General features: G+C 41.9%; 3 protein-coding genes across 5 annotated transcripts; 1 reads left to right on the forward strand and 2 right to left on the reverse strand.

Annotated features, from left to right (window-relative positions):
- Window positions 1-9,838: 9,838 nt before the first annotated feature.
- Window positions 9,839-103,134, reverse strand: PSMD1 (proteasome 26S subunit, non-ATPase 1). Its single transcript, XM_028508645.2, has 25 exons — window positions 102,705-103,134; window positions 98,660-98,703; window positions 98,149-98,222; window positions 97,788-97,957; window positions 92,627-92,832; window positions 91,169-91,312; window positions 88,346-88,572; window positions 84,424-84,484; window positions 83,401-83,529; window positions 79,933-80,021; window positions 79,480-79,558; window positions 78,607-78,780; window positions 76,952-77,063; window positions 76,204-76,400; window positions 75,164-75,259; window positions 74,076-74,140; window positions 39,285-39,399; window positions 36,001-36,117; window positions 29,174-29,276; window positions 23,816-23,985; window positions 22,071-22,163; window positions 18,339-18,425; window positions 17,685-17,831; window positions 12,004-12,159; window positions 9,839-10,065 (listed from the first exon to the last, which is right to left on the reverse strand). Exons 1-24 carry the CDS (start codon window positions 102,718-102,720, stop codon window positions 12,013-12,015), a joined length of 2,862 nt encoding a protein of 953 aa, XP_028364446.1. The 5' UTR covers window positions 102,721-103,134; the 3' UTR covers window positions 9,839-10,065; window positions 12,004-12,012.
- On the forward strand, window positions 52,154-72,352 carry HTR2B (5-hydroxytryptamine receptor 2B). Of its 2 annotated transcripts, XM_028508647.2 has the most exons (4): window positions 52,154-53,832; window positions 54,727-55,333; window positions 64,818-65,018; window positions 68,638-72,352. In XM_028508647.2, the coding sequence occupies exons 2-4, from the start codon at window positions 54,985-54,987 to the stop codon at window positions 69,525-69,527; spliced, it is 1,440 nt and encodes a 479-aa protein (XP_028364448.1). In that variant the 5' UTR covers window positions 52,154-53,832; window positions 54,727-54,984; the 3' UTR covers window positions 69,528-72,352. The 2 variants fall into 2 exon arrangements, with proteins under 2 accessions (XP_028364448.1, XP_035878621.1); XM_036022728.1 differs by lacking the exons at window positions 52,154-53,832; window positions 64,818-65,018 and having other exon boundaries at window positions 53,951-55,333; window positions 68,638-69,852.
- A 3,521-nt stretch (window positions 103,135-106,655) lies between the features above and the next one.
- C4H2orf72 (chromosome 4 C2orf72 homolog) lies at window positions 106,656-118,294 on the reverse strand. Of its 2 annotated transcripts, none has more exons than XM_036022729.1 (3): window positions 117,518-118,294; window positions 114,766-114,876; window positions 106,656-111,225 (listed from the first exon to the last, which is right to left on the reverse strand). In XM_036022729.1, exons 1-3 carry the CDS (start codon window positions 118,122-118,124, stop codon window positions 111,077-111,079), a joined length of 867 nt encoding a protein of 288 aa, XP_035878622.1. In that variant the 5' UTR covers window positions 118,125-118,294; the 3' UTR covers window positions 106,656-111,076. The 2 variants fall into 2 exon arrangements, with proteins under 2 accessions (XP_035878622.1, XP_028364834.1); XM_028509033.2 differs by having other exon boundaries at window positions 114,766-114,879; window positions 117,518-118,290.
- Between the last annotated feature and the right edge of the window lie 2,720 nt (window positions 118,295-121,014).

Below are 121,014 nucleotides of genomic sequence, written 5' to 3' on the forward strand. Positions count from 1 at the left end.
GAACCCTGGCAGGAACCGCGGGAGGGGCCCCCTCCTGGGAGGCTGTGAGAACTGCGGCCGGCGCCAGCTAGGGGAACCCATTCATTTTCTCTGCGGCTCAGCCCTCAGCATGGCCTTATAGGGCAGAGGCGGCCAACGGCCAGGCCAGGGCTGCTGGGACAGCCGGCAAGGAGGCCCCAGAGGGGCTCTCCTTTGAGGGCGCCTGCTACCCTGAGTTCCGAGTCTCCACCTTCCCACACTCCCCCTGTGTTAATAACATGTTTGGTAATATCCTCCTTTCTGTCCTAAAATGAAATCCCCAGATAATATAACTTACTTACACATAATTTTAAAATAGTTTAAAGACTGTATGTATTTATTTTTAGAGAGAGGGGAAGGGTGAGAGAAAGAGAGGAAGAGAAACATCCATGTGTGGTTGCCTCTCACGTGCCCCCTACTGGGGACCTGGCCTGCAACCCAGGCATGCGCCGTGACTGGGAATAGAACCAGCGACCCTTTGCTTCCCAGGTCAGCACTCAATCCACCGAGCCACCAGCCAGGGCTAATTTAAAAATAATTTTAAAAGAATCATTATCATGCCTTAACTATAATAGAAAGAAATGAAAGGAAAGCAGTTTATTACAAAACAATGTAATATACTTCCATATAAGCACTTGGCCGGCTCCCAGAGGACATAAAGAAGTCTGGTGCACTTGGCCTTAGGCAGGGGCTGAGACCCCTGCAAGTGCGCGGCGGGGGGTGCGGGGGGACTGAGTAGTTCAAAGTGATGGACAGCCCTTGGTAAGTTCTGAACTAGGTGGAGCCCAGCCTTACCCCAGCCCCACACCACAGGATGTCCAGGGTGGCGGGCTCCCACCAGGAGTGCCAGTTGGGTTCCCCAATCATTGTGGGAACCCCAAATGCTCCCGGGGTGTGACGTGCGGGAGGGGAACCGCTGCTCCTGGCTGTGGGAGTGGCGGAGACACAACCTGCCTGGACCGAGTGCAGCCCCAGGAGCTAACACGCCGGTGTGGGAAGGGGCCTGGGGCGCAGGAAGGGCGCACAGCCACAGTCCACAATCACCGCTGGGCGCCTCCAGCTTCGCTGCCCCCTGCCCCACCCCCTGCAGTGGACACAGCGCCATCAGCCTCCGGCAAGAAGCCCGACATCCCTCCATTTAGACACCGAATCCGTGTTCTTCTCCTTATTGCTCCCTCCTCCTCCTTAGCTCAAGCCTCACATCTCTGGTGGGTGGCTGCGACGATGTCCCCGCCCCCCCCCAAGTCCCCTCTCTCATGCCGCCCCTTCAGCCGCTTCATCGCTCCCCTGGTGAGCCCCTGTGTGAGTCTGCCAGGGCCACCGCAACAAGAAACGTTGACCTTGTGGCCGTGACAACGGAAATCTACTTTTTCACAGTTCTAGAGGGGTGATAGGGGATTCAAGAGCTGGAAAACTTTAGTTTACGGTAAATAGTTATAGGCCTAGTAGGTCATGCATCTGTTAAAGCTATTGTCTCAGGAACTGCAGAGAGGGCTCTCCAGAGAGACCGCCGACCTCCTGGGCGCTGCTAAAGATGACTGCCTGGGGACCGCCTGGGGACAAGTGGAGGCCCGTGGGCCACTGTGTTCCAGGGAGAGACAGATGACGACCCCCAACCCCCGCCAACAGCTAACAGCCCGAGGTGAGAATGCTGCAGTTTTTAAATCTCATTTTCCCTGATTTTCAAGACTGCACTTTGTATATTCCCTGTTATAAACAGGCTGGCTTGAAAGGGAGTGTAAGACGGCCCATTGGGGTGCGAAGCCCCCGCCGTCCTCTCAGATCGCCGGCCGTCTGAACAAAGCACCCACCAAGATCCAGTCCCCGCCTCTGCTCAGTGGGTTTGGTCGGCGACAGGCAGCATGAGCGCCGGCCTTTCTGGTTTCAGCGGGACATCCGAGATCAAGATGCAGGTGGGGGTGGCTTGGGGACAGCTGCCTTCCCGCTGTGTCCCTCACGTGCGTGTCCCTTGGTTCGTGTGTTGCCTGTGTCCTGATCTCCTCTTCCTGCAAGGACACCAGTTATTTCGGGTTAGCGCCCCCCCCCGCCATGTGACTTCACTGCAACTTCACTGCCTCTTGAAAGGCCCTTCCTGCACGTCAGTCACGTTCCAGGGTACCGGAGGTCAGGGCTTCAATATGGGAATTTTGAGGGGACACAATTCAGCCCATAACACACCCCCGCTCTGTGACCCCCCCTTGCAGCACTCTTCTGGTGCCAAATGCCGCATTCAGTGCCAAGCGGCTTGCGTTTTGCTTAAGCGAAGGAGAGAACTCATTGTTCGTGGAGCTGCACAGTCTGGAGGCGGGGGTGCAGCTGGATTCGGGGCCACACGGTGCTGCTGGGATGGCTCTGCCTCTCAGCCCGGGCCCTTGAGGGTTGGCGCCCCATCCAGGCTTCCCGTGGGAAAAGGCCCAGCTCGAGGCCCCGCCGGAAGTGGAAGAGAGAGGGGTTTCCAGTAGCTAGAGCAGGTGTCCCAGAATGGGGGCGCGCTGGCTCAGATGGCCCCGAGCCGGTCGCGGCGGCCTGTGGGCGGAGTGCGGCAACGCGCATCTGGGCTGAGCTGCAAGGTCCCCGGTCCCCCGGTCCCCCGAGGAGAAGTGAAAGCCCATCAGTTACTGGAAGGAATGCAAACGGTGGCGGGCCGCGAGCGCTACAGAAGGTCTCCGGGGAACGGGCGAATGCACGAACGCAGGAGCTTTTCTTAGATCTTCTCGAGCGCGGCACAGACGTAGGAGCTAAATCTAGCCGTCCGCAGCTCCGATTGCCCAGTTTGGCTCGGGCCGGCTGCCTCTCCCCTCAGAGGCAGTGCCCGCCCGTACTCCTCGTTCGGATCAGCCCCCCGCCCCAGCGCGACTTCCTGTGAGCCCGCGGGCGGGGAGTGCCAGGGGGTGAGCGCAGGCTGAGTGCGCCGGTGCGGGACTCCTTGCCCGCATTAGAAAGGAAGCCATTTCTAAACCGCACACTGCATGTAAGGAAGTCTATTTTCTCCGTAAAGACCATTACACTTACAAATATATGTTGATCAAATTATTTTAAGAAAAATGAAAAATTTTTTTCCTGGGTCTCTGCTACTCTGGCTCCAGCAGGAGCTTTGTCTGCGGATGGGCAACGCGGCCCTGCTGTCCTCGCCTGACCCTGCGGCCCAGTCCTCTCGCCGTCCCCTTGCGGATGGCTGGCGTGTCACTGCTCAGACTGAACACAGTTCCCTGCACGTGCAGAGGCCGAGGCACCCGTGTCCAGGCCCCGATGGGGCCGGCCTCGCTGCGTGGCGTCCACTCGCAGGCATTGTGTGTGTCGGGCAGTGTGATGGTATCGACCACCCCGGGTCAATGCCAGCCAGAGCCGCAGGTCGGGGGCCATGGTAGGGAGGGTACTCCTTGGGGTAGGTAGTGCGTCCTGGCTGCTTCTCCTGGCTCTTCTGGCCTGTCGGTTCCCCAGTAGGACCACCCCAGGGCTCTGGAAAGGAGAGCAAGAAGCACCTCATAACGTGGGCTGCTGCCGGAGTTAGACATGTCCCAAGTCCTTTCGGATGGTGAATTGAATCCCAGTCACCACGGTGAGTGCAGGAGGGCCTGGTGCCATGTAGCACATGCACTGCGGAGGCCTGTCCCCTGGGCCACAGCAGGACAGCAGTCCCACTTCCTGCCATCGATTTCACTGTCTGGGGACCCCAGCTTTGGGAAATCCCTTCTGCCTCCAGGTTTACTCGCATTCTGTTGGAAGTGAGGCATCCTTCTCCTAAGGAGGGCTGTTGCTGACGGCTGTGCTTTGGAGGGTGTCCGGGGTCCTCCCTATCCCCATCTCCACACCCCATCTAAACGGCCAGGGAACTCGGTTTTCAGGAGGCAGCTTTGTGTACACCCGTGTTTCTCAGTGTGAGCTCAGGACCCTCTGTACCACAGTCACCTGAATGCTGGCTGCTCCTTGGACTTCCTTTTTTTTTTTTAATTTTATTTATTTATTTTCGGAGAGGAGAGGAGGAAGAGAGGGAGAGAAACATCCATGTATGAGAGAAACATTAGTCCGTTGCCTCTCTCATGCCCCCGACTGAGGACCTGGCCTGCAGCCCAGGCACGTGCGCTGACAGGGCACTGAACCCCCAGCCTTTCAGTTTGCAGGCTGGCACTCAGTCTGCTGAGCTACACCCGCCGGGGCTTTTTTGGTTGTCTGTTTTAAATATTTTTTTATTTATTGACTTGAGAGAGATGTGTTATTCTACTTATTTATGCATTCATTGGTTGTTTTTTTTTCTATGTGCCCTGACTGGGGATCAAACCTGTAACCCTTGGTGTACTGTGACGATGCTCTAACTGACTGAGCTACCCGGCCAGGGCCTAGATGGCTGGATTTCTGAGATGGACTCCAGATCTGCGCAATCACTGCCATAGCAGCTAAAATAGAAGCAAAAGCAAAACCAAAAAGGAACAGGTTTTTAATTTAATTAATTAATTAATTAATTAATTTATTTTTAGAGAGGGGAGGGAGGGAGATATACATATATAGAGAGAAACATCAATGTGCGGTTGCTGGGGGCCATGGCTTGCAACCCAGGCATGTACCCTGACTGGGAATCGAACCTGTGACACTTTGGTTCGCAGCCCACGCTCAATCCACTGAGCTACGCCAGCCAGGGCAGGAACAGGTTTTGTCGTCAGCATGACCTGGGTTACTATGTTCCCTTATCCTTTCTAAGCCTCGCTTTCTGTAAAATGGGGACAATAATATTTACCTCACAACAGAATTGTGAGGATTTAAGATGGTGATCTGAATAAAGTAGGAAACATAGTGTCTAGCACACGGGAGCTAAATGCATGTTTAGGACTATCATCTGTCTGTCCACCCATCTGTCCACCCTTCCATTCATCCAGTGCTTACTGAATGCGTCCAATGAACCAGGAACTGCCCCAGACGCTAGGAACACAGCGGTCATCAGAAACGAACCCGCTGTCCCCATGGAGGCCACATGCTAACCGGGGCAGACAGACAATAAACAAACATGTAAGTGCCAAGGAGAACAGTAAGTTAGGATCAGGGGCATCACCAGACTCCCCAAATTGAAGCAATGATTTAATCTGAAACCAACAGGCATTATTTACCAAACACTCTGCCAGGGACTTTGGGGCATGCAGTGGGGCTTGCCGTTTAAGGAGCTTGTTTATAGACCGGCTGGAAAACAAAAGTCCTGCACACGCGGGAAACCTTGCGTCGCGTTGCCTCGCCAACCACGTGCCGCACACGCCCGAGAGCTGCTGGGAGGAGACCGATCACTGGAGCTGACACTGAGGTGTAATGAACACCCCCACCTGGCTTCTCACGTGGGAACGAAGGGAGGAACTTGCTCAGAGAGTGGCTGGTCACCCACCCTCATTTTGGAGAGGCTAGTTCACTCCCAGCACCAGCAGGAAGCCTTGGAGGCTTGTAAACCTCTTGAATATATTTTTTAAGATTTTATTTATTTATTTTTTAGAGAGGGAAGGGAGGGAGATAGAGAAACATCAATGTGCGGTTGCTGGGGGCCGTGGCCTGCAACCCAGGCATGTAGCCCTGACTGGGAATCGAACCTGCAACACTTTGGTTCGCAGCCCGAGCTCAATCCACTGAGCTACGCCAGCCAGGGCCTCTTGGATCTTTTGAACATGAAGCGGGGCTTCTGAGAGATCGTGGCCCAAGCAGGGCCTGCTCACACCGGGCCCTGGGACTGCTACTGGACGGGAAACTCTTCGTCCCTGTCCACCTCTGGGCCAAGTCCCAGCTCTGTGCAACGCCCAAGAGCTCTGAAGGTAAATCTCCTGGGTGCAATTTGATGATAAACAACTAACTTTGATCTGGAAAACCCCGAGTGCAGGCAGCAAAGGAGCCGCACAGTCAGCGCACGGAGGGGAAGTGCCCATCGGCAGTGGGCGGTGGTGGGGGCTGTGGGGGTTTGCAAACGCTGCTTCTGGGGACAACCCCTCTCTGCAACGGCATTCTGGCCTCGTACGGAGGAGGCCCCCCAACTTGGAGCAGAACGTGGGTACCAGATAGGGGAAGAAGCAGCTCTTTGCCTTGTCTGTTGCCGGTTTGGATGAAACAAGCCCAGAGACGAGCTTAATGAAAAGGTGGACAGAAAACGCGACTGTGGAAAGGGCTCTTGATGTGGAACAGGTCACTTCCCTCTCGAGTGTCCTCAGGGGCAACTCGAGGGGTTGGGCCATACCATGGTGACTCAGACAAAACTTAGTGGATGCCTACGGACGTGGCAGGGACTGTAACACAGATGATCCCAAGACCACGGCACCCACATCATGGGGTCTTTGTCAGAATACGTAGGTAGACGCATGTGATTCTGAGCAGCGTCCCGCATATAGCAGACACAGAGTATGAGCCATTATCATTGCCTCCCTGCCGTCACTGTGAGGCGGACACCATTTTCTCTGTACCGACGAGGAAACCACTAAGGAACGCGATCAGGATCTGAACCCAAGTCCACTGCCTCCCCCGTATGCAGTTTGGCTTAGAAGGGCCCTTAAGCTTTTTTTTTTTTTTAATATTTTATTTATTTATTTTTAGAGAGGGAAGGGAGGGAGGGAGGGAGGGAGGGAGAGAGAGAGAGTGAGAAACATCAATGTGTGGTTGCTGGGGGGTTATGGCCTGCAACCCAGGCATGTACCCTGGCTGGGAATTGAACCTGGGACACTTTGGTTCCCAGCCCGCGCTCAATCCACTGAGCTATGCCAGCCAGGGCCGGGCCCTTAAGCTTTTCACTGCAAAAAATGAGAGGGTAGCAAAGGACCTGGAGCTCTAGAAACAGTCAAGCTAAGCACCTCCCAAAGGATTTTCTGTAGAGCGTGGAAGTGTGTCTCACTTATGATGAAGACAAGGGTGTCGGGGAGGGTCCGAGGCAGAGTCACAAAACCTTCTTTGCCCAAGCCCGTTCCTTTTCTTCTTGCACCAGATTTCAGAGACGTGACCTTGCCTACACACACACACACACACACACACACAGAAAAGCCAGGCTTCCCAAAGAGTAAAGCCAACTGAGAAACAGCCCTCGGCAGAAGCATTAGGCACTGCAGAGGAGGAATAGGAAGAGACATGCAGATCCCTGGGGAGGGCAGCTCTAATGCAGATGAATTAATCACTAATCATGTGCTTATGGACTGATGGCTCTTCGTGCTCGAGCGTGGTGACAATGTGTGGTGATGGGAACAACAGGGGCCAATACTGGGTGCGGGGAAAGCAGAAAGACCTAGTCCAGTTCTGGTGGGGAAGCGGCGTGGGGGTTGTTTCTTGAAGTCTCTATAAATCAAGACCTAAAGACTTGGAGGGTGGGAGTGGAGACAGGAGGTTCAGAACTTTGGTTCCTGAACTTCATTTGTTCTGGAAGGTTGTTAAAAACAAACAAACCAGATCATGCCTGAGCGACCCGTGACTGATCACACAGGCATCAGCATGAAAGGGCTGTCAGGCTGAGAACTGAATTGCCCGGGATGGGAGGTGTTTGAGAGCCGAGGTTGGACTGGACTTCAGGCAGAGGGAGCGATACACGCAGAGGCTGGCAGGTGACAGGGAGCCGGAATCTTCAGAGGAAGTGGACGTGGTTCTGAGCGGAGGTGGGAGAAGAGTGAAGAGGTGGGAGGCAGGGGAGGGAGCCGCAGCTGAAGTCCTGTAGTAGCTTTGACACACAGTCAAGTACTTGGGCATTATTCAACAGAGAACTGCTGCAAGATTTTTAAGGAGAGTATGTCTTGTATTTTAAAAAGATCGATTTTGGAGAATTAAAGTGGGCCAAGTCTAAAGAGGCAGTGAACAGTGGGGGAGGGCGGGTGAACCAGGTATTTAAGAGGGGTCAAGGGTGAAGCCTGGGTTTCCGGTGTGGACCACCCGTTGGAGGTGCTGTCATTAGCCCCAAGGGGGAGAAACAGGAGGCTGGATGTGTTTTGGATCTACTGTTCTCACTGCCCAGGGGTTGGCTCAGATGAAGGGTGTGGGAGGGATGGGGATTGGGAGTCACCAGCACAAAGGCAGTGAATGGAGGTGTGGGATGGGTGAAATTGCTTGGAGAGCGGGCAGAATGAAAAGACCCAAATTCTGAGAAGGCTAGAGTTGAAAAGCAAGACAGAGGGAGTGGGATCTGCCAAGAATCCCTGCACAAAGAAACGTCCAGTTAAGGATAAACATTTATTCACTCTGTTAAACAAAGGGAAGGTCAGGGACAACAGGAGAAGACTGGCCACGGGCACCGAGGGAGGAGCACTGTTAAAAGGCAGAGCGCCAGCGGTCACCCTTATCTGCACATGGGTGGGGAAAGATGATTCCAGAATTCAGTCCGGTCCGAGAAATCAATTGCTTTCCATCTGAGCATCCCACCAGCCTTCAACTCTGAAAAGTGTGCCACAGTGACATCACTCGGGATTGTGGCCATCCTCATTTCTTCTGTTGAATGTGTCAATTCTAGCTCCAATCCTGTCCTCATACCCGACTTATTTCACCCTGTCCTAGTTCACCTTGCATTTCTTTGCTTCTTGGTTATCTCTCAGTGTTATGTTCTTCCTAGGAAATCCGGGGAGAAAAAAAACCTTCAGCAAGTCTCATCATGATCTGACCCAAGTAGCCATTTTACCTTATAGTGTGTTATTTTTAAAAAACTTGAACCTTGAGATTTAAGACCAAAATATAAATTCTAAATTGCGCTGCGCACCAGGAACTAGTATTGCCTGCTCCCTGAAGTTCCGTCGATTATTCTGGGAGAAAGTTAATAACTCTGGCCTGAAGCCAGGGAACGTACCCCCTCCCCCAGACTACTCAATTTTGGACAGTGACATCATGGAGAGACTTCTGTTTTTTTAAACATTTCATATATTAAAGGAAATGTTAGAGATAACTGTCTGAAATGCAAGCAATGTTAGGAGCTTGAACAGGAAGGACATAGCTAATTAGTGTCTAGGAAATGAGATAATATCTTTTATAGAATCATCTGATATTGAGGAAACGGAATTTACGAAGGAGGGGATATACAATGAAATTAACCGACGAGTGAGCCATCCTCCGGGATCACTAACCTTTAGACCTGGACCTAACGATACAGCTGCAGTAGTTGAATGTATTAGGGCTGATCTACCCAAGAGTTTGTTTCCTCTAGTAATTTTTTTTTCAGACTCAATAGGCTATGTCCTAAATTAAGAAGTGAAAGAATCAAGGCTGGAGTAAAGAACCATTCATATGTAAGTGTTAGAAACGACCTACTTTTATACAACTGAAGACCAGGACACAAAACCCTTGCACCTCCCCGCCCCCGTCTAGCTCTTGTTGCCACAGCCCCGTGAATCAGAGGTGCACTCCATGTGCCAAGAACATGAGAAGGGAGAGTTGTCAGAGCAACGACTGTGCTGCTTATTTCAAAAGCTCAGCATCCAAAAAAGGCCGGGGAATACAGAAATCAAATGCGTACTTGTCAAATCTCACCAAACTGTATACACTTCCAATTTCTGCATCTTATTACATTAGAATTATCTCAATCTAAAAAAAAACAAACAAACATGAAAAAAGGTGGAAAAGGACAAAAAAGATACACCATCAGATCCTGTAGCTAAATGAAGTGAAATAATTTACATCTATTGTCCTTAACAAAGTCAAACCCAGGAAATAAGCAAAGCTTATTCAAAAAGTGTCTGAACCACCTACACAGACTCCATTTCCCTCGGATCATCAAAGGGACTTTGATCAAGGACTCAGCTCTTTGGGTTCAGGCATTTCATGGTGTGTGTGTGGGGAAGGGCATTAGATCCATTTATTTAAAATCCAGGCTGAAGACAAACAAACAAACAAACAAACAAACTCTTGTCCATCTGGAAATTTTAGCATATTTATTTGAAAACCAAGTTCTGTGAAAGAGTACACGAAACAGTCATATATCGTTCTCCTCAGCCGTGGACGTGGAGACAGGTTCTTCAGCCAGCGCGGAGGCAATGGTACATGCAGTGAATAGCAGGTCTCAGCATGAACTTCCTCGAAGGCATTCCCGACGGGAGCCCGGACAACTTTCTTTAGATGAGCAATGAGATCCTGGGGAAGGGGAGAAGGGAAGGGAAGCTAGCGTCATTCTTTCTTTTACAATCATAAAAAAAAAGATTTTATTTATTTATTTTTAGAGAGAGGGGAAGGGAAAGAAAAAGAGAGGGAGAGAAACATCAATGTTTGGTTGCCTCTTGCACACCCCCTACTGGGGATCTGGCCCACAACCCAGGCAAAGTGTCCTGACTGGGAATTGAACCAGTGACCCTTTGGTTCGCGGACCTTGCTCAATCCACTGAGCTACAGCAGCCAGGACTAAAATCATTTTTTTCTTTTAAACTATTAGCTGTTGAAGTCTAAAACTAGGCCCTAACCCTGCCTATCTGGTTCTAATATGCCAGTTTCTGCTAAGATGGACTCCAGTTTCCCAACTTCCATTGTACTGAGTATTTTATCCTTTTGAAAATTAACAAGAATCTAACTTAAACTTCTAAGCCATCTTGTAGTAACTGCCTTGAAAGACTTCACCAGGGGCTGGCTCTCAGTCAGGTGCTGTGACAGGCTGGAGGGGCTGGTGGGAGTCAGTTCCGCGGGGACTGAGGGCTCGAGGTGTCAGTACTGCCATGTGCTGGCTGGGGAAGCTTAGGGAGCCACCAAGGTTTCCCGAAAAGAGAAATTCTCTGAAAGGGAATTTGCAAGAGCAAGTTTAAGAGCAAGGAAGTTCGTATAAATCATCCTCGCTCTAAGGTCCAAACGGTCTCTCAGAGGCTTGTTTCCTACTGTAATGGCAGGGTTTCTGCATATATATATTATATGGCATTCCTATCAAGGCTTTCATTAATTGCTAGTCAGTGTATATCATTTCTTATGGTGCTAGATTTGCAACTGTACATTTAAATATATTTTTCTTTTGTAATAAATACTGTTCTTACTTTCTTCATTTGTCTTACAATGTACTGATACTGGGGTGGGATTAGGGAGCCTTGATTATACATTTTATTTATTTTAAATACTTGAAGAATTTATTTATTTTTTAGAGAGAGGAGAAGGAAGAGAGAAAAGTGTCAGAGGAAGATCGTTCAGCCGCCTCTCACACACCCCCAGCTGGGGACTGGCCTGCAAGCCAGGCATGCGCTCTAACCAGGAACTGAACCAGCATCCGTTCAGTTCCCAGATGGTGCCCAACCCACTGAGCCAAACCAGTCAGGGCTGATTATACATTTTATATGCACCTTCAAATATGTGATGACCATTCAAAAAATGGGGGGAATATGAATGACAATTTTTCAAATTAAATTATTCCATCTGAGGACCATCCCTTTCAACACTGTTACAACCCTGGCATAATAATAATCTTTTTCAACTGGACAAGGCTTTTATAGTCTAATTGACTCCAAAGCATCCATAGGCCCTGTCTCTTATACACATCAGATGTTCCATAGTTTCGCTGAATAAATGAATGTTAAGGCTTTTGGTGCCAAGAGTGCTGCCAAAGGAGAGGGAGAGGAGTCCGCGGGGAGTCCGGGTCTGTGCTAGTCTGCGGACCAGCGCTGGCCCACGAACAGTAACTAATCTACAAGGGGCTTACATCTGAATGTAAAGCAACTCCATCGCTGAGCAAACCTGCAGTTTAGCAGACTTCTTTTGGGGTGGGCAGGAAGCAAGGCCTTTTTCATAAAAGAAGCACTAAGCAGATTTACATTCTGAGGCAAGCTCTCTACCTCTCCACGGACCTATAAAAACAGTCTGCGGACCGGCTACTTTTAACAGCAACGGTAGTTCACTACAGGGTAGAATCAAAATAGAAAGAAAGAGGAATTGGTGGTTACAACTGCAAGAAGAGGTCCAAAAAAGAGGGTGGTTTTAATACTGTTTAGGTAAATAGAGACTAAGCACGAAAGCAAGGGGAAAACTGGGACAATGTCCCTGCATAAAACATTTGTGAAGAACTGACAGAGATTCCCCTTGATGCACAATATTCACACACACCTGTGGTCCTTAATCATCAATATACTCAAACGGTTCTGGGGGTTCAGGCTCTTGCTCCTCCTCTTCGATTTTGGGGCCATGGGCTGCCACAGGTTCCACTAGCTCTTCAATGTCTTCACTGGTGTCCTTCAGAATGATGATGCCTCCGATGGACAGCTGTCAACACAGAGCAGGGGATGAAGAGGCACGAGCTCCACTCACACTCCAGACGGCTGCAGAGTCTAGCGGGCACGTCTGTGAGGCAGCACCGTACAGCTGCCCGCACTGGACCAGGCAAGCCAGGCAACCTGCACAGCTGTGCCTGTGTGATGGCGCACTGCTGACCTAACCGCATGTTCAACTGTGAGAGGAGGCTAACATCTTCCCGACCTAGTGTTTTAGGTGGGTTTGAGGCTTGAATGTCAGTGTACATTACAAAGGACAGAGATAACTGTAATCTACAAGGAGTATTTAACCCAGGGGCTCTAGATGGTAAAGTGGTACTGTTCTATCTGAATAATGTGTCCTAATTTAAGAATAGTATTTCATGACCTGGCTGGTGCGGCTCAGTGGATTCTGTGCCAGCCTGAGAACTAAAAGGTTGCTGGTTTGATTCCCACTCAGAGCACATACCTGGGTTGTGGGCCAGGTCCCCGGTAGGGGGCGTACGGGAGGCAACCACACATTGATGTTTTTCTCCCTCTCTTCCCCTCTAAAAATAAATAAATAAAATCTTTAAAAAATAGTATTTCCCAGGACTAGCCTCAGTCTGACTGCAGGGAGAATGTTTATTGTCCAAATATGGTATTCTAATACCACATCCTAGTACCACACCTTGCTACTCAACCGTGGTCCCGGACCAGCAGCATCTTTATTACTTGGGAGCTTGTTAGAAATGCACAGCCCTGGCTGGTGTGGCTCAGTGGACTGAGTGCTGGCCCATGAACCAAAGGGTTGCCCGCTCTATTCCTGACTGGGGCACATGCCTGGGTTGTGGGCCAGGTCCCCAGTCAGGGGCACTCCAGAGGCACCCACACATTGGTGTTTCCCTCTCTCTCTTTCCCTTCCCCTCTCTAAAAATAAATAAATGGAATCTTTAAAAAAAAAAAGGTGAATAAAACTTGGCCCTATCCTAGATCTATAGAATCCGCATTTTAACAAGATCTCCAGGTGATCTGTATGCACATTAAAGTTTGAGAAGCACACTAGTCTAACAGACACTTTATTATTTATGAGAAAACTATTATTTTGGGCACAAAAGACAATCCACAAATAAAAAGTCAATTTTTCTCCAGCAATTTCCGAATGATAGAGAGAACAACATAAATACAACAGATATCTGAGTGCTTTTCACTGTAATCTACAAAACCTTGTGACGTACAATGAAGAGCTTATCAAGCCTCCTCCCAAACGTATTAGCAGAAGGCAAATCACACAGCGAACTCTGGTGTGCTAATCTCATTCTACTTGCTTGCCTGTGTGAGAGGAAATGGAAAGCTGCTCTCTGTAATTAAATCAGTCAGCAGTGGGAAAGCACATCTGGAAAAACACATTTCTACCAAAGCACATCACTAGGAAGAAGAGGAAACACAAGAACATTAGTTAAATGGTTCACATATGTATAAGCATCTCTGCAGTTCAACCTAATCTGATTTTTAGCTTATCAGAGCTCTCCCCTGCCACGCTATACAACTGGTGTGCCTTCGTGAGCTTCTAAACTGTTTTCCTTTTCTCAACACACACACACACACACACACACACACACACACACATCAGGGCACATTAATCTAGAACTTTTGCCCTTAAAAAGTTTGCCTTTTTTTGAAGAGGAGCCATTTCATGAATGGACCTTACCTTTACTACCAGCAGTCATCCAAGAACAGTCAGGGTACACGGCCACTGTCCTAATACTCCATGGCCTAAAAGTTTACTCAAATCTTCTAAAGGACCAAATGGAAATTAATGTTTTACTAAACAGAAGAAAATCCCCATGCTCACAAAGGATGTCCTACAGTTTAGACACATGGCTCCCAGTTATAACTGTACTATTTCATGCTTAAGTTAAATGAAATAACCCAATTCAAATCCTGCAATATAATCACCACATGAAAAGAACTTTTCATAGCTACATGGTTTAGGCTAGTAACAAATTCTCTTAAATATTCTTTTATCTCTCTCTTTTTGGGAACACATCATCCCATTCTGTGAATGTTCGTATGCCTTACAGTATTCCATAGGTCTGAGGTTCTGTTCAATTTCCTTCACCCTTTTTGGAGGTTGCTCCTTAACTGACCTACCTTCAAGTTTGCTCAACTCTGCTTACAAGTAACTGAACTCCAGTGAATTCCGCTCCCCACCATTCCCCCTGTCCCACCCATCTCCACCTCCCACACTCAATCCTAACCCCCCACTGGCTTTGTCGATGGGTCCTTTATACATGTTCCTTGATGACTCTTTTTCTTTCCCCTGTTACACCAAGAAATTTGAAAACCTGGGTGAAATGGACAAATTTCTAGAAAAATATAATTTCCCAAAACCGAATGAAGAAGCAGCATAAAGCCTGAATAGACCAGTAACTGCTGATGAAATTGAAGCAGTAATAAAAAAAACTCCTGGCACACAAAAGCCCTGGATTGTACGGTTTCATAGAAGAATTTTACAAAACATTTAAGGAAGAGCTAACCGCTATCCCTCTCAGACTAGTCCAAAAAATCCAAGAGGGAAATTCCCAAACTCTTTTTATGAGGCCAGCACCATCCTAGTCCCCAAACAAGATCCCCAAGACACAAGAAAGAAAACTACAGGCCAATATCACTGATGAACATAGATGCTAAAATCCTCAACAAAATATTGGCAAACCACATCTAGCAATACACGTGATATACCAAAAAGATGATACACTAAGATCAAGTGAGATTCATCCCAGGGATGCACGGATGGTACAATATTCACAAATCAATAAATGTAGTACATCATATAAACTAAAGGAAGACAAAATCACATGATCATATCAACAGATGTAGAAAAACATTTAATAAGGTACAGCACCCATTTATGATAAAAACACTCAGCAAAGTGGAAGGAGAGGGAGCATACCTCAACACAATGAAGGCCATATATGAAAGGCCTACAGCTGACATCATACTCAATGGGCAAAACCTAAAAGCTTTCCCACTGAGATGAGGAACAAGACAAGGATGTCTGCCTTCACCACTCCTATTCAACATACTATTGCAAGTCCTAGCCACAGTGATCAGACAAGAAAAAGAAATAAAAGGCATCCAAATTGGAAAGGAGGAAGCAAAACTGTCACTGTTTGCAGATGACATGATAGTGTACATAGAAATCCCTATTGATTCCACCAAATAACGACTCAACCTAATAAGTGAATCTGGCAAAACAGTGGGATACAAAGTCAATATTCAGAAACTGAAGGCGTTTCTGATAACCACAATTTATTGAGACATCATTCTCATACTTTCCTTTGGTTTTATATACATTGTTCCTTTAGTTCTTAAATAGCTGATTTAGTCTGCCTATTAATTCTAGGTTTCCTCAGAGACAGTTTCTATTATTTTCTTCTCTGTGTATGAGGTATATTTTGTTTCTTTGACTCTGTCTTGTAAGTTTTTGATGAAAACAGAACATTTGAATAATGTAACGTGGCAACTCTAGAAATCAGATCCCGCCCTATCTCTAGGGTATGTTGTCTGCTTTGTGACTTTTCTGAACTGCTTCTACAAAGTCTGTATTTTTGTCATATGGGATCACTAAAGTCTCCACTTAGTTGCTCAGTGGTTGCACAGGGATTTTGTTAAACACCTGGAACCAATAAGTCTCCCAGCCTTTGCCGAGGGGATGTATGTGTTGCGGCAAAACTCAACAATCAAGCAGGCGACTGGCAACTCTTCCTTAGCCTTCATTTTTTGCGTGCACAGAGGCAGTCTTTTGACTCACAAATGAACAAGCTACCCGTTCAGTTCCTTGTCCCGTTGCAACTTCCTCTGACTTACTTTGAGCAAAGGCTCAACGATCATTTAATTTCTAACAAAGACATTCTAGTTTCCTCTTATGGCTTCACAACATTAAGTATGTACACTTTGCTGTCTTTTTTTTTTTTTTAAAGATTTTATTTATTTATTTTTAGGGAGAGGGGAAAGGAGGGAGAAAGGGAGAGAACATCATTCAGTTGCCCTTCACATGCCCCCAAACATACCTGGCCTACAACCTAGGCACGTGCCCTGACCGGGAATTGAACTGGAGACACTGAGCCACACTGATCAGGGTTACTTTGCTATCTTTAATTCTTTATAATTATTGAAAACACTGGGTGTTGTATACTACTATATCTGTTCTGGATATATGTATGTATATGTATATGATCTCCCACTTCACTGTCAAGAGCAGTTTCTTGATGCTGTTTTAATACACTCTCTGTAAACATGCCCCTTAGATGAACTGGGCTGCAGATTAGACAGTGACTACATTTAAGATGTCCAATGGAGGTACTATCAATTCATTCATTCAGCACTACAGACCAAGTGGTGTTAGGTGCTAGTAAAGCAGGATTAGTAGGAGGTGAGAGGAGATTTCCAAGCTATTCTCTTCCCCTTGGACTGACTGCCTGCTTCTTAAAGATGTCCTGTGACTTGTCACCACCACCAAGTAATATTTACTGAGGATTGGCTATGTGCCAGACATTGTTTTAGGTGTTTTACCTATAACAATCTATTTAATCTTTACAACATTTGCAGGAGTAGGTAGTATCACCACCCCAGTTTTACAGATGAGGAAAGTGAAACACAAAGAAATTAAACAACTTGTCCTGGGCATATAGTTAAGAAATGGCAGAGCAGAATACAGACTCAGTTCGGCCCAGTTCCAGTTCCTCACCACTAAATACAGCTATTTTCCATCCCTGCCCTTGTCTCTTCCAGTTGGTGGTAGAGTCAGGTAAGAAAGACCCTGGCTCAGAACTCTACATAAGGGTTGCCTTCTACTTACCACCATCAGGGACAACCTTCAAGATGGGTTTACTTTTCTATAAGGAACTAGAAATCTCATCTATGACATTTATGCCCAGGATTTAAATGTATTAAATGTGCCTGCTCATGGCTCTCTAGTTTTCTGGATGTAAGAACCAGGAAAATAAGACGTTATCATGCTGAAATCTCTGATCATTTGTTTCTAACATAAAACATTCTGCCTTAGAATCAATTAAATGGAAGGACAGTCCTTTTATAATTATAAAACTCAATGCTCTAAGTGCTCATGTATTAACTGTATTACCTTTTCCAATCTCTGCCACTTTCCTATGAGTTAGGGATGATAATTTTTACCTTAAAGCAGAGGAAATTGAGGCAGAGGGCTTTAGTATATGACCTAAGGTCACATAGGCTGTAAGTGGTAGAATCAGAATTCAAATTCAGGATGTCTGGCTCTACAGCCTATGCTCCTAATCACTGTCTTGTATTAGGAACTTCCATGGTGTAAGCCTCTGGTAGATGAAGGACATTTACAGGGTCACACAAAGAACTATCTACATGGCACGGAAGGAAATGTTCTCTCTTTCACTAAGAAATTTATTAGGCTAAAGAGCTTTTCCCAATGCTTTAGAGATTTATCCTCTTCTGTCACTATTATATTGTCCTATGGATTAATGTCCCTTGGGTATGTAGCAGCTGAGGGCCATCGGTACTTACTGGTTTGAAAGGCTGGTATCTGCAGGTCTCTGGCATGGTCAGCACCTTCAGCTGGGCAGGCATAACTCGGGCAGGGTTGTCCAATAACTGGAAGTTTGGCTCAGGTTCTTTTTTCTTTTCTTTTTCTTCCTTTTTCTCTGCCTCATCCTAGAAAATATTGAAAAATAGCCCAATACAGGTTCACTTTTGTTCCACATCGCTAAATATTGTTTGACAAATTTACGGAGCAACTTTTAGGTACAAAAGGTAGTTAGGATTAGATATAATAATAGAGGTACAACCAAAGTATATCAGACTTGGGGGAGGGAGAGGGTAACTCTACCTGGGGGTAAGAATGATATTTAACTTGGTTTAAAAGGATGAGAAGGCTTTTATAGGAGCAGAGATCAGCGGAAAAAGGGTCTATTTAATAAATAACATGTTTTAGTTGTCATTTCTTCCAAGAACTCATTCCTGATTTGTACTACGAAATATTCTATTTTCATGAATGGATATAATTTTTAAAGTTTCTTCCAATTAAAATGACATGAGTCTTTATCTTTGAAACAATATAATTATTTAAAGGAAGCCAAGAGTAAGACATAATAATGTTTAAGGAAGAATGTAGACCATACAGAGATAAATCAACTCATATGACCACCAAATTATACCTACCACTTCCATTTTCTCTTCTTCTTTTTTCTCTTTTTCTTTTTCCTTTTTTTTAGCCTTGGCAGTAATAGATAACACCGCTGTGGAAACCTAGAGGAAGTGAAGAGGGTAAATCTTTGTGACCCCTTATCTGCATACAAATGTACAAGTCCAAAAATAACTCAGTCCTACAATACTATCCTTTTCTTGGCAGTAAGTATCACAAAGAACAAAATAATTGAGGAATAAATCATGGCATTTATTCATGTAATTACTACTATGGTCATCAGGAGAAGCTTTACTTCCCAGAGGTTTGTGTCCAACATAATTCTAATTTTTTTGATCTGCAGCTTACCTTGGATGTGGATTTGCTATCATGAATTTCTGGGAGAGATTTGGGTGCTGTACCCTTTATAACTTTACAGGGAAAGCACTGGAAAACATAAATTTCCTTCAGATTTGGCTGTAAAGATACTCTCACTGAAGTAGATACATTGGTAACATATAGTGGGTAAGTGATTAGCCTGGAATTATTCTCTTTGACGGGCCAAACTGAAATCAAAGGTGAAACCAGGGCTGTGAAAGGCTGGGCAGTATTTTTAAACTGACTTTGTTTCGGACCCAAAAGGGAAGGGGCTGAAACATAGCTTATGAAACAAGATGTTGTCATCAAAAGATATTTATCACCCATCACCCTCAAATTAGGTCAATTATATAATTATCCCTATGTACAAAAAAATGTATAGGAAATAATCAACAACTAGCTAATATGGAACATTTTCTTGAGACAAAGAATCATTTTCCTAAACATAAGGTATCATAAGGGGTAATTTTACTGAGAAAACTTCAGGGCAAGTGTGGCTTTCTTTCATTGACAATGTGAGGACACATACCGATGAGTGCCCTCACACACTGTTGGCAGGAGTACACATTGATTATATCCATTTAGGAAGAAGTTCAGTTAATACTTATAAAAAAATAATGTGTATTACTTTTGATCAAGCAATTCCACATCTAAGATCCTAACCTACAGATATACTTGTATAAGTGCACAAATACATGTGTATGAAGACTCCTGTTCCAGTTTCATTTGTAACAGTGATGAATCAGATATAACCTTAAATGCCCACCAGACAGGGAACTGGTACCATAAGTAATGGTGTATACATAAAAATATGGCTTTGCAGTATTGGAAAAAATATGATGTATATATATGAAAGTTTTAAAGAGAAATTGTTTAAGTAAAAACAGTAAGAAGCAAAACAGTAGAAAACAATTCTATTTGTGGTATGAAAAGCATTGATATATACAGAGAAAACATTTGGAAGAAGTCACAAACTGATTCCTGCAACACGGTACTTGAATGACCAGGAAAGAAAAAGCACCTTTCCTTTATCTTCTTGTGCAATGTTAGATTTTACCATAAATATATTACTTTAAAATACAGGAAGAAGTCAGGCGGTTTGGAAGGGTGTGGAGAAGGGGTCTGGTCTGCCACGAGGTCTGGTGTGTAAGGAGGGGCCACGTGGCTGGGAGTGAGAGCATGCTTCGAGGCCTGGTGTAGCAGAGCAGCCTCGCCGGGAAGCCTGCCCGGGGAAGACAGCAGCAGAGCTGAAGGAGCTGTGTGGGGACCTGCCTGGCCACCCAGATCTGCATTTGTGAGAGATGCTTGGAGCAGAGCTGTGAATGGGGATGCTGATCTGTAGACTTCTGCTTTCCTGAAAGATGACTTCCATTAAGATGGTGGCATAGGCAGACATGGTTCGCTTCTTTGCACAATCACAACTAAAATATAGCACCACCATTGCTCAGAATTGCCAGAAATCGAGTTGAATGGGAGTCTCAGAACTACGGAATTAAGGAAACCACATTCATCCAGACTGGTATGACGGGTGCAGATGCAGAACAGGCTGGTCCCACATCCACGTGTGGTAGATAAAAATTCAGGAGGGATGTCTTGGGAGCGAGGAGTCCCAGTCTCACACCAGGTTCTGCAGCCCAGGGTTCCAGTTCCAGGAAGGTTAAGTCCCCACAACTGCTGGCTGCAAAACCCAGCAGGGATTGAGTCCGTGGAAGAATCTGCTCAAGCCCCAAGCAGTTCCTTTTAAAGAACATTCACTTACTCAAGACTCACTCCCTCTGAGCTCTAGCACCAGGGTAGCAGCTTGAAAGGCACCAGTGGTAGACAAGAAGGAACTGAAGTGTCTGGCATCAAGGCGAGCAGAGGCCATTGTCCCTTTTCTGGGCACTCTCCCAACAGAGCACACCCAAGCTGCTTTTCCATATGAATGGCCAGTCTTGGACCATACTTCACAACTTTCTAAATCCTCTCAAACAAGCAGCAGCTGGCTGCAGCCTAGATTCATGGTGAGGCTTTGCCTGGGAATCTCCAAGCCCAGCACAAGTAGCAACCATCTCAGATTGCTTTACAGCTCAGACAGGGTGGCTCCAGGCAGAACACAGGTTGGATCTGACTTTGGCCTGTACCACCTGGGAACCCAAGGCTCAATGCACCCAGTGGACAGATATAGACCATGTCAGAGCACCACCACCCTGCCCCTGCACAGCTGATCCTCCACGGAGGGCAGATGTTAGTGGTAAGTGGTCACAGCCAATCCTGTTGCAGTTTACTAGCTTGGGTAAATCCCTCCATTGACCTGCAGACAGCAACCAAGGTTCAACTATAAGAGGAGGGTGTACGCAGCCCACGTTATGGGCACACCTTGAGCACCAGCTTGGGATATAGGAGAGGCCATGCCACTGGACCCTGCGGGACACCTACTACATTAGGCCACTGTACCAAGACAGGGAGTCATAGCAGCTCTACCTAATACATGGAAACAAACCCAGGGAGGCTGCCAACATGAGGACACAAAGAACATGGCTCAAATGAAAGAACAGATCAAAACTCCAGAAAAAGAGATAAATGAAATGGAGATAAGCAATCTATCAGATGCAGAGTTCAAAACACTAGTTATAAGGATGCTCAAGGAACTTTGTGAGGACCTCAGGAGCATAAAAAAGATCCAGTCAGAAATGAAGGATACATTAATTGAAATAAACAACAATTTACAGAGAAACAACTGTACAGTGGATGAAGATGAGAATCAAATCAATGATATGGAACATAATGAAACACAAAGCAGCCAATCAGAACAAGAAGAAAAAAGAATCCAAAAAAAAATGAGGGTAGTGTAAACAACTTGTGGGACAACTTTAAGCATTCCAACATTCGCTTCACAGGGGTGACAGGAGAAGAGAAAGAGCAAGAAATTGGAAATCTACTTAAAAAAATAATAAAAGAAATGTGCAAGTCTAGGAGGCACAAGAGTCTCAAACAAGATGATGGCAAAGAGGCTCACTCCAAGACATAATATAATTAGAATGCCAAAGGTTAAAGATAAAGAGATGGGAGAGGGTGTGGGGAAATGGGCGAAGAGGTGAGGGGACTAAGAAGTACAAACGGGCAGTTACAGGACAGCCACGGGGATGTAAAGTACAGTGCAGGAAATGGAGTAGCTAAAGAACTTACATGCATGACCCGGGGACATACACAGGGTGTGGGACTGCCTGAGGGAGGAGGGGATACTGGGTGGAGGGGGACAGACAAAGGGGGAAAAATCAGGATGGCTGTAATAGCATAATCAATAACAAATAATTAAAAAAAATAAAAAATATTTAAAAGAAATCCAAGCAAAATACTAAGTAGCCCCTATCTATAAGTACAAATGCTGTTCAAAGGAACAAAGAACCTACCTTTTCCTTTTCTTTTTCTTTTGGTACTTCCAGAGGGGCAGGATATGCAAATGTAGACGGTTTACAGTTTGATTTATACTGAACTTTTGGCATCTGAAGAAATAAAAGAATTTATTTCCTCCATTAAAATAATCAAAATCAAGATTTAAGCATCACAGTCTCTTAACAAGTATACAGATGCAAAGAGCTCCAGGCTGGATGTTCGATTACAGTGCTATTCAATTGTCATCAATTCTCCCCTTAGAGACATGTTTTCTTTCAGGGATTAGTTCTGAGGTGCTTTGCAGAACTCCCTGTAGGTCCCTATACTTTCCTGAAGCTCCGTGCCTTTGAACCGGCATCCCTTTATCTCGTCTTCACTGACCGTGCGCCCTGCTCGGTGGGGTAGGCCCCACTCATGGTGTGTGCATCAGATCAACAATTACTCCTTGTAAAGTGTTATGTGATTATCTAGTCTGCACACCGAACCTCCACATCCCTTCCTTGTACCACCAACAACCTATATTAGTGCATATACAGTTTCCACACCATATGATCACACCTTACAAGAGTCTAACATGAGCCTAATGGAAAAGTCAGCTTCATATCACTTATTTGACCAGGTTTAAAGTTCTCTTGTCTGAATTTTTCTGTTTATCCAGTTTGCACTGATAATGAATGGTCATGAGCATCATACATACCAGGACAAGAAATCTTGTCTTTCCACCCCACTTTCATTGTAAACAATGTAAACACAGGTGATAAAGTTGTGGGCCAGAGGAAAAAGTCCCTAAAGACTCTACTAGATGTTTAACCATATTGTTAAAGGTTAGGGATTGGGAAACCAAAAGATTCTTGTTTTGAGAGTTAAACCGCTCAATATTCATACATGTGAATACTTTAATGCCAAAACACTTAAAGGATAATTTGCTGGACAGTTATACTAGAAAAAAAAATCAATAAAATAATCTTTATCAGCCATTTTTTTTTTGCCTAAAAATTTTCCACTCTGAAAACTTAATAGAACATTTTAACAACAGTGATGACCAGATTTAAGAGTTATTTAAAGGTCAAAAAGGCCTATGAGAGGATGGGAGAGCAAGACGGTGATGGAGGAGCCATAGGACTGAGGAAGACCTAAGTACAGACAAGCCCCATATTAAAAAAAAAAAAAAAAAAAAAGGGATGGCCTTGATTTAAGCCACTAGGTTCCACCAGATTTCCTGGTCCTCACTGTTGGCCTTGCTTTCTGCCACAATCAAAGGGACATCCTCCTATTTTGATTTCCCTTCAGTAATAATCCTTTCCCCCATCAAATACCCTAGCATCAAATATCTCTGAAACATGTCCTTGTTTCAAACCTTCATTCCTTATCTAGTTTTGGTCTCTTTCTTCCTTGCCCAGATTGTTGCAACAGCATTGTAACAGATTTCCACTATACCAAAATGATGTTTCTAGAATGCAAACCCCATCATATTATTTACCTACATGAAATCCTTCGGCAGCTCCCAAAGCCTTTTCATACTTGATATTTTGCCCCTTCTCTTACCATTTCCTCTCAATTGGTTTACTAAGGTTACGAAGTTATTAAGACGACTCAAGTTTTAAAACTTCCACTCACTAAGGTGATAACTCAGTTTGAAGGGGAAATACTTTATTGATGGAATGCTAACTCATTTTTAAAATTTCATGAAAATACTCGAGTGGATGGTGAACGGAATACGGCGAGGAAGATACACTATAAAACAGAGGTCTTAGAAGCATACCTTTAAGTCCTTGTTAAGGCCAATGACGCAGGTGGGGGTATAAGCCAATGACAGGAAGTGTGAAAGAGGAAACCAGAACCAGAACTGGGTAAAGACAAGGACGCCAACCACAGAAGGCATATGGGTGTGCCCGGTTCTGGACTGCAAGGAGATTGTGACATTATGACCACCTGCAGAAAAAGAGAGAAACCATGAACATGAATCCAACAGGGAAATAATAATAAAGATTTTTAAGTACTGCACAAGGGAAGCATATGGTGATTATTTGAAGAGTACAGTTCATAAAATATAATATAGAATTACTGGAATTAGTTAGCCATTGAGCTATTCAGGGTCTCCAAAACTGGAAGTGCTGTATTTTAACTGAACTCAGGGTAAATCTAGATCTTTCTATAGAGGGAGGCATTTTTCAAAAACTAAGCTTGAAGGGTATCAAAACTGCATATGCTAAATTAAGTATTAATTTGTATTATACCTTGGCTATTAATGTACTAATAAAAAGTAGAGACCCTGGCCAAGTAGCTTAGTTGGCTGGAGCATTGTCCTGATGCGCCAAGGCCGTGGATCCAATCCCTGTTGGGGCATGTACAGGAAGCAGCCAATGAATGCATAAATGGGTGGGACAACAAATCAATGTTTCTCTCTCTCTCTAAAACCAGTAACTAAGAGTTTTAAAACAATTTTAAAAAGTAAAATTTTAACACACATCATATTTACAAGCAACAGCAAAGAAGCAAGCAGTAGATACTGTTTGCTTAATTATTACTTTTCCTGCTTTAGTCACATCTAAATGCAGGCAGCTCCAATATTAACTAGCTTTGTGATGCTGGACAAAATCACTTTCCCTATTTTTTTAAATTTGTTGATTTTAGAGAGAGAAAAAGGAAGTGGGGAGGGAAAGCAAGTGGGGGGGGAGGGAAGGAGGGAGAGAGAGAGAGAGAGAGAAACAACGCTGCTTTGTTGTTTCACTTTTTTATGTAGGTATTCATCAGTGGTTTGTTGCATGTGCCCTGACTGAGGATCGAACCTGAAACCTACTCTAACCTGAAACCCACTGAGCTACCTGGCCAGGGCCCATTTTCTCTCTAAAAGTCTTTTTCTCCATTGACAAAATGAGGGTTTGAACTCGAGTACTGGAATTATAGCATTACCAGTAACCAAATAAATTTTAAATTTCTCATTCTCGATTCAATTGAGAAAAAAAAATTTTTTTTAAAGAAAGCAGAATACCTAAAAATTCTAATTCTAGTTAATCAGAAGTTTGGGCTGTAGAGATGGTATGCGGCTTGGAACCTGACCTGTTCAGCTACTCACTGCCGTGTCCTCTAGACCATCCCCTGAAGGAGTCAAAGAAAGTTTGAAAGCTAGTGAACAAGAGCTAAGGTCCAAGCATCAGCTAGATAGCTGGATCCTTATTGCGCTCTGTAACACTGAGATTCTGGGAAGCTATTAGGGGTTGCAAATGGGAACGCCTTTAGGAACCAGTCAGATAAACAAACGACAAAACCTGGGCTGGAAGAAGTTAGGACTGAAGCAAAATGGCAAGTTCAGGTCCTATCTAAAGAGGCCATGTTACTGGGGGTATAAATCTAGGGTCACCAGGTAGTTTTTTCTCTTTTTGAATAAATTTGAACCTGGATTTTTATCCAAAATTTTGCAAACTCTGCCAGGCAGACAAAACAAAATGTGTTTAAGTCAGATTTGGCCCATGGGCTGCTATGTTATAGTTTCTGGTCTTTCTGGTAACATTGTTAATGCTGAATCCCAGAACTCTGAGATACAAACCTTTTAGTTCATATAATATAGCCTATAAAAATGGGACTTGTCACCCTGGCTGGTGTGGCTCATTGCCCGCCTGGGAAACAAAAGGTCACTGGTTCGATTCCCAGTCAGAGTATCTTGTTGGGTTGTGGGATGGGTCCCCAGTCGATGTTTCTCTCCCTGTATTTCTTCCTCCCTTCCCCTCTTTCTAAAAATAAATAAAGACTTTTTTTTAAAGGGACTTGTCTGTGCCTAATCACCATCCTAATTTGAATTCTAACTCTGGATCCTGTGGCCCACATTTTACTTCTCTTAATCTCAGTATCTCACAGGTACCTTCACTGTTTGCTTGGAGTCAGGAAGTGAGTACTAACTTTGCTAAACCAAACAGCATTTAAAGTTTTTATAAGAGTCAGGGTTCTTCTCTACAACCAGATAATCTAGATTTTCTTAATACTCTACCACAGATATTTAAGATTTTATCTGGGAAAAAAATCAGGTATACTTTAATTTTGTTTTCCAACAGGAATGATTTATGTACATTTATTGTTTGCTGTACTCTTCCCTACTCTAACCACCAAATTCACCAAATGCTTACTATAACCTGAGAATTTTGAACAAATTACTGGAAAAAAAACTCCCAAGGAGCCTCCAGTCCAGAGAAAAAGATGGAGCTTGGATAATTAAAACAAGGCATACAAGCACTGTGAAAGAGGTACTAAACCTGCGCGCTACCGGGAACGCAGAGCTGAGCACGGCACCTACTGACGGCGGGGTGAGGACCGGGTGCAAGGAGGGAGGAAAGGCTCTGTAGGGAATGTGATATTTGATCCAACTTTTGAAACTAAATTTCATTTTCTTTGGATTCAGAATCGAAACTAGCTTCTTGTTCTAACATCCTGAGATTTACTATAAAAGGGAAAGTTTATCCTATTAATAGTGTTTACACAGTTCTAGGAACTTCAGTTGTAAACCTTAATTTTGTTTTTCTTCCTGAAGAGACCAAATCAATGAGTGAGTTCTAGTAACTTCACTCATACCTTTGGAGTCGTCCTCCCCAGACCTCCTCTATTACCACTAACTCCCGAGAGACAGACTGCAGAACACAAATTCTTCTAATGCTGCTGCAGCGCAGTTTGGCAACATAGAACAGGGTAGGAACAAAGTAAAAAGGGATAAGAGAATAGTTTTATGCGCATAATAGCAAATGCGACAGTACAGGCTTTCATGTATTAAACACTAAAATACCAAAGGCAAAAACCATCATAAGTACAAAGAGAAATAGAGCAGAAGCATCACACTTGATTTGCTCATGTCAAATCAAACAGACAGAAAAAAGTGGCAGGAGAGGGACTGAAAAGGAGGAGAAAACAGAGAGAACTTCTAGTAAAGACAGCAGAATAAAGCTAATACATAGAATTATCCTCCTCCAACTCCTACAGAACCTAATACAGCAAAAACCTGCAAACACTGTAGTTTACTAAATGAACAAGTATAGAGCTGTAGTCTAAAACCACAAACTTCAAAAAGTGGCAGCTAGGAGAAAAAAAAAAGGTTGTGGAATAGTGAAATGTGACTCCTAAATCTTATTTAAAAACCGATTATCAAAAGTAGCCAATCTGAAAAGGCTATATACTGTATAATTCCAGTTATATAACATTTTGGAAAAGGAGAAACTAAAGCTGTAGAGATAGTAAAAAGATGGCAGTTGCCAGGGGACTGCGGGGAATCGGGGGAAGGGATGAAGAAGTGGAGCACAGAGACTTTTTAGGGCAGTGAAACTATTCTGTACGATGCTGTCATGGTGGATACATGTTGTTATGCATTTGTCAAAACCCACAGAGAGTGAAGGATAAAATTCAGCCAATTAAGTGTGAAGCCTTCGTACAGATACCCAGGAAAAAGCAGCAGCAATTAAAAATCATGGTGAGTACTGAATCCATTTAAATATAAAACTAGGCCTAAACTGTGAGACCTGTATGATTTCACAAGAGAATGTAAATATTACACACCATGTAAACACAATAAAAATATTGGAAGGTGATGAAGAGTGAGGAGGGAGAAGTAATGGCCTGTCAATGTCTGTGTTGTTTTTACATGGGAGACAATTGATACCATCAAAAACTGAAATGGTTACCTCTATCTAAATATCCATGAGATATTATTTTCCTTATTTAAATTCAGCTGCATGAAATTGTCTTTAAATTAAAAAAGAGAAAAACAAATTGTAGTTAACACTAAAATTTAAGCAGAAAACTCTCAACTTCTTGAAAAATTAAAACAAAAAAAAAAAACCTCTCACTAGACATATATTAAAAGAGAATATTTGCCTCAGAAACGTAAAAAGAAAGAAAAAGCAAATAAAAGGTTTAAGCAAAAATAAAGAATTTAGAGAAAAAAGAGTAGCATCAATGTGTAAAAGAAATCTGTAGCAAATCTAGTCAAGAAAAAGATAAATCAGAAAGAGAGTAATTAAAAAAAGAGACTTTTAAGGGAGATTATCAAAATTATAAAACAAGGGCAATGAAAAACTTGATATGGTTAAGAACATACTCAGCAAGTAGAAAACCTGAAAAGATTTAACAAAACAAACAAAAACACCTTAAGAAAAATTTATTTTCCCAATCTCCTTCATTCAAAATTATACACACATATTTGTAGTTGATCAAGAAAGAATGACTGGCATAAATATGGCTAACAGTGTTTTTATGAAAAGAAGTATAGATGGCTAACAAATTTGAGGAAATGTTGATCTGATAACAGAACTACCATGAAAACCCTGAGATACTATTCTTCATTTTTCAATTAGCAAAGATTAATTAAAAATTATATTCTTACAGGTTCGATTCCCAGTCAGGGCACATGCATGGGTTGCAGGCCACGGCCCCCAGCAACCGCACACTGATATTTCTCTCTCTCTCTCCGCCCCCTCCCTTCCCTCTCTAAAAAGACATAAATAAAATCTTAAAAAAAAAAAAAAAAAGGTTCTCTCCTTGGATAGCACACTTTAAAATAAAATTATATTCTACATGGCAAAGATACAATAAGAAATGGAATCACATACTTGTAAAATGAAATAGGTGTGCTCATTCTCTTATGCCCTACTGAGATGCTGCCAACAGTGGCAGTTAAGGAATATGTCAGATGAACCCCAAGCCCATTCTTCAGCAGAGAAATGTGAATTCAGGAGCCTGATGGCACAGCGTGCTATGCATTTATTAGGCAAATATTCCATGCATCTTAAATTTTTCAATGTCAACTTGTTTACTGATATATACTAAGAGAATTAAAAAATAAAATCAGTCCATACTGAGCATTTTGCCAAGTGAAAGACACTGTTCTAACTGCTTTACATGTATGTTTAATTCTCACAACACTACGAGGTAGGCCTGACAAGACAAGACAGCAGACACAGTAAGAGGAATGACTTCTCAAGGTTACACAGCCAGCACTGGAAGGCACTGGGATTTAAACCCTCAGAACGGGCACTCTACTGAATTATTCACATGAACTGTAGGTGCCAATTTTTCTCCAGGAATAATTTATCCCAGACTCCATCTCTACCACATCACACAGTTAACACTTAAAAACATTTACCTGCATCCAGTATTCCCTGGGCCAGAATAGCGCCAAACTTGGCCATGACATCATCATGTTTATCGTTGATGACTTTGGAATACAGTTGTCTGAATTGATTCACCTGAAGGAACAAGAAAAAGAATTACAGACTAACTCTACTCATCTGCCGTGTCATTTTAGAGCAGAGAAAATAAGTTGCTCAACTGGCAATGAAACTTGAGTTCGGAATTTCACTCCATTCAAAGAGAGGGATATGAACCATATATGAAAGCAACACAGTTCCACGGCCGAAATCACGGTGTTATGACTTTTCTGATGTGGGAGCACCAGTCTGATCCTCAGCCCTCATTCCACAGCGGATGACTCAGGCTCAAAGGAATGCTGAATACAATGTCACACGGCATCACTGTCAGTCAGCGGGCTTCAACAGCTCAAGGGAACAGTAAGGCTTTCACTGCACTGTGCATTACAGCTGTTCTGTTTACCATCAACCTTACAGACTTCTTAATAGCATAGTCCTTCAGGTCTACCTTAAAGTAAAACTACCCTTGAGTGAAGCTGTGTGAGGTATATTTTGGATTAAGTGTATCACATATATAGTAAAAATTTATTATGCATACACATTAATTTTTGAGGACATGTCATAATAATTACTGTTAATGAAAAGGAACACTCAAATCAAACATGTGCTGACTCATTTAGGATGGGGTTACTATAATTTTTGTTTGCTTCTTTATTCTTTTCTGCATTTTCTGAAACATATATATTTATATAAGGTCTGCCCAGAAAGTATACAGCCACATATCATGAAAAATAGAGATATTTATTAAAGAAGATGTAAGATACAAGAAACATTGTATAGAGGACAATGATATCTCAGTCCCCTTCAGGGTAGGCACCTTCAGACCTCACACAGTTCTCCGAATCACCATCAGCTGCCCTGTCATATTTTCCTGAATCTCATCAACAGTCTGAAATCTCTTCCCTTTCAAAGGTGATTTCAGTTTTGGGAAAAGCCAGAAGTCACAGGGCACCAAATCTGGGCTGGTGGGGGGGCTGAGTCGCCTGGGTGATTTGATATTTTGCCAAAAAGCTCTGCACAAGAAGTAATACATAAGCAGGCATGTTGTTATGATGAAGCTGCCAGTCACCAGTTGCCTATAGCTGTGGCCTTTGGAATCATCCAATAGTTTCTGAAGAGGAATGTTCAAGCTTAAAAGCAAAACTAGATGCAGATTTGTTGCTCTACTTGTTCAGTCTTTTTTTTTTAAAGATCTGATTTATTTATTTTTAGAGAGAGAGGGAGGGAGAGAGAAAGAGAGAGGGAAACATCAATATGTAGTTGCCTCTCACATGGCCCCCACTGGGGACCTGGCCTGCAACCCAGGCATGTGCCCTGACTGGGAATGGAACTGGCGACCCTTTGGTTCACTGCCCGCACTCAATTCACTGTTGCTCAGCCTTTTTTTTTTTTTAAGATTTTATTTTAGAGAGATGGGAAAGAGAGGGAGAAAGAAAGGGAGTGAAACATCAATGTATGGTTGCCTCTAGCACACTCCATACTGGGGATATGGCCTGCAACCCAGGCATGTGCCCTGACTGGGAATCAAACTGGTGATGCTTTGGTTCACAGGCCTGCGCTCAATCCACTGAGCCACACCAGCCAGGGCCTCAGTCTTTTTTAATGTGATGGCCACACAGTACATATACACATGCTCACTAAACAGCATCGACTGCCCCCACTGACTAGTGTGGTGAAGTCATTGTTCACGCATGCGCATTCCAGTCCACTCTCCTGGGCTGCCAGGTTACACTGATGTCACCACACAAACCACTCTCATTATATTAACAATGGCTGGACTTTTTCTGGACTGACTCTGTGTGTGTGTGTGTGTGTGTGTGTGTGTGAAAAATGTAATGTATAAAAGGCATTTTATAGTTCAATATGCATGGCTATCTTACCATACAGAGGCAGAATCTGCCAGCCCTCCCATTATCTCTGCAACCTAAATGCTGCTACCAAAATTATATTCTTTAAACATGGCTGTAATTTTTATTCACAGGCAGCAACAGAATGTGATGGAAAAACAATGAACTATCTGACACTACCCAGCATCTAAGCATTAGTAAACTACGTACTTCTCCAGGTCTTTTTCTAACTATAAACCCAGCATGATTAGCTCATCACAAAATTCCCTGCTAGTTTTAAAAATCCTAAGTTTTAATGCTTTTATTCTGGTTCAACCAGTCAAATTCCTTTGATTCTGAACTTATTTTAGAACACTTACATTTCCTTATATAGGATGGAAATTTTATGGTGTAAAGGTTTATAAAATATTTCAAGAACTCACAAAAAGGAACACTGGATAAAAACACTGTATGTACAGTATAAGAAGGCTTTAAATATGAAATGCACCCAAAACAATAGGAAAGCATCCAATAAACAGAAAGAGGGATTAAAAAAAACAATGCAAATATATAATGGGCTTATGTAATTAATATTAAGTATACTACTTTAAAAAACTAGTTTTTAATCATTTAAATTTCCTTCACATTTTACTACTTATGTAGCAGTACTTAATTCTCATGAATTTTCATAAAGAATTGTTTTTGTAAGGTACGACTGTATCTTAAATTTGGAAGTCAACTTCGAGATTATCTGGTGCACCTCCTCTATTTTATAAACTTGAAATCTGAAGTAAGATGGGTGAAACGACCGGCTTCCTTGCCATCACAAACAACTCACTGCAATCGTGGCCATGGTCATAATTTTCTGAGTCAATTTCATTGTTATGAACAGTATGCCCCTCACATAAAACAAACCAGAATTTGCAGAAGAAAATCATATTAATTTCCCAATTTATATTATGATAATAATCTCATAGAAGAAACAATTAAATTTTAGGCAACTTTGTGATCCATGCATTCTACTGCATGATTATCTAAAATCCTCCTTCTCCAAATTCATGCATTTTTAAAATTTTATTTATTTATTCTTAATAAGAGAGAGAGAAAGGGAGGGAGAAAGACAGGGAGAGAAACAATGATGGGTGGCTGCTTCCTGGGAGCCCCCAACTGGGGACCTGGCCTGCAACTCAGGTGTGTGCCCTGACTGGGAATCAAACTGGTGACCTTTTGGTTTGCAGACCAGCACACAATCCACTGAGCCATGCCAGCCAGGCTGCACTTACAAAATTTCTTTGTGACTAGTTCCCAAATCTCTTTCTTCAGTCTGAATATTTTGCTATGCTCTTATCTTATGTCCAATGGACTTGTTATCATCTCAAGTTCAACACACCTAAAATGAAAATTCTTTATTCTTCTTTTAAGATATTCCTGTCAATGCTTTCATGGTTTCCCCATTTTCAATGGCCCAGATAATGTTCTTAGATCCCTTCTCAATTAGTGTTACACGTTTGTAGCCCTTCCTTTACATCACCACTGACACTGTTAGAATCCAAGTCCCTCTCTTAAGGCAAGAGTATGGTAATACAGATTACTATTTATAGATGTGGTATGCTATAAAATATCACCGTATGATAGTAAAATTTCACGCTCATAATTTCATCTTATAAAAGCTCACACACTGGTGGCCAAGGCCAAGATGGCAGCAGACTCGCTGCCTTCCTCAGGAACGCCTGGGCCAAGGAGCTGGTGCTGGCTGCGTCCTTCACCACCAGGGGCCTCGCTGCAGCTCTGCCTTCCTCCAGCCTCTACACCGAGTATGCCGCCATGCTCAACCAGGTCACACCCACCACTACCCGGTGCCCGTCTGAGATGATGGGACCATGCCCGGTGTGACCCAGCTACCCCCCAAGGCCCCGGGGTCTAAGCCTGAAGTGGGCTGAAGAAACGGTGAACAGCTCCGTTGACTGGGAGGAGGCCCGCTCCCCTGAGGGCCTCAATAAATATGTGAAAACCGAAAATAAGCTCACACATTCTCTTCAGAAATATTTCTAGGTTACCTTGATAGCTCACAAAAGCCTAATCCACTCACATTGGGATTTATTTTAGAACCTCAAAAAATGTATTAAGCCTGACCAAATAATCCTACTTCAAAAAGGGGTACCTGCTCAGTGGTGGGAGAAGCTTCCCTGTAGCCCACCTTAGGGCAGATGGTAGCAGGCCAGGGGAGCACCAGGTCTATTCTTACAGTGGTATTTCTGTCTGATTCTATAGATGATACGACACACATGTTCAAGTAACTACTAAAGGCAGATTTCACACACAAATAAAAACAAAAGCTAGATCCTTCATAAAGAGTAGAGTAGGGATCTTGAGAGAAAACAGCTCCAAGGACCTATTCTAGTTAATGTCCAGAGGACATTATTTCAGTTAACTGGTTCTCGGCCTGTGGTCCAAAAGCTTTCTAAATTGAGTTTTCAATCACCTAGGGGTGTACATGTTGCTGGGTCTGTGTCTGTGAGAGTGAGCGAGCAAATAAACTGGCAGAGGAAAGGCAAAGACGCTCTGAGAGCCTTAAACCAAGCCCACAACGTGCAGAACTAAGCGTTAAGACAGCACTCTGTGAAAGTACGTGATCTGTGCTGTGATTACATAAAAACATTCCCTTTGGAAATTTCCACTGTACATCTCACAAAATATCTGAGAAATGTCCTGTTTTGATTCTTTTGAGGATGAGGCAATAGTTTTGATGAAATTTACTCTTGGTCTTTGATTTTGAGGTGTTTCCATTTTATTTCATGGACTGGTTTACAACCCCGTAACTAGGACTTTGTAGCCTTTAGAACTTCACTTCAAACTTGCTAACAGCTTTTTCTTTTCAGCAAAATGTTCATACCACCACAGAAGATTGTTAATATTGTCTTATTAGCAATTATAAGATAAAAGGGAGATGACAGAGATTCCAGTCCACAAAACTATCACATGTTTAATAGCAGCAAACAACAGAACTTTAAGAATTCATGAGCTGAGCACAATGTCACTCTAAGGGATAGTGCTTCCTGAAAGAGCACTTGACTTTTATACTGTCGTACAGTTTTGCTTTTGCAGTCTGGGGATACACACTTGACTTTGCCACTGAGTTTACATGAGTGGTAAGGCCTACCAGCTGTAGCTATACCTCAGCATTCTTAATACCCGAGATTCTGATACAGCCTGAAGACGGACGTGTGCCCCATGTATTCACATCAGCTAAGACTCGGTTCAACAATAGTTGATAGAATTATTTAAAAATACTAATTATTTAAACTGCTATATTTATTTTACTTTCTCTAAATATAAGAAAAATTGTTTATTTATTAGACTAAATAGTTGAATTTTTTCTCAAACTACACAGTTTACCCTACCCCATCCCTATTCTAAAGACACCGCCATTGCTGGTACAAAGCTTATGATTGTAAAATCCATGAAGTCCTACAGCAGAGATGGGAAGACGGTAAAACATTATCTTCTTCACAAAACAAATAATGTGAAACTGACAGGTGAGGTCAAAGTGAATAAATATCAATAAATTACCATTAGGGAAGATACATTCCATGGCCTAAACTTCTTTCTTTAATGACACTGCGATTAGAAGAAGATCAAAAGCAGAAATAAACTTTGTGAAAGGTACTTATAATCTGACTACTATATTTAAAACAGAAACCAGGAAAAAAAATGAGGTGTCTGAAAGAGGTTTGTTTCAGAAGACAATAATTAAGACAGGATGAGAAGACTGATTCTATCTTTGCAATAGTATGATTTTTGGAAGTCTTAAATGATATTGACAAAGAGAAAGCAGCACTGAATAAAGGAAACAAAAATGACAGCAACTGCTTAGAGATTGAAATCTATTAAATAATGTTCTAGAAAATGAGAATGAATAATCGATGAGTTCTAGAAATTTTTCTCTTCTACCCACCTCTGCACCAAATCAATGTACTTTGCTGACAAGGAGAATGCTGTAGTTCTGCCTGATGGGGCAGATGACAGAATGCCAATTTTTTCCCCTTGTTGTCAATACAGACTTCATACAAGGCTGTTAATTGCCTTAATTTTAAGTTAAGAATTAAAGGATCTGAGATTACTACACAAGCTATTGCATCTATGTAATATATATATATCAAACAAGGTGATTTTTACTACATGTAAATAAGATGTATGTATCTTCTGTTTCTCAACAAAATGGGCTTCAGAGGGACCACTTGGAGAGCTCAACATGATCAGTGGTCACTGTGAACCGCCAGTAAGAGGCATCTGCTATTGAGTGAGGCGTAAGCAGAGAGAAAAGACGGGTGAAAGGAAGAAGGGTGAGGGGAGGGCTGGCAGAGAGGGAGAGAGGATGAGAGCGACAAGGAGCAGGCTAAGCTGCACTGAGAGCCTATTACACTCCCACCTACAAGAAGGGCAAAATTCGCAGGAGTGTTTCTTTGGACAGGTGTGGGTCAGGAGGAGAAGAAAAATGTCCTGGGGGCCATCGGAGGGCAATGACATTCTAACAGAGAATCGGGATGTGTCATTTGTAAACTGAGACTGAAGGATGGGTCAGAAAAGCCATGGGCCACCCAAGTTTACACTCTGTATCAGAGGAACAAGTTATCTTACCAAATAAATTTTAAAAGGACAGTAGGAGGCAAAAATTATAGTTTTTATGATTTCATCAACTCATGAGTTCTAATTTTTCAAGTATAGTTACTTAGTTGAATCAGCAAAGTGACCAAAAATCTGTAAAAAAATGCATTTAAAGAGTATTATATATTTTAAGTTTTCCTATTCTCCTACTCCTTTAATTCCTATGAGTTCTATGTTCACCATATGTGAGGTAAAATGTCCTCAAAAGAAGGTAAGTCACTAAAGAAAAGCCTGAACCGCCTCTATTCTAGAGATCTGTTTTGTCTGCTCACCTTCGGACAAGTGATTTCAGTCTGCTGGATCATGATGAGAGCTGAAGCTATGAGAGCTCCTTGCCTCACGTAGTTCACAGGGTCATTTGTCATTGGTTCTAGCAAATTAATTGCTTCCTGAAAATATTAAAAAAACAAAACAAAACACAAACCTTTAAATAAAGTTGATATAGCTGGGTTTTCAAATTATTTATTGCCATTCTAAGTCAATACTTTCATCTGACATTGTAATAAAAGTTAATTTAAGACTAACTAGGTGCAATAGTTTAGAACTTAGTATGCTTTAAGTTTCAATATAATTGACGGTGTGAAAAGCTTGTAGAACATGAACAGCCCTGTCTTGAGGTAAAAGAGGTCAAAAAGAAAGAGAAAATGAGATTAGTTTGATAAGCACCTATTATTTTCCAGGCAGAGTGGTATTTTATATATGTTATCCCGTATAATCCTCTTAATCCTAAAAATAAAACATAAAACAACAGCAATATAAAATAATCTTTATGAACAAAGAAACTGAGAGTTAGAAAGGGTAAGTAATTTTCCCAAAGTCACATAAGCAGCAAATTTAGGTCAATTTGACTCCAAAACCTGAATTAAGTATCCAACTTCCTTCAAATACCAGGGTATGGCAATGACCTAAATAATTCTGAAAAATTTTGTATTTTTTATTTTATGTCCTAGATAATTTTATAAAACTAAATTGAAACAAACAAGAACAAAGATAAACTGCGCCCCCCCAAAAGACTGTATTTGTTAGAATAGTAAAATAATTAAATCAAATAGTACTAGAATGGACTTCACAGTCACACTTTAAACGACCACATGTAACGGGATTTCCCCAACTTCACGTCCTTCAGAATGGGATCAGTGCTATGAGAAAAGGATTCCTTGATTAAATAAGTGCGAGTTCCTGCATACTATACATTATCTCCTCTTCTAGATTCAAATATATATAGCATATCAAAGGCTCTAGAATGTACAGAAGCTCAGGAAGCCTCACTAAAGGAATTGCTGGAACTTTAGTTTTTCCTGGCATTTGTCAATGGTATTTGACCAAGAACTCTTTTGCCCCATAACTTACAATGACTCCTTGCAGAACATTAACAATGTGGATTTATAGTCACATGCTGCTTATCACTGGGATACGTTCTGAGAAATGAAGAGTCAGGTGATTTTGTCATTGTGCGAACATCATGGAGTGTATTTACATAAACCTAGGTGGTACACCCTGCTGTTGTAATTGTATGTGTGTACTTTTATATGGCTGGCAGTGCAGTAGGTTTGTTTACACCAGCATCACCACGAACACATGAGTAACGTGGTGGTGCACTAACCAATGTTACCATGGTTATGACATTACTAGGTGATAGGCATTTTCCAGCTCCATTAAAATCTTTAAAAAAAATCTTCACCTAAAGACTTGTTTATTGATTTTAGAGAAAGAGCAGGTATGGGGGGAGAGACAGAGAGAGAGAAACATTGATGTGAAAGACAAGCACTGATCAATTGCCTTCCAAATGTGCCCTGGCAGGGGATCAAACTCGAAATCTAGGTATGTGTCCTGACCGGGAATCCAACCTGTAACCTTTTGGTGTAAGAGACAACACTCTAACCAACTGAGTCACCAGCCAGGGCCATTATAATCTTATGGGACCCAAACATCACTATGGGGTGTGTGAGTGTATTTATCTGTTTTTTAAAAATCAAAGCTATTAACAGATATTACACATATCAGCTAAGTGTTTTCTTTCTCTTTATTAAAAAATGTAATGACATTGTGCAGGGGAGTAAGTTTTTCAAACATTACTCATATAGTCAATATTTCTTATGAAGTATTCATGATAAAAATACAACCAAATTTCCAACTTACAAGTTAAAAGACACAACTGGCCTTTGAGGTATGTGATATGGTAGCAAAGATATATTTTAGAATAAACAGATGATTCAGGTTTTTAAGAAACAAAAATAAAGCATCAAACTTCAGATAGGTAATGATACGAAGATTATACAAACCATCTTAGAAATAAAGCAGACTTGTTTAGTATGAGTAATAAAAATTTTTCATTGAATTAACTTGTCAGATGCTGTGTCTCAAAGAACATTTGCTCCTAGATATTAAGTTTAGAATAATCTGGAGAGGCAAAAAAAATCTAATTTACATATAACTTATGAGGCCTGACATAAATGTCCACTAAAGACCCAAAGGGGGAAACACTTGATAAAACATGCAACTATGTGAAGGCCAATTTCTATAAACTGCATTTTATATACCCAATGACATTTCTAATAAAAGTGAAGAAACATTCTCATGTAAGAACTTCTCACCCAAAAGAAATGAAAACATTAAAAAAATAAAACTCAGTAAGGGCGCATGCCATGTCCAACTTGCTCACCATCAAATCCTTAAATGATAGCCCCTCCGTCAGTCATCTGACAAGTATTTACTGAAAGTCTACTATGTGCCAGGTCTGACTTCAGATTCTAGTGGTGAACACACTGTTCCCAGGGACTTTACATTTCAGTGGAGAGCAGACAGACAGTAAATAAAATAGCTGTAAAAGTATGTCAGGGGGTGGTAAGTACCATGAAGAAAAACAACACAGAGTAAGGAGACAGAATGAGAATATTGGATAAATTTTTACACAATTTCTGCTACATGTAGTAAAAATGCCTATTTTAATTCCTAGCTTCAATTATGTTTTGTGAATCAAAAGTGCTTGTTATTTAAGCAATAGGGCATTTCTTTATGAATCTCATGATGAATTATGTTTTCAAATCATCGACCTGCCTAACCCAATGCTTTGTCACTTTTGAGGGCTTAACAAATATTAGTTACCTATTAAGTTTGTGAGAAGAAAACAGAAAAATAGCAGTTAAAATTATTCGTTTAAAATCAAACCAAAGGAATCAAACTGACTTGATTTTGGTGGCCTCAGATGAGAACCTAATTCTGCAAATTAAACGTGTAAAATAACCACATAAAATGACAAGAAGTAGCCCTTTACAGAAAAATACTTTATCTTCTTTTAAAAAAGAAATCGGTGCTTAAAAAAAAGGCAAAAGCATTTTTTTCATTACAGCCACCCACATAATGTGGTAGTTTGTTTTTCAACGGCTTTGCGCTGTCAGCACAGTAAAGCAAGGAAGTTCTGGGAAGCTCTGCGAGGCAAGCTAAGTCTCAGCGATCACCCCACGCCTGTATTTTCACAGCTGTTACATAAACTTTTCTGTGAAGGAAAACAGTCTGGCGCCAGGAAAGAACTGGTCCCACTGGCACTGGGCTTTACCTTGTTTCCTGTACCAGCACAGCAGATACCCAGGGCCATGGCAGCTCCATAGCGTACGTGCGGATTGTAACTCTCTGACAGTAACGAAACGACGCTGGGGCACTGCTCGGGGGTCCTGGTAAGACACAGAGAAAGTGAAGATAGTGTTATATATAACACATTTTAAGTCAAGATGAGGGAATTTTAACCAATTTTTAAAAATCCTCACCCGAGGATATGTTTATTGATTTTAGAGAGAGGGGGAGGGAGGGAGAAAAGGAGAGAAACACCAATGTGAGAGAAACATTGATTGGTTGCCTCCCTCATGTGCCCTGACCTGGAACAGAACCTGCAACTAGGTATATGTCCTGACTTGGAATCGAACCTGCAACCTTTTGGTTTGGGCACCAGTTTTTTTAAAGTTATGGGAAACAACAGCTATAATTAATAATGAACAGAAATTGCAGAATTAAAAATCTACAGAATTCTAATTACTGACAATAGAAATCTGCCTTCAATATTCAGAGAATAAATGCAAAGAAAGAGGAGTGTGCCAGTGGTTCCTCAGCCACAGTTCCACCTTACAGAATTACGGTCATTCCCTTGCGCCTCCTCCATAGCTGGGAATAACCATGGTGATGAGGGGGTACCCACTGCTCTATATCCATTCTTAGGTTCCCTGCTTACTCTGTGTTTTGTTTCAGGAGACAGAAGTCATTTATAGAGATTCCAGGATGTTTCCAAAGCTGCATGAAAGATTTACATTTCCCTGCATTACTCTGGTTGAATATTATTATTAAACTGATAAAGTAGTTTTGGTAAGCATAAAATTCTCATTTTTTGTCTTTAGCAATAACTTTGGTGTTGATAATAGAGAAATTGTTCTTTTGTCATCCTCTTATGTTTGTGACAAAGTAAAGGGAAAAAACCAACCCTGACTAATGAAGTATCCGACCTCTAAAAGACTCCCTTGTTATAGTGGTTATCCTTGAGAGGCAGCAGGACAGGTGGGGTAGTAACTAGAAAAAAATGTAAGGAGAGTTTATAGGAGGCTGGTAATGATCTTGAACTAGGTTCTAGTTACACAGGTATATTCAGTTGTGAAAATTCAAGTTGTAGGCTAATGATTTTGAGCAAGTTTTCAGATGTATGAGTTGTATATTACACTTCAATAAGATCTGTTTTAAAAAAACTATCCATATATTACATTTCAATACATTTTTAAAAAAATACTATCCCATTGTGAATGAAAGCAGTTATTATCTATAGACCAATTCAAGCCTACAATTCAATGCTGGAATTGTTCTCTAGCTTCAAACTCCGGTGAGTGGTAAATTCAAATTTCAAATGGGGTATAGTCAAGTTTATGAAAACTGTCTATAAAAGTGCGACTTTGCTATGAAGGAAGGTTGGATTATTTTGCGGTAAGGGAAGGATGGACAACAGAGCGCATCACTGCTTAAATGTGTTCTCAGTTTGACAAAGTTTCCTAGTATGAATAATTTGGAAATAATACTAACAGCAACAATATGGAAAAACAGTTTAGGTTGTGAAAAAAAAAAGCAATATATTATCAAGTGGAAGATCTTGGTTCTAGCCTTAGTTTTGCTAATTTCTTAGTATAGGGCACTAGGGAAGTCCCTTACCTTTTCTTTTCTATAATTAGAGAGAATTTTTCTTGATTATTTTGCTGGAATAATATAAAAAACAAATGAGCTAATAACTTATATGCATACTGAAATAAATAATAAGTTATATAAGAGGATGCCATGGAGTAAAAAACCTATGTTCAAGTTCCTGTTTTTGTCTATAAATAGTTGGATAATTTAGAAAAGGATTAATTAACCAAATGCTTTAAGGTTCCTTCATCCCAAAAAAGGAATGGGACTAGAAGTTCCATAAGGTCTGTTCCACTTTACAAAAATTCTATAGCTTCAATGAGAAATATTCCTATGAAATAAAAATGAAATTTAAAGTGATAGTACACCAAAGAGAGTTATTCTGCAACTTCTAGTTGATAGTGCCATCATTTAAATTTTACTTTTCACTCCTGATAGGCTAAGAACTTAAAGCTCTGTTCATAATGTGATACTCAAAATCTCTGACAAACTCAAGCACTAATTCATTACAAATACCATTCAAGATTGTACAAGTCTCAAGGGCCAAGAGCTGAGACTGTCTTATATTTCCACAAATTATTAGCACAGTGCTAGGTACTAAAGATAAAATAATTTTTATTGTATTTTAGTAAAAGACAGAGGGAGACAAACTAAATTTATATTTAGAGACTCTACCAGTTCAAGGCCTAATGGTTAGCCACTGAAAAAAATATCAAGACCTTCATTGTTCCCCTTCCCCCTTAAGTTTATAATTCAGCTAAATAATAAAAAAAAGGTAGAGTTAATAAGTACCTGTGAGTGTTACTTCATAAGGGCTGAGTATCTTTTAATTTTATGTGCTTTGAAGTTCCCAGTAGGGAGACCACGTATAGGTCTAGGGAAGGCCTGCTTTAAAAAAATAACACACGTACTGGAATAGGTAACTAAGTTCTGATGTGTAGTTTCAATAAAATTTCTTGGCTTGCCGCTCGTAGTCATCTTGTCAATGTTAATACTTGTGCACAAGCCTTCCACAGAACAGGAATGGTGCAAGGGTATACGCACCAGTCACTGCCGCATCACCGGCCCGTAAACTGTACACATGAATTCTGTTCTTCCCGCTTACCGGCGATTAACTACTATTTCTTTTTTTTTATTTTAAAGATTTTTATTTATTTCTTTTTAGAGAGGGAAGGGAGGGAGATAGAAACATCAATGTGCGGTTGCTGGGGGTTACGGTCTGCAACCCAGGCATGTGCCCTGGCTGGGAATTGAACCTGCGACACTTTGGTTTGCAGCCTGCACTCAATCCACTGAGCTACGCCAGCCAGGGCTATTTCTTTATTGAGTGTTTTCTGCAACCTGTGTTAAATCACACTAATAAAACAGAAAGCTTTCAAGAATAGGGTGTCTTTTTTCTAATTTATCTTAACTAGAGGAGCAAAAGTATAGCAATACACATATGTAGGCAGACACACTGTTCTAAGCACATGGAGTCCACCCCTGTGGGAAGTCCTTTGGTAGAATTATAAATTCATAATTCACTAGGCAAGTGCCACATGCTAACACAATGACACAGGAATTAAGAATACACACCTCCCCCACCTTTAACTCCCCTGTACTCCCTTACCAACAACAGATTCCGAAAAATCTGAGCAGCATCCTAAATTTCAAAGTACTGACTGAATGTCATTAACTACATGCACCACAAACAGCTCCACTTACGTTCACAATTCCATACGGAATAAAAGGAATAAAGAGCACGTCTCCCCTACATTGCTTCTCCTATCATGATCACTCATATGCACCCAGGAACTCAAATCATTTTATTCCCTCACTCCCCACATCTAACCTGCTACCAAGTCAAGCGAAACCCTTGAATCTTGTTTCTGTTTCAAGCCCCAATCACCTCTCACTGGAGATAATACAGTAATTCCTTAAGTTATCCTTTTGCCTCTTTTGTCTCCTGTCTTTAATTTTTTGTGGAAGAGAGAATATGGATTAGAATTAGAACGAGCTGGATACCAATTCTTAGAGCAGCCATTTATTAAGAGAGTGGCAATCACCAAATCTCTCTAAACTTTCATTGTTCTATCCATAAAATGATACTTGCTCTACTTTGTTTGTGCTGGGGAGAGTTGGTGGTGTGGTGTAGTATAATGCTATACTATAACCACTGAAATCTAGATGCGTGACCGGCAACAGTCTTTGGGTCAGAACCTGGAATTTGGCTACTAGTATGCTATCGTTTGGACTCATTTTTATTCAGGGTCCCGACCTCCAGATTTTCTCACTGGCCTTTTAGGGGGCCAATGGCACATAGAATACCTACCCCTTGCCTCTAAGCAGGTGCAGGGTATTCAAGGGAAAACGGACTCACTGCAAAGAGCTTAACCAAATGTATCTTAAAACTTTATTTATTTTATGATCCCCACTTGTTAAAAAAGTATACTTAGAACAGGGCATTAATAATTGCATGAGACTTAGAAAAAATTTCGTCTGGGAACATAAACACCGGGAGCTGAATGCAGAGCTTTACCTAGCTGGTTACCATAACGACTAAACTAGGTTATGAGGGCTATAAACTCAAAAGCACGTAAAATCCTTGTAAGTTTCTCAGTTGAAAAACAGCTCCAACTCTGACACATTCTTAGGAAAGTGTTAAGAAAAGGAATGACACATTCTTTAATAAATTAGCTTAGACATTCAATCCCAAGAGTACAGTAAAACCGTACTATTTTTTGTTTACCTCAATTTTTCAGCAGGTAGCTCTAAAAGGACAAAAGAATCTTTCTAAGCAGAGACAGTACTGCAAACATTTACTGAAAGCAAAACTGCACATTAATCTTTATCCAAACACGTACGTGCTTACAGTGCATGTATATATTAAAAATTTTAAAGTAACGGTTAATAAATGAAAAAATGATAAAACTGTATCATCACCATTTTGCAACCTGGAATAAATTAATGGACTTCAGCATAATTATCAATGACTGCTAACTTCATAAAATGAGAAACAACTAGACCTTACGCACACTGCTAGTCCCGCCCCTCCAGAGAGAGGAGAGAGAGAAGAGAGAAAAATTGAACTACCAATTTACAGAAAATACAGAAGACCGAACACACATTATATTACACATAGGGGTGCAATCAGCAAATTCCATATAGTGTGGGAAACTTGACAGCAAAAATGACCTTGTTTCTTGAACAAACTGCAAGGAGGGGAATAAAGAGAGAGGCAATGTAAGGCAAGAGATGGGGAGATACTTACAAATTAAAAGAAAATACACCAAGTATTTAATTCCATTTGCCTTTCTTTCAGTCATTTCAGATAATTCTGATACTCCTTAAATCTTAGCTTTTCTATATAAACATTTACCTTGGATAAAAATCACAAAATAATTCCTATAGCTTGTTATAGAACATTCTTGGATTAGCACTTAAACATTCGTTAAATAAGCATTTAAATGACTAATCCCTGATCATCAATAAAAGCTCAGCTCTACATCACCATAAACATATTTAGAAAAATAAATGTCTATAAATGGTTAAGTCACAGGAAAAATAGTGGATTTTGTTTATTGGGTGGGGAGAGGTGGAGAGCAAAAAATCTAATGCTTGGGAAATCATTTTATTAGCACAGAACGTGTTATGTATGAGTTAGTTTTTTCAAATACTTATTACGTTTTGGTGTGTTGAATTTACAAGTATATTTACTCAGATAATTACAAGTGTGCTTGCTGGATTTGTTTTCAACAATGGAGCTACATAATGTGGAAATTCAGTCAACTTTTCCTGTTCTCTTTTATTTTTTGGCTAGTTTATTAGAAATAAAGTGAATACTGCCTTGGCTGGTGTGGCTCAGTGGAATGAGTGCCGGCCCGCCTGCAAATCAAAGGGTTGTTGGTTCCATCCCCAATCTAGGGCACATGCCTGGGTTGTAGGCCAGGTTCCCAGAAGGGGGTGTGCGAGAGGCGACCACACATTGTTGTTTCTCTCCCTCTCTTACCCTCCCTAAAAATAAATAAATAAGTAAATAAGTAAATAAATAAATAAAATCTTTTTTAAAAAGTGAATACCATTAGAGGTTAAAAGGAGGGGATATACTTTGTAAAATTGTTTTCATCACAACGTAAAAGAGATGCGTAAGATATCCATTATCAGGAAAATAAGAGAAGAAAAAGTTTCCCAAACATACTTTTTGTTCCGGGAAACTCTATATCCTAAGCTACACTTATTTGTAGTTTTTTACTTTATCAGTTCAGTTTAGTATTTATTGAATATCTACTACACATAAAATACCACAAGAAAAACAAAATCGCACAGATCCTGCCCTAAACTTTACAAATTTTGTCCTACCTTCAATATCTCCTCTTAAAAAATATCATCTTACTGGACTTCAGAAAAAATAAAAAATTAGTATGGTTTTGGAGAATCTTTTGGTATATTGATAATCAGATTAATTTCTGTCAGATAAAATGGGGGAGGGAACATCTTAAAGAGGAATGTAGATTCATAAGATTTATACAAAGAAACTGCTATTTCACCATAAAAAACATGGCTCTTAAAAATCTCCGATAGGCCCTAGCTGGGTAGCTCAGTTGGTTAGAGCGTCATCCCAATATGTCTTAAGTTGTGAGTTCAAACCCTAGTCAGGATACATACAAGCAAGAATCAACTAGTGAATGTATAAATAAATGGAAAAACAAATTGATGTTTCTCTCTCTCTCCCTCCTTTTAAAATCAATAACAATAAAAAAATCTCAGACAGCATTTTTGGACAAATCTGTAATATTCAAAGTTATAACCAGTAAGTCTTTTTTAAAATCCTCACTTGAGGGCATGCTCATTGATTTTAGAGAGAGGGGAAGGGAGGGAGAGAGAGAGGGGGAGAGAAACATGGCTTGGTTGCCCTTTGCACACGTCCAGACTGAACTGAACCTGCAACCTAGGCATGTGCCCTGACTGGGAATCTGGTCTGCGACCTTTTGGTTTATGGGACCACACTCCAACCAACCGAGCCGCACAGGCCAGGCATACATACTTTGGCCTCTGCTATATACCTTATACTGTTCCATGTACGGCAGGGGGAATTGAGAAGCCCCTCCTCGAGCCCTGGTCACAGTGGAGATACATGGGAAATACCCACAGGGAACCATGAGCTCAAGGGTTTTGGAACTGCTCACTCAGTCCTTCCTTAGGCTGGAAGTTGGCAGTGGTAGTCACAAAACCTATGCATTTTACCACCTATGCCCTCACCTGGCCTATGGATGTTATATCCACATTTCTGGTTTACAGGTTCATTGGTTCTTCAGCCCATGACAAATAAACAGGAGCTCTATCAATGGGCAGGGAAGAAAGGCTGGAGTTTGAATGCTTCTGAGAGCCTGGCTTAGTGCTGGGCATGTCTTAGACTTCAGAACAATGAGGTTGGTACTTTCAATCCCTAATTTACAGGAGTTACAGAATATACTGTTAGGGGATAGCCAAGAAAGGACAAGAGGAGGGACGGCCAGAGGTTGGGAGGGGCCAGAGAATCTTAATAGCAGGCACAGATCTGTCACCACTTTGTAACATGATGGTTCCTATCACAATGCTGGATCAAAAAGAGATTTGGGTTATAATGTTTATATAATGCTTATAATGTTAAAAGAGAGCAGGAAGGTAGGTAAATAAAAATTTTGGTGCTGCAAAAGAGTTAGAGCATTATTACCACACATACCCCTCTCCCTTTAAATCAGCAAACCAATAAGTAGAGTGGATTACCATCAACCTATAGATTATTAAAGGAATTTATTATTCCCTTGATTTTATAAACATAAACACAAATATTCTCAGAAAATTTAATTCACTTTTGATACTTAAATAAGTGTTCTGATGATAAAAGTCCACTTCTAATAGCTGATTACAGGTGATTACAGAAGACCTGCAGTGTCAGGGAATCTACACCAAAGATATTTGGGTCCTTTATGATCATAGATTATAATTCCAGGTATAAGGATTCTTTGACTAAAGGACATCATCAGTTCATGATATCACCTATACTATATCTTCACTGATATTTTACAAAGTATCTTATAGTTCTTGGCACAAGTAGATAAGCGGCTGTCTGGCAATAACCAGGCGATAACCTGACAAAACAGTCAGAATCACCCTTTAGAGAACGATGGAATGTTGTCAAAAACTTAAAAACAACCAGGGGAAAGCTTAATGAAGACACTTGCTGCTGCAGTGTTGTAAGAGAGTGCTATGCTGTTTACCACCGTCCGCCTACCCCTTCTGCTCCCCGGAGTGGCAGTGGCAGTGGAGATGGCAGAACAGGCGGCAGCCTGTGCTCCAAGAGGGAGCAATGGCAGCTAGCTCCCTGAAGGACCAGTGAAATGCCCCTGCCTTTGTTTTATCCAATTTAAAGTGCTCTCAGAGCTGGAGCAACTTCCCAGATAACATCTGCTGAAAACATTTAAAGGCAAAAATGCTGGCCAGAGCAGCCTGGGGCAAGGGATAGTAGTCGGGACAGGCTATAAACAGGAAGAAACGCCTAGAAAGTAAGAGTGAGGGAAAGGATAACTAAAGGCTTTTATTTAATAGCTCCCGTATATACCAGGGGGGTTGCAAAGACCACATGCATGCTCAGGACTGGACGTGCTCAGGAAAGGCCCGAGGAAATCCTAAACTTGCACCTCAGGCTCTGCACAAGCAAGGAGTGAAGGGAGAACGGTAAAACGCTGGCTAAACACGGAAGTGCCCCAACAGACAGCCAACTTGCAAAGACTGGGAGAGGTTTTTTTCCCCTTTTTTTCTTTTCTTGGCTCCAGACCTTTAAGGAAACTGTGAAAACACCAGCTGACCACTAAGCTAATGGAACACAGATAGAATACAGGCTTTTAAAAACTACTGAAAGTACTAAACAACCTACAATTCACAATGAACAGCAAAACAAACCCTTGGAAGGAGAGAGAATCTGATTTCTTGAGTTGCTAAATTATAATACCCAACATGTCCAGTTTTCAACAAAATAATTACAAGGCATGGAAAGAAATAAGTACAGCCTCTCCACAGGAAAAAGAGAAATTAATAAACTGGTCCCTGAGGAAGCTCAGGTATTGAAATTAAATAAACTATCATATATATGCTTAAACAGTTAAAAAAAAAAAAGAAAAAACAAGAATACAAAAAAAAAAAAACCCCAACAACTAAACAAAACAACCCACCATGGGAAAATAACCAAAGGAAACAGAGCAATGTCTCACCAAATCGAGAATACAAATAAAGAGGTAGAAATTATAAAAAGAAACCAAACAGGAATTCTGGAACTGAAAAGTACAATAAGTGAAATAAAAAATTCATCAGAGGGAGTTCAATAGCAGAAGTGATCAGGCAGAAGAAAGGATCGGGTTAGGTTAATTGAGATTATCCAGTTCGAGGAGCAGGAAGAGAAAAGAATAAAGAAAAATGAACAGGCTCTAAGAGGCCCGTGGGATTCCCTCAAGCACACCAACATATGTGTAATGGGAGTCCCGAGGGAGAAAAGAGGGAGGGGCAGAAAGAACATTGGAAGAAACAATGGTCAAGGCCTTCCCAACTTTTGTTGAAAGAGTACAAACTAACAAACTCCAAGTGGAATAAACTCAGAGATCAGTGAACAAAGATGATGAAGACACATTCTAGTGGAGACAGAAAATAAGTACGTGATAAAGTAAGTAAAAAGGTGAAGCAGTACAGAGAACAGAAGTAGTAAATCAAGTAAGGGGCAGTGGAAGAGCCAGGAGAGGAGGGCATAAGCAGCACTGATGAGAGCAGTCAGGGTACGCTCCAATGCCAAGGTGATATTGCACCAAAGACAGAAAGGCCGTGAGGAAGCAAGCAAGCCCTGTGGCTATCTGGAGGAGGAGTGTATTAGGTAGGGCAGTGATTTTCAAGTATGCCACCAGAACTTTTAAAACATGCAATTTCTGACTATTTAGTCGGGGGCACTGACCTCTTTTCCCTTAGACTGTAAAAAAAAAAAAAAAAAGACAACAGCCAACATAGTAATAGCCATTTGGTGTGCATGAATCAAGATTAGACCTATTTTTTTTTGGTCAGATTGGCAAAAAATGTATTTTTTGGTGTGCTGCAGAATTTCAGCAATTAGCTTACACATGCCGTAAGATGGAAATTGCTGAGAGAGAGGAAACAGTACATGCAAAAGTCTCCCGGTGGAACAATGCTTGGCGTGTCTGAGGACCAGCAAGGTGGTCAATGGTTTGAGTGCAGTAAAGAAGGCAAAGTAGCTGCAGATGGGCCAGATCATGGGGGGCTTTACAGAAACTTTGGCTTTTACTATGAGTGAAATGAAAGGCCATCAGAGGATTCTGAACAAAGGAATAATATGATCTGACTTTTTAAAAAAGGGTCATTTGGCTATCCTACTGAAAAGAGAGGGCAAAGGTAGAAGGAAGACCAGATAAGAGGCTACCTCAGAAATCCAGTCAAGACATGAGGTGACTTGGATAAAGTGGTAGTAGTGAATGTGTACAGGGGGAGGGGGGGTTGAATATATATACGTATGTATGTATCATGTATGTGGAACCAACAAGCTTTCCTGATGGATAAAATGTAGGCTGCAAGAGAAAGACACTGGAAGGATGCAACTATGTTTAACTAACATAAAGGAACCAACAGAGCAGATTGAGAGGGAAAGAGCAGAAGTTCAGTTTTGAACATTCTGAGTTTGAGATTTTTTTTTGGCATTTAATGGAAATAATGAGTAGGTCACTGAACATAAGAGTCTGGAATTTGAAGGAAAGGTCCAGGCTGGAGATACAAATTTGGAGATTACAATACATAGATAGTATTTAGAGCCACAAATGTGTATGAGATCACTAAGCACAGACAGAGGGGAGAAGAGGTACAGCACTGAGTCTCGAAGGAGCCACAATGTTAAGATGTTGAGGAGATGTAAGAGAACAAGTAAAGAAGACTAAGAAGGAACAGTCAGTGAGGCAGGAGAAACTCCAACAGAGTGTGGTCTAGTGGAAGCCAAGAGAAGAAACTATTGTAAGGAAGGGGAAATGATCAATTGGGTCAAATGGTGCTGCGAAGTAGGCAGAGAAGGTTGCATCACCTCTTTTTATAAATGCAGATGTTAAAACTCAGAGAAACTGGTTTGTCTGTGGTCTCTTGACCCTTAGGTATGTTGCTGGTCTCATTTCATGGCCACAGAATAACAGCCATTAGCTTAGAAAAGGTGTCTTACCAGTTTCTTTAACAAGTGGATGGAAACCACAGCAAAAGAGCGAATGGAGGAAGAAAACGAAGAGGCAGATGAAGTCAAGAGAGGACAGGAACCTGAGGGAACTCTGCCTGTTAAGAGGGTAGAACAGGATTTAGAAGATTCTGTAAGAAAAACAGAGAACAAGGAGGATGGCGTGATTTTGAAGCCAAGGAAATATACAAGTTTCAAGCAGAAAAGTTTCATCAGCAGTGCTGACTATCGCACAGAATCAGTAACCGGTGTTACTCAGCGACTTTCTCAGAGTTGTGTTAGTAGGATGTTGGGGATAACAATCTGATTGTAAGGGTTACAGACTTGGGTAGAAAAGGACAGGCAATCCTTTAAAAGAGCTTGATAATGAAGGCAAGAGACTTAAGGGATAAAGAGAGGTTTTATTTTTCATTAATTGGAAATCAGAACATGTTCGCAAAAAAGAAGTTACAGCTAAGAAACTATATTCAAGGTATGGATTCTATAAGCAAAAAGGAAGGTATCTTAATTCAGCAGGATTGCAAAGAATATATAGTAAAGAGGTCAGATCAAAAAATTAAGTGAAAGATAGTTTGGAAAAGAGGAATGACAATATAATTCCAAAGAACAGAGTGAATTCAAAATAAAGACATTTTGAGAAGAGAAGGTGAAATAAGATAGAGCTTTCTGATTGGTCTAAGTCTTTCATTGAAATACGAGATGAATCCACTCATCAGTAGAGACTGACTGAACGAGTCTAAAGAGAACAGATTAAATTTGTAATAGCGATTCTTATAATTTTAGCTCTCTCACTGATCTTCTCAAAGAGAATGAACAAGAAAGGAATTAAAACAAAACAAAAAGAAAAAGAAAAGAAACCAAGAAACATTTGAGTGCACTGCAGGCCCTGCTGAAGTGAGCTGCTAGTCTTAGTTCCACCCTGTTTGTATAATTATCAATGTGCCTGTTTGTCTCCCCTTAGAACATGAAGTAGTGAGGGTAGAAAATGTTTATCTTGCTCATCACTTTATCTCCAGAGCAAATGGAACTCAACAAATACACGGCATGAATATGAATATGTAATAGACAAAATCTACATATTGTTAAAAATTCCTTAATAGTTGGTGACTGACAGATATTATGACTGAGAGGTAAAAAAAAGTCCCTGGCTGACATTTAAGTTGTCGTCCTAGGCCCATGAAAGATATTAGGCTGCCTTTTAAGTCAAAATTAGAATTTGTTCAATAAATTTAAAAGACATTAGGGATAAAATTCAGTATTTTAAATTAAAAAAAGATTCTATTTATTTACTTTTAGAGAGAGGGGAAGGGAGGGAGAAAGCAAGGGAGAGAAACATCAATCTGTTGCCTTTTGCACACCCTCAACCGGGGACTTGGCCTGCAACCCAGGCATGTGCCCTGATTAGGAATTGAACCAGTGACCTTTAGGTTTGTGGGACAATGCCCAATCCACTAAGCCACACCAGTCAGGGCAAATTCAGTATTTTAGAAAAAAATGCACCAATTAGATTTCTTAGTTATGGTCAAATTATAGTCTAATTCTCACCTTTAAGCTACTTTAATTGTTATTTGGAATTCCTGGTAAATAAGAAATTCTACACAAATGAAGTTTTAATGTATTCGAGATGTCACTCTACCTTTAAGAATCATACTTTTATATCATTCTGGAATGAAATCTTCTTACAAATGCATATCACATATTCCTGCCACCCAAAACAGAACTGAATAAAGATTTAACCTTTTCTTAAAAAATGTGAGAGCCACCACTATGATGTCAACTATTATATCACACAGACAGTTGTGGAAAACCGTTATACATGAGCTATAAGTCTATTAAGAAGACCTACACACCCATACTATTTAATTCCTGTTTCTTCAGTTGGCCCTGTTTGCTATTATCAAAGTGCTTGTCCAATTTCTAATTTGTTACTGTACTTTGGAGCATGCAGGGAAATGTGTGTGTTGAAACTATCTCAAGAGGGAATTTATCACTGAACATTCTTTTGTACTGTGTAGTTTTACCACCATGTGCAAATGTTATTTTCATTAAAGAGGGGAAGAGACAGTTTTTGTGAGTTGTGTGTGTAGAGCAGAAAGATCTGGATTAGGGATTTACAAGCTGCCTTCTATTTAATATGAGTGAGGTTTTACAGCACAATTTACTTATTTGCCAACTGAGTTTTTTGTCTGCCCTTTTATTTATTATTTTAGCTTTCTTTCTGATTCTCAGCTATGCTTCTAATAACTCAAGGTTACCACACACGTAGTTGTTCTAACTAGTTAGGTTCCTTAGCCATTAAGCTAATTTAAAAATTAAAAAATAAAAATAATCGGAGTACCAATTTTAACTACTTTAAGGTTTTTTTTTAAAGTGGGTGAATGTGGGTGAGAAAGGTTAGTACTGACAAAGTAGTATAATAATAATAATAGTATTTTTATAAAGAAAATTTAAAAAATTTTATCTATAAACACAAACCAATGAAGGTTTTTCATGCAAGTCTTTTCATTGACTATAATGATGCTGCTATTTGTTCTGCAAACCCCTAGCTGCCTGCATAAGCACAGATACCAAACTGTGATTTCATATTAAAGCAGTATTTAAAATATTTTCATATTCCTAAAGAAAAATTCTGGCACATTAAATTCATCTGACTGTTCTTGGATATTATTTGTTTTTACATCAAACTCACAGTAAATATCTTTCATGAAATATTCAATTGTGAGTTTAAAAAAACAGCAGACATTGAATAAAATTTCAAGTGCTCAGTAGAACTAAAATGAACTAAGTCTTTTCCAATAATTTTCACACAGGCTAAGGAATATAAATTTGAAACAGGAAAAAGCATACAAACGCTACCGCTGATCTAGAAGTAATTAAATAATTTTAAAATACAAGTGGTCCTTTTAATAAAGAAACTGAAAATGCTCAAGTTCTAGTACTAAGCTAGTCTTGCAGTCTAGAGGAAACTTTGATAACATAGCTGTTAAGATTTTTATACCCATTTCCTGAAATAAAGCAGAAATATATTTTTATTACATATTGTATACTTTCCCCAATATATGTGGGAAAAAAAACTACCAATGAACCAAACTCTCAAATTCAGAGGCTATTTGTTTAAAAATAAGCAATGAAAAAGTTTCTGCGAAAACCTATGTATACACGTAGAATCCAGACCTTTCTGTGCTCTTCTATATAAGGCTGCAACCAGAACAAATTATGTTCCACAGCAAAGGCATAAAAAGCTAGTAAGAATCTTGTTTCACTGCTAGAAATCAGAACTCTTAAAATTGCTGTATGTATCACAGGGCAGACTTTTCACAGAATGAAAGCTGTAGAATCTCTAGATTGTATCTTATTTTTACTCAAATGGGAAAAACAGCCCAGGGTTAATCTGAAACAAGACTATCTTAAGCTAAAATGATACAGAGTTTATTACAATTCCCCAAATATTAAAGAGAGCTCCTAATATAACTTGAATAAGGGTCATGAACTGGTTCAGCATAGTTCACTTGTGGCTTTATGAATTACAATGAATGCTGCTACTCTTTAAAAGCGAATGTATCAAAGGGGAAACAACCCCCTTGGCATGCTCACAGCTATACAACACATTGGTTTCATTATCTTCCAGTGCCAGCGCTGGAGGCTCAGCACAAGTCAGGGAGAGGAGGGCTTCAGGCGCGCAGCGAGGTCTCCTGAGCAGATAAGGGAGATGGCCAAATAACAGGTGAGCATTTAACAAATAAATATAGAGTTAATCTACTTTTTCCTTTAAAAATTTTGCTCTCATAGCTTTCTTTTCTATTTGGCAGTTTAAAAACTAAACTGAAAAATTTACCAATGCTAAAGGGGAAATTTTTAATATGGAATTTGTAGGTTTTGTGAATAAATGGTATAATCTTCCTCTTAGCTTCCCCTCCTTTCCAGGGAAACTGGGAAAGTTAAGGAAAAAATTATTATTTAAAACAAACAAACAAAAAACTGGTTCAAATGTGGCATAAAGTGGTAAGTTTGGAAAATATCTGTTGGGGGAACACACCTTCTTTGAAAGATGAAATTACTAAAAATAATTACTTGGATGTAGTAATACCCATTATTTTGTTTTTCTTTTCTCAAACTAAAGGAATCCTAAAATGCTTTATACAAATGGCATTTATATCACTATTAAGATATACCTGGTCAGAAAAAAAAACAACCCAGCTACAAATAAAAATTCCTAGATGGTAAATAATCTATTTAGATTTCAGGTGGGCTAAGAGTGTTTCTAGTTGTGTGGCTAGGGTATATCAGAAAGTTCAGTTCAGAAGTACTTAATGCTTTGATGTTTCTATTCTTCTGTACCTGTTGTAAAGTAAAGGTAACAAGTAGCTTTTTATTGTAACCACTAAAATATCAGGAACACGTCTGTGGGAACTGGCTGCACTGTCACAAATGCGTAAGACCTATTGAGAAGGGAGAGGCTACTAAAATCAAGTATTCTAATTGTTTTTTGAAAATAAATAAAATAATGCAATCAACATGTTTTGTATGGGGGGATGAAGGGTAACTCTTTGACATTCAAATTTGAACATGATTCTACCACTACAGAAAAAAGAGAAAAACTAATTTTTTTTTCCCACAGCTATCGGTTTCTTTCACTAAGCCTTCTGAAATCCGAGCCTCTGTAGAATACTAAACACTTGGGTCTTACCTACAGACATGGATAGATGCATTTATGTTCTCATGTTAGAGAACTTGAAGTTGTTTTTAAAGGAAGAAGTCAACTTGGGCTTCCAGTACTTGGCATGGGTACAATGCCTTAAAAAAGCAGATGACCAGCTTAGCTACTGACCATGCTGACCATTGTCTGGAATTGGATCCAATCACAGAAAAACAGTGAATGGCTTTCTCTTATACGACATCCGAACAAAGCACAATTCCTGAGCCCATTTTGCAGAGCTCATTTGATCACTTAACCTCTTCTAACTGGTCTGGATCACAGACAGAATCGATACCAGAGGAAATGAAACAGATCGGCGAGGACCAGGGAAACAAACCGCGCTGGGCAGCTCTTCTGATACTCATGGTGGTAATTCCCACAATTGGTGGAAACGTCCTTGTTATCCTGGCTGTTTCACTGGAGAAGAAGCTGCAGTATGCTACCAATTATTTTCTTATGTCCCTGGCAGTCGCTGATTTGCTCGTTGGATTGTTTGTGATGCCGATTGCCCTCTTGACAATAATGTTTGGTAAGTATTTCACTGTTCCTGCCATCAAATCACAAAACTGTGATATACGACTAGAGAAATGAATACTTATTTAATCTTTAAAGATGGATGTGGACTATTTAAATATACAGTGAGTAATCAGTTCACTTTTCATTTTCTATGGTAGTTTTAAAGAGCAGAAAATAATTTCTTAGAAACAACTGTACTCCCTCCTTAGTCATCTAATAAAATAATTTCAAAAGTCATCCAAATTAGCAATATTCATAGATTCTGTACATTACTTAAAAATTATGGTGAAGAACAGATACACACTTCAACTTTCCCATTATTAATACTTTTTTTTCCCCTTGACAAAGTCATAGCTAGGACACTTCTGTAACAGTTATGTACCGGTTAATTATTAATGATAAGGTTTTTGAATCATGAAGTTTCAATTTAAATCACTAAACCCCAATTTAAAATTAGAATTATTCTAACAGTTCTTTTTGTATCTTTCTATGGTTTGTGAACTTTCGCCTTAAAACACAATTCTTACACAGGTGTCATATTAAGAAAAAATTATATTTAGTTGCTGAAGGAAATGGTTTGGCCCAGAGTTTCCCAACAGATGAGCCATGTATTTAACTTTTATGATTTTGACCATCCATGTCCTTGATATATGTAAGAGAAATCAGACCTCCAGGTTATTAGAATAAGTGACCAATAGCTGAGTTATTACAGTAAAAAATGTAGTTTGATACTGAAATCTTTAGTTTGTTATAAAAAATATATTAAAATGATATTAAGTAGTTTCTGATTGATGTATATAATTTCTAGTTATAAAATTTGAGTAAATACCTGATGAATTATGAGGACTCCTAAGAATTGACTTATTCAATGCTTGGCATAAACTGATTCCATTCATTAAATGCTTAAGAAAAATGATTATCTGTAAGTGAACAGGGCTTCCTGGAATTATGTTGATATGGTGAAGACAAAAGTATTTCAGGTTGCCTGGCCAGGTGGCTCTGTTGGTTGGAACACTGTCCCGTATACCAAAAAGGTTTCGGGTTCAATCCCGGATTTGATGCCCAGTTGAGGCGAGTATGAGAGGCAACCGATCAATGTTTCTCTCTCACATCGATGCCCTCTCTCTCTCTCTATCTCACTCTCTCTCAAATCAATAAACATATCCTTAGGTGATGATTAAAAAAAGAAAATTTCAGGTTATAGAAGCAAAGTTTATTTAACTACAATACATATTAGGTGAGGAAAAACTGCCATTCAAACTAATATATTTGGGTTGAAATGTTAGACTTTTATAATTATAGAAAGGTATCTAAAATTAAATACTTGACCTCTCAAATATAATTGAATGGTGATGGGCTGACTCTTCCCACTCTAAGCCAACATTTACCCACGCTTTCAATTCTGTGGCAGAGCAAGCAGTGTATAAGGTTCTACCACTTGAACAGATTCCCTCATCATTCATACTGTCTTTCTAGCTATCGCCTTCCTTTTACAAATTTATAATCTTTTGAATAATGCAGAGCTACATGCAACCATGAAAAATAAAGAAATCTTATTCTAAAGGAGAACCTAAACAATCTTAATTCTTAAAGTTTAAAATAAATATAGTAAATGAGGATTACGTAGACATTTATGCATATTTAGTAAAGACTGTACAGGTATTGGATTCAAGCTTTTATCCCCACATAACATAATAGGAACTTAATGTGTGAAATCATACTCTTTAGGCTGTGCTTTGCTAGGCATATAGAAAGTGTTAAAATGCGACCATAAAATTTAATTGATGTTATATTAAATAAGTGAAATTGAATGAGTTACATAGAAATGAATTTTAACTTTAAAATCCATGAGTCCATAAATATCAATCATACACTATATGTAAAATACTGTGGTAGATAATTATAAATTATCAGCTGAATAGTTAAGGGATCCAAAAAAGTAAAGAAACGTCCATTGTATTAAAAGTGACGAACAAAACACAAAACAAAAACAGATGAGAGAGATAATTCCATGTATTCCATGGGCAAACAGTAAGTATCCAGCAGCTGAAAACTAAATTTATATTGAAGTTTTGGGGCCCGAGATATTCTTAGCAATAAAGGTTAGCAGGAAACGCAACATATTTTAACATATGTGGAACATCTTTCCATTTATGTCCTAAATAATATATGTATTTTTAATCACATTACAGTTCTTCTAAATAGTAATTTTAAACTACAAAATAAAATCTTTCACAGCCCCAAACACTTTTACTATCAGTAATTAAGCTGTATACCAGGGTTGGATTTTTAAAAAATGAACTAACCTGGGAGCCTGACCATTATTTAAAATATTATTACATTCATTCCTTACTAAAAATACTGTATTGCTATGAGAAAGTATGTTTAAAAATGCATGGTGCCCTATAAAACACTTCAAAACAATGCACTCATAAATTGGGAATTGCATATATTATAAGCAGGAACCTGACTTCAAATACTATTATTTTTTTGACAGCCTTTCACAGGTTAACAAATAGGTAGACTTTCTAAGATGATGGGTTTATAAGAATTTCTAACTTTAAAGAGCAAGAACAGATTTTTCATGTATTTTATCTCATTACAGAGGTAACCCTCACAGTTTCTGACGTCTGTATAAGCAAAATTATCTCTAGTTCTATAAACATAAAAATTTAACTACCACTACTGAGTGATTTCAGTTATCTCAGAGAAATTCAATTAAAGTAACATTGAAACTTTATATTAGCTAATACTTTAATAAGATTAAGTTAAAAAAAAGGAGAGCACTGAATTTTAAAAAGTGACTCTTATGCTGAAGAATATTTTATCCCACCAATAATTTACATATTTACATAATATTTGGTTATATGCTTTGAATTTTTATTTGACCAAGATTATGACTCCTGGCATAAAATGGTCTTTCAATAAGTTGTGCTCCATCAACTTTTGTGTTACTTCTCCCTCTCTGGGAGTACTGGACTTAACCTTTCCCATACAATTCTAGTTTTTTACAGTCTTGTCAATAATTCCTAAAGGCCACAATTACAAATTAGTAGCTTATGTTTAAGTCTTAACAATGCCTGCATCAGAAATAACTGAGTAGGACACAGGAAAATAGAACATCCTATGCCAATAAAAAAAAAAAAGGATGTTCCCAGTTTAAGAATTTCTTTAAATTTTTCCTTTCCAGATTAAATAAATTTAAACTATAAAGAGTGAATATACATTATTTGGTCATCCACTGGTCATTATTGGTTTATTTATATCTTAAATTTTAGTCCATGTCTCATGATCCATAAGTTACACAGTATCTGTGGTACAGCTGAAAGAGGGTGTATAAAATGGCTAAAAGAGGGAGGTGTAAAGCAAGACGCCCAGGCTTTGAATCCTGGCCTCCTGTGTTGGCTTCGGAGTCATTCAATATGTCAGCGAGTTCCACCACCTTGTCTGTAATGTGGGTATGCTAAACCTTATATTGCAGGTATCCCGTGAAATTGTCAAGTAGGGCCCAGACATAACAGGCACTAATAATTGGAAAGTACTGTATTAAGGCAGTATGCAAAAGGGCTTATATACTTAAATTTGTGATTTAGTTTATATGTGCATCTGAACAGAGAAGAAACAGATGTCTAGTACTAAAATTAAAAAAAAATCAGTTATTCATTCATGCAATGAAATGCTACTATACCCAATTCTTAAATGAAGGAGCAAAGCAATTGAATGTGCTTCTTTCTGGAAAGTGGAAATTTTAGAAACCAAGAATAAATTTTCATAAATGTTAAATCACTTGAAACATTTAAAGTGCCATCATGTCAGACACCTACCCCAGAGTATTTCACATGCTCAAATGTAGTGGAAAAACAACAAAACCAAAACAGGAGCTTCATAATAAAAATTTTTGAGATTAAAAAATGTATACTTGAAAACTATGTCCTTTTTGGGCGTCAGGACTATTTATGATGTGACCTGCTCCAATCTGTTCATGAACTTTTGACCTCTATGAACTTTACAGGTACAGCCCTCTAAGAATAGCTTTAAAAATACAGCCTTTTAAATCCTCAAAAGGGAATTATCTATGCCCCAGATTTATAGATAAATGTAAATTACTTTCTAAACTAATGATGTAACTGTCCAAATGAAAAACTTACCCAAAGGGTAAGCAGGTTTCAGATAAAATGAGTTAAATCTCATCAAGAAAGGATTTTGGTTTCCTGTTAAATATCAGTTTCTGATTAAAAAAAATTCAGGTTTTTATACCAGTTACAAAGCAAAAAACCAACCAACCAACCAACCAGCTAACCAAAAACAGGCATGTCAATGCATATATATTATCTATGTTTCTTTAGCATTTATAAAAATAGTTAAATTAACTTTAGTAAAAAGTGTATTTTCACGGCAATTAAAAGCTAAACAAACATGTTCTCATACCCTTTTTTGGGAAGCCATTTTAAGTTCAATCGGATGAACATACTGATTTATACTGATGACATGGCTCATTGTTTCTAAGTAGGAGAGTTGGCCAATTTCCGTTAAACAATAATAATACATGTATTGAGTGCTTTCTCTATGCCAGATATTGTTTTAAACACTTTACATGTATCATTGCATTTAGTTCTCAAAGCAACCCTATAAAAATAATATTGCCATTTTACAAGAGAGGACATAAAATAAAAATAAATAAATAAATAAATAAATAGCGACATGATTTGAACCCAGGAGAACTGACTCTAGAATTCACATGTAATCTATCACTCTACTTTCTCAAATAATGAGAAATTATTTCAATACAAAATGTCATGTTTGGCAAATAGCCAACATTTGTACTTTAAATAACTCTAACAAGAGGGTCACAGAATTTTCTCTAGGGACAAAGGCAGAATCCAGTATTTTTTAAAAGTTACATTTCATATTAAGTGATACAGAATGCTGTAACTGGGTCTGAACCAGTACGTGCATTAATTTTGGAGATCACTGCCAGACTGCTTTTCTGAGGAAGACATCAGACCTAGGCCCATGCATTTGAGGCTGTTGAACCTTGCTTGTTTGGGGGACAAATAGAAACTTATATAACTGAACGGCAATTCTACCACCCTTTTGGCATGGTTCCATTTAAAGCATATGGGTCTTTAAACAACAAAACACTTGTGCCACTAATTTAAAAAAATTTTTTCATACAAATTTATGAGCCAAAGAGAAGATACACCTGGAAGCAAGACCTCAACAGGCTCAGAGAAATGCTTCCTATGCTACTAATATTTTAGATAAATAATGAGCTGTCTATAATCCAAGACTCATCTAAGACTTGTTTTGCTTCTAAAATGATCAGTTTGTAACTATGTCAGGTATCCATAGAAATGACATTATTCAAACCTTATTGAAATTAAATTCTTGGAGTTTAATTTGGAAGTGGGTGGGGAAAAGAGGTGAAAAATTGTAATTTTTTTCCAGACAAATTTTGTGTGCTTTCTTTTTGTAGCACAACAAATGCTATATAATTTAAATATTTTCCCTTTTGTCTTAAGTTTTTATGAAAAAGTCAAATTTAGAACTCCAAAATGGCAATCATTTAGTTCAAGTATCTAATAACTTACTTCCACAGAATGACTCTCAGATATACTTTTCTTTCTTTTTATGTAACTCTGCAACTGTTCCATTTTAAATAAGATCTTATGGAAATAAACTGAGCATAATACATTATAACAAATAAATGATACTATAAATCTTTAAAACAAATTAAAACTCCTAAAAAAGCAAAGTTGTGGAATAGTTAACTATCTTAACATACCAAGTGCAAGTGCGTCTTTAGTTATTCTGAATAGTACGAAATCCTTCTTACCTTGAGCCCATGAAATGAACAGTAATTGAAAAGAGACCTTCAGAACAAAAGCATCTGGACTAGAAGAAGTCCCTTTATGAACTGAGAATATCTAAAACTGTCTTCATGATTTGTATACATTCTTAGATTACCTCAATCTATTTAGGCAATTAGATAAGCCTTTTCTTTTTGCTTTGTATAAACCATTTCTATTAATTTAATGCAGTCATCTGTTCCTTTTATGTTTCTAAAGTCTATTCACTAGTATTTCATGAAAATTGGAATCATAAACTTAATCCTAAAGATTCATCTCTCTTAATCTTAAACCTATAGTCTCTTTCTTTTTTAAATAAAATTCTCTACCATGTCTCTAATATTTCTACTGTTATCAATAGGAAAGCATTGACTCAACAAAAATCTAGTGATCTGAATAGATTTTAATACCCACTTCCTGTTCCAAAACTGGAGTTATAAAATAAATTCATTCTTATTGAAAATAAGGCTAATAAGGCTTCATAGGCTTCATTAAATCAGCACAAAAAAGCTTTCCCTCTTAGCTTGTGATTAGGAATATGTGGGTCAGACAGACTATAATTCCAGAGACACGTGCACTTTATATGAGAGTTCTAGTGTGGCTTCCTGCTCATGGCTACTGGATTTATGACTAAAATTTTCCAGACCTTAACTTAAAAAAAGATGATCCATACTTAGAACAGTTAAAAGGGCAAGTTTAAATGATCAACAACCCATCTAAAAAGATACGGAGAGAGCATGCATGTAGAGAAAGGAAGCCTAAGATATGACATTAATTACCTGCCGTTTACAACCCTGATCATGATCAGCATCTCTGGATGTGGCTCTAGAGCTGAGTGTTTTTCCACATCCTACTCAGTCCTAAGTCTAGAGCTTCAGGGCAGTTCGGAAGGCAGCTTCACTCCAAGTTGCCCCTGCAAAAGTCTCAACCATAAGCAGACCACTGGTTTGCTGAAGCTCAGGTCAAACATTGCCACCTCTGACTGTCCAAGGTCCTTTCCCACTAATAGAAAATCTGAATATGGCAGCTAAAAGGGAGAACATTTAATTGGTTAGATTCCTTCTACATACACATTTCTGACATTCTTTACTTTGAGAAGTTTCCCAAAAGTTCCTTTCTGAGGCATTCTGAGTGGCTGTCCTACTAGCAAAAATCAAGCCAGACACAACTGTTCCCAGAAAGTCTTCTAAGCAGTGTTTCTCCAACATTAATCTGCACACAAATCACCCAGGTGTCCTGTTCGAGTGCAGTCCGATTCAGCAGTCTGAGATGAGGCCCAAGAACCCGCAGCCTGACCAGCTCCCAGGTCCTGCCACTCCCTGCTGATCTGAACAGCAAGCACACTTTGAGCAGCAAGGTTCGAATGAATATTTTTAAGTTTTAAGAATAAATGTTTCCTCTCCTATTTAAAGGAGGAAAAGAAAATTTTCTCCTAAATTTATTCACCTGTAAAGTCAGTGATGTAATCTCTAAGGTCCCTTCCAGCTCAGGGACTGTATATAACTTATTATCTCCATCTGTTATTCCCACCCCCAACTCAGGGAAGTAGGAATAATATGATTATAGTAATTTACTGAAAAGTAGGAATTACTCCTTCCACCGGATGCTTTAATCCTTTTTCAAGCAGCTGAACAGTGAACCAAGTACCAAGCAATAATTTATCCTTCTGAACAAAAATTCATACTGATTTTGTTATTGTTTCTAAGAAAAAATAAATTTTAATATTCCTATTAAGAATGCCACACACCAACTCTGGAAGCAGAAGGAACCAGAAAGTGGATTTGTGAGCCTCGCCCCCTTTTTTGTGAAGTATCCAAATACTCTTCACTGAAATCCTATTTGTTTCTTTAAAAAACTATATTCAAGCCTCTAAAACTTCTTTTTCTGAATTGTGGTCTATCTTTATTTGGTCTAGGATGCTAACCTCTCTCCTACTCCAGGCTCCTTGAATTTAAAAGTTTACAGTGGAAGGTGCCTGCTGGTGCTCTGAAATCCTGAGATGTTATCTCGGTCACCTGTCAGTATCCCAACCATTTTATGCCTGTCGAAGTCAGATACACTTGCAAAAACCAGAAGAAGAAAAGTAGCTTATATTTTGTCAGTGGATCTATGACAAACTGTAAAAGGGATTTAGATAATCTCATACATATGACATTTATTCTATATTGGAATAATAGCAATTTCCAAAGCCTCTCTGCGAGTGTGTTTTGGTAAAACGGATTCTAACTGAAATATTCTAGGGAAAAACCTAAAATAGATCTTAGTTTTGAAACCACAAAACTGTATGCAGTGGGGCCCTGACTAGTGTGGTCCAGTTGCTTGGGCAGCAACCTGCAAGGTGCAAAGTGGCCGGCCTGGTGTCCGGTCAGAGCACGTGCTTGGGCTGCAGGTTCTGTCCCTGGTCGGGGTGCATACAAGAGGGAACCTATTGATGTTTCTCACATTGATGTTTCTCTCCTGCTCTTCCCCTTCTCTAGATTAAATAAATAAAATCTAATTTTAATAAACCTGTATGTAGTGGGTATATGTATAATACATAGCTATCAAATCCCTATTATGTGTGGACATTTGTCTAACTCAATTTATTGCAAAGCTTTGTAGAATATTCAGTACCATATCCAAAAATTTAAATAAAAAAAAAACCTAATGTTTCTAAAGTGCTTAAGACTGTATGAGGTATACAGGAAGTGCTTTCTTTTAAAAAGAGTTTGTTAAATAAATTAAGTACTATGCCTAATCCTGAAATTTTCTTTTTCAACCAGAAGTTTGTATCACTGTCTCCAGAGCCTGAAGTGAATGATGGGATGTGGAAGGATAACAATCTACTTTTCCTCAGGATAACCTAAAGCCATTCCCTCTACACACTCTATTCAAGAACTATTTCTCTCAAAAAGAAAACAAGTAGTTTCACTTAATTATTTCACCAAATCAGAGTTTGCTATTGACAAGGTTCATGCTGCTAGTTTTTGCTAGAAGTGAGCCCAAATCCCAGATTTCACTGAGAATTTCATTCTAATACTCTTTTTGGCAACATTATACTGCTTCCTCCATATGGTAGAAGGTTTTCTTCTTATATAATAGCAGCTTAAAAATAAATTTTATTTGAATAATAAGATTAAGTTCCAGGTGCAACATTATGCAAATTATTTTTTAAAATTTATTAATTTGAGAGAGAGCGGGGAAGGGGAGCAGAGAGAGAAAACAAGCATTGATCTGTTGTTATACTCATTTGTGCCTGCACTGGTTGATTCTTCTACGTGCCCTGACCGGAGACAGAACCCTCAACCTTGGTGTATTAGGATGACGCTCTAACAACTGAGCAACCCAGCCAGGGAGAGCACTGTGTAAATTTTTAAAAGATCCCAAAAAGAATGGACAAAAGAGCAAAGGTCAAAATAATGCTAAATTACTGATTTAGAAAAGGGTTGTAATTATAGAAACAAAAATGTATTTAGAAGGTACCATCTACGGAAGTATATTTAATATTATTGATTTCATTATATGAAGTTAAACATCTTGTGGAAATTTAAGTCATCAAATTTCAGATAACTAACAAAAAGGTTAAAAAATATGTAGTATTGTGGAGAAAAACTGCAGATTGAAGGGTGCCATTTTGCAGAAGAAATGTTTTGTGTTTCTTTCTTTCAGAGGCTATGTGGCCCCTCCCACTTGTTCTGTGCCCTGCCTGGTTATTTCTTGACGTTCTTTTTTCTACTGCGTCCATTATGCATCTCTGTGCCATTTCAGTGGATCGTTATATAGCCATCAAAAAGCCAATCCAGGCCAATCAATATAACTCCCGAGCCACAGCATTCATCAAGATTGCAGTGGTGTGGCTAATTTCAATAGGTACGTGGGGAATGTCGGGGTGTGGGGTGGTGTAGGCAGCCTTCGGTTCCACTTGGCCAGGAGAGCTACAGGCCTGGTAGGCCAGGAAACTCAGCACAAGAAGTCAGGGCAGCCTACTGACACATCGACACAAGCTCCTACCTCATCACACAGCTTCCAAACCATACTGTCAGCAAAAGGTGTGAAAAAGCAGAGAAGTTCACGTTCTCAGAAAAAAAAAACTTCATATTTACTGAGTTATCTTCCTCCTTTGATTTTTACATGCAGGAAGGATAAGTCTAAAAGCAGTTCTCACATTTGGTAATAGATCATTACAGTCTCAGTAGCACACAGAATACCAAGATAATATTAAAACCACCACCACGAAAAGCATCTTAAATTACGTTTAAGAAAGTAAGTAGGAAAAAAGAAAAAAATAACCTGAGCATATTGTATGTAGGTATCAAAGGTCATAAATTCACCTTGGGAGGAAATATGTATACATACTAAAGGCAGTAATGTCTTGATTAAGTGTTTTAAATATGTTTAATTAGAAGCTTTAAGGGATACAAATGTTTGGAAATGATTTATAGAAAGACGTCATATTTCCTCTAAACTGTTTTATGCCCTTGTGCCCATATTTAATGTGCAAAGATAGCTGCTATAAAATAGTATTTTAGCATGAATAACTCAAACCTCTTACAACTTAATATCGGAAAAACAGATTCACAATTACTATGATCACTCAGAGTCTGATGAGAAGATTTCATTTCTTCAAGGTATAAAACACTGAAAGCCTAAAAAAAAAATCAGGAGAGACCTAGAATGCTAAAAGGAAAGTTAGAAAAAGATATGATGTCTCTCTAATCAGAACAGGAATACTGCGGCAAAAAAGCAAGACAGTGAAATTAACCTTTTATTCCTGAAATAATGACTTTGGGGCCAAACCTCTTGAAAAGTCTGGAGGTCAAAGGAAGGAGTGTTACTACTCTGGCTTGGGAATAAAGTGGGGTCAAGGAAAAGTCTATTCAAAATGGAGAGATTTACAAATTGTGAGAAAGGCTAGTCTGGGGGGCAGAGGCTAGTTGACAGCCACAGGGGCTCTCTCTAAAAGAGAAACTAGACAAACAGCAGGGGGATTAATAGGTGACAATTATGGAAATTTAAAATGAAGAGGAGGAAACCTAAAGTGGTTCATGTCAAATGACCTGCAACTTTTTGGTAAGTTCACTGTGATGGGGAAGAGGAGAGGAGAGACAGGGTGAAGTGTGTGTGTTGGGGTAGGGTGGGGAGAATGGGCAGGGGCAGGAAGAAAATAGGAGAAATGGATTCTTGAAGAATTAAAACATCTGAAACTGGGAAATATGATTAAGCCAATATATAAATAGCGTGTTGATAGATATGGCACCTTAGTTAAGGCTGGATAACATGAATTTATAAACTGATCATATTTTTATTGAGTACCTATGATTGTGCTAGGCATTAAGACTGCAAAAATGAGTAAGAAAAAGCATCTTTACACCCAAGGAAGAGGGATCAATTAAGTAAATGAGACTAAAACAAAGTTGTAAGTATGCAGGAATAAAAAAAATAAAAGACCACAGATTTATAGCTTTGGAAGGGATCTTACAAATCTACTCTTTCAAATCTACAGGATGAGGAAAAAACCTAGAGATTTGAAATGGTTGGCTTAAGGATTCTTACAGCTTCTTAGTGCTAAGACCAAGATCAATGCTCTTTTCATGTCATCACACTTTGTCTTATGGAACCAACCACAATTTAGTAACTTAGTAAATGAAAAAGCAGATGACAGGTTTAGTTCAGTTTTTAAATTCTGCCAAGTGCTGAATAAGCTCCATTCCTTCTTCTGCATTTATGGCTATCCTAGGTAACACCTGGGAACAGTAAGGTATTTAAGGGAAAATAAGGTAAGGGTATACAAAGTAGTAGTACAAACTAAAATGTTACTGTTTTGACCATCACACTGACTGAGAAGGTAATGTCAGCCTTATAAGGTTAATGGAATGTGAAAAAAGAGAAGGATGAACTAGAGATCAAAGTAACAGAAATAGAAGTTCTACAGTAATGAACAGTAGCAGGACAAGAAAGAAATATCAGAATTCATGATTTTAGATAAGGGACGCTTTCAAGTGAACTCGTGAATGGCTTCAGGAGTGAAAATAATAATAATCAGAACTGAGAAGTTCAAGAAAATAAAATTAAGGTGGTAGAGGGGTCATCAACGGGATGAAGTCACAGAAGATGGTATCAATGGAACAGCGGAGAGGAAGACTGACGAGGAGCTACTGAGCAAGACGGACAAATGTCCTGGAGACTGGTAAATAAATGGAGACTAGAGTGGTATAAGTTGATCAAGCAGATTTTCAAAGGGAAGTATTTTGGGGGGAAGGAACAGAGGAATGATTACCTGGAAGTAAGAGGGTAGAGCAGGGGTCAGACAACTTTTTCTGTAAAGGCAACATACTAAATATTTTAAGCTTGCTGACTTTTTCACAGCTATTCAACTACAGCAGAACAAAAGTAGCCATAGAACTACATTAACCAGGAGTATGGTTATGTTCCAATAAAATTTTATTTACAAAAACAAAAGGCAGGCCAGGTTTAGCCCTCAAGTTGTAGTTTGCTGACCCCTAGTGTAAGAGTACAGAACTCCCCTTCTGGTGGTTTTCTGTGGAAAAGTGGGAAAAGCAGTGCACTCCATTAGAAAGGGCTGGGGGAAAACATTCTTGTCAAGGGCTCTTTAGTTACCATAAGAAGTCTGTATAGATGATGGAATACTTGTAGATTCATAAAACAACACATGGATTTTAGAGGTTTCTAAAGATTAAATTCAGACTTCTAAATATCTTCTGTTTCAAAAGGAAAAGATTCAGGCTAACACTTGTGTTACTTATCTTCCTATTAAGTTACTTCACCAAGCAAGATCATATTTAAATATTTATTTTATGGTATTTAAAGTATTAGAAAATCAGCATGAGGAACATTTCTTTCATACCTATTAGGGGAACTCAATCCTGAAAATAAATTTCACAATTCACATACTCTCCAAGTTTTAATTAGCATTTAAAAAAAAACAACAAACCCCTTAGTTTTCCCTAAGAAGTAAAAGATTAAAAGACACTCATAAACATCAAAAGATAACTATCTGTTAAATGAAACTGTAACATCAAAGATGATACTGATTCAGAATTAAGATATCATATAAACATACTGTGAAAGTCTGTTAGATCAACAAACTACATTGGATAGTAAGATAAAAGCAGTTTCTCTTCTGAATTTCTTTTCCTTAACCTGGGATAGATCGACAAACAAAAATAGATTATGAGAACTGGAGAATAAATAAATACATTTAACTACTATTTCATGAACATATTATAGCTTATGTTAGGAAAGCTTAAGTTACAAACCTGAAATCACTAGCCAATCTCTATTTAAAAACAGCAGATTTGCCTACTTAGGTTCTACTTGTCAAATCTTCCACTGATTAAGTGCTTTGACAAATTCTGCATTGTGGATACCAGTAATTACAATATACCAACCACAAAAAGTCACTAAAATCAACTCTAAAGAATTGAAGATCATAATATTAACTTAGTTTATCTTATTTACTCTTCCTTAGGCATTGCTGTTCCAGTCCCTATCAAAGGGATAGAAACTGATGGGAGTAACCCAAACAACATCACCTGTGAAATGACAAAAGACCGCTTCGGCAACTTCATGCTCTTTGGCTCCCTGGCTTCCTTCTTCACGCCTCTGGCGATCATGATCGTCACCTACTTTCTCACTATCCGTGCTTTACAGAAGAAAGCTTACTTCGTCAGAAACAAGCCACCTCAACGCCTGACATGGCTGACTGTGTCCACAGTTTTCCAAAGGGATGAAACACCTGGCTCGTCACCTGAAAAGGTGGCAATGCTAGGTGACTGTAACAAGGACAAAACTCTGCCCAACTTAAGTGATGCCATACTTATGCGAAGAATGTCCACAGTTGGAAAAAAGTCACTGCAGACCATTTCCAATGAACAGAGAGCCTCAAAGGTTCTCGGGATTGTGTTTTTCCTCTTTTTGCTTATGTGGTGCCCCTTTTTCATCACAAACATAACTTTAGTTTTATGTGATTCTTGCAACCAGACTACTCTCAAAATGCTCCTGGAGATATTCGTGTGGATAGGCTATGTTTCCTCGGGAGTGAATCCTTTGGTCTACACCCTCTTCAACAAGACATTTCGGGATGCATTTGGCAGATTCATCACCTGCAATTACTGGGCCACAAGATCAGTAAAAAGTCTAAGAAAATGTTCCAGTAATATCTTCCGGAATCCAATGGCAGAGAGCTCTAAGTTTTTCATAAAACATGGAATGCGGAATGGCATTAATCCTGTCAGGTACCAGAGCCCACTGAGGCTCCGAAGTTCAACCATCCAGTCTTCTTCAATCATTCTACTAGATACACTTCTCCTCACTGAAAACGAAGGTGACAAAACTGAAGAGCAAGTCAGTTATGTATAGAAGAAGCGGCACAGCTTCCATCTAACGTAATGATGGGTAGGGCAATGAAGCAGATATAAATGCACTAAGAATTATATAAAGAACTTAACTCATTTATCATACCATCTCTGTACACTAAGAGTGACACATCAAGATTACCCAATTGTCTTTATTTGGACACAGTTACTTCATGAAAAAAAGAATTTTGGCTCTGACTAGTGTGGCTTAGTTGGTTTGGCGTCATCTTGCAGAGCAAAAGGCCTCTGGTTTGATTCCTGGTCAGGGCACATACTTGGGTTGAGGGTTCGGTTCCTGGTCAGGGAGCGTGCAAGAGGCAACCTACTGGTGTTTCTCTTTCACTTCAGTGTTTCCCTCCCTCTCCTTCTCCCTCTCTCCCCTTCTCTAAAAATAAATAAAATCTTTAAAAAATCATAATCTGTGGGCTGGTTTCAAACAAGGTTAAAGAAAAAAAATCATTTTGTACAGCGGCAAATTAAAGTAATCTAGCACTCTGGTTAAATGTTAAGAGAGTTAAATGAAATAAAATTAAATAAATCAATAAATTTCAGGCTGAAAAAATAATGTCTTCATAAGAATTTGTTTAGTTCCTACTTATTTGCAAAGCTGAGCTACAAAGGAAATAAAACAAAACAAACAAGCATTATCCTTGTATTTAATGCCTTAAAAGCATAAGGCATAACAACAGTGATAAAGGAACAAAGGACTAACAATACGTGTATAAAATAAAGATTACATCTGGAGATAAGATTGCCCTTTATAGTTTGGTTTATTCCATGTGGTCATGGCTTTGCTTTGATCAGGAAATTGCCTGGATAGAAGGAGTAGGGAGGACAGTAGGTGCACATCACAGAAAATAACTAGAGCTCAGAAAATAACCTCAGTCCAGGAACCTAAACTTTGATGGTCTCATAAACGGAGATCATATTGCCTAAGCTTGACCAAAGACTTGGTTGAACTTCAGACACAAAAATTTTAAATTTACCCTCTCATTATTTCATATTGGGAATAAATTCACTCTGTGTCAATTACTACCTAACTGATTGAATTTATAGAAAAGTGAATTTTTCTGCACCTCATTTACAGTTCACAGGGTTCTTATGAGGGTGAGTACATGTGGGCACTCTGTAACTGGCAGACAATTCTTTTGACTTTTGTTACTTGATTTTTATGCTAACCTCATTCCTTTGGGTGGAGGGGTCCGCAGTGAAGACAGCCCATATCGTCACCTTTTCTTTCGGGCTGGCCCATTTTTATGCCCCAACCGACTGTTCTCTCACCCCCCTCTCCATGCAACTTGTTTAAGAGAATTACTTCAAGAAATATGCTGGCTTTGAGCTCAGCCTAAGTAAACCAGGTATGTATTTTCCAAATGGCAGAGTCCTTTCCTACAACCTGGTTCTAATACATAGATCTTACGGGCTCTATGTCAGCTGCCAGAAAGAGTATATCTAACAAATTTAATTCCTAAATCATCAAAGCTTTTGTCCCTACCAGTCTAAGAGTTTTCAGTGGCATTAAGAGTTGGCTATTTCAAATAAGAGGCAAAATAATTTGTTCCTAAAGACAAAACAAACGAAATGAAAAAGCCCATTCTTTTCAGTTTTGGTTCTTGTCTCTAATATGATGGATTTGGCATATGTATATGTTAATGAATACTTGTACCTAAAAAACATATATATCTATTTATATTCTTGCCAAGTGTTATAAGATTAAGTTTCCAGACATCACTCTAATAGCATTTCAAACTGTATTTTATGTGTGTGAAGGTATCTATAATTATTTCTAGAAATCTGAATACTAGAAACGGCAGTCACACTGGCACAGTCTACCCCTAGGCAATCTAGAAAAAAGGACTTTCTCCCCACATGCTCTACATTGCCTCCAAATCTGTGTCTGTGCTTAAACTCACACACACAAGGAGCACATAAACAACTCATGAGCTGGGTCTGACTATCCTAGGGAGACTCAGCAAAGCACAGAAGTAGCTCTTGGGCGACATCTGCTGCTGAAACTGGGAATTTAGCACATGTGTGAACTACAGGAACTACAAGGGCAAAATGAACTTTGTTAATTTGAGCACAAAGACTGGTCCCGTTAAAAAGAAGTGAAAAAGTTTTTAATTATCTCATCAACTTCCTCTGCGGCAGACTATGCACACTAGGCCAATGATTTACATGACACAAAATACAAAGCCACTCATAGGAAAATTAACAGCTGACAAGAAACAAAACAAAGAGACTATCATGAGTAGGATTCTTTACACAAGCCAACAGTTGCTAAAGAGTGCACCTAGAAGATATACTTCCCATATTAAAATTATCTAGCTTCCTGATAAATTAAAAAAAAACCCCAAACCTCTCTAGATGGCAATAATAAAACCATTTCTTTTTGTTTTTGAACTGTGTCTAAACTCTAGAGCAAAAATATGGGAAGATAAAGGTCACAGCGTGGCTAGAATGATAAACCAGAGATGGCAGGAAGGAAATAAAACTATTCAACTTATACTTTGCTTCTTCCATCTTTTCTCTCAGGAGAATGATCTTTAGATCAGAAAGATAAAAAGTAATGTAAAGATGGATCAAAATGCAAAGTAGGTGAAAGAGAATGACTGCTTAAACGAATTCAAGTCTCTAAGCTGCACGAACCTTCCGCCTGAAACAGAACTTGTCAATGTAATCATGGAGTCACTGCCGACGAACCCGAGGAAAGACAGGGAGTGGCAAAGGTGCACAAAGGACCGCAAGTGCCCACATAAAATATCCCCATGTTCACAAAGAATCTTTTCAAGAAACAGGATTTGAAAAGTTAAAATTGTAGAGTCTGTTGCATGTCTTTTGAAAAAAATGTAGAATAGCTTAACACATGTAGATTTTGTTGGATCTTAGAAAAGGAATCAATGAACACTCGACACATCTACTGATTTACAAAGAAACAGTAAGCAACTCATCACATGCTCTGTTTCTGAGGCACCAGACCAGCAGATCTGCGTGACACCATGTCCTCAGAATTCAGCGAGGGCTCTCTAGTGTCTTTGTGAACAAGCCGGACATGTGGGGGTTAGAGGATAATCGGATGAACGTTAGCATTTGGTTGAACAACCTAATTCAACAAAACTGACTGGTATAAGGAGAAACCAATTAGCATGCCATATAGGCCGGCACTTTGCTGTTTTAGTCAACATTTTTATCCACAATAGGAAGAAAATATTTTATAGCTTGCAGTAATTGGATAGCTTCCTATCTGGGGTATAATGGAGAAGACCCTGTAATCATCCACAGTGGATGTTCAATAAGTATTTGTTGAGTTATGTCATAATCTTTATAACAAAGGTTCACACCCCTCAACTCAAGGTACAAAGTCTGTTCCAGAGATTAAAAGAACATGAGACATTCGACTAATCTAACATGCACCCTGGAAACTTATTTTATTGTATTAATTTCACCACAAATAAGCTATAACAAGCAGTTATAGCTTCAACAGTTATAGTCCAAATAGAGCTTGAGAAGTACTTTTAATTTTCCTTTACTATATTTTAAGATAAAACTAAAAAGTAGTATTTGAGATCAGAGCTAAGCAGACAATGAGAACTACTGGAAGTACTACTGCATCTACCAACACCATTTTTTAAAAGATTTTATTTATTTATTTTTAGACAGAGGGAAAGGGAGGGAGAAAGACAGGGAGCGAAACACCAATATGTGAATGCCTCTTCCACACCCCCTACCGGGGACTTGGCCCACAACCCAGGCATGTGCCCTGACTGGGAATTGAGTCAGTGACCCTTTGGTTCGCAGGCTGGTGCTCAGTCCACTGAGCCACACCAGCCAGGGCTGCATCTACCAACACTATTAAAATTATCACTATCACACACCTAAACAGGGCTTACTATTGCCAGAGCTGTCCTAAAGGCGTTAAATAATCATAAAAAAGCACTGTTCTCAAGTAAGTACTACTATATACACATTTCACAGACAAGGAATTTGAGGCCTCAGGAGGCTAAGATATAAAAGCCCAAAGTTACTTGGCTAATAAGTGGCGGAGCCAGGATTCAATACAGGATTCAGACTGTGTGTCCTCTTAATCACAACTATATTCTACTGCCAAGGGCATCTCCAAATCTTCAAGTCCAAAACAGTATCTTTATACCTGCAACTTTTTTTGCCCTTTTGCATTTAAACAAAGCCTATTACCTTTACTTTCATGAAAAAATTTCAAGAGCTTTACAAACCTGTATAAGAGATAGCATCACATCTGAATTACCAATATACACGGCAAGAGGAGTACTAAAGGTATTACTCAGATTTAAAATTAATAAGTAGAAATCTTATAAATAAGGAAAAATTAAAAAGTCACTTTACTATTGCTCCAACATGTCAGAATTCCAAGACACACCTGCTTCTTTTTCGGGTGAACAGTACTAATCTCATTGTTAAATGGTCCTCACTTGAACCTCCATATACTCCTCAGATATCTGAGTTTCTGTTTAAACAGTTACTGACTAGAAGAAGAAATGAAATACAAACAGAACTGGAAGTTAGGGATTATTACCTGAATAGAATGAAGCCAAGTGATTCTACTGCTGCCCTTCTGACATCGTCATTCACGTCGCTTACCTGGGAAAACATTAAAGGGTTACATGCATTTTATTACCAGAGAAAATTCACATGAGGCCCACATCATTCAATTATAAATTAGACCTCATTAAAATGTTATTCCTTTACTAGAATGTCTTCCCTAGTTTAGAAAAACTCATCTGAGAATTTCTTCATTTCAGGGCTTAGAAGTTTGAAAACCTGGTGACGATTAAGCTTCAGGACTACTTCTAAAGACTATTTCAGCTACATTATGGCTTTTGTGAGCTACACTGAAAATCTGTTCCTTCAACATTATTTTCAAAAACTTATGTCCTAAGGTTCAAGCAAAATACAAACATTTAGCATGTACCACATTCTGCACTGATAAAGGATAAATTATTAATAAATACTGTGGGATGTGAGTATCTCTGGGAAGAAGAAGTTAATGATTGTTTAAAACCTTTTCTGCATGGGAAGATGACCTCGGGTTTATCTTCTCCCAGCACTGAGAGTGGACATATACCGAGTTAAGACATATGCGGAATGTCTGCTGTATTACAGGCAACACTATTGTTGATAAGCTGTATCTGGATTAGGAGGACTGAGTGGAAAAGGCTCTTGGAAAACTCGGGCATTGGCTTTCCTGTGTAATGTGTCTCTTGGAATAGACCATGTCCCTTGGGGTTGCCTAAAAGCTAACTTCACAGGCTGTAAAAAGAAGTGGTTCCTATTGTTCTTGGATTCCCCAGTCCTGGGGTGGCTGCACACAGTCACGTGGTCTTGTCTCTTACAATGAGGGTGCCCCTTGGAGTAGGGTTTCAGAAGCTGCACTTGAGTGACTTCAAGGACTTTCATTCATACTGACATCCTGTCCTACATCCTTGTAAAAGCTAAGTGAACCTGGTGCTGGCGTATGGCTGATTGTGGCCTATGAATGAGAATCTGAACCTGAGACCACAGGTAGTGGTCACGTGGTACAGGTGCTGCACTCACCTAAATACTTAAGGTCCACCTGCAAATTCTCCCTTCCACCCTATCCCCACCAAAGGTCACAGCACTTACAGCAACATGTAGCAGGCGTCGAATAGCTTTGTTGTTACCCGAGCCACAGTAAGCCATGGCTACAGTATACATTCCAGATCGTCGAAGAATTGGGTCCTAAGAAAAAAAATTCAACATCAATCATCAACTTCTCATTTCAAACAGTAACTTCTATATAGACTAACGGGCATAGTTGCATGAACTGGGAGAGTTCATTTTAGATTAAAAAAAAGAACTAAAGAACTCTTTTGTGGTTGACATTTTCTAAATGAATGGGGAAATAAGACTAACATGAGAGGAATTAACTGCCAGCAATCTCCAACATTCTGTGCCACACGCCTGTCCTGCCTCACACATTGCAGGAAGCATGACTCAGTATCAACACTGACTGCACCGTGGCACTCAACTTCCACTTACCAAATGAACAACAAAGAAGCTTGAGTCTATTCTACACTCTAATTTGCTTTTGTTTTACCGTTTAATTAATTTTGGGGCACTGAACACTGAGTGGAAGAGATATAGAGGTCTGATAGTTGAGCAAAATAATTAGTAGTTTCATCAGTACATTATAGCAGTTTTTAAATCAGATTCTAGAGGACAGTATTACCACTGAATACTTATGAAAACCAGTACAACTTAAAAAAGCAAACAAAAGACAATGGAAAGAACCTCATCCAAATAAGATTGGCACTATTTTTTGACAAAAAACAAGTAAATTATATTTTATTAAATGATTATGAAATCATTCCAAAAACACTAATTCCAAAAGAAATCAACTTATAAATTTCTAAAACACTTTTGGGTTTCCTTATCTGAAAACTATTGATCTGAAGTCTGCATTAAATTTAAAATCCTCAAATTACTTGTATTCATACCTTTCAGTGTTTTTCTTTTCTAAATTCTATCAGATCTTACGTATCTTGTGAAAAGTTTTATCAACAAATGTGCGCTGAGGGGAACAGAGAGAATCTCCCGTGAAGCTACCGCGTGTTCTATAAGTGGCGGAGACAGCTGGAAGGGAAGGGGTGCAGGGAGGAGAGGACCAGTGACGTGTAGCTCACCTTATCCCGGCACAGAGATTCAATGAGAGCATCGGCCTCTTCCATCCTCCCATACATCACTAATGCAATGCCAACGGCAAGGCCACGCAGGATCTTCTCGTGTTGAGTTTCTTGCGCGTAGCCAACCATGTCCTCAATAGCCTGGGCGTTTTTAGAGCCCAGCATAACCAAACCTAGGGCCAGGCCAGCAGCTTCCCCTATTCAGTAAAAAGGAAAACATTAAAAAGTAAGAGCTATGTCGGAAAACTCAATAAAACCTATCTTATCGGAAGTGGCATATTAGCCTCAGCTATCCAAACAAGCTTCTGGTAGCATTTCTTCAAATCATCTGATAAAAGGGAGGGTATTTCATAATCAGGTACATCCATATATTCACAGCTATTTTCCTTTTACATCTTGAGTGAAGGCACCACAGAATCTTGTATTAATTTCAAAGAAGTCATTATGACATTTTTCTACATTATTACCAAGCAGCATGGATAGCCCCATGACACAAATAGATCACTACTAAATGTCTATTTAAAAAGTCAGTTATACAGTGAGACATACAGCATATACCATTTTTAAAAGCCTGTATACCACAAAATATATTTTTATGAGTCTGACAAATGGGGAAAAATTCACTCCCTCTTCAAGTAGAAAAATCTGTTAAGATTTTTAAGAGGCTATGAATTATAGGTAGAAAGTAAATATTAGTTACATTAAGTAATTCTAAAATTTGTTGTCTTTAGAAAGAATCACTTATTACCTGTCACAGCATCATCCTGATAAAGGTTTGTTTTTAGCAAATCATACACATCCTGGCGTGCGGTCCCCATGGCAGCCAAACCAAGGCCCAGACTGCCACCGTGTCGAACGATCTAGGGAAAAAGCATGGCCTCCATTGATCTGGTACATTGTACTTAAAATCTAAGCTTTTATTCTAATTTCGAGGTATGTTTTATGGAGAACATTTTGCCTAATTAGAATGATCAAAGAATTTAATAATCAAAAGGCCAGTGGTAACCTCAGCAATTTCAGTTTCAAAAGAATAATGCTAAAAAATAAAGAGCAGTGCTTGCTGTTGAAAATAGTGAGTTGAGAAGTGAATAAAAGAAAAAAAAGTAGAGAGACTCTATGACTCTCTTTCCATGTGTTTGTGTAAGAGGAGGAGAAAAATGACAACTAAGAGGAAGAAGCAAGTACCAAGAGCAGCTTTTGTTAGGAGAAGTGAGTCCCGAATGTCTTTATGGGCTGAGGGGGAAAGGCAGCAGAGAGGGAGGCTGAAGAGGAGAAAAAGGTGGAACATGGTTGTGAGTAAAGTGGGAGAAAATGGAGCCAAGAGCAAAAGTTGTCTTTACTTGAACCAGGACACTTGGTCACATCCTTTGTGAATGTACAGTATCCTTTTATTGGTGATAGAACCCCAGTCTTGCTTGAATACTCCCCCCCCCTGATTAGTCTTGGTGGGACTGACATTTAAGAAGCGGTCACTTTCCTCTAGCCAAAGTGTCAGCTTCAGACCCAAGATAGGCTGGATGCTCCTCTGGAATTCTAATCTTTCTTAAGGGGATGACCCAAGAACCAAAACCCTTCAAGTTCACTCATCCTGACAATAAGGCCCAGAAGAGAAAATTCTACTGGTGCCTGTTATCTAAATCTCTAGAGCTGCCCTGGCTCTTCACTTTTGTGAGAAGTGTTTCACCAGCTTCTCTTTAAGTTAGAAGTGGTTTCTGTTGCTGGCAACCAAACAGTTTTGTCTGACAGAAAAGTTTTTACCTGAGACCAGAGGAACGAGGGAAAGGTGTGGGTAAATGTAGATAAGGACTAGCTGGGGGCAGGTGTGTCTGCTGGCTACAATCTTCTCACTGAAGCAGGATGACAAGTTTTTTGGCCGACTCAGCTACTTTCCTAAAAGTTTTCTAAAAGAGCCTCTCTAACATAAACATTAAAGTCCAAAATCCTATTTCAAGGTACTTTAAAATAAGACAGGGCTACTTAAGGTTTTCCTAAAGTTTACATTTTAAAACTTATCAAAGACCAAAACAAGCAAGAATTCTAATCACCAAGAGAGTGTATGCAAGTTCTTTGGACCTTAGTTTCCTGTAAGATAGTAGGATTAGACTAAATAATCACTAAGGTCACTTATAACATTATAAGACTACAAAGTGTGGGAATGCAGTATCTGTCTTGCAAATACCAGGTATTTTATTTTGCTTGTTACCACATTTAAAGGTTGAGAAGCATAATTTTAACTTAAAGGGAAGGAAAGGAAATTAGCTTTTAGAAAAAAATTCTATGAGAACAGTACTGTTTTGGGAATTCCCAAATATAAGAAAATTTCTATTTGCTAAAACAATTTGGCAAATATATTTTGCTGAACTCTTAACTAATGGAAATGTAGTTTTCCATTCTAACACTTACATCATTGCTGGCATTCTTAAGCTGGTTTAGCAGATAATCAATTATATCACCACCATGATTGGCATGAATGAGACCTAATGCATAGAGACCTCCACCTTCCTGATAGGCTGATCCTGGAGAGGTGTCCTTGGGGAGATACGTTGCCATTAATTGTAATGCTTCCTTCTCATGACCCTGTAAATAAGAGCCACAACCAAGGTGTCAGTAAGAGAAAGTAAAAAAAAGACCAAACCTTTTCTATGATTACTGCTCTTCTCCAGCATGCTCACTTGCTGAAAGAGGAGGAGGAAGTGGGGCTCTCATACAACTCTATCACTTGAACAAGAGAAGAGCCTTTTAGAGACTCAGTCATATCCTGCCTAGAAAAAATGCTTCATTTTTTCCCCTTGTTTTGTAACATTTCCCCAAATTCATCTTAGACTATGCAGATAACTTATTTCAGTTCATCCTTTGAGAAATGGCTTAGCTAGTTTTCATAGGAAAAGGATTTCTATCTTTTATTAAAAATAAACACACATGCCCTGGCTGGTGTGGCTTAGTGGCTGAGCACTGGCCTGCGAATCAAAGGATCGCCGGTCCCATTCCCAGTCAGGGCCCATGCCTGGGTTGCAATCCGGGTCCCCATTAGGGGACACGTGAGAGGCAACCACACACTGATGATTCTCTCCCTCCCCCTCTCTAAAAAATAAAATTAATAAAATATTTAAAAAAACACACATATATGCAATTTAATATCTTACTTTATCCTTATAACAAGACTGCTCTAACAAAATGTACTTGTCAATGAATTACAGTAAACTTTTATTTTTTATTAATTTCAGAAAAATTGCTCTATTCTGATGCCTGTTTACACTGATCAGTGTATATTATTACCTTGTGAATTACACCCAAACTGGCTGTAGCTGTAAATTTTGCCCAGTTAGTGGCTCTGGCCAACCATTCCAAGTTATCTCTGTAAGAAAAGAAAATTAAGCAATACTATTGAAGCAAATTCCATAAAGCTTTTTAAAATACTAAAGTCAAAGCATTAAAAATTGGGCCCTGGCTGGAGTAGCTCAGTGGATTGAGCGCGGGCTGCAAACCAAAGCATCGCAGGTTCAATTCCCAGTCAGGGCACATGCCTAGGTTGCAGGCCATGGCCCCCAGCAACCGTACATTGATGTTTCTCTCTCTCTCTCCTTCTCCCTCCCTTCCCTCTCTAAAAATAAATATATAACATCTTTTTAAAGAAGCATTAAAAATTTACCTTGAACTATATACATCATTTCACTTCATGAATCTCAAATTACTGCTGATTCTATTTTACCTCATAAGTTGTTCATTTACCTAAGAAACTGGTCGCTGGTAGTCCCACAATGCATAAAAGAGTTTGCTATAACGGTGGCTGTGTGACATACAGAATTCCGTACTGCATCCTTACAAAAACAAAAAGATGTTTATCGTTAGCAGAGTATTCATGCACACTCTGAGTATTCATTCACCCACGAACACACAAGAGTCCTTGTTTTGGGGTGAAACATGAATACACTGAACTGATACATAAGTAATGGATCTTAGCTATTTCGTTATAAAGATTAAAAACAAGCAAGTCAAATAGAGCTTTATCTGTGGTTTTAACCTGAGGTCATTAGATTTTTGGGTAGGTTAATTTAGGCAGTAGATTTCTAGTTTTTGGTCCCTGAATAGTGTACCTTGCCACTGCTCTAAGCTCGAGGTCTCCAAGGAGCTGTGGCAGCCTGAGCAAACCTCCTGTGGCACCGCACCTCGGACAGACATCGAAGTGATTTTGGGTATTTTTAATAAGACTATATTATAAAGATTAGTTTCAAACAATTGTCGTAAGAGCTAATTATGTAATTTTGTCATAATTTTTTTGCCATTCTGTAATTTTTGTCATTTGTAAAATTTTTTTGAAAGTTTGGAGAAGCATTATTACACGTGCTTTAATCAAACAACTATTTAGTAATGGAATAGTATATGAATAAAAAAATGACTTTAGGCAAAGGGTACTGGGTAAAAAGGGAGAAGGAAAGAAGATTTTTCATATTCTATATCTTTTCATATTCAAACATTTTTTGAAGCAAATATATTACTTGTTCAATAATTAAAATTAATGTTAATAATTGTAGTAATCAGCATCCCAACAAGGGTTTCAACGACAAGGTAAGAACTTCTGTTCTCAAGCTTACAGTTCAGAGGGAAAATAGACAAACTATACAATGTACTGACTGTGCTATTTGTCCAGATGTTACATACACATTAAAACAAAAAGTTAGCTGAAGGACTTCTGGTCAAGATGGAGGCGTAGGCAGACACACTTTGTCTCCTCGTGCAACCACAGAAAGAATTACAACTAGATCTCAAAACAACACCCAGAACCATCAGAAAATTGAACTGTATGAAGTCTGACAACCAAGGATTTAAAGAAGCCACACTCATCCAGACAGACAGGGTCAGAGTCGCAGAGATGGGTGGAAGGGCAGTGGCAGCAGAGGAAGGAGGGATGGGTGGTGTCACAATCACGTGTGGTAGATATGAATCAGGAGGGATACCTCCGGAGGGAGGGATCCCAGCCCCAGGCCAGACTGCACAGCCCAGGGTTCCTGTGCCAAAAGATAAGTCCCCGTAACTTCTGGCTATAAAAACCAGTGGTAGTTGGGGTGGTGGAAGAAACTGCCAGATTTTCAGGAAACTTCGCTTATAGGGCCCACAGGGTCTTAGAACATTCACAAACCCACCCCCTTTGGGAACCAGCACCACAGCCACACCACTTACGGAGAGTGGGTGAAGTCACCAGCAACAGGAAGCCAGGCAGCAGCACCATCCCCTCTGAGTCCTCTACCCTCACAGAGCCACTAAGTGGTGAAGAAGGTTGCCCCACCCTAGTGATCACCTAAGGCTCCGCCCCACACAATTTGCAGGTACCTTTTCTACAATAGGCCACTCTACTAAGACAGGGAGTCAAAGCAGCTCTACTTAATACACAGAAACAAACACAAGGAGGCTGCCAAATTGATGCGACAAAGAAATACGGCCCAAATGAAAGAACAGAACAAAACCCCAGAAAAAGAACTAAATGAAATGGAGATAACCAACCTATCAGATGCAGAGCTCAAAACACTGGTGATCAGGATGCTCAAAGAACTCAGTGGGTATGGAAACAACATAAAGGAAGAAATGAAGGTTACACTAAATAAAATAAAGGAAAATCTACAGGGGACCAACAGTGAAGGGGAGGAAGCCAGGATTCAAATCAACGATTTGGAATATAAGGAAGAAACAAGCATTCAACCAGAACAGCAAGAAAAAAAAATAAAAATAAAACAAAACAAAACAAACAAACAAACAAACAAAACAAGGATAGCATAAGGATCCTGTGGGACATCTCCAAACATAACAACATCCAAATCATAGGGATGCCAGAAGGAGAAGAGGAAGAGCCAGAAATTGAAAACTTATTTGAAAAAATAATAAAAGAAAACTTCCTTAATTTGATGAAGCACATAGACATACAAATCCAGGAAGCACAGAGTCCCAAAAAAGTTGAACCCAAAGAGGAGCACACCAAGACATATAATTAAAATGCCAAAGGTTAAAGATAAAGAGAGAATCTTAAAAGCAGCAAGAGAAAAGTAGAGTTGCTTACAAAGGAGACCCCATAAGACTGTCAGCTGATTTTTCAAAAGTAACTTTGCAGGCAAGAAAAGGTTGGAAAGAAGTATTTCAAGTCATAAAAGGCAAGGACCTACATCCTAGGTTACTCTATCCAGTGAAGCTATCATTTAGAATGGAAGGGCAGATAAAATGTTTCCCAGACAAGGTAAACCTACAGTAGTTCATTGTCACCAAGTCATTATTACATGAAATGTTAAAGGACTTATTTAATAAAAAGATGATCAAAACTGTGAATATTAAAATGGCAATGAATATACAACTATCAACAATTGAATCTAAAAAAACAAGCTAAGCCCTGGCTGGAGTGGCTCAGTGGGTCGGGTGCCAGCCTGTGAACCTAAGGGTCATGGGTTCGGTTCCTAGTCAGGGCACATGCTTTCATTGCAGGCCAGGTCCCCAGTTGGGGGTATGTGAGAGGCAGTCGATCAATGTTTCTCTCCCTCTCTTCTCTCTCTATAAAATAAAAAATCTAAAAAAAAAAAAAAAAAGAGAGAGAGAGAAGAAAAAAAAACAAGCTAAGGAAACAACCAGAACAGGAACAGAATCATAGATATGGAGGTCAATTGAAGGGTTATCAGCTAGAAGGTGGAGAATGTGGGAAAAGGTACAGGGATTAAGAAGCATAATTGGTAGGTATAAAACAGACAGAAGGATGTTAATAATAATAATATAGGAAATGGAGAAGCCAAAGAACTTATATGCATAACCCATGGGCATGGACTAAGGTGGTGGGTTGCTGGAAGGAAGGGAGGTAATAGGCACAGGGGGGTAAAAGGGAAAAAATTGGAACAGCTGTAATAGCATAATCAATAAAGTATATATATATATATATATATAATATATATATATATATATATATTTAAAGTTAGCTAAAGAAAATAAAATAATCCACTAAGTTTCCCAATGAGAGATTAGCGCAAAAACAGGAGCTCAATCAGTATTAATTCTCTTTCTTTATCAACAAGTTTAAGAGTTTCTCCCATTGTTACTTTTACAGGCACTTATTTCCTTAATCAGGAATAAAATACAACAAAGAATTCAATAAGAAAGCAAATATAAGTACTTATATTCAAAAAAGAAATATCTTTAAAAAGCCTCTTTTATAGATGAATTTCCTACCTTTGTGTTTTTTAGAATCATGAGATCTGTGTTATTATTTCGTATTAAAAACTGCAGATGTAACTCAATAGCCATTTCACCACTTAAAATTTTAATCATTTTCAAAGTCTGATCCTTGGGCTCTGGACTCTGCCAAAACAAATAAACAAAGAATGAAAATTCATGTATTACTAAAATTCACTATACCAACTTTAACAGCCCACTATGAAAATCAGTGAAATTCATAGTTCATACATATAACACTCATATTTTAATAGTAGGATCTGGAAAACTCATGTATAATGTATTCATTAGATGGAGATATGATACCAGCTTGATGAAAGAACTCAATTCATTCTGAACTAGCTTTCAATGCAAAATATTTTAATGTAAAAAAAAGCTGTAAAAGAATAATTAATCACTGATAATATGTAAGAAAAACTTTTATAGAAAGCCAGCTTATACTTCAGGTGAGAAAATGCCTAATCCTAACTGAGAAATTTGAAAGAAACTTTAATCAGCATATCTATATGATCTCCTGAATTACCAGGCCATAAACAAAACTATTCATCCAGGTGAAGAACAATTTAAGTTTACACACTTGAGCATCAGAATCTAAAGTCCTGATGAAGGGAAAATTTATCTCCATTTACATGCTGCTCTAATACGCAGCCAACTCTTCCGTACACCATGTACACTAAAGAAAACAGAGACGATTAAACTGCCCCCCTTCTATGAAAAGTTGACATTTACATAGAGACCATACTTTTTCCCTCCCTGTGATAGATGATTCAGAGTTATTCTGAATAGATTTCATTCTTTGGAAAGAATCTTAAGATTTAATTTTATCTAAGTTAGGTGCTGTTTGGAATCAGTCTTTAAAATTTTACTTTTTATAGGAAACACATTTTTATAAAATGACTTTGGTATCAAACCTAAAAATAAACCTCCATAAAAACAGGTATGTAACACTTAAAAATAATTTACAATATACGGTGGAAATATATATTAAAAAGCAACCTCAGCGTCAAAAAGCACACTTACCACTTCTGGTGTCTTTCCTACAAGCACACTACCGGTTTTTTCTTCTGTTTCCATTGATTCACTAAAATGAAAAGAACCAACAGTTACTAATTTGATAAATCTTTTCTGAATAGTATGTGTGGGCGATATGTTATCAAATTGCAGATGTGAACAATGTCCAAATTAAATACTTTACAAGGAAAAAAATGTTTAATCACTTCATAAATATTGCAGTTAAGAAACAGGAAAGATTCCAATAAGATGAAGGTTGTCCAGTTATTGAATTTCCTCCAGATATATTAATAAAAATACACAAAGCAACTAAGTTAGCAAAGTGCATGAGCAACAAATACAAGAAAATTAGGTGACAAAATATCCCCCAGGCTCCCAAAGCACAGTTAGGCAGAGCTGCACCGCCAACAGCGAGAAGCGCCGTTCGAAGTGAAGCAGTTGGGCTGCAGCCACTCTTAGACCAACCAGCCTCCCCTGTCTTCTGAGTCTAAGCACTGTCCTTTGAGGAGGAGAGGCTGAGTATGGAATCCAAAAGAAAAAGGGAGAGGAAGGCCCAAAGAAAAGTGGGAAAGGAAACAGAGCAAGTAGGTCTCAGAACCTAAGATAGCATCTGTTTAATACTCCATTTCACAAAGAAAAAGGAATCTCTAAAGGGCAGTGAGATGACAAAAACTACCTTAAATGAGCCTTCTTTGTAAAAATTTACGAAAATTAACTTTAGGGAAGATAAGCCACAGAAAAGAATCAAAGTAAAATCCCATAAATATTATAAAACCATTTTCAGAGGAGGGAAAAGATAAAGAATCACACATCGGGTACAAGAATATTACATATCAGAATTAGAATAATTCAGAAATGAAACAGACCTAGGAAAATATTAGAAATGAAAGAGGAAAAATGATCATTTCAGAAATGAAGATTAATTCAGAAGGAACATGAGAGCAAATAAATACAACATAAGAAAAGGAGACAGCAGAAAAAACTTTTAAATCTAAAAGAAACAAACTAAAAGCTATTCCCCAAAGATCAGGAACAAAATAAAGATGTTCACTCTCATCACATCTATCTAATAAGTACTGGAAATTCTAGCCCACACAGAAAAACAAGGGGGGAAAAGGTATAAAAGTTATAAAGGGAGAAGTAAAATTTCTAGTCTCAGAGGACATGATTCCTATGTTGACAATCTATGAAAGGATCTACAAAAATATTTACTAGCTACTAAGTGATTTAAGCAAGGTTGTGGAATTCAACATTAATATACAAAAATGAATTGTATTTCTATATATTAACAAATAATTATAAATTGAGCTTTAAACATACCACTTATTACAGCTTCAAAAATATAACACAGGAATAAATTTAAGGAAATAGGTGCAAAATCTCTGCACTGTAATCTACAAAGCACTGCTAAGAAAAACTAAAGAAAACCTAAATAATGGAGGAGCACACCATGTTCACAGATTACAAGACTCAATCAAGTTAGGATTTTAGTTTGCTCCAAATTGAAGGGATTCAATACAATCCTATTATGAATTCCCACTCACCTACAGAAATGCAAAAGGCTTACAATAGCCAACACAATCTTAGGGGGAGGAGTCATAATTGTAGGTCTTCCATTACCTAATTTCAAGACTTACCATAAGCTCTAGTAATAAAGATAATGTAATACTGATACAAAGAAAGACAACTAGATCACTGGAAAACAGAGAAATCAACACACTGTAAACTGATTTTTGTCAAAGGCTCCAAGGCTATACAAGAGGGAAAAGAACAGTCTTTTAAACAACCGATGGTGGGACAACTAGACACCCATGTATTTAAACAAACCACTTACTCCTACCTTACACCATATACAAAGAACTATGCTGAGATCCACCGTGGGCAGAAAACATAAAGCCTAAAACTATACAGTTTCTGGAAGCAAGCATAGCAGAACATCTTTGCAACTATGGGTTGGCAAACAGTATCTTAGATGGGATCCCAAAAATGGGAAACTGGATTATCAAAAAATAAAAACTGCTTATCAAGATACCACTACTAAAATGAAAAGATCAGTCAAAGACTGAAAGAAAATACTCCTTACAATATCTGACAAATGACTTGTATTAATACCACAATTACACAGTACTTCATACCACTGGAATAAGTACTATTAAAAAGACTGATAACATCGAATGTTGACAAAGATGCAGAACAACTGGAATGCTCATATATTGCATTTGGGAGGGTAAAATGAGCAACCATGTTGAAACAGTTAATCGTATACCCTGTGATCCCCTTATCCCAATCTTAGGTATTTGTTCCAGAGGAATAGAAAGAACTATCCACAAAAAGACTTGTATAAGAATGTTCACAGCAGCCTTGTTCTTAATAAACAATAACCAGAAATAACTCTAATGTCCATCAGTATAAGAATAAATAAACTGCCCTGGCTAGTATGGCTCAGTGGATTGAGTGCTGGCCTGTGAACCTTTCGGTCACCAGTTTCATTCCCGTCAGGGCACATGCCTGGGTTGCAGTCCAGGCCCCCAGCTGGGGTCATGCAAGAGGCAACCGATTGATGTTTCTCTTGCACGTCAATGTTTCTTTCCCTCTCTCCCTCCCTTCCCTTCTCTCTGAAAATAAATAAAATCTTAGAAAAAGAAGAAGAAATGAACAGTGGTATATTCATACAATGAAATGCTACTCAGTAATAAAAAGGAATCAGTTAGTGATTCACCCAAAAACATAGATGTATACCAGAGACATTATGTTGAGTGAAGAAAGCAGAAACAAAATAATAAATGTCATATGATCTCATTTTTATGAAGTTCAAGAACCGGCAAAGCTAATCTATGGTGACAGAAATCAAAACCGTGGATACCTCAGGGGCAGGGAACTGACCTGGAAGAGTAGAAGGGAAGTTTCTGGGGTGATAACAGAGGTGATGGTTACATAAGCGTTTATATTGTCAGAATCCACTGAACTATATAATTGAGATGTAGACATTTTACTGTATTTATTATTCAATGAAAAGAAAAAATTAAACAGCAGAAAATGACTCAAAAGTGACAAACAGAAGATGGGCAAAGAAAATACAACTTACATAGAATAAGAGCCCCAAAGAAAAATAAAGAGAACAAATACTAAAAACTCAAGTTCAAGAAAGTCTTACTGAGGCAGGAATATTTCTGGTGTTTTGAGGACCAGTAAAAAGGCCAGCGAGAGCTGAAGGTGGTGAGTAAGGAAGAAAGTAGCAAGAAGGATATGGAGAGGACAGGTCATGCACAGCCTTGTGGGCCACTTTTCAAGACTTACAATAAAAAAAGATTTTTATTTATTTTGAGACAGAGGGGAAGAGAGGGAAAAAGGGAGAGAGAGACATCAATGTGTGGTTGCCTCTTGTGTACCCCCAATTGGGGACCTGGCCTGCAACCCAGGCATGTGCCCTGACTGGGAATCAAACTGGCGACCCTTTGGTTCCCAGGCCAGCGCTCAATTCACTGAGCCACACCAGCCAGGGCATAAGACTTACAATTTTATATGAAATGTTTTAGGTTTCAGAAGGATAACTCTCACTGCTAATGTGGACAACTTTAAAAGGAAAATAAGCAGGCAGAAGGACACATTTAAGTTAAAATTTTTTTAGTAAGTGGCCTATGTGTGTATAAAAATATAGGAAAATAAAATCTAATACTGTTATCAGCCTAAGACATATGTATATTTAGTTTTAATGGAAGCACAAAAAGCTGAGAATGTTTCTTATTTCCAAATATGAAATCTCAATTAGATGGCACCCACGCTGTCCGGCAGGCCCTCCCTGTAAAAGAAAATTGCTTTTACTTCTTTCGAGAAGGGTCCATTTCTTTGGTTTTCCTTAATGTGCCCAAGACAGTGCAAAACAGAACAACAGCCTTAATAAGACTTTACAGCCTATGAGAGATACTCGTACCTGTCTTTCTCTGATCCCGGCACAGTACCCGTATTGGTGGATCCAGGAACAGAAGCAATGGGGGTGCCAACAGTTCGAAGGTTCTGGATTACAGACGACAAAAACTGCTGGCTAGCACTTTCATACAAATCAAAACAAATCTGATAAGCCATCAGGAGGTTGTCTTCCTTCACCAGTTTTTCTAAGATATCACTCACAGCCTGGGGATCATCTAAGAAAATTAAGCACTGAAATGCAAATAAAGAACAATTACGTAATTATCAGAAACTCTGTTTACAAGATACCTAAGAGTGACGGCCTACATACAGGAAACCTTAAAATACAAGCGCAGGAAAGCGGGGGCAGACTGACCATCCAGTCTAGCCTCCCACTTCTGATCCTGGCACTAGCAAACGGCATCTGCCTTCCATAAGAAATCCATACAAATTATACTTTCGGCTCCTAATATCATGCCTGGCAATTAGCTATATTCAGTAACTGGCTGGTGAGTGAATCGTGGCTTCTTTAAATCTTACCCATAATTTATGTCTAAGTGCTCCTTAACTTGTAATTTCTGCTTTACCACAAATTGCAGCAGCCAGTCAGTCATTTAACACACACTGTCTGCTGCTGGGCCAGGACAAGACGCACTAAAATGACCGTTTTGAAGCACTGTTTTAACTATTCTTATCATCTGCCATATGTTTTAACAAAATTACCCCAAAATGTGAGAACTTGTAAGAATTGATTTAAATTTTCTTGTTCCCCTCACTAGCAAATAACTCAGTTTTAAAAGGAACACATTTTTAAAAGGAACACATAATGAAAGTTAGTACCAACTGGGAACAGGAAATAATGGAAACAGAGTCAGTGGTACGTAATAGGGGAACGGCTAAGTACGGCCAAGTGCAGCCGCTAAAGGACTGCGGCATAATCAGGAAAGAGCTAGAACAAGTCTGTGAAGAGCTGGAACATAAAATGAAGGACAGATCTGATGGACACTGTTCGCCTCCAGGAAACGGAACTTGGGAGCTAGAAGAAGAGGGTGGGAAGGAGGCTTTTCACTGTATACCGACCCCTTGGTTCATTTTGAATTTTGAAGCATGTGAATGTATTATTACCTGTTCAAAAATAGTTTTTACAAATACAAATTTTAAAAAAGTTTTAAAGGCACAAGGAGTAAAACAGCTAAAAGAAATAAAATTTCCTGAGGAATAAAACTGAACTACACATAGGAAGAGTGCAGAGGACAACTGTTCTTTATATACATTTAAAAAACCATTTAAAACTATTAAAAACTATTTAGAAGCAAACAAAACTCCAAAAACCTATATAAAGAAAACTGAAAGAAAATACACTAAAATGTTAAGTTGACTTTGAGTGATATAAATGTGGAAATTTTCTTCTAGCTTTTTGTTTCAAAGTTGCCCCAGAAAACATTTTAAAAAAGATTAATCTAAATTTAAAAAATGTATAGGATGAAAACACATACCAAGAACACATTTAACAATGTGTGATAAAACGCTATGCTCTAAGCAGAATACAAAACTTTTCACAGCATGATAATTGTTAAAAAATAAACCTATGCAGTATGGGGTTACCTCACAAAATTAAAAAATGAAAATGCCTTATGCCCCCCCCAGTGATTCCATTTCTGGGGCTGGATCTGAAGAGCCCAAAACACTGACTCAAAAGAATATACGCACCCCTATGTCTCTGCACTACTTGGCTGTAAAAATGAAGGAAATCTCACCCTTTGAGACAGCGTGGATGGACCTGGAGGACATTACGCTAAGTGAAATAAGCCAGTCAGAGAAACACAAATCCCATATGATTTCACTCATGTGTGGAATCTAATGAACACACCGAACCAACATGCAAAATATCGATAAACTCATAGACAGAGAGCAGCTAACAGCTGTGAGGGGGTGTGGGGAGGGCAGCTAGAGGGATTGAGAAAAGAAAAGAGAAAGAAAACACTCACGGACACGGACAACACAACAGTGTGGTGACTGCTGGGGGTGGAGGGGGTGGTGAAGGGTGTAGGGGGGTATATTTTCTGCACTGACAAAATTTTTTTAAAAACTTGCAAGCAAATTCATACATGAAAAGTGATAAAGAAAATATACCCAAATGTTTTGGTTGTGTTTGGGTAATGAAACCAAAGAGTAATTTTTATACTTGAAATTCTTTTTAGAATGATGTTAACATGGGTACAATTTTTATGTTTTCTTCTTCCCTTTTTAATCATCTTCATTTCTAAAATTTTCTTAAATGTGTGGATTATTTTAAAAATGAAAGAGGGATACACAGAAAGAATAAATTATAACAAAATAAGCTTCTAGTTTTGTGCAATTCAGTTTCTTACAGATTAAAAAATATAAACTACCATATTTTGCCGTGTATAATGTGTACTTTTTCCTCAAATTTTTGAGGGAAAAATAAGGATACACATTATACATGGGTAGTACTAATTCTGTATCTATATAGATGTTTTTAATTCTTTATTCATGCTTATGCATTACAACTGTAACTCTAGAAAGCAATAACGATATCCATATGCAAATTAATACCCGGGGATATAATTGGCTTTGTAAATATATGTAAAAATTGAATTAAAAAATTAAAACTAAGATGTTTTCCTGTACGTTTGGGCCAAAAACGTGGGTGCACATTACACACAGGAGCGCATTATACGTGTCAAATGCGGTGCACACCTTATGTTCTCAGGGCTGTTGTGAATGAAGATCGGTATGCACAAAACCACTGCGGTAAGGCAATGTAACAAAACGTAATATGTAGTGTAGTGAGGCACAGCCCAGCAGTACAATATAATGTAATTACCTGACAAACATTGATAAAATCAGGTTTCTCCAAGTTCATGTAGATTTTAACTAGAACTCTTAATACTTTATTCCGAAACTGTTTATTTTGCATTAAAGACATGCAGAGCTTGAGGCTATAAGCTAGCATTCCTGAGACATCATTCTGAAAGAAATAATTTAAAGATACATCATTATCTGATTACTGAAGCATCATGTTTATTTAAAAATCAATTATTTAATCTATATTTTTTAAAATTTTATTTAATCATTGTTCAAGTACAGTTTTGTCCTTTACTCCCATCCCATCCCACCCCTATCCCTCCCCATCTCCCTCCCATTTCCACCCCCCCGTTTTTGTCCATGTCTCCTTTATTATTTAATCTATATTCTTCAGTCAGTCTAAGTAGCCAAAGATTTAAACCCTTTCAAAACAATAAAGACTATAAAAATTTTAACCATTTTAGGTATGTATCTTAAAAGAAAGTTACATATTTCTCTATCTTCACAATAAAATGGGCTGAAAACAGCTGAATATATAGTCATCCAGGATCATCCAGGACTATATGAGCACAGTGTGCCATGCTAAACAGATTGATGTAACCAACTGTCCATATACTAAATGGCCATGTTTTTGAATTGCGTCTACTGAAGTCTTTCTGCCTCCAGTCTTGCTGCGAGAGTCCTTCATGACTTACTGCCTACACTCTCTGGCCAGGAATATAATGTGATAAAACTGTTCCTGAGCTCTGAGTGACTCAAGTTTTGAGTGCTGCCACATCTGGCTGGTGGAAATTTCAACTCCAGACTATGCACATTTCCCTTATGGCTCTCCAAAGCATACCTAATATTGGAGAGAACAACCTATAAAAGTCCTTTAACATAAATAAGCATACTGAAGAGCTACAGGGGTATTTCTCAAATAGCGGGGTATGACCTATCAGTGTCTCATGAAATCAACTTAATAGGCTAACATTTTTTAAAAGGAAATACAATTTAATGCTAGGAGCTGAGAAGAGGTCCAAGTAGCTGGAGTACAGAGCCACCTCAAGGGGAAGGACAGCAAATGGGCATGCGGCTCACTAACTAACTCAGTCTTGCACCTTTCTGACGATTTGGTTGGTGACTTAAAATTGTCGTAATTACTGCAAAATACTCCCAAGGCAGGAATCCAGTTTGTAGCTTTAGCCATAATAAATACAATAATATAGCAGTTTATCCGTACAGTCTTAAAAAGGGAGGGCAAGTAATTGAACTTCCCCATGCAAGGCCTCAAAGGAATAAATGCAGTAAAATAAAAGCAGATATTCGATGAACACAAAACATAGCCAAAGTTCTTATATAAATTCTAAAAATAAAACATCAGGCAAAAGAGCACCTTATTATTTTCTTTTCACTACCTGTGAAATTCTCAGTTTTAATAATTTAGTTTGCTGATTCCCCATCAAAAACAATCTCTAAAATCACACCATCCACCTACCGACTCCAGTATGGTCTTTTCAAAGACATCCAGTCTTCGTGTCTCCAGAGCAATGCCGATCGCCTGCTTGTACTTGTGATCATCTAGACATCGCTGGAACATTTTATTCACAATGCCTTCCAATCTCTGGTCAATTGGTTTTTTTTCTCCTTCAGGCAAATCTGCATTTTCCACACATTGTTTGGTGTAGTGATCAATGCATTTTGCTGTGGGAAAAATAAAATAACTCTGATCACCTTGTAAATTAGACCAAACTATAAAGGACAATGCTAACACTTAAAGTCATAAAAACTTGTGGGATAACTATAGAGTACTAAGCATATTTCAAAAGTTTTAAATACTATAAATTATACATTTAAATTAATATTGTCCCCTTCATAACCATTACACTGGATGGCTACACACTGATTCCAGTAAGGCTGATATTACTGAAAATATTTCTATCTTGTTACTTTATTTTGAACAAAATTACATAACAGTGGAACCTCAGTTCTCAAACTTAATTCATTTCAGAACACTGTTGGAGAAGGGATTTGTTTGAAAACCCAATCATACTCATGCCCACACTCTCTCCTTCGTTTGCTGCCTGAGAGATGCGTGACTGACCACACAGGTATCAGCATGAAAGGGCTGTCAAGTTGAGAACCAAAGTTTTGTTCGACAACTGAGACATTTTTTCCGTCAACTGCTTGGTTGAGAATGGTCTGAGATAGGAAATGTTCAAGAACCAAGGTTTGACCTGACTCAAAGTTGACTAAGCTGCTTATTCAACAGAGTTGGCTACAAATAATTGCTGTTTCACTTTTGAAAAACAAACACTTCCTATTACTGAGGATATTAAAAACTAAACAGACAAACAAAATAAATCCAGAGGCATGCATACGTAGAACAGGCTGAGAGATCTCAGAGGGGAGGAGGTGGGAGGGACTAGAAGAAATTAGCCAAAGAACATACATGCATAACCCATGGACACAGGCAACAATGTGGTGAAAGCCATGAAGTGGGGTGGGGTGGCTGGGGTCTGGGTGGAGGGGAGCAAGCAGGGAAAAAAAATTGACGACCTCTGTAATAGCATCAACAATTAAAAAATAAACACATGGGCCCTGGCTGGCGTATCTCAGTGGATTGAGCGTGGCTGTAAACCAAAGTGTCGCAGGTTCGATTCCCAGTCAGGGCACATGCCTGGGTTGCAGGCCACGGCCCCCAGCAACTGCACATTGATGTCTCTGTCTCTCTCCCCCCTCCCTTCCCTTTCTAAAAATAAATAAATAAAATCTTTAAAAAATGAATAAATACATTAGCTTTTAAAAAGCAATTATCATATGCCAACAAATGGGCAGACTTCTGCATAGTAATGAAACTATTAGCGCCATGAGAGAAGGGACTGTATCTAAATCATCTTGTAGAATGGTGAAATAACCTGAAGTGTGCCATGGGTAATCTCACAAAGATTTCCAAAAACCTCTCCAGTATTTGCAGCACATCAACTGAAATAGTCCTTGTCTCACTGTGAGGAGGGTGGAAGCTATTCATAAGCACCCCCCCACACACCTGGGAGTCTAAAAATTCCTGCAAATGTGCCCTGGCCTGTGTGGCTCAGTTGGTTGGAGCATCATCCCTGGAGCGAACCTGACTGCAGGTTCCATTCCCAGTCAGGGCACATGCCTAGGTTGCAGGTTCGATCCCTGTTCTGGATGCATATGATCCCCAGTCCAGGTGCACACTGAGGGCAACCCATCGATGTTTCTCACACCAATGTGCCTCTCTCCCCTCCTCTCTCTAAAAGGAGTGAAGAAAGTGTCATCAGGTGAGCGTTAAATAAATAAATAAATAAGTATCCATGCAGTGGTGTATGGGCACAATTTGGCTTTCACATTCACAACGAATATGGTGAAAGGGGAGGAGGGGCCACATACTTGAAGGGTGCCAATAACACACTTAATGAGAAACACTTGAATTTGTTTACAATCTATACTACTTTGCAATCACACCTTAAACTTTCTAGGAAAAACCAAAAAAGGAAATTTCCCTAAGTCTTCTTCCACCTTCAAATGGAAGATGAGTAGCCGCCCATTTTGAATGACATGTACAACAGTGTCCTCTCTACAACTGAGAGGCTTGTCGCTGTCTCCTTCAAAGAGAAGAAAGGGGACAAGAACAGTTGCAAACTATAGCTCCAGGGAACAGAAATGATTTGAGCCAGCATAAAGAACTGCTGTCCACTAGAAGACCCATGTTAATGGATCTGTATTTTGGGGGAAGCAAAGGACTTTTATAATGAATGTATCACAGAACTAGGCAGGTTCAGATACAGTTATCAAGAACAAAGTAGCAGTCACAATGTAGACCTTAAACAATTCTGGTTACAGAAAATCTTTACCAGACCCTAGTATGAGCTTACTGAACCAAATATAGTTAAGTGAGAAAACACTTAGGAGAAAACCCCTACGCTATTAAGGAGGAACCTCAGAAATACAGAATTTAGGGAGTTCTCCTTTGAGTATAACTGAGAAAAAAAAGTACATCCCAGTTTTAAATCTGTGCTCTCATTTATCAGGGTTTATGTCAAAACTATATTCCAGAATCCTTCCCAGAGAAAGTCTTGTTGTAATTGGGAGATTTACTAGTCTTGAGTTTCTGGATATACTGTCTATGATATTAAGATAATAGGAAGCCTTTCTCAATTTTTATTTTGTATATCCTCTCACAAATCCCTCTGCTATTTAAAAAAAAAATCTGTTTTAACAGTCTCTATGAAACTCCCACATAAAGAAAAGCAAACTGAACTAGCCTGTTGAACAGTCACTTTCTACAAGTGAAGATGATAAACCATGTTCAGAGACAGGGAAGGCATCTTCCACTCACAGCCCCATACGGACCAATAGTTCTGTTTAAAAGCAAGATTTGTAAAATGACAGCATTGCAAGCACTTGCAGACCACTTTTGGAAAAAATTTTCATTAAAAAAATCCTTCAAATAAGAAAAAGGAGGTAAGTGTGATTCTTTGCTTCTAACTTATGTTAAAGAAAGTGCTCTAGTTTCAAATGATATTTATGGTTGATTCTTTAAAACCATCTGGCCCTGGCTGGTGTGGTCCAGTGGACTGAGCACCATCCCGTGCACTGAAAGGTCACTGGTTCAATTCCCAATCAGGGCACACGCCTAGGTTTGGGCCAGGTCCTTAGTTGGGGGCGATGTGAAAGGTAACTGGTCAGTGTTTCTCTCCCTCTCTTTCTCCCTCCCTTCCCCTCTCTCCAAAAAACCTTAAAAAAAAAAAAAAAAAAAAAAGAAAGAAACCATCTGTTCTTTCTATAGAATCCACAAATGAAAAGTCCAATGAGCGTTCAACAGCAGTCAAGTTACTGGGAACCTTTCACATTATCACAGCAAAAACTTACTAAAAATGTGAAAACAGAACTTAGAACTTCAGGAACATTTGAAAGCACCCCCTTGGACCACCTCATGCAGCATTTCCCAACTTCTGAAAGAGAATACCAACTTTTTCCTTCCCAGGGTTCAGGTAAATAATGCAGCTTTCCTCTTAATCAAGTATTCAAAAACCTGCCACGCTACACAGTCTAGACAGAGAACTCACCCTCGGGCTCTCTGAATGAACTATGATCTAAAGCTTGCTCTTCATGAGGACGTGTCTGAAGGGTATGCAGCCCCTTCTTTCATCTACTAGATCAGAAGTTTTCTAATACCTTTTTAAAGTTACAAAATCTCTGAACAAAATCATACGTAATTGGTTCAACTTGCAAAACAAAGCAGTGCTTTTCAACTGGTGTGCCACAAGAATTTTTAAAGCATGCGATATCTGACTATTTAGTCAAGGGCACCGATCTCTTTTCCTTTAGATCATCAAACTGAAAAATGAAAAGAGCCAACATAACAATAGCCATCCAGTATGAATGCCCTATCTTGAACTATAAATATGTCTCAATAGGTCATATAATATAGTTGCATCTTATTGGTCATGTCACATAGTAAGGTTGTATATGATTGGTTAATTCTTGGTACCAGACACCCTTATATACAAACATAGGCACCTGATTTTTTTAAAAAGTCACTTTGGGGGAAAGAGGGTAGGTAGTTACTATTTTTTTTTGTAAATCAATCAAAATTATACCTGTTTTTGTCAGATTGGCAAAAATATATTTTTTTTGGTGCATCACAGAATTTTGGTAATTAGTTTGTGTGCCACGAGATGAAAAAGACTGAACACTGCTGAGACAGAGAACCCGAAGCCTTGCCTGTGTGCTATCCCCTCACTTTAAAAAGAAAGAAACAAATGAGAAATGAAGGTTACCAGTAGAAACAGTATGGATTTTCAAATAACCTGGGTTTTAAATTCTGACCCGCCTATTTAGCAGCCATGTGTGTTTGTCATCTTGAAACCCAAATCTTCTCACTTGTAAAAGAGGGCTAGATCATTCCTCACAGAGCGGCTGTGGAATAAACCACAGTATGAAGCACGACTGGCCCAGTGCGTAGTACAATGGAGATACACAATAAAGGTTTCCTGTATTAGAAACAACTCCATATAAATTGCTATCATTTAATTTGTTACTCATAATAATCACATTTAATTTTTTAATGATTTTATTTATGTATTTTTAGAGAGAGAGGAAGGGAGGGAGACAGAGAGGGAGAGAAACATCAATGTGTGGTTGCCTCTTGCATGTCCGCTACTGGGGGGCCTAGCCCACAACCCAGGCACATGCCCTGACTGGGAATCGAACCAGCGACCTTTTGGTTTGCAGGCCAGTGCTCAATCCACTGAGCCACACCAGCCAGGGTCTAAGTTTTTAATATAATAGTATGCTCAATGGGCTAGAGGTAACCATAAACACCGAGATAGTTATCTTTGTGTTGAATAAGCTAACTGTTTCTGAATCATTTCTTAGATTCATTCTTAAAGTATTTTTTGAGGTGTCTTCATTATTACCCTTATTAATGTTACTGTTTATTATGACAAAAAAGAACAAAGCACAGAATTGGAAATTAGAACTAAAAACTCAGCCTACATAAAATTACTGTAGAAAGATTACAAATTTCCAATTAAAATTGGCAACATCAAAAAGTAATTCAAGAAAAAAATGCTATGTGCACTAAAGCAAGAAAGAAGCTGACAAAGCTTTAGCAAATGGAAGATAATTACCTATAATAGTCTCCACATATTCAGAGTTATCACTGACATTGAAGAGGTCACCTGCTCCAAGTGCATAATTCAGAGACTCCTCAAAAGCCCCCAGGTGATAAAATACTTTAGATGCCACTAAGGCCGCAAACTGCCGACTCCGGAAACCTTCATCTTCATACAAAACTTCTCTGAAAGAACAGGAAGTACAGGCCTCATTCAAACTGTGGTTTTCCTTAAAAATCCCAAGTCTAAATATTCTAAAGGTACAATTTAGTAGCAACAACTTTATAAATGTATTTATGAACCACAAGACCCACATCTATAGATAAGTTAGGTTGATCTACTTTATACCAATTAATAGAAATAAGTAATTTCTTACATTTTGTCTACAGATTCAGAAATTTCTGCCCAGAAGTCATTGACAACTGCATTCAATTTGTGTAGTGCAAATTCCTGGAGAAGATAAAACAAAAATTCAATTTTGAGACAGACTTACCATCACACTTGCTTAAAAATAGTTTCCAACAAATCAATGGCAAAATTGTCATATTTAACTAAAACTTTTAATCCATGACAAATATAAAAATTTACCAACTGACTTATATTTTCTCTTTGGCTTATAGAGAAAAATCGATTTCTTTGTGCTGTTGATAAACCGAAGGGGGGGCTGTGCTCAGGTGCCCCACTGAGGTTCATCAGCCGTGGCTTTGTCAAATAGGGAAAGCCGACTGCTGTTCTCAGACACTGTCGTCTGGGGGCAGGCGTCAGTGACCGGGCCCAGGCTGGGCAGGACGGCAATTTTAAATGATGGAAGATATGCAGGTAGTGTTGAGTTCAAAGAGCTTCACAGTATTTGTACTATGCCCAGTTGATTTTTCTTTCACTCATACCTTAAGCTGTGGTTCATCTTCATCCAGAAGAGAAATAATTCCAGCTATAAGACAAAAGGTGTATCATGATTATAAAATATATGCTCAAAAAGAAACTAACTTAGGCAAAAATATATGGCAGTTGGAAAAATAAGTATTTTTCTGAAGGGTGACTTCACTAGAGGAATAATTATTTTTCTTTAAAATTGTACAGGTTTATATTTCAAGGTTTAAGGATTAACTGTTATCAAATACTCATAACCCTACATATATCACATTGTTTGCCTAATTCATTGGCTTTCAAAGTGTGATCCCTGGACCAGTAGCATTACTCGAAAATTGGTTAAAAATGCCCATTTTTGGCCCATCCCAGATTTACTGAATCAGGAATTGTGGGGATGGGGCCCAACGATGGGGCCACAGGCCTGCCTTGTGATGCCGATGCTCACTCTAGTTTGAAAATCCGAGACGTAATTTACTGACCAAGACAGGACACTTTCCCTACAAATTCACAATAAAATTATTCCAAAATACATCAACAATTATATAACTATATACAAAAGAAGGGAATATTTAGTCATCAACACATCAGGGTAAAATATTTTAATTATTTCAAGATGCCTATACAAAGATGTCACCTTCGTATCGCAAGTAACCTAGGCTTTGTTAAATGGTGAGCAATCTTACTTATTGTGACTTTACCCAAGCACAGTGTTTCCCATATGACCTTGAGCTGTTAGCACTAACAGTGGACAGTAAAGGAAAAAAGGAAAAAAAAAATAAGAAGAAAAGCACCTTAAAATATAGTTGCATGTCAAAGGAAATATTGAAGGAAAAAGAAAACAAAAAACAAAAAACAATGGGAATTGTCCTCAGACCTTTAAGGGAAACCAAACTGCCTCTCAGACACGATGTAGGCCTTAAAATCATTCTGGAACACGGAGTTGAAATTGTGACTTGGTTTAAAACTGTCAAGGCAACTTACCTAGGAAATGTAACCATTTCTAACTGGTAAGTGTAGGCTTGCCAAACAGCACCAGCAGTCTTTAGAAAGCCACACAGGAGAGAACACAACATCTAGCAAACAAAGCTACGCCACGTTGCCAGCTGGGGCATACTACTATTCTAAAAGCATAAAAGGAGATTAAAAAACCTTCCCGGTACCCTACGTTGGTGAACAAGTGCGGAACAGACTGAACCGACAGAATGGAAAGACGACATTGAAGAGTGCAATCAGTGGGTGAGGGAGAACTGCAAACCAGTGATGTGGAATAGCTAATAAACAAAATGCTTTAAATGTGAACAGAGCATAAATGGGACACTTCATCGAAATACTAAAAAGGCTGCCCCATTACCTATCACCAACCAATAAATAATGTATTTGAATTGCTTTTACCAAAAGAGGTGGCAGATTTTTGTTAACAACAACACAGCACTCTCCTTTAGATGGGGGTGGGAGAACATGGGATGGAAACGGTTAAGGATGCTAAAAAAATCTCATAATAGGAAATCAGCAGATATTATACAAAATTGTGGCGTTAATTTATAGCAGCATTTGTATGTTACTTATAAACATGGCGATATGTTCCAAAAGAAACAGCTCAGAAGTTTAAAATGGTTGGCTCTGGGGGTCAGGAGGGGGAGAGGAGTGGAGACCACCACGAGCCCACCCAGTCTCTCATCTCCCTCTCCCCAGCAAACGCCTGTTCCCGCTCCCTTCCTCTGTCACGCCTCTTGGACAACTTAACCTGTGTGATGACCTCTGACTCAGTCCTGTGTCCTCAGCGCCCAGCGGGAAAGTGAACGAGCGCACTGGCCAGTCCACCCCAGAACCACGCTGCTCGCCGGTTTAGCACCAGGGACAGATCCTACACCAAGGAGAGCAAAGGGACCGGAAGTAACCCGACAAAAGGTTTGGAGCGGAAGCTGGTCTGTAATCCAGGAAATGTAACACATGACAGAACAAATACACCCTAAAAGTCATGACTCCCGCCGCACTCCGTAGCTCTAAATTCTTCGTGTCACACTCCCACCAAAGCTCTTCCAGTCTCTACTTCAAATACTCCAGTCTAGGGGCTGACTTCTTCATTCAAGACACACTTTTGAACTTCGGCGATCTGCTAGGCAATATTCTAAGAGTTATGAAACCGCAGGTTTCCTGCCCCAAATTCCACCAGCGAGAAAGACCGTCGTCAGACAGTAAACAAACAAAGGCATCACAGAACAGCGATGAAGGGAGGGGTCAGAGGTAGGGGCCTGAGTTAAGGATCGGGAACGGCCAACACTCGAACTGACACTGAAGCCTGGGAGGCTGAGGGGAAACGCTGAAGACGCCGCGGAACGTGCAGGGCGCCCGCGGCAGGAGAGAGGCGGGCACCGTCCGGCGGCAGAAAGGCGGCCGGTGTCATCAGGGCACAGCGCCCGAGGACGCGAGCAGTGCGACACAGTGCGACACGGGGCAGAAATCGCCCCAGGAGGTCTGCGGCTTCGAGCCTGGGTTTTACTCTAAACGCCACGTTCGGCACTGGAGGATTTTAAGGAAAAGAATGGTATTACGTGGTGAGAGTTTAAAAAGCATACTCTGCCTGCTACAGAGTGGACTGCATGGCCCTGGCCGGGTGGCTCAGTTGGTTGGAGCATCGCGGCGTCTGTAAACAAAAGGTTGCGGTTCGATCCTGGGTCGGAGCGCATATAGGAGGCAACTGATCGATGCCTCCCACATCTATGTTTCTCTCACTCTCCCCCATTTTCTCTCTCTAAAGAAATGAATAAACATATCCTTGGGTAGATTAAAAAAAAAAAGGACTATGTGGAGCTAATGGTGGAAAAACAGTCTCCAGGCTGTCAGGGCGACCCAGGCAAGGGACGAGACAAGGTTCGGGCCAGGAAGCCGCGGTGACGGGTAGATGTGAAACAGAACGAGGCCTCCTTTACGGGCGGCAAGCCACCCCGTGCTCCTTTTATCGCTGGAGAGCTCTGACCGGTAAAGCTCTTCCTTCTACAACATCGAACTGAAACTCATAGCCCAATCATCTCTTTTGTCAAGGCAAACGTCAAATTCCACGGACAGGTGACAGCTCTTCAAATCTCTGCAAAGGACTTATGCCTCCCTGCATCGCCACCAGTTTCTTCACACAATCCTCATAAAAATAGGGTTTCGAGCTCGTTCCCAGTACAAGGCCCTGTCTTCTGACCCCCAGTTGCCTACAACAAAGCATCTGTGGGACAAGCGTAGAGTAAAACGGGACGGGAAAAGGGTACGCAGGCAGGCAACGAGAAAAGCACCACGGCTGTGGACAGCTCTAAGCAAAGCGATGTGTTCGCGAAGGCGTTTCGAGATCGCCACTTGCACTGGATCGCTACGGTGGACCCTGCGCCGAGCGTCACCGCACGAACCCACGGACACGACGGCCAGGCAAGGGTACGGAACTGCTCGGCACACCTGTGGGACCCCCCTTCCATGCAGCACACTCTCTACCGAGCACCCGGCCTCCCAACGCCACAGCCTGCTTCTCGGACACCAAGTTTCTCCGCTGTGCAACCGAACCCCCTTGCAGTGGACCCAGAACCGACCCGCCTCGAATCCAATCCCAGGTTTCACTCCAAGGAGAAGGGAGCTGAGGCAGGTCCACACGAATCTGCATGGTAGCTAGACCGCCCCACTGTCCGGCCGCACAGGGGAGGGGGGTCGTCCCATCCCAACCACCTGCCAGTAAGGACTGCGATCAGCCGGCCCCACGCGGCCCGCTTCGGAGGGATTAGAATTAAGGAGAGCTCTCGGGGTCGGAGAAGGGCCCAGGAAGCCCCTCGGGTCGGGGCACGGGGGTGTGGCGGGACGGATGCCGGCGGGGGCGACAGGACGCGATTTCCCCGAGCCCGAGGGGGTCGCGGGGCCCGCAGACTGACCCGGCCACACTGCCAACCCCCGGCTCCGGAGGGGGCCTCGGGCGGCGAGCGGCCGCCTAGGCCGGCGCTCCGCCGGGAGGTGCCCAGTCACCGGCCCTGACTCAGCTAAAAGCCGGCGCAGCGGCTCCTCCCTTTCGGAGCTCGCCGCGATCGCTCTCACCGGCTGAAGTGATCATGGTTGCGCCTTGCCCTCGCCCGCCGGGTCGCTCGTCGCCCGGCGCCGCAGTGTATCTGTCAGCTCAAGACCCGCTGGCTCCGCCGTGCCTCCTCACTGCCCTGGTGCGCTGCTCAGTCAGTCGCCTTCTCGGACCGCCGGCTCACTTCTCGCCCAGGACCCTGCCCGACCCGGGGCTGCCCACCGACGCGCCTGCCGCCCAGCACGAGTTCTCCCCGGGTCTGCGTCTTCCGCGCCGCCGCCGCCGCCCTGGCCCGAGCGGAAGGATACACACAGAGCTCTACTGTTTTCTTTAACCCTCTTCGGGGTCAGAACGCCTACGTCTTGGGGGACACTCTTCTGCACGGGGATCAGGCTTTAGAATAGCCACCCCTAGAAAGAGGCCCCCCCCAACGTCACCCGCCTTTGCTGAAAAAGGGAGTTGAGGGGAAGTGCGAGCGGTGCGTGCAGCGCCACCTGCTGCGTGGGAGGTCTCACTGTAGCTCCCTCCCAGCCAAACCTTTGGGGGTTAAGGACGTGGCAAAGAGCGTTTTCTTTAAAAGGTGTTCATCAAAAAGAATTTAAGAAGCAGAGCCCGTCTTCAAAAGAAACCCTCATAGAAACGCCTTTATTATAATAAGGAATCCATTATTTATTATGAAGTTGAACAATGGACGTTTTGTATTTCCATTTGGAATAGTTAATACTGTACGTTGACACGGTTTGAAAAATGGTAAGTATAAAAAGACATACACCTTTTTTTGAAAAGTGTTACAAAGGAGAACACAAGTCTTCCATTTTTGCTTTCCATCTGCCCGGTTCCTCTGTTCAGGTTCTTGGTGTTTAATATGTCTTCAGAAATTTGAAATGGCAGTGGTGGTCGCGGTGCGCAGTGTTACACCAGCCTCACTAGCCAATTTACTTCAATAGCACTAAGAAAGCATTGACAAATATTTGTGGCAAACGATGGCATTTTCAAGCCACTCACCTTTTACTTTCATTGGACGTTCATTATGTCCCAAAACACTATAATCTAGCGGCACAAGCCAACATTTTGTGGTTGAATTAAAACTTGGTTGATAACACATTTGAGGGTACGTGTGAATTTTTTTAAAAAGTAGCATTCTTAAGCTATGATTGTTAAAATATATTAAATGTAATTATTAAACACGTTTGAAGACCCTGTAGCTTGGGTTGAAAGGCGCTTCCCTTTAAGCAGACTGAATAAATATTCAGTCTACTGAAGTATCATTTTACAGAGGCACTTGGGCCAATCCCTGGCACAGACACTCAGGTTCCCCAAACTCCTAGAGGAATCACAGACGCTAACAGGCAATGGAGGTGAGCAAAGCAGACACACTAGCTCAGCAGGATGGTGAATTGCCACGGGAAACTCAGGGATGCTGCTCTCCTGCCTGGATGGATGGCTGGCCCTGCCTGTACCTTCTGCCTCTCCATCCCATTCTGCACGCTCTAATCAGAGCGATCTCTTCCAGACTAACTCCTGACCACTGCCTCTGCTCCTTGAAACCCTCAGCCCCATCTTGGCTCTGTTCTTGTGCTCGTTTTTCCGTGTGTCTGTCCACAGCTGTCTTCTCACTCCCTGCTTTCCCTGTGAGAGGGCCATGCTTTCAATTGCATTGGATAAGGCGGTGGCTCCTAAAATGTACCCCTGCAGCCTTGCCCTCTCTCTGGAGGATTAGACTCACACCTTCCAGACGCCTGTCTCTGCCTGATGCTCCTTAACAACCTGAAAGCTGCACATGCCTGTCCATGCTTCCTGCCTTGATCTCGGTGTGGTGAAGGGCATCCATTAGCCACTGAAGCAGGACCCTGGGAGCCCCCTTCACTTGGTCTGCACCAGGTCTGGTCTCCTTATTATCTCTCACACCAGCCCAGTTCCCATGTCACTCCTTTGCTCACTGGTTGCCTCCCCTTCTTTTTTCCCAGGTGCAACAGCTTCCCACAGCCTTGACTACTTCCTGTCTACCACCTCACAGTTCTCCAGTCCATTCGTCACAGCCAGCCGGAAGCACTACCAGAAACGAGGAAGAGAAGGACTCTCTCCTCCAAACTCCTCCAGGGCTTTCACCCAACCCTGCTCACCCTCCATCTTTATGCCTCACCCCTCTGCCCTGGCATGCCACGCTCCAGCCATCCAGAACCACTGTGACTCCCAGAGCAGCCATGAGGCTATGTACCTTGACTCTGACCTTGGTACCTGCTCTTCGAGGCTCTCTTCTCCTTACCTCTGTCTAACACGACCTGTCTGGGGTGTCATTAAAGCAGTACCTCCTCCGGGAAGCCTTCCTCGACTACTCCACAGCATTTCCACTTACAGCCTTTTCCCCACTACAGCTATATTCATGTCTATTTACCCATGTTCCAATTGAACAAGGAAGTATTCAAGGGCACGGCCACATCTTATTCATCTCAGTGTCCCCTATAGTAACTAGCAGCGTCAGGCACATGGTAAGTGCTCAATAAATGTTTGTTGGATGAACGGATGAACACAGGGTCAGTTAGTTCTTGACACAAGGCTAGAACTCAGACCTATGTCTCTGAAACTCCAGTCCTCAACTCACTTTCACTGGAGGTCACATGAGCCTCGTGGTTGCCTTCAAAGGGCCGAATGTAACTATAGGACTGTATAAATGTAACTACGCCTTAGCTAGGGGCAAGGAGCTCGGCGCTGCTGCCGGGGTAGAAACAAGGTGCTGGCTGGATAAAACAAGGCGGAGGGCTAGATTCTTCTCACGGGCCTTGTGTTAGCCACCTGTGCTCTAAACAAGCCCTATTTATTTTCAGAGAAGATTTAGGACATAGTAAAATCACAGGGAGGATTCTTACTGAGTGCTCTGTTTATACACAACTACCTCCTTCCAATTTTAGGAGCGACGCGAAACGTCTCAGAGCCCAGACGAGGACAGCTGTGGGCTCTCGCAGGCATGGGGTTGGCGGGGGCCTGTGCGAGGGTGAACGGAGGGAACCGCCAGCACGCGCTTTCTTTGCCTGTGAGCCCACCTTGGACAGGATTCACTACTGCGCTTTGCTAGAGCAACGGACCTCCGCGCGGCGCCCTCTAGCGGGCAGAGTGCTCCGCAGAAGGCAAGGAACTAGGGAAGTGGCTTGTGCCTTGTCACCCCATCCCACGCCCAGCCGAACTCCTAGCCTCTTGGCATTTAAATCCTGGGTCTTGCGAAGGCTCCGGCCAACTACCTGGAATTGGGCTTGCTTGCTTTTTGAACTACAGCGCGATGAGGTGGAAAGAGCAGGCGTCGGAGCCAGCAGACCCAGATGAAATCGCCACTCTGCCAGTGAGCAGCGCGGTGGCTGTGTAGTGACCCGAGGCCTGTCACGGAGGGGGCGGGTCCACTCGCCAGTCAGAGAGCCGTGAGGGGCGTGCTCTGTTCAAGGGTCTGGCGTAGCGCAGTGCTCCATGAGCCTCAGAGCTTTTGTCACCGGGACTGGCCGGCCCCGAGGCTGGTGCTTGCTTCACGTGCAGTGCTCGTGGCTGCCACATGCTTGCAGGGCAAAAGCGTTTTTTCTCCGGAGCAGAAGTGTGAAGTGCAGTCTCCCGGTGACATGGGCCTGCCTCCGGTGGGTGGGTGCTTGGAGGGGGGAAATGCCTGGCCAAGGCTGGAATTGGCCCGGTGCACTGAGGCACGAAGAGCCCCGAGAAAGCCATCGGAGACGCAGGCTTTCCTCCCTCCAAGGATGGTGTCCAGGAAGGGCACTCCCATCTCAGGCGACCGAAAGGCTGCCCTGAATGAGTCGATCCTGGAAACCACTGTTGTCCCCTTGCCCAGGGTCTGGGATGACCAGCTGGCTCTGGGTAAGTGGCCAGGGGTGGGACGAGCCACAGTGAACCCCCAGGGCAGGTCGCTGTCCCATCCCCTCGCCACTAGCCACCGGCGCTATGGAGCACTCGGAATGTGGCTAATGCAACCCAGGAAATCATTTTAAATTTAGTTTTATTTCATTGCAAGCTATTTCATTGCAAAGACTGATACCCAATTAAGTTATAGGAAAACTTTTAAGAATATCTGAAACGGATCTAGGATGTGAATTTAACTGGAAACTTAACAAAATGTAAGGACAGACCAAGTATTTGAGATAAAAACTGAATCTCCAACTTGGGCTGCAGGTGTCAGTTCTCACAGGATTTCAAAGATGCAAAGGCCTCATTAAGTTTTTAAAATGTTTACAGATGAAATGGTAGTACATTGGACATGTTGAGCTAAATAAAATATGTTATTAAAATTAATTTCACCTGTTTCTTTTTTTTTTCCAATGTGGTTACTCGAACATCGGAAGCTGCAGGCGCCTGACGCTAGACTTCTCTCGGGCAGGGCCGGTCGAGACCCACCTGAGGCCAGATTCCCTCTGGCCTGCTTCTCTGTCCTGCCTTGTCTTTGGTGCTGACACGTGCCCAGACCAGACCAGGCACGGGACCGAGAGCAAGGGACCGGGAGTGGCTGTCCCGGCGGCCAGGACTGCTGGAGCGGGCGGTGTCCCTGGGGCGGGAGGTGGTCGGGCTGAGAGGTGACTGGGGTCGGGGTAACGAGCCGGGGCAGCACCCTGCTCCGAGAAGAGCTCGGTAGCCAGTGAAAGAGAGAAGGAGCCCCAGTTTCTCCCACCAGGACTCAAATGAGGGCTCGGTCACAAGGACTAAGCCAAGTGCCCAGTTCCTCCAAGTACGCTGCGGCGCGGGACAGCAAGACTGACCTAGGACGCATGGTCTGAACTGCTGCCTGAGGGTCTCTGAGTTTCGCCCGTCAAGGGACAGGCAGGTTGGGTCTGCATCTGCAGCAGGCGCCCTGGCTGGGGCTGGGGAGGTCGCGGAGAAAGCTACACAGGGTGTCCCCTGACCCCTGGCTCCGCAGTGGCTCCAGTGCCCAGCCTGGGTTTGGACCTGAACTAGCTCACACCTGGCCCCTGTGACTCATGGCATGACCCCGTGGGGGAGGCTCTGTCTCTGCTCCCAACGAGGCAGCCCACTCATAACGCAACCAGAGGGCGCAGACTTGGGACCAAAGGCATCTGAGAGACTCCTACGGGACCCAGGCTGTGTCCACCCTGCCTCGTACCCCATTTCCCTTACGCTCCAAGGTTGTATGAGGGGCAGGCTGCCCAGGCCAAATTCCATGTCCACCTCAGTCCCTGATTCACTAAAACACAAAACCAGGCCAGGAGGGGTGGTGCCACCCTTGGGTACAAACAACTGGTTCCCCCCATGGCGCTGGCTGTGTTTGCTGCCCTAACAGGACAAAGCGCAGGGGGGCCTCTGGACCCCCGGGAGCCAGGCCGCAGCGTGGTTCTGCTGCGCTCCGAGGTACAGCCTGCTAATCCGAGTTAATGTGGCTGTCGCCCACCTTTCCCAGTGACACTGGGCCCTGGCTCTCTGTCTGGGGTAGGAGGGGTTTGTGGAGGTCACAGCTTGGGGGGTCTCAGCCCTGGGCTCCTCTGCAGGTTTGCCTTGGTCTGGGCTTGACAACCTAGGAACCTCCCTTGTGCGGTGGGTCCCGGAGACAAATGCACTGAGAGGACAGGAAGTGCGGCACACTCGTTATAAAAGTCTCTCTGAGACTCCATTAGGGCTACTTTATCTCGTTCAACGTGAGTGTGTGCACACACCAACATACCCCCCCTCCCCCCGCATTAAACACCAAGCTAAATCCTGTCTCTTCAACAGTCTCTTTAGATATTCCCTTTCCCACCCCAGCCAACACATTTGTGGAGAGATGTCACTCAGGGCGGGACCAGGGGACTTTCGGGACAAACTGTTTCAGAGGTTCCCCCCATTTGCCCAGATGCCTGGTCCCCAGGGGCTCCTACAAGGAGCACCTCCAGAGAATAAAGGGGGAGACTTGTTCTGTTTCGCTCAGGTGGCAGCGAGGTGCTGTCTGGCTTTATGAGATCTAAGGAATTACCAACTCAAGTCAGAAGCAATACAACTGCCACGTAAGAAAGATGAGTGCCCATGAGCCCGGACTATGACCCCACCAGAGACCCCGTGCCCACAGCTGCTGGCCCCACTCACCTAGCCCGGAGCGCCCACTCAGACAGGCCCACCCCAGCTTTCAGACCTGGTAATTGTCCTTGGAGGGGAGACCCACTGCCAAGGTCCCTCCCGGCACCTAACTCTTCCGTCTGCTGGAAAAGAGCGACCAGGCGGTTCCTAAAGCCTGGCGCATACCTTGGCCATCACTCACAGAAGCCAAGATCGGCCAGGACGGACCTCAGTCCCGTCTCTATCAGTCGGGGACAGAACCTAAACCTTAGTCAAGAAAGACCTTCTCTCTTCACCCATTCACAGGAAACACTGAGGGTAATGAAAAAGTGTGTAAACCACCCTCTATACCAGAGGCTTGCGCACTCAAATGCCCACCAGGACCAGGACCTGGCAGGGGTCACTTATAAGTGAAGTGCAGTGGGGGCGGGGGCTGGGCATGGGAGAGGGGCCCACGTGTGTGGGGTGGTACTATAGTGAAGTGGGGATGATGGCCCGCCCCATCCTCCACCCAGAAACCAAGCTATTTTTTTTTATGTGCAATCTCCTAGGTTTCAGATATCGACAACGAACTCCTAGGTTTTTAAACATAGGAGAGGCTGCTTCCCCGTGACTTCTGCCTTAGATGATTTTCTAACTTAAGAAAAGCTCCCTCCCCCTACCAAATAATGAAATTCTAATCAAATCATTCCGAAGAAATTAATGGATCAATAGAAAAAAATAGAGCAGCTTCAATGATACCAGTCCCTCCACAAACAACATCAGCAGTAACCCATTGCGTTCATTCCTGTGCAGAAGGAAGCCAGCGGGGCCCTCCTACCAGTGGGACAGCTTCACGTGATTAAAATGACTCAGGCTGCAGATAAGGTGGCGTCCTGCCTGCCCTCATTCCGCCGATTAGGGATCAGGCTCCCCGTTGTAGAGAAAACATGGAGGTGTAGGGCGTGAAGGGGTCCTCTTTAAGATCACCCCCACCCCCCCAGCCACAGGAGGTTCCCCGTTCCACATTTTGGCACCGTCACAGAGAGAGCAGACATAAGGAGGTTACGTAGCACCTGGCAGGATGCCGGGCAAACAGTAGGCACAGCCGCACGGCTGCTGAATGAATCCTGCACGAGGGAGTGAGCGTAGCTGCTCCCCTTGGACGGCACTCCCTGCGCGGGAAGACCGAGAGCCATCCTTGCCGTTCCAAAGACTGGCTTCCTCCAGGGGCAGGCGAGGAAGACACGGGAGGTGATGAAGAATTCCCTCCGAGCGAGCAGATGGCCGTGCTGGCCTTTAAGGGGACATCACTGACCTTGTCCGGCTCACAGACAGAGAACGAAAGGATTCAGGCCCTCAGCACTTTCGGGCTGGCTCGGCTTTGACCTTGGGTTAGGGCCTGAGATTGAGAGCAAGCCTTATGCCCGATGGTCTTAATCCACAACCCACCTTCCCTTCTGTTTGGTGCTGTGGGCAGGTCCCAGCATCCTTATTCCTAAGGACTTGGCCCAGAAAGTCGCTGTCACCATGAGGAAGAAAGAGAGCCCTTTCTTCTCACGGGTGTGTAAGGCTATTTCCGTTCCGGGCCAGCAGCCCACGGAGCATCCTGACTCCGGCCCCTCCGGCCCAGGTGGCAGTGGGGTCTCTATTCCGGCTTGCTCGGGAGCAAGCGTCCCAGGAAGCCCAACCCTCTCTGCTCTAGGGGAGTCTTCCTAGGGTTTGACGGGGAGAAGAGATGGGCTCATTCAGCGTTTCTCAAAGGTGCCATGATGGGCATTTTGAGCAGAACAACAGTTCTGTGCTGCTGGAGTTTGTCCTATATAATGTGAGATGCCTGCTACATGCCAGGGGCACCCCACAGTCCCAGTGACCCTGCCAACACATACACGCACACACACACATTTCTAGTGCTTCCGGGGGGCAAGTAGCCTGGCCACTGGTTGAGTGACTGGTCCAAGACTCCCTGCCCCCTCAATCTGGTGACTTCTGGTCCAGGGTTTTTCCCAGCCACACCTGAAATGATGGATGCTCATGCATGCAACCCTGGGATGCCACTGCACCATGGTGCCTCAAAATTGACCACCCTCCTTCTTGGTGGCACAGAGAAACCAAGGCACAGAGCGAAGAAACCCCCTCACTCTGACCAGCGTGACCAAATATGAGGTGGGGGGCAGGTTCTCAGATGGTCTGTTTTCGTAGGTCCGGCTTCGCTTTGTAAGTCCTGCTGCCTGACTGGGAATCTGACCATGTGGCAGCCCCCCAGAAGGTAGGGTCTCCCTAGTGACGGCCACCCCAATGTCAACACGGAGGCCCGAGGACTCAGTGACGAGGAGCTAGCCCCCAGCCTGCAGGTCAGAGCTGGAGTGGCCCAGGGGTGCAGCCTTCATCTGGAGTCCCCAGCGGCCTCGGGGGCAGCTGGGGGAGCGGGGACAGCTCCATGGCAGGCCCCCGACGCCTTCCCAGGGTCCTCACAGTCTCCGTTGGGAAGTATGACCGTCAGCGCCAGCTCCTCCTCCGGGTCCTGCAAGTGACCTGGAACACAAGAGCGGGGATCCCCTGATCAGAAGATGGGGCTTCTCAGCAAGTAAGCTGGGAACGGAAGGGAGGACACGGGCTCCAGTGACTACCTACTTAAACAACAACAACAACAACAACGTGTATATCAAAAGCCTTAAAAATACACACACCCTCTGACCCAGCAAGTCCACTTGCAGGATGTTGTCCTGAGGAAATCACTAGGAGTGACTGGGGTAGACACTGCAGCCGCCCCGCTGCCAGAGCAAGGGTGGGACAACAGAAGGACCGCCCGCAGAGAGGAGAGAGGAACCCGAGTCCCTGCCGGGGCCCCTGGATCACCCGGCCCCGGCCCCAGCGCCGAACCCACCTCCACGTTCTTTCAGGGGAGATAACGGAGCCCTTGCTGCTCACGCTAGTTTGAGCCACAGTTTCTTTCCCTGAGATCAGTTACGTCCCAGCTGATTCCAAGTCCAACAGAGGGACGAGATGCATGAAGCAGCTCACCCACACCGTGGCATTCAGGCGCTCAAAACAATGTCTAAAGTCCCATGGAACTAAACACACACACACACACATGTGCACACACACACACACACACGGGCATGCCAGTACAATTGGGGGAATCTGAGTAAGATCTGTGGATTGTTTCAATGCCAATATCCGGGCTGTGATATTATCCTACAGTTTTGAAAGATGTGGCCATTGGGGAGAACCGGGTGAAGTGTATGCAGGATCTCTGTGTGATTTCTTAAGGTGTGTGTGAATCTATAATCACCTCAAAAAAAAAAAAAGGGTAAAAGATGCTGTTGACATGCAGTTGCTGCCGTGGGACACTGCACCGTCATGATACTCTACTGGCGAAGGAAGCAGACCCCAAAAACGTGTGTATCAATGTTGGTATGATTCCATGTCATTCCCCATATTATAAATGCATGTGTAGAGTCTATTAATGCAATTTGCATTGCAATACACTCCGTTCTGTAGGAGGTTAAGCGATGTGTAATATGCTGCAAAGGAAAGTCAAGATTTACATGATATGATTTTGTTCCTTTGATCTATTTTCCTTTAGTGTGCAGATACATCCAAAATGATGACGGAGAGGTTGCAGTTAACATTTTTGCAATTAAGAATGTCAACTATCTGATGCAGATGATTCATACACAATATAGAAGTAAATTTATTAAAATTTAAATAGTACAAGATGACATAGGTACACAGATAGAGGGCCGGAATGGTCTATCCCAAACATGGGTGTGTATTAACCATTGAGTGATGGAATTAGGTGAATAATTTTTTAATATTCGTGTTCCTTCATTTGTAGTTGTTGAATTTCCGACTGCGATAGGTAGAATTCTAAGAAGGCCTCAAACATTCCCACCCGTTGGGGTTCTCATCCTGCATAACCCCCTCCCTTGAGTGGGGGGCGACCTCTGGGCCTATGACAGGACAGTCCCTCCCTTGATCTGGGCACGCACCTGCACGCAAAGGTGACGGAGGCCACTCCTGTGGTGGTTACTCGTAGGAGCCTGGAGAGTCCCCGCCGATGGCAGGAGCAGCTGCCTGTGGGAGGAGGGAACTGCGGGGCCTCTCGGAGGGGACAGCCGGCGAGAAGGCAGGGACCTCGGTCCCTCAGCGGCAAACAAATGAATCCCGCCAACAACTGCGTGAGCTTGGAGGAGGATCCAGGCCCCAGAAAGAAACGCAGCCCAGCCCAGTCCGAGGAGGCTTCGAGAGGCCCCTGACAGAAGGCCTCGCTTAGCTGGGCCCAGACGCCTGACTCTTGCAAGGGTGAGGGAACAGAGGGGTGCTGTTTTAAGCTGCTAAATCGGTGGTAACTCGTTACTCAGCAATAAAAGACTGGTAAGTAACATCAACTAACGATTTTTTTTTAAATAAAAGGGACACCATGGAAGTTCATTTTAAAGCACTACCCACTGTTTCCATTTAAATGCTCTGCTGTCCAGCACACTTTGGGGGTGGGGGCACACACATGCCACTGGCTACAACCTGCTCCCCTGAGGACAGTCACGCGCCCCATTAGGACATTTCGGTCAGTGATGGACCAGCATGTAGATGGTGGTCCCACGAGAGAGAGCATCATGGAGCTGAAAAGTCCCCATGGCCCGGTGGGGACATGGGTGCAAGCACACCTGCTGGCTGCCAGTCGTACAAAGGTGCCGCGCATTCCAGAACGCACAGCACACAATGCTCGATAATGGTGACAGAGGGCTGCCTTACTGGTTCTCATATTTACTGTACTTTTTGTCATTTTAGAACAGGGGCGTCAAACTCACTTTCAGTGGGGGCCACATCAGCCTTGCGGTTGCCTTCAAAGGGCCGAATGTAATTTCAACTCCCTAACAGTTAAGGAGGAGTTACATTTACACAGTCCTAAAATTATTTCGGCCCTTTGAAGGCAGCCTTGAGGCTGATGTGACCCCCGGTGAACATGAGTTTGACACCCCTGTTTTAGATGATACTCTTTCCACTTGCACCATTTGCTCCGGTGCTTGATTTAATCTCGTGTTGTTTTGTACAGAAATGTGCTGTCCAGTCTCGGAGCCCAGAGCAACAGGCCGCCCCACTCAGCCCAGGTGAGCAGCGGGCTAGACCCCCCGGTGGTGTGAGTGCACCCCACGATGTTCGCACCGGGACGAAATCGCCTGACCAGGCATTTCTCGGAACGGGTCCTCGTGGGTAGGCAGCAGATGACTGGGCCACAGCACAGCCTGCAGGGTGCCTCTGTGGGCCCTGCTGTCTTGCCCGTTCCCTTCTCCCTCGCCTCCACTTCGCAGCCCGATGGCTCTGCCCCAGAAACAGTTCCCGGGCTGGCGAGCTCCCTCCTCTCCACTGTAACACATTCCCCTCGGGTCCAGGCCGCTTGATGTCCCTCCTGGGACTATGCAGTGCCCTCCTAGCTGGGCTCCGCTTCCAGTGGCTCTCTGTTCCTAGAGTCCAGTCACATCTCTACACGCACCCTTCGTTTCCACGCCCTTGCTCAGAAACTGCCAGGGGCTCACAGTCCCCGAGACTCAGGTTGGGGTCCCCATTCGGTGCCACCTCTCCGCTTCAGCCTCAGCCCTCACCAGTCTCCTTCCGCACCTCACCCCTGACACTCTCGACAGCGGTCCCCTTTCTGAGCACAACATTGTGCTTGCTGGCAAGCCTTTGTTCGTGATGCCCCCTCCTCAGATCTTCTCATTTCCACCTAAGAAAATCCCCTGACGCCCACTCCTATGTCACTTGCTCTATGAGACCATGCGTCTGGCTCCGTGTGCCTCACCACGCACATGGGCTACACCTGAGTGGCAGCCCTGCCCACACCGCCTTCCCTAGGTGGAGGCTCCTGGGGCTGGAGCCCTGCTGACCCAGCCTGTGTGCTGGCTGCCAGTGGCAGGGGCACCGCACGCTGCTCACCCATACCCTGCACACACGGCCAGTGCTCCCTGGATGTTGGGCCCCTCTCTCCCTGAGGCCCCTGTGCACGTGACGGCTCCCATAATCCCAAGCACCTGGCTCTCAGGGGCCAGGAGGCCAGGAAGACAACACACTCACCATGAGCTGGGCCACTGGGGGAGGTGGCATATGGGTCCTTCCTCCGGCTCCAGGGACCCCAGGAGAAGCACGCCAGCAGCGCCGGGAGGCCGGGTCTCTCCCAGGCTCCTTCCGCTAGAAGAAACACAGAGTGCCTGAGACAGCAGGTCAGATGGTACTCGACTGACTGGGAGATTTTCTGTTCAGCAAACCGAGGGCTTTGACCGTCCCCTGCCCTAGTTTCAGCTGCTCGATTCAGAACAAAAATTCTGATTTGCAAAAGGGGGGTGGAGTTTTTGTGCTTAAAAATAAAAAACCCAAGAAGAAAAGGATTGCTTTTTATATTTATATGGATTACACCGTTTCATCCGCACAAAAACCCTGTGGTGTGGGTACCATGTTGGGGAAAGCACAGGGAGAGAAGGACATGAAAGGAATGACAATTACATAGCACGAAAGAAAACACGTTAAACACTAAAAAACAAATACTGAGGGAGCAGTAACTTCCCCGAGTTTTAGTTCAAACTAGTTCTTAACATGAATAGACTTAATCTTCTGTTGATAATCACACACAAAACACTCATATGTTGGTTCTAGTTTCCTGAGAGCCCTGACCATCCTCGAATAAGGTAACTACAACAGATTAAAAAAAAAAAAAGACTGCAGGCAGCCAAACACAGCAAGCCTTGTTTGCTTTTCTTTACTTGGGGCTTATTTACTCCTAATTTGCACCCAGTTCTAACAAGACCAGATTCTTAGTTTTTCAACCCAAAGGCAGCTGGATTAGGCATAAACTGGGTAAAAGGGCATGCCTAGAGGCAAGCAGCCTAAAAGTATGAGAATAACCATGAGGCCGTGAGGAAGGGGGTTGGGAGACTAGAAAGCCAGGTGCAATTGCTAGCAAAACCTCAGCAATGTGAACGCGTGGGCAGTGCTGCCCGCTGCAAAAGCCTGGGAGAAATTAGTGGGCAACCAGTTATAATTACACGCACGACCTTTAGTCATTAAGGAAAGGTTTCATATGGTTTAGTATGTGTTTTTAAATAAAAGCAGAAATGAGTTTAACTCAGTAGAGATCGATTCACATGCACAGTGTAAAAATTTCGTGTGTTAGACTCCAAACAAGGATTCTGCATGCCAGGCAGGTGCTGGGACATGGGACTATAGTTGTGAATAAACTCACAAGGGAAAGTGACAACCCCCCCCCCCATGTGGTAAGAGATTAGAGAGCAGAGGTGGATTTGGGGATTTCGCTTTTGACCTCGCAAAGGAGTAAGGGGGGGTCAGGGAAGGCTTCCTGGAGGAGGAAGTCCAGCTCTGAATGACACAATGTGATTGGTCCGGTGAAGAGGCGGAATGAAAGAAAAAGCTTTCCATTCCAGGCAACTGCAATGTGTGCACAAAAGCTTAGAAGTTCAGAACAAGCTTGGCTCTGGGGCATTAAAAGCTATTCCTTGGGAATGGGAAAGGGTTAAGACACCAAGGGCTCAGAGAATTTTCTAAGCACCAGCTGTCCGTGGGGTAGAAAACTGTCCCCCAGGGGGCCAGGTCAGCGAGCCCGCTGGCATCAACAGTCGGAAGGACGGTCCATCTCAGGACATGCCCTGTGTCTTTCAGCACGCAGGTCTGGACTTCCAAATTTAGCCGGCTCCCTCACAGAGGCAGTGGAAAGGGGTTGTGAGCCCCAGTGGGGAAGGGGCGGCGGGGGAGGGGGCAAAGGTTAGGGCAGGCTCTACAGCTGAGAAGGATGGCCTTCCCCCAGGCAGGCCAGGCTGGCAGGAACGTCTGTGACCTCGGAGGTATGGATGCTCCTTGCTGGAAAAGGCCCCCTGCAAGGGTGGCATGTCTGGGTTGATTGACACAGCAGCGCCCGGGGAGGCCAAGCCCAGCCTCCGTCTTCACACAAAGGCTCGGCCTGGCAGAGGCTGAAAGGAAAGGCTGGGGGGCTTGCAGAGGGGCAGTTGGCGGGGGAGAGGGGAGCAGGGAGCCCAAAGCCCACTCCCGCATCTTCCAGCTTTGCCAGATCCGCCAGACTTCCTGCCCGTATTTTAATCCGAGGACACTGAAAGGCTCCTGGAAAAACCTTGTGCGCCAGGATGGAGGAGATTCTGACCCCGCTGACCACCGCAGCAGAAAAAGACCCTCGCTCTCCTCCCCACACTTCGGGAGAGTGCGAAGGGAAGGGCGGGAGACACAGCAGGGGCTGTGCAACCAGGGTGGGTGGCCAAGAGGGACTAGAAAATTCTGTGCCCTTAGTTCCTCACCCCCTTGCCTGACACCTCCAAGTCCCGGCATCTGTCCCTTCCCTTCTTCCTAGGAGCGGGCTGCGCTTACACACTGGCGCTTCCTGCACCTTCGCATCCCCAGCTGCGCAGCGTCCTGGGAGCCTCTGGCACCTCTAAGCTGCTCCCCCCAGTCCCAGTTCGGTCCTAATTCCGCTTTGAAACTTGCACAACCCAAGTCTTTCCCATCTCCTCCTCCTCCCCAACTCCCCCCAGCTCCCAGATCTCGGACGAGCCAAGTCCAACTCTGTTGTTCGTCCCCTCGGCTTTCCTAAGCCCCTGTCTCCCATGCACTCAGGATCCCCTCTGGACAGACTCGACCCCTGGCCCCGGGCCTACTCCAAGCTAGCTGGGAGGCTCAATGTAGGCACCTCCCCTTTCGGGGCCCGTTTGCCTCGGTGCACCATAAAGAGGGAGGCTAAAGAGTTGCAACCTGGGGGCCTTCCCCCGCCACCACACGCCCGCTCTCCCGGGCCTCGCCACCCCCTCACCTGGTCGCGCGGGACTGGCGTCTTGCAGTGCCCTGCTAGCAGCTGCCTGGACCGCCAGGCTGGAGGCTGGGTGGCTGGGGCTGTAGGCTGCCGCCTGCACCGGCCCCCCTACCTGGCTGCCGAACACTGTGCGTAGCAGAGCCTCCAGGCGCCGCAACACCGGCGCCACCGCGTCCTCGGGCCCGGCCTCAGCCACCAGCACCCCAACCAGCGCCGCGCCGGCCGCCCGCCGGTCACGCACATCCCTCAGCATCTCCCGCAGGCGGCGCCGCGGCTCCCTGGCGGCCAGCGAGGACGCGCGGCATAGCACGAAGACGAGCGGCGAGTGGATAGCGCGCGCCCTCGCCGTCCTGGGCGCCAGCGAAGCCCTGGGAGCGCCGGGCCCAGCGCCCTCCGCTACCACGTTGCCTGGCTTGCCCGCGGCTGGCTCGGCCGGGAACACGGCCCGGGCGAAGTCCCGCAGCAGTGCGCGGCTCTGCTCGCGCTCCCACAGCTCGCCCACCAGCAACACCTGCCCGCGTCCGCCCGCCGCCTCCACCAGCGCTTGGAAGGGAGGCTCCCCCAGGAGCGCGGGCTGGGCCGCTAGCCGTTCCAGCTCGCGGTTCATGCTCTCTGGGGCGAGTCCTCGGCAGCCGCCGCAGCCCAGCCGCCGCACTCCAGCCGCCGCTGCTGGACTGTCCTAGCGGTGGCTCCGGGCTCTGGGAGGACACGCCCCCGAGGGCTGCGTCGGGCCAGACCCCACGCTGGGCTCTCCACGTTCCAGCCGGTAGCTGGGCGGGGGGCAGGGGCTTTCTCCCCAGCCCTCTAAGGGTGGCAGCTTCCACAGTGCGTGCGTGTGTGTGTGGGGGTGGGTGGGTCTTGTCTGAGCCGTGCGTCCGTGCGTCCATCCGTCCATCCATCCACCCATCCATCCATCCATCCATCCATTACTTACTGAGCACCTACGAGGTGTAGGGCAGCAAAAGGGGGAGGAAGACAGAAAATTATCACGTGAACAAATATACCTCACAAGTCAGGTCGTTCTGAGACCTGGCGCAGATGTCTGAGAAGTGTGTGTGGTTTGGGGAGAGGAACTTCAGAGCCAGGGCCTGCCCCTGACTGTGTGGGCACCCGAGAAGGCGGTGAGCCGGTGAGGAAAGCGAGGAGGCAGGGGTTTCTTCTGTTACTTCTGTCCGTTAACTCAGGTTTGGGGCCTTCAGCATTTTAACAAAAACACATTAAGGGCTTATTATGTTTTTCGACAAATACTTCACTACCGGCAGGGCACTGCCCCTGGCACTGGAGGGTATAGCCAAGAAGGCAGAGGGTGCTGCTCCCTGTGGGGCAGAGGGTCTGGGGACAGACGGGGGACACTAAGGCGCTCTGATCTCTCTGCTGGGGGAAGCGAGGGGACAGGAGGGTGTCAGCAGGCCAGGTCAGAAGTGGGAATGCATTCCCTTCAATGCTGAGGGTCCATTCTGCGGATGGAAGGGTTTTATATTATCTGTACTGTCCCATGCAGTAGCCACTAGCCACGTGTGGCTGTTACTGAGTGCTCGAAATCTGGCCAGTGTGCCTGAGGAACTGGGCTTTAAGTTTTATTTAAATTACGTGTACATAGCGGCATGTGGTCCGTGGCTGCGCCCTTGGACAGCGATGGCCTAGACTCTCTGCTTCCTCTCCGTTGGACGCTGTAGACCGAAGGCCCTTTAGGCCAAGAACCTGTGAGCACTCAGCTCTCACCTTTAGCATGTCACCCCCAATCTGCTCTTCTGGCTACCCTGTGTCCTGCCCCCTGAAACTGTGCTGAACCATCTCTTCTTGGAGAGTTTGTATGTCCATCCCAATAAAACAACCCTTGTGTGAGCACCCACTGGGTGCAAGCAGTGAGGATTCCAAGGTGCACAAGGAGCCCTGCCCGAAGTCTGACCATCTAGCCGTTGCTTTAGCCAGTGTTTGGGGGAAGGACCCCGTATGCTTGTTGGGGTCTGGTGGATATGGCCTCTTGCCATTTTATGTACTGGCTTTGCCCAGGACGGAGATGCAGACGCTTGGGTGGGAAAAGCCCGAGCGTTGAAGCGAGAGGCCCTGAGTTGGCATCGAGGCTGTGCTCCAGCTGCCGCTCAATGACTCAGCCACTCAGCCCGTATTTACTGAGGGTCACGTCTGCATTCGCGGCAGCTGGCTGGCAGGGGCCGAGGAAGGAACACAAAAAATATCAGACGGACTTGAGATCTCTTAACAGCAACACCGGACTTCAGAAAAGAATTGAATAATATGTTCAAAGAATCGAAGAGAAACACCTTTTTTGAACTTGGGTTTTGATTTCCAGCTGAACTATCGGGCATTTAAAGGATGTGGAGTTTCACCACCCAGAGCCTCTCCTTGGAACCGCAGGCGGAGGAAGAGCTGCCACGGGGCGGCAGGTGGATGCGGTGGGTGTGCTCGGCCACAGTGAGGAGGAGGATTAACTCGCTGGGCGCTTGCCTAAGGCAGGGCCAGCCACGCACAGGCTGGGTGGCCATTCGTTCAGGGCTGACAGAGCTGGTGGGGGTCCTGTGAAGTGAATGGAAAGGGGCTTGACCCCATCGAGGTCACCTCTTGGAGGAAGAGAGGAAGACAGAGCAGCTAACGGGGGAAGAACTTTCAGAGCTGCTGTCACTTTTGTCCTCTCTCACGAGCCTTGTCAAAAACCCACCTGCTCCATCTCTTTCTTTTCTGGCTCTGATGTGCAGGTCAGTGATTCCAGACTTTCCAGTGCTGGGATTGAGGACGGATAGGACAGGGGGCGGGTGTTGAGCAAAGGTCAGAGTCCAGGGCCAGGGAGGTTTATCTCTGCCTGCATTATTTACATGGCAAAGGTTCAGGCACTAAATAAACAGGAAACTACAAAGACGTTTAAAAAAAAAAACAGGCCATATCCCAAGAACTCCCCTTCTCTCTGTCCATGCCCTAGAAAATACTGTAAGACAAGTCGGTTTTTTGTGATTTCTCTGGTTTTCAATAAAGATAAAAAGTGAAACTGGGATGTCTTTATTTTTATTTTTATTTTATTTTTAATGGTTTTTTTTAAGATTTTATTTTATTTTATTTTTTAAAGAGGGGAGGGAGGGAGGGAGGGAGGGAGAGGGAGAGAGAAACATCCATGTGCAGTTGCTGGGGGTTATGGCCTGCAACCCAGGAATGTGCCCTGGCTGGGAATCGAACCTGGGACACTTTGGTTCCCAGCCCGCGCTCAATCCACTGAGCTACGCCAGCCAGGGCTGGATGTCTTTTTTTTTAAATCTCATCTAAACCCTACGACAACCCTATGGCACAGGTACTATTATTATAGTCATTTTACCGATGAGGAAGTGGAGGCTCACACAGAGTTTGTGATGCCAAACCCCGTGGGCTAAGGCACACAAAGGACACACGCTGTACGATTCCACTTGCACCAGGTAGCTAGAGTAGCCGGATTCAGAGAGGCGGAGCACGGACCCGTGGCTGTTCGGGTCCGGGAGAGGGGAGAACAGGGA

This window comes from Phyllostomus discolor, chromosome 4 (assembly GCF_004126475.2).
Source record: "Phyllostomus discolor isolate MPI-MPIP mPhyDis1 chromosome 4, mPhyDis1.pri.v3, whole genome shotgun sequence".
Classification (NCBI taxonomy): Eukaryota; Metazoa; Chordata; class Mammalia; order Chiroptera; family Phyllostomidae; genus Phyllostomus; species Phyllostomus discolor.

What these genes read in the sequence shown, in the direction of transcription:
- HTR2B (XM_028508647.2), top strand. Translation starts at nt 54,985, where the DNA reads ATGGCTTTCTCTTATACGACATCCGAACAAAGCACAATTCCTGAGCCC. An exon ending in CCTCTTGACAATAATGTTTG is followed by an intron (nt 55,334 to 64,817) that starts GTAAGTATTTCA and finishes TCTTTCTTTCAG; the next exon opens with AGGCTATGTGGCCCCTCCCA. An exon ending in GGTGTGGCTAATTTCAATAG is followed by an intron (nt 65,019 to 68,637) that starts GTACGTGGGGAA and finishes ACTCTTCCTTAG; the next exon opens with GCATTGCTGTTCCAGTCCCT.
- PSMD1 (XM_028508645.2), bottom strand. An exon ending in AATCTCTGTGCCGGGATAAG is followed by an intron (nt 75,260 to 76,203) that starts GTGAGCTACACG and finishes TTTTTTTCTTAG; the next exon opens with GACCCAATTCTTCGACGATC. An exon ending in GCCTTAACAAGGACTTAAAG is followed by an intron (nt 22,164 to 23,815) that starts GTATGCTTCTAA and finishes TTATTTCTTCAG; the next exon opens with ATGCCAAAAGTTCAGTATAA.
- C4H2orf72 (XM_028509033.2), bottom strand. Translation starts at nt 118,124, where the DNA reads ATGAACCGCGAGCTGGAACGGCTAGCGGCCCAGCCCGCGCTCCTGGGG. An exon ending in CGCCAGTCCCGCGCGACCAG is followed by an intron (nt 114,880 to 117,517) that starts GTGAGGGGGTGG and finishes TGTTTCTTCTAG; the next exon opens with CGGAAGGAGCCTGGGAGAGA. An exon ending in CCCCAGTGGCCCAGCTCATG is followed by an intron (nt 111,226 to 114,765) that starts GTGAGTGTGTTG and finishes CTTGTGTTCCAG; the next exon opens with GTCACTTGCAGGACCCGGAG.